Source organism: Haemorhous mexicanus, chromosome 6, assembly GCF_027477595.1.
Source record: "Haemorhous mexicanus isolate bHaeMex1 chromosome 6, bHaeMex1.pri, whole genome shotgun sequence".
NCBI lineage: Eukaryota > Metazoa > Chordata > Aves > Passeriformes > Fringillidae > Haemorhous > Haemorhous mexicanus.
In genome coordinates, this window is record NC_082346.1 from 25,169,178 (window position 1) to 25,312,478 (window position 143,301).

General features: G+C 43.8%; 3 protein-coding genes across 11 annotated transcripts; 2 read left to right on the forward strand and 1 right to left on the reverse strand.

Annotated features, from left to right (window-relative positions):
- The first annotated feature begins 19,697 nt into the window (after positions 1–19,697).
- PRDM11 (PR/SET domain 11) lies at positions 19,698–68,600 on the forward strand. 7 transcript variants are annotated; one of them, XM_059849297.1, is made up of 8 exons: positions 19,698–19,871; positions 37,570–37,688; positions 38,062–38,165; positions 39,029–39,291; positions 40,088–40,155; positions 54,608–54,795; positions 57,894–58,544; positions 59,382–68,600. In XM_059849297.1, the coding sequence occupies exons 2-8, from the start codon at positions 37,573–37,575 to the stop codon at positions 61,544–61,546; spliced, it is 3,555 nt and encodes a 1,184-aa protein (XP_059705280.1). In that variant the 5' UTR covers positions 19,698–19,871; positions 37,570–37,572; the 3' UTR covers positions 61,547–68,600. The 7 variants fall into 7 exon arrangements, with proteins under 7 accessions (XP_059705280.1, XP_059705282.1, XP_059705279.1 ...); XM_059849296.1 differs by lacking the exon at positions 19,698–19,871 and adding an exon at positions 20,158–20,377; XM_059849298.1 differs by lacking the exon at positions 19,698–19,871 and adding an exon at positions 20,386–20,519.
- A 3,950-nt stretch (positions 68,601–72,550) lies between these two features.
- On the reverse strand, positions 72,551–93,319 carry SYT13 (synaptotagmin 13). Of its 3 annotated transcripts, none has more exons than XM_059849304.1 (6): positions 92,779–93,319; positions 87,525–87,747; positions 85,472–85,606; positions 83,244–83,557; positions 79,203–79,332; positions 72,551–78,478 (listed from the first exon to the last, which is right to left on the reverse strand). In XM_059849304.1, the coding sequence occupies exons 1-6, from the start codon at positions 92,959–92,961 to the stop codon at positions 78,174–78,176; spliced, it is 1,290 nt and encodes a 429-aa protein (XP_059705287.1). In that variant the 5' UTR covers positions 92,962–93,319; the 3' UTR covers positions 72,551–78,173. The 3 variants fall into 3 exon arrangements, with proteins under 3 accessions (XP_059705287.1, XP_059705286.1, XP_059705288.1); XM_059849303.1 differs by having other exon boundaries at positions 85,472–85,612; XM_059849305.1 differs by lacking the exon at positions 92,779–93,319 and adding an exon at positions 89,001–89,368 and having other exon boundaries at positions 85,472–85,612.
- A 17,664-nt stretch (positions 93,320–110,983) lies between these two features.
- LOC132328392 (astacin-like metalloendopeptidase) lies at positions 110,984–121,132 on the forward strand. Its single transcript, XM_059848212.1, has 12 exons — positions 110,984–111,052; positions 111,284–111,308; positions 113,556–113,572; positions 114,804–114,903; positions 115,733–115,867; positions 116,492–116,609; positions 117,318–117,496; positions 117,622–117,706; positions 118,100–118,227; positions 119,168–119,283; positions 119,691–119,916; positions 120,887–121,132. Exons 1-12 carry the CDS (start codon positions 110,984–110,986, stop codon positions 120,919–120,921), a joined length of 1,233 nt encoding a protein of 410 aa, XP_059704195.1. The 3' UTR covers positions 120,922–121,132.
- Positions 121,133–143,301: the final 22,169 nt, after the last annotated feature.

Genomic DNA, 143,301 nt, shown 5'->3' on the forward strand with positions numbered 1-143,301 from the left:
AGAATGGGGTTTCCTCCCTCATGGCACTGGCTCCCAGCTTTGCTTCTGCAGCTTTGCCTTTAAGGAGAAGCTGCAGGATTTCCCACAGCAACCTTTTTTAATAACAGGCAAAAAGAGCATCAGCTGCCCCTAAAGACCACCAAAAGTAGGTCACATTGCAGGAAGAGTCTTCACATTTCACCGACCTCCCCTGTAACTCACTTGTGTTCTCACAACAACCATGGCCCAGTTCTGTCTCTTGTCCCAGCTCCCATTGCATCCCCTTACACCACATTCTGTCAGTGCTGCTGTGGAGGGAGTGAGGAGATTCTCTCACAGTGACCTTCTGCAGCCCCAGCAGTGAGGAGAGCCTCTCACAGTGACCTTCTGCAGCCCCAACAGCGAGGAGAGCTTCTCACAGTGACCTTCTGCAGCCCCAGCAGTGAGGAGAGCCTCTCACAGTGACCTGCAGCCCCAGCAGTGAGGAGAGCCTCTCTCAGTGACCTTCTGCAGCTCCAGCAGTGAGGAGAGGCTCTCACAGTGACCTTCTGCAGCCTCAGCAGTGAGGAGAGCCTCTTGCAGTGACCTTCTGCAGCCCCAGCAGTGAGGAGAGCCTCTCTCAGTGACCTTCTGCAGCCCCAGCAGTGAGGAGAGCCTCTCACAGTGACCTTTGCAGCTCCAGCAGTGAGGAGAGCCTCTCACAGTGACCTTCTGCAGCCCCAGCAGTGAGGAGAGGCTCTTGCAGTGACCTTCTGCAGCCCCAGCAGTGAGGAGAGCCTCTTGCAGTGACCTTCTGCAGCCCCAGCAGCGAGGAGAGGCTCTCTCAGTGACCTTCTGCAGCCCCAGCAGTGAGGAGAGCCTCTTTCAGTGACCTTCTGCAGCCCCAGCAGTGAGGAGAGCCTCTCACAGTGACCTTCTGCAGCAGTGAAGAGGAGCAGCCCCACAGCACCATCATTGCCACACAACATTTATGAAGGCAAGTTTTACTGTCTCTGCCCAGAGGTGCTGGCACTTGCCAAGGGAGGACAAATGGCAACCTGTAAGAAGGACACTTGCCCCAACCCCCATCTGCCACCCCCTCACCCTTTTCCCCAGGGAAGCATCGTACAGACACTGAAAATGCTGGAGTGGATGCAAGACCACAAAAACAAGAGGGAGCCTCGTGCAGGGAGATGTTGTTAGACACAAAGAAGCTTCTTGTGGTGGCTTTAAGAGCTCTTAGATGAATCTATAATCACAAGGCTGTCAGGACTTGATTTATTTTGGTTATTTGCCTGATGCTAAAAACACATACATCTGTGCCTGAAATCTCCACATGGTAGGTTGTGATTGCCTCCACCTCTGATCTTATGGGAAAACGGATTGACTTCAAAAAAGAAACTCAAGGCAGAGCAGAGACTGCCTCACAAACTCCCTCCCTCTAAACTGCAGTGGGAGGCAAGGGACATAAGGGCACTGGCAAGCAGTCCCCTACCTGTACCCAGGGCCAATGGGATGGTCAGTGTGGGCTGGAGGACACCTTTTTTTTCTCAAAGTCCTAGCCTGTGTGGGGCCCTCCTCTGCATTCAGCCCCTGATGATAGGGCAGGGTAGGACCCCTGAGGTTTAGAGTCCATTATATATATTATATTTAGATCCATTATATTTTATGTGTTGACTGGAAATAGGAAAACCTCCATCTATATTCCCCAGAGGAAATCTATTGCATTGACATAGAATCTCCTTTTGTCAGGGGATGAAAATGAAACAGCCCTAGGAGGCTCCTTCTGGGCCATTTCCCTCAAAAGACAGAGAGAAATTCTTTATTCCAGCTCATTTTTTTCTGACACTGTTTCAGTTATACTTGAAGTCTGGCTTCCCACTTTATCCCTGTGATACTGTCTCACAACCACACATCCAGCACCCATATGTTCCTCCCTAAATCTTCCCTGTATTCCCCTGCTTTCATGCTGTCATTCCCAGATGGAGGCTCCCATTCCATTCAGCTGGATGTTCTTCCTCCTCCCCTACTGTCCCATAAGCTGATGGATGCTATACTGGTGCTCAGACATAGCTTACACAAGCATTGTGACTTGGCTTCTCTTCATCTCACCTCATATGTCTGTAAGAGGGATAGCTGGGAAAGAAATGCTTTGTGGACCAGAGCCTTCTCTCTTAGCCCGTGTGATCTGCTCAGTACCATGGGATCCTGCAGACACACCGCTTCTTTCTCATCACCTAATGCTCACGGCACACACAGGCAGTTGCTGCCTTGGGCAGGAGCCCAGAGCCTCCCTGCACTTTGAGGAAGGTGTGTGTTTCTCCCCATGGGACACTGCCTCTTAATTTCCTCTGTAAAAGTGACTGAAATGAACTCTGCAGCTTGTAGAGTCAAGAAGCTCCTAAGGATGCAGCGATGCAAATGTGGTCAGAGAAATATTAAGACAGCAGCAAGAAGAGATGGCACATTCCTGTCTGGAAGGCAGAGAGGAAAACAAGGAGACAGTCCCCAGAGGCAGCTGAGATGCAGAGAGGGCACCGACTGTGGGCACACAGCCACCACTGCAGGCAGGGTCCGGCACCCCTCTGAGGGCACAGCATCTTCCATCCTGTCAGCCCTGCTGGGCCAGGCAGGGCTCACCCAGAGCCAGGCTGTCACCTGTCACAGCTTTCCACCACTGGCTTTCTGTCAGATGCTGCTGGGCACAGAGCTGGATGTGACTCACTGGCACAGAGAGAGAGGTGGAAAAGGATCTGTGATGAGTTGTCCCCAAGCACAGCAAGGGGGATGGGGCAAGCACAACTGCTGGCCGGGCTCCTCCCACAGCACCAACTCACTGTGGGCTGCCCAACAGGGTTTTTAATTTTTTGGATGAAACAAGGCCTGAAAATTTCAAAGCAGCTTGGGAATTGCAATTGTGTTTCATGCAACAGGTTTAACGGTGTCTGTGTGGATAAATCCCTTGGACCACTTCAATTATTGTTGTTATTATATTGCAAAGGTTCCATATTGCTAGAGTTTTGTACTGGCTTGATGTTTCTCATAGGTAGCTCCTCTAAGCACTAACTCTTCTTTCTTCTTGCAGTAGCCAACCGACTCCAACTCCCCCTCAACCAACCAACCCACTCTTTTATAACACTCTTCTTCTTCTTAACTACAGCTGTGGCCTGTTAAAATCAGGCCTCTTCCTCAGCTCTAATAATTGGCTCAGCTGCAACTCCTTAGGGGTAAGATTACTTTCTACACTATCTTTAATTTCTTATATTGTATCCCCCTACAGATTATCACCAAAGAGATCTGGAATAATGAGTCATCAAAGGGCTTATTATATTTCCCACAAGAACTGATTGCCTGATGAGAATTCCAGATCAAGAAACCACATTTTAATTTCCCTTCTTATATCAGCCACAGGTGAGATCTAACTCCTGCTATGCTCTGAAGCTCTGTCGAGTATTGTTAGCCAGCCTCTGTGATGTGCTCCAGCTGCAGAGGATGAAACAGTGCTGGTAAATCTCCTGCTTTCCCTCTGGGGTAGCGAGGCTTTGCTCTGGCATGATTTCCCCAGAGGTAAGCAGACCTCTGAAGTCCCTCCCGCTGCCTGACTGTGGCAGGGATGTCTGTGTGGCTCAGCCCAGCTCAGCAAACAACTCTGATCCTCTTCAGGCCGAAAACTGCTCAGGAGGGGGTAAAGTGCATTGCTGCAGGAATTTTTACGAGTTGCTCCTGCTAGAGCCCCATCCCCCTCTATTAGTCTCCAGACCAATGTCAGCAATAGATGTCTTCCCTTTCTTCTACCTTCTGTAAATATTTCCCTCATAGGAGCTGGGTGAAAATGCTTCTAAATCCCTTTAGTCACCATGAAAGTGGATCAGATCAAAGATAACCTTCCCCTCCATTCCTGAGAAGGAAACGTTATCACTCTGCAGACTGGCTCCTCCTTACAGTTCTTTAAATCCTCAAAGAATGGGCCATTTTGCAATTTTTTCCACTTGTGTGTTTTGCACTTTTCCACCAGTCCTGATCTGTGGCCCCTAAATATCTTCAGTTGCTAGGGTGGAGAGTTACACAGAGAATTTAGGCACTTCCTAAGCAGAGTTTACCTTTGCTTTCTTCCAAGAGTCCTACAGGAGCACACCATGGTCTTCCATATGCCTGCAGAGAGAGGCCGTTCCAGGGCATAAAAAATGCTCTTTTGTGTCATGTATTAGCAAGCTCCTTCTCACAGTGTGTCCAGGCTTCCCTTTACAGGGGACTGTAAAGACAAAAATTTGTGTCCATTTTAATCCCAGAATATTTCCAGTAGAAGACTGTGAAGCAGAGCAGAATGACTCGTGTTACATTAGAGAAAGCTGAATTATTCAGACACCTTCTTTAGGCCTCCTCATCTCTTCCCAAGGTAATAATCATCCCACATTTTTGCCTTACAACAAAACCAGCCACCCAGGATTTTATTGTATTCTCTAGGCTTGGTACTGACAGGAGGAACAAGCACAGATCCTCTCACCATTGGAGTGAAAAGAGAATTTTATTTAATTGCTGGAACCTGAGGCTGGTGATGCAGTTGTGCATTTCTGGCTGCCTTGGAGGATGGGCAGTGGCAGGTGCCCATGTGTGGATATCTGCACAGACATTAGGGAGGATGTTTGTGCAGCCCAAAGCTGGGGACTCAGTTTAATGGGAAAAAACTTGCTTCAGATTTCCTCTGTGGTTTTGGCCACATCACTTTGTCTGTGTGTGACTCACTCCTCCACCTGCAAAGAGAGCAGTAAAAGCAGTGCCTGTCTGCTGCTGATGGCCACAAGGAGCAGTGAGTGGCTCAATGACCACGGTGACCAGGAGCGTTAAAATTATTTCTCACCCTGCACAACTTGTCTCCAGCCCTCCAGGAAGCATTGCTGATCTCCTATGGGATGCACCAGTAGCTTGTTCTTAGAACAAAAGAAATCCTAAAATATTATTATAGATGCTTTATCAGATGAAGATAATTATATATCTGATACTACTGTGCAAACCCCCCCAGCTATATACAGTATATATTTATCTTCTGTATTCTGAAAAAAACAGATGCCATATTAGTATCTCATGAGATTAATGCATTTTTCTACTCTGTTCTACATGAACAACAATAATTATTGAATATACTTTACTAGAGATAAATATTTTTAAATCAGGACACCTAAATAGTATTCAAAAGGGGTTTTTTTTAAACTCTCTGAAGACCTCTATAAACGGTTAATGTCAATTTTTAATAAAATTTGGGAAAACTGAAATTTGTCTGCAAAATGTAAGGGAGGCATCATTCCATTAGCAATTTCAAATTATAAACAGGACACAAAGAAGAGAGGGAGATGGAGGAGAGAGGCAGAGGAAAGCTGTCTCCAGCTCAGCCCCATGGGCCCTAGCCCACTGCTGGGGAGAGGGGTACAAGGCAGAGGCAGAGGCACGTGAGGCTGGGTTGTTATTGCACAGAGCAGGGTACTTTGTGACGAGGAAGAATCACAAATGTGCTTTTGTCCTGGGACAGTGCCCGTCACTAAACTGGCTAAATTATTTAGCCATCATTTCTTGCATTGCAATCCAACTAATTGATAGACCTCAAAGTCTTTTCACCAACCAGGAATGACCAATATGATGTCCACTTTCTCAAGGTGTTTCAAGGGAGGTGTGTCCCTGACCTGCTGCTCTCCCATACTCCAGCAGCAATCCAGAAAGGAACTTAGAGTCTGCAAAATTCTCAGCTCTCACTGCCTGAAAGGCTGGTAAATAATGATTTACACACATAAATTCTGGTTATATTGGCAGAGAAAAGACTGTACTCTGGAAAACAGTATTTGTGAACATCATGGTGAGAGCATGAACAGACCGTGATAGGCTGTCAGAGCACTGCTATGACCAGTGGAAAGGCACAGGCTTTGATATACAGGAATGATTCTGCCAAGAGGGTGCCCTTGCTGGGTCATCCTGCATGTGTTTGTACAAGATAATGGCCAGACATGCAATTACTGGAAAATGTGGGCTGCTGAAAAGATGGACTTTTTTTGTGCCTGAGCCACTCTTCAAAAGGCTCTCACTGTTTCAAGATGTTGCTGAAGTGAATTTGAAGAAGGCAGATTTTTTTAAGCATTGTATTATATGAGCCAGCAGAAGAAGCAGTCTGTGTCCTTGGAAGGATATGGGCATGGTGGCAGCTTGGGATTTTGAGTTTCTATTACCAAGTAAAGCCTAAGTGGCCCATGTCAATGTGCACAGTCTCTGCTGGGAGAGCAGCTGGTGCACGAGCCCTTCTGGGATCTCTCAGAAATTTGTGTCTCATCTTCCTTCAGTATTAAGACTTCCTCTGAGACTGGCAGTCTCCCAAGCAACTCAGGGGTTCTTATACTTCCCTAAGATCCTTTTCTTCTTCCAGTTACCTTTATCACAGGTATCTGACTTTGCAGATTCCTTCATAAAGTGGAAGGTCTGGACCTGGGTAAAGTGATTAAACCAAAGAAAAATACAGCTAAACCCATTACCTTCAGTTTCACTGCCTAGCCTGCAGCTCCAGACAGGTGAGATTAACCCTTGCCTACCTCTACTCCACTGCTTGAGTTGAATCCACACTGACTGCCTCCTCCTCTTGTTCAAACTTTCTAAGGTAGCATATGCCACAGAAAAGGCAGAGTTGTGGACTCAGACATGAAAAAGAAGATAGTCCTCCCATTTTTCCATGATAACAGGAATGGCTAATGGAATGGCTGCATATAGAGGTATGCTAATACACTTGCACAGAAAAGAGAAAACCTTAAATCTCCTAAGCATTGGGAATGGTGCAAGGAAATTGTGTGTATGTGTGTGTGTGTGTGTGACTGCAAAAAGAAGATGCATTGCTCTCTTTCAAGTATGTGTACACTCACTATTTCTTTTGATACCTGCGCTTGTCAAGCTCCAAATATAGTTTTTTCCATTTGAATGCAGTTTCCCTGCTCCAGCCTAAGAGGAATGACTTATCTACCTGTTACATCAGCTTCTCCAGGTGGAGAGATAAACATGGGCCTAGGGAAAAAGGTTTGTCAGCTTTTGACAGAAAGATTAAATGCAAGTAGTTGCTGAACCTAAGGCAGTGCCAGTGCCCAAAACATGAATCTCAGTAAACAACACAAATCCCTCCATTTCAGAGGCACCAGTAGCCTGAGAACTGTGTGCCACTTAGCTGTGACAATTGGTCTGATCCCAAAGCTCAGTCAGTCCCAGCGCTTTTTATTGTTGCCAGCAGTATTGTTTGCACAGTCCCTCCTCTCTCAGCAGTTGGGCAGCAATTCCCCCTTTTTGGGGCTACAGAAAAGCAGACAGTTGGTCCAAGCTATCTCACCATGTGGGGAAGAGCAGGATGAATTCAGAGAGGATTTATATCTTGCAAAGGGCAGGTTCAGCTTCTCCATCCAAGTTTGAATAGTATTGATAAAACAGCATCATAACAGAAAATTTCTCCCCATACTGGAAAAGGGCTGGTGAGCTTTACCCTGGTAACAGTGAAGTGATAACACAGTCACAACCACAGACATGTCAGCTCTGCCATTGGCTCAATCCTTCTGCTTTCCACTGCACAGATTTACAGGGTAGCATGGATCAGAATTGGTTTACATGTTTATACACATGTTTTGGATACCACAGCTGGGAGTAAAAATGCAGAAGTTTAACAGCCTGGCTCTGCCTTACTCATCAGGTTCTGGGTCAGCCCTCACTCAGCAACACTGCACCAGCAACTCACTTCATGGCTTGAGGCTGTACTTTCCCTGCCACACATCCTGGTGCTTCTCTCTGCTCAGCAGAGACATGCCTCACCCTTTCACATGTGTGTCAGTGGAGACTGGAAGGACACAAAGAAAGGAAAAATGGAAACAAATCTCCCATGACATGTTGATCAGAGCAGGAACATTCAGGGATTTTACTGTATTCACTGACATCACCCTGAGAAGGACTGAGGCTGCTTTGAGGCTACAAGGGACAGATTGCTGCTCAGAACATGAGAGGAAAGATGCCATCTTTCAGTTCCACTGTCTGTGAAATTGTGCTTTCAGATGCACACTCACAAAATGGAATGTGTTGTATCCCCACAAGTAATGAGGAAGCCTGTAAATGCATCAACAGATGTGAAAGAGAAATATTTTATTTTCACACCTCCTCCAAATCTGATATCCTTTGACCCAAAATGGTGCAAACTGTCACATGGGGATAGCATCAGAGAGAAGCCTGCCATCAGACCTTGAGCATTCATTTCATTCAGTCTTTCCAGGTGACTCAGGGATGCACAGAAACATGCCATCTCTGACTTGAAGAAATAGTTTTGCCAAGGACCTAGCAAGCCCCAGTGAAGTAGCTTCAGGCTTCAGCTAAAGATCTTCCATGCCCCTTGCTGGAGAAAAAGTGCCATAACAGAGCTCTGGACAACAAAGATTGAAACTGGCAATGTGGAGAATTAAAGCCAAGTACATAATGAATCTGTATTCCCATATAAAGAGGTTTCCTAAAACTCATTTCCAGTAGTAAAATGTTAACAAATAAACCATGCAACTCAAACTGCAAAATAGCACAGGCCTGGCATACACTGGCCCCATTTGTCTGATGTAATACAATGCATATTCTCCTGTTTTTAAACCAGAATGACCATTTCAGAGGCTGTGGTATGTGAGAAATCATAACAGATTTTCATACGGTATAGAGGAAGATGGCATGGAAGTGACTATGTTGTAGTAAAAAGGTACTGGAAATCAATAAAATAATTAGCTAGCGTTAGTCCTGATAGTGGTGGACCACCATGTAGTGCTCCACTCTGGGATCAGCATTGCCATGGGCTGTTTCCATTGCTCGAGTTAGCCAGCTTCAGAACAGCTCAGGAGCCTCCACTTGGCAGCATCTGCAGTGCTGTCACTGCATTGTGGAGAAACCCAAACCTTCTGGGCAGCTCTTGCATACAGCCAATTAAAAGCAGATGAAGAGTAGAGAACAAATCAAATGGAACAAAGACAAGTGTAAGGTCTTGCACCTGGGAAAAGATAATCCTGAAGGGCAGCACAGGCTGAAGTCTGTCTGGGGTCTGTGGGAGGGAACCTGGGTCCTGGGGGACAAGCTCAGTATGGGTGAACAGTGTGATGATGTAACACAGGATCCTGGGCTTGCATCAACAAGGGCATCACAAGCAGAGATAAAAAAAACATCCCACTCTACTCAGTGCTTTCCAGGCCACACCTGGAAAACTGGGTTCAGTTTTGGTCCCCACTACGTAAAAAAGATGTGGAGAGGCTGGAGAGGGTCCAGAGAAGGGCCATGAGGATGATCAAAGGACTGGGAAGCCTTCCATGAGAGAAAAGGCTGAAAGAATTGGGTTTGTTCAGGCTTGAGAATATAAGGCTTAGGGGAGAGTTTATCACCACATTCCAATATTTAAAGGGTGGGTACAAAAAGGATGGAGACTGCCTTTTTGTGAGGAGTCACATAGTAAAGATGGGGGGTAATGGGCACAAGTAACTCCTGAGGAAGTTCTGACTGGACACAAGAGGACAAATTTTTAACAATGAAAACAATCAGCCATTGGAATAATCTCCCCAGGGAAGTGTCGGATTCCCCAGTATTGAACAACTTCAAATTTTGGGAGGACAGAATGCTGGGCTGTCTTGTCTAGGTCGTGCTTTTGCCAGATGATCTTTGTATGAGTCTATGATCCTCTGAACTTAAAAGAGAAGTGATTTTGGATTTCTTCAGTTCTGTAGAAAAGGTTAATGCTGTATTAACAAGAACTGTGTGTCCATGTAGGCAGTTAGAGCTCTGAGACTGCCACCCAGAGGACTTTGAGGTTGTTTGAGAGATTGGCAGTGCTGGGTAGACAGGGGTTTCACAGCATTCAACATTACTGTGAGATGTGGTATTGGTATTTCCACACCCCACAGCTTCCTGTCAGGACTTTGCTTTCCCCACTCCCTCTCTCCACATTGTTCTCTCTCTGATACAGACTGTTCCAATCCCAAAATACCTTCCCAGCAATTCCATGTTGCTCCAGCTTGGTTTTGATCCTCAGGGCGCTGTCTTCCTTAAAAATTAGCTTTGGTATGAAAAATGTGGAAAATTCCACAATAAGAGGCACAGCTTTATTCAGAAATCAATTTGCACTTACTGATTCATCAAAGGTAAAAGAAACAATGCTGTCTTTTTGGGGGGGAATATTACAAGCTTTTACAATTTACAATTTTTTTTTTTTTTTTTTTTTTTTTTGCAATGCTTGCTTTACTTACAGATGAAGAAGGAGCTTCATGGAAAAACTTGTAAGATTCCCTCTCTTAAGCTTCTGTTCTGCCTGCATAGTCTCCATGAAAGCTGAAGAAAGATCAGCTTCAGGAAACCTGAAGAAAATAGTGGTTTTTAAAAAAAAATATTGGGGGTTTTTAATCATTTGGCAAACATTTAATGTGTTCCTAATGGAGCATAAAGTGAGTGGACTCATCTTCTAACACTTCATTACCTCCTTTATGCTTTGTTTATTGGTAGTGATGGCAACTGAGTGGCCTAGAGGGAATTGGCATTTAAATTTCTGTAGCAGCCCAAAACAAAATTGGTTTTAATCTTGGTTGTGTATAAATGAATTGCTGATTTTCATATAAACATGGAATCGTAGAACGGCTTGGGTTGGAAGAGACCTTAAAGATCATCTAGTTCCAATACCACGGCCATGGGTGGAACACTTTCCCCTAGACCAGGTTGCTTAAAATTACATCTAACTTGCCCTTGAACACTTCCAGGGATTGGCATCCACGGCTTGCCTGAGCAACCTTTTCCAGTGTCTCATCTATCTCACAATGGAGAATTTCTTCCTAAGAACTAATCTGAAGCGACTCTATTTTCAGTTCAAAGTCATCCCCCCTTCCTCTGTCACTCCAGGCCCTTCTGAGCAGTCCATGTCCTTGCCCGTAGGCATTCGGAGGTGGCGATGAGGTGGGGAGCGTCTCTCCCGGCCGCTGTTGTTCCCCAAGCCCGACGGCGGCCGGGTGGCGGGGTGAGCGCACAGCGCGGGGCCGCCCGGCAGAGGGCGGGGAGCGGCAGAGGGCGGCAGAACATCCATCCCGCCCCGGGAAAGGCAGGGTGGGCTGGGGAACGGGCACCGCCGTGCCACGGGCCAGGACCTGGAGAGCCGGGGCGGGCTGCGCCGGAGCCGGAGCCGGAGCCGGGGCCGGGGCTGCCGTGCCGGGAGAGCGGCCCGGGCGGAGCCAGCCCAAAGCGGCTCCTCCACCGCTGCACGGCGCGAAGAGGCTGCTCCAATTCCTTCCCACTGGACAGCGGGAAAACCTGATCTGATGCCAATAGAGACTTCAAACCTGCTGCGTTTGCGGGGCGGCTTGGGCATGCTCTCAGTTTGCCTTTAAAGCCCCGCACCGACAGGAGAAGGTGCCCATAAAAGCCGCCCAAGCAAAGGGAACGCGCGCAATACACTGACTCATTCACAAATAGAATTGAGGGAGAAAAACATCCTCCAATTTACTTTTTCCTCCTGCTGGAAGAGATCATGACACAAAAGATATTCCAACAAGTCTAGAGGAAACTGTTAGTGAAAGTTTAAAATAAAAACATTCTTAGCAGGAAAATCTGTGGAATCTACCCCATGTTTTAAGGCATTCCTTTGCCCTAAATGTTCTCACAACTGATCAAGATAGGGAAAATCCATTCTGGTAAATTTTTTTTAAGTGTTGGATCTGTTTTATTCTTCAGACAGTAGAAAAGAAAAGAGAGTTTACTGTTTTCTTTTTCATTTTGTCTGTATTTTTTATTGAAATTGTTCTCTGAAACACTTTTGACACTTTGTATTAACCAAACAGGCTTTTTTTCGATAAGCTTAAGTCATTAACAATGTTACTAAAGGAAAATAGCAGACAACCTCTGGGGGAAACTAAAGCTTCCACTGGGCAAACACATCTCTTACCTCTGCCTAAAAGGTGAAGCTTTCATCATAAAAAGGAAAAAGGCAAAGAAAAAGAGAAAATAATCTTTTCTCATTAACAGGCAAAAAAAAAAAGTAGTTTTAAAATCTCTTACCAATGCAAGTTGTACCCATGAAAACATTGTTTTCAGCACAGTGAGGCTTTTTGGATGATTTTCTTCACCTTGAACACTTTTGCTGTTCATGCTTTTCATTAAGCAATTTGTCTGCTTTGAAATTACCCTGCATCATAGTCATTGTTGTCACTTGTATTAGTCCTTTGCATTAATGAAAGATGTAGAGACTGTAAGATCACCCAAGCGCTAATCAAATGCAGAACATTAAAAAAAAAAAAAAAAAAAAAAAAGGGGTTCTTGACTTAAAAACGCTGTGATTAGGCAGGAGACCTGGCAGACTGCAGAGTTCAGGAACAACAACAAAGCAAAAAAGGTAGCCAGCCACTAAACAGCCAGAATTAGCTTTACAATCATGACATTAAGAGCAATAATAAAAATATGTCTGCCTTTTATTTACTTCTATCTTAGGTATCTTCAAATATTTTGTCCAGAAACCCAGGCTTTCTGCAGCCTCTTAGCCAGAGGACAAGAAAGTCCTATTTTTAAAATGAAAGCTGAGAAACCCATGTAATCAGAAGCTTTAAAGAAAATACCAAATGTCATGAGAGTAGACAACACTGTAGTTCCCTACCAGTGTCTTTCTTCAGATTCTGTTTTTGATGCAAAATGTAAGGCTCTTTTCCCTTTACATTCTTCAATGCTATGGTTAAGTGCAGTATGTTGTCCTTTAAGTGAATGGTCTTTTTACAAAGCAATTTGATTATCTTCAATTCTGCTGTTATCAACAGATGAGATTAAGAAAAAAAAAAAATCAAGGTATACAATTATATCCAGTTTTCTTCTCCTTACAGACCAGAAGGTCTGGATGGTCATTTTACTTTTTGTTTATTATTAGCTCCAAGTCATGATAATTTTTAGACTCTGATGCATTAGAATAACATGAAATTGTTTGGACTTCAACAGAACAAGGAACAAGTTACTTGGTATAAAAATATTTTTTTTGCCCTCCAAGACTTCAAAACCACATGGAAGTATTTATTTGATATAGATTAATTCAGTTACTTTAATTAAAACTTTGATTCAGAGTTAGATTTGATCTACACATCTCTAATTTGGAAGAGAGAATCCTGAGATTTATAGGTCATGTTCTCATGATGTAGAACCCGTAACATAATATGCCAGTGCAGCGGTAAATGGCAGAGGCTCCACCTGTGAAAATCTGATGGAACTACGTGCTTTGGAGCTCTCTGCTCTGGCTGAGCATTTGTGTTGACTTATTTTACAAAATAGCCTGCTAAGGATAACATCAGCTAGTGGGGAACTGTTGCACAGATTGTCTGTAGCATACCATGTTAGTGTTTCTGGAAAAGCAACACTCCTGCCCTTCCAATAAAACGAAATAATAATAAATGATGTGTGCAGGAGCCATTCCATGTGGTTGTCCTAAAGTTGAACTGGAAGAGCTGCCTGACAAGGGCCATCCTCTCATAATGCAGCGAGCATCATGAGAGCCTACCCCAGCCTTCCCAAGAGCAGCAGGGAGTAGCTTTCTGGTTAGAAGAGAGGGCAGAGAGTCAGTGTAGAGTCAGAATCAACTGTAATACTTGGGCTAGTGTGACAACAACCTCCCTCAAATAAAGTCCCCTGCTCAGGAACTCTGCCTCCAGGTACTGCAATAGATAAAGAACTGGTAATGAATGGGCTTTCTAAGAAGTGTTTACATCACACTTATGCAGTATTATACCAGAAAGCTAAATATAAAACTACTGAGGATAAAATTCACAGCTGACATCAAGACTAGCAAAAGACGGAAGAAAAGGTGTTATGCTATCTGATCTGAGAGTGTTTGATGTCAGAAACATGGGCCCATTCCCAGAAAGGGATTTTGCAGGCAGTGCCAAGCATGGCACTGCAAGCACAGGTCATTCCCAAGGAGTGATGGAACACCCTCTGGGTAACAGCAGCTCTGGAAAGGGTAAAAGGACAATTTCATGGGGAACTTGTAGTATCCTAACACAATGACATACTGTGGTGATCCTGAAAGCAGAGCTGCAAAGATACTTGTGTATAAATACGTATGTGTATTTTTGGTTAAGTGAATCCTATATTGCCAGGGGCAGTTCAGACAAGCATGTTTTAAAACAGATGTTGACAAACTGAGTGGGGTTCACAGAAAAAGCAGGAAAATAATATAAGGACTGATAAAAATATCATTTGTTGAGAGATTTAAAGAGAAAATTTCATTAGCTAACTCAGAAGGAAATATTTGGAATTGACTCGATAACAGCATAGATAATATCTTCCCAGGAAGAAAATATCAAGAATGTATCTAAGCATAAAGAAAAGCATAAAAAGAACCAGTGGCTAGAAGGTGTATGCAACAGAGAATCCAAGCCCATGTTTATAATGTGGAGAGGACAAAGGGAAAGATAAATTCTGTATCTCTTGATTTCTGACTATCAGAACTCAGTGTCTTTCTTAAAGACAACTTTAGAGTTAAGCAAAAGTTATTTGGCTCAAGCCAGGGTAGCTGCTTGTGATATATAGAAGTGCACATTCCTATGGACTGCCAAAACATGTGACGGGTGCCTAGAAACAAACCACTGAGTTTTGAAGTGCTTGTGAGTAGAGACATTCCTCGCTTTCCAGTCTTTGGGCCAACTACAGAGAGACCATTTCATATGGAAAAGCAGTTCTGGTTATTCATTAAAAACATACCAGCACAAATTCTCAGACCTTAGTGTTTGAAGAAAGCTTTGTATGTGCCTCCTCTAGTCCAAAAGATTTCAGGATTGGTCTTTGGCAAGTCATTTAATTTCTGTGTTTCTGGCTACAGTTTGACTGCTTATTTCTGCTACCATCCCTACAGCCTGAGGCATGGGCACCAATCTGGATAAAAGGATATCCACATGCACGGACCAATTACTATAACTAAGCATCTTTGTTCCTTTTTTTGGTGGATTATTTTTAAGCCAGTTCAGCTTTCTTCTTCAGCTCATGGTGTATGAACAGCCTTGTCAGCACAGCTAGGACTGGGTGGCCATGGCAGCACACACTCACCACAGGACAGGAAATCCTAAAGACACCACTGCCTTGGAGGTGCAGATGCTTCCCTGGCTCATTGCTGCCAAGGGAAAGGCCTTTCCTCCTCTCCCCTGACAGCATGGTCCCACCACCACCTCCTTTTGCTGATGTTGGCAATGGCTGGGTTAGGTATGTAGCTCAGAGGGGGGCAGCCTGAGGGACTGTGACTGCTGGAGTGGCTCTAGCTACCTGCAGCATCATGGCATCTCTACCATCAGACCATACCCTCAATCGCCTGTACAGCTCTACAGCACTCCCAGGAAGGACTCCATACACTATTCTAAACCCCAGACAGGATCATCCCTCCCTCCCCACTGTCCCTGAGAGTGCCTTTGCCTGCTCTCTTGTTAGCACCAGAGCTGCTGTGGCCACAGGATGGGCAGGCTCAGCCCTCCAGGAAGTGGCACAACTGCCAATCCTGGAGAAGAGAGTAAAGGGTAGAAGGTTGCACCCAGAATTTTCTTGCTTACCAGTTGAACTCAGCACTATTCATCAGCCTCCTTGGAGAACTGTTCATTAGGCTTAATCCAGTGAAACCCATGACTTCAAGGAGAACACTGCATTGCTAAAGGATTCATATTCTTCTACCAATAACAGTGGAAGACTCATATAGAATGATGAGGAAAACCACCCAGCACTACTGGGTGAAGGCCATCGCTGCTTCTATTGTACAGCAGAAATAAAAACACAAGCTGCAGCTCTGCACAGTTACAATCTCTTCAAAGAGCTCTTCCCCCACACCTCATTCAGAGCCTGTCCCACCCTGCTACAGTAATTTGTAACTATGGGCTTCTGGCCGAGTTTCCTTCTCAGTCATGTAATTTCCTTTCCTTTTGTGGGCCATTTTCAGATTTTCAAAGGGAAAAGCTTGTGTTCTACTTCACTATCCAATAACCTATGCATGTGGAAATGTCCTGATTTTGGTGTGACTTATTTACAGAATTTTTAATGCTAAAAGATGTTTATCAGCTAGCAACACACTGACTGAGAGCATCAGCTCTGTGGTCCTGTAAATTTGAATCTTTTCTGTGTGCCGGGGAAATGTGGTCTGGGTAATAGCAGTAGGATTTTCTTTTCTGCTGGCAACTGAGCGACCTTTCCTGGAGGAAGATGAAGGTTGGCCCCAAGTAACTAGTTTCTCAGAGCTTGGGAAGCAGTTGCCTCTTGGTATTGATGTGGTTACATATGATGTTGACAATCTTAAATGAGAGAGTACTCAGTGATGTCAAGGCTGCTGTGTGCTACAGCTTGCAGAAGAACCTGGATGCTTTCCTGCCTTTCCTTAGGCACCCTGTTGAAGACAGCCAGGCATCCCCCACCGCCCCACCTCCAGCACAGGTCCTGGCTTCCACCCTCTTTGAAGTGTTGTGCCTGAGACACTGGGTGTTTTTAGGTAAGCTCATTCCACAAAATACATCCAGACTCTTCTGGTGCAGGGATCAGATTTTGCAGCTGACAGAAGTACCTGCCAGCTCCCAGAACCTGGAGCTCTGAAGACTATTTAACTGAAGCTTGATTCAGTTTTACCCACTTTTGCAAGCATCATACTTTTACACTGGCTAAAAGTTCAGTGTCAGTAGATGAAACTTTTTGCCTCTGCAGGAGAATATCCAGTATTTCATGGAGGAACAGATTTGATAGTATAATACTGGAAAGTCAACACCTAATTAGACAGTCATTCTGTCAACACCTAATCAGACAGTCATTCTGAACTGATGTGTCCATTTGTAAAGCTTTATTCTGAGAGCCTGTCAGACAGAGGAGAATTGCTGTGGGTGGTGGAGTGGGGGCTGAATGTATTTATTTAAAAAAAAATTAATCCTACATCTTCTTAATAAGTGAGGAGGCAGCTTGTTAAAGAAGGAAAGCCTTTTCAAGCCCCAAAGGTAACATTTTTGCAGACATTTTTGCACTGTCTTCCTTCCATAATTTGTTGCTATATAGAAAAGATACAAAATCTTCTTTATGGGGATTTTATCTCCTGATGGGATGGGCTGACCTTGGCTGCACACCAGAGCAGTCCCATCACTCCCCTCCTCAACCACACAGTGGAAAGAAAATAAAAAACAACTAAAAGCTCATGGGTTGAAATAAGACAAGGAAAGATGACTCACAAATTACCATCATGGGCAAAAGTGACCTATGGGGAAAATGAGCTTATTACCAATCAAATCAGTGAAGGACAATAGGAAATAAAAACTAAATATTAAAACACCTTCCCCCACCTCTCCCTTCTTCTGGGCTGAATTTTACTCCTGACTCTAACTCCTCCTCTCCAGCAGTGCAGGGGGACAGGGAATGGGGGCTGCAGTCAGTTCATCACACATTTTCTCTTCTGCTCTTCCTTCTTAGGGGGAGTACTCCCCAGATTCTTCCCCTGCCCCTGTGTGGGGTCCCTCCCACAGGCTCCAGTTCTTCACAAACTGCTCTTGTGTAGGTCTCCTGCAGGGTCTCAAGTCCTGCCAGCATACCTGTTCCAGTGTGGATTCTTCTCTCCACAGGTCCACAGGTCTTGCCAGGAGCCTGTATCCAGCATGGGCTTCCCAAAGGATCACAGCCTGATTTGGGCATCCACTCGCTCTGGTGTGGGGTCCTTCAGAGGCTAAAGTAGATATCTGCTACACCATGGACCACCATGGGCTGAAGGGACACACCTTTGCCTCACCATGGTATTCTCCACAGGCTGCCAGGGAATCTGGAGCACCTCCTCCCCTCCTTCTTCAACTGACCATGGTGTCTGGAGAGCTGTTTCCCTCATATACTCTCATTCCTCTCTCTGGCTGCAGTTGCTGTTGCAGTTTTTCCTTCCCTTTTAAATGTGTTATCACAGTGGTGCTTCCACAGTCGCTGATGGGCTCGGCCTTGGCCAGCAGTGAGTTCAGCTTGGATCTGGCTGGAGTGGGCTCTGTCAGACACAGGGGAAGTTTCTGGCAGCCTCTCACAGAAGACACCCCTGTAGCCTCCCCACTACCCACACCTTGCCACACAAACCCAACACACCTGACTATTAGACATATAAAGGCAACTGGCACATATTAAAACAAGGCAACTCCCTCTCAATAAATTAGCATGCCTGTGTTAACAGGAAGACATAATAGCTGTTATTTATATTGCATTTACATATTTAATTTTCTTTACAAATAAAAACTTTATGCCTCCCTTTGAGCCTCCCATTGCAGCCTTTGACTACAATAGCTACAACTAAACTATTACTCCAAATTAGCCTGGCATTCAGTGTGCATTTGTATTACTTTCATGGTTTTTATTCTTTTTTAGTTATTATTTTTCCTCTTGGTTCATTCATCAATCATATTTATAAACCCATTGTAGTGCTTACTGCCAGTTGAGTGTTCTCACACATTTCAGCACATAGACAGAAACTGCAAACTAGGGCAGCTCTACTAGGATCTCTAATATTTCTGAGGAGTCTGAAGGTGCTGACAGCTTATGGTCTTTCCAAGGCAAGTGCAAGTGCCTCAAAGTCCATCTATCTGCAATTACTGGAAGGGGTAAAATGACACCGCGTGCTTTTCCTCTGAGGAAGAATCCTCTCCCCAGAGGTTAGAAATGGGGAACAAGAAGCAAACTACAGTTGCAGATCTGAGGACTGATGCTCATTTGAACTTCCAAATAATCATCTGTGCTACACTGGCTGCTTTTGCAAAGAGAGCTGAGTTGATTACCTTCCTTGTGTTTTACCAGGCAATTTAAATTAAGTGACACATCAAGACCTAACCCTGAAGTTCTGCCACCCCACAATGCTCAGTGAGAGCAGTGGAAGCAGCTCCAGGATGGCAGAAGCAGGCCTGTATTTTGCTTGGGCTATACACTTTTTTACTTTTTGTCCTCAGTTTTTCTCTTTACACCAACTTTGTATAGTAGACACTTCAGAGTGGAGAGTATCAAGAGAGAATTTATTTCTCAGGACTGCAGAAAACGGTGTTTCTCGGGGCTACAGAAAATGGGAAGTAGTTCCAAGAATCCAATCGGCCACATTGTCACCACAGCCCTGTTTGCATACAAGTCCATTGTCAACTGAAGGAACTGGAAAATTATGGCTATTTATCCATTCCTCTCTTTACCCCCCGTTGTGCCTCTTTTGGCAAAGCAGCTGAAGAGTTTGCATTGTTTCAAATTTAATGCTTGCAGATGGTTTTTATTTAGAATTTGTTTTATTGGTGAGACATGCTTCCTCTGTTTATTAAATTGTGCCTACTTTTTGTCATCCGTCATGTTGTCCGCAATTTCAGCGCAGAGCTCGAGGGTAGGGTTTGTTGTTACTGTTGGGTGGGTTACATTTTGGGGGGGTAATCTGAAATACGATCGAGCTCCGAGCGCCGGGGAAACGGCGGGTCTTCTCATTCACTTTTCCCGCGGAAGAGCATGCGGCTCCCACCGGGCGGGCAGGGGCGCGGGGTGCTGCCGGGGGAACGGGCGCCCGCCCCGGGGCAACTCCGCCTCCGGCCCCGGCCGGCGGGGGAGCCCCGGGGCACGGCCGCGGGCGGGGGTCACGTCTGGCGGCCGTGCCCCAGAGGCGGGCGGCCCCGAGGGCGCGGGCGGGCGGCCGGGTCCCGCTCCGCGGGGCGCCGCGGCGGCTGCCGGGCGGCGGCAGGTGGTGGCCGCGGCAGCGCCCGGGGGTAGCCCGGCGGCTCCGCCGGGACGGGCCCCCTCGGTCGGCGGCTCCCCCCGCGCGGTGCCCGCGAGCCGTTCGGGCGGGTTTTGTTCTCCAGAGCCCCCCCGAGGCCCCCGGCCGGCCGCGGGCGCTGATCGCCGGCGGCTCCGCGCGGAACTCGCAGGCTCCGGAGCAGGAGGTGGGAACCGCGGGCGGTTTGGGCTTGCTCGGCTGCTTCTGCGTTTGTTTTTTGATGTTTCCACCCTCCCCAGCTGTATGCGGCTTTTGGGATTTGTTTTTTGTTATTTTTTCCCCTCCTCGTTTCCCACCGCGGGTATTTGGAAGGAAAGCGGGAATGCCGCGGCCCCAGGATAGGCTCGCCGGGCCGGGCCGGGCCGAGCCGGGCGGGCCGGCGGCGCCTCCCCCCGGTTCGGGGGGTCCCCGGGCTCGGCCCCCGAACGCCCCTCTCTTCCGTTCTCCATGTCATTTCCTGTGCTAATAAGATGGTGGTCACGGCCGGGAGGGAGGGAGCCGCCGCTGCCGCCTCCGCCGAGCCCGGCCCGGCCCCGGGACCCGTCCTCGCCTGGGACTAGCCAGCGGGGCCGGCGGGGTGGGAGGGCGCAGCCAGCCGGGCTCCCCCCGCCCCTCCCGGGCGGAGCGGGTCCCCCGACGCCGAGGCGGGCTCCCCGCGCCCGCAGTGCCGAGGTGAGTCAGCCTCGCTGGTAGCCAAGGTGGCCACGAAAATGGCTGCGGAGCGCGGGGGGGAAACCCGTCCCAGCCCGGGGGGGAGGTCCGGCCGAGAGGTGCCCGCAGCGGGTGGGGCGGCTGCGAAGACCCGCGGGCAGAGGTATCTCCCCCCCCCTTCCCCGCCCGCCCTGCTTTTCCCCCTCGGGGCGGGCTGCGCGGGGCCCGGCCCGTCCCCGCCGCTCCCGCCGCGCCGCTCCCGCCCGCGCCGCGACTGCGCCCGCCCGGCCCCCCCGCCCCGCCCGCGGCCGCCAGCGGGGCCGGCGACTGACGCGGCCGGCGGCCAATGGGCGGCGGGGGCGGGCGGGCGCGCGCCACATTGGAACGCGGGGGCGGGGCGGCGCGGGGCGCTCCCGGGCGGCGGCGGGCCCGGGACACGGACACCCACCCGCGGGACACGGGCATCCTTCATGTGGCATCGCTCGCGCCCGGTGCACAGAGCCCGGGCAGAGCTGCCCTTCAGCCGCTCAACCGGGTTGCTCTCTTGACTCGCGCAGAAAAACTCCAGATGCACCTTCTTGGGCCTTCTTCCCTCTGTGGGTTTGGGGTTTTTTTTAAGTTACAGAATTTCTCAAGTTTCTTCGCAAATGGTGCTATATCGCTTATACTTCTGAGGAAAATGGAAGATGCCTCCAGACTCCCCTTTTCAGATCCCTAAAAAAAGAAAAAAAAAAGCTGGCCTGTGGGCAAAACTGTTGGCTCACTGTTGCTTCCTCTTTTTCCTGTGATTAATGCCTCTCATTAGTGGGAGGAGAACTGGCAGAACCAGCTTAAAAAAACACCAGCCTAACTGTAAGATAGGATTGTTTTCCTGCACTGCAGGTGTGTGCAGCGGTTTGTTGAGCAGCAAAGGAGCCCCAGCCCAAAATATCCAGCAGCCCCTTGGATCCGGTCCTGCCAGCAAGGTTTAACTCCCTGTGAGACTGGTGGAGCACAAGCTCGCTGCCTGGGTCGGGCTTCACAGCCCCTAAATTGCCATTTGTCTAATGACTGAGATTATAAGCAGTGAAAGTGGAAAGGAAAATGAGTCTCCTGACTTTCTAATGAATTGTGTATATACTGCTTTTGCTTTTCAAGTGCAAGCTGCAGTCAGAAACAAAAGTATTGAGATGATGGGTGTTTGCTTTTTGCAAGGCGATCTTTTGGACCAAAGGTGCTCCTGCTCTAGGAGGAATAATTTAGCACTGATCGCCGGCGGCTCAGTGGTGTGGAGCTCTTGAAATACATGCAGCCTGCAAAGAGCTCAAATGTTGGCTTGGCCAAGGACTGTGTTAGCAAAGGAGGGGTTGGCTGCTGGAACCACTCACCAGGGAGGATTTGAGGTAGCCATGGGAGATACCAAACTTTGGCTCTTGGCTGAATGCTGAATTGACTGATCTTGCTGCGGCATGGAGTAGCAGAACCAGGGCAAGTTGTTTTTCTCTCCTGCCCAGGAGTCATGTCAAAGACTGCTGCTCCTTCCAGCTGTTTGTGAAGCATGAAGGAGGTCCTTAGGCTCCTGACTCTGTGCTGGCTTTGGTGCAGAGCTCTCTGGTTTTGGGATACTGGCCTGTTGTTCCTCTAGCATCTTTGTGGGCCATGCATGAAGCATGGTGCTTTCTGGTGCAGTTTGTGGGGGATTCTTATTGTGAGCCTTATTGCTCACTGATGGCAATTACTTGCACTTTTTAACAAGTGAAGGGGAGGAGTATTGTGAGGATAGTACCTGATTTTAAATAAAGAAAGGCAAAAGCAAGGACTTATTTAAAACTTGGTATTTTATGAACTGATGCAAGGTCCATTTTTCTGGGATGGGCTGGGAGCAGCTTGTTGCTCGTATTCCTTGCTGGAAAGTGATGAAATTGCTTGAAATTGGTAGGAGCAGTGTAAAGGTTGTGAACACTGCAGGAGGAGCCTGAAGCAGGAGGGTTCCTACACTGCAACAGGCTGGCTTTGTGATCAGGGGTATACAGGCATTGTGGGGAGTGGAAGTTGCCACGCTGAGTCAGGAATCAGTGTCTGTTATCAATGAGAAATACAACGAGCCTAGGCAAGAGAGGTCTTTGGTCTTTTTATAGAGAGTACCACGTACACTTTATCCTTCTGTGGTTTTTTTTTAATATTCTTTTTTCTTTTTGTAAATTCTTTCTCATGCTGGTTAATTCCCAAGTGGAGTTGTGGGGTTTTTATGGGGTTTTAAGTTTTTTTTTTTCCCCATGTCCATTTATGCAAGCAAAGTGTATGCTTTTACCTAACTCTTTATTCTTAAAGTTGATGTTAGTAGGGCCTGTCCCTTGGTGCTACTAAACCATTCCCAGAGCTCTTAAAATGCCGCCTAATATTTGTGACATTTTGCGGTAGCATATTTAAAATCATTACTGCCAATCTGGTAGTGTTACATGGGTGTAAAAATTTGCATGGAGAAACTAAATGTACTCCCCAAAGACAAAATGGTTTGGGTTTGTTTTTTTGTTTGATAACCAAATAGTAATGCTATAGGTTAACTTGGGGACCTTCAGAACAAAGAAATAAGCTGCTAAAACTTGATGTGAAGACTGAACCAGTGAAAAGTAATGACTGTTGTTTCCAGTGGAGTGAATGCAGGTGGGAACTTCTCATGCCTCCTCTGCACTGGGAATATGTGTACCTGAGATCTGTGGTTTTCCTAAGTAAAGCAAAAACAAGCAAATACCACTTTTATTCTTCAGTTTGCATTGCAGCTTTCTGGCATTTTAAGAAATCTGGAGTCAGCTGGATACACATCAGGGTTTGCTTGATTTATCTTCTTGCATAAGTGCTGCGTTGTCTGATCTGCTCTCTCACCTGAGCACAGACCCTTCAGACCCCAGGGCTGGGAGCTGCTTGAGGCACAGGCATAGCCAGTGAAGGGGAGTCAGCACGTGCAATATCCACTGGCACTGAGCAAGTGGCAGAATTCCTGCTGGTCTGCAGCTGGGCAGCCCTGCTGTGGATGCTGGCTTTGCTGCTTCACGTTTCACCCCTTGTCATGCTCGTGGCATTTCTCATTGTGAGTGCGACTGTACAGCGCTCCTGCCTGAGGCTCGCTCCTAGCGGGTGAAGGTTCTTGGACCGGAGCTCTTGTGCAGCTGCAGACAGTTTTAGTGCCTCCTCTTGCACTGATGCCTCTGCAGTAGTGGAGTAAAGAAAGCTTTAATTTCACAGGGTTTTCTGTTCTCCCTATGACCTCTTCTCTGCTACCAAAAGTGTTTTTAAATAAAGTCTCTAGAGAAATGTTTCTCTAAAGCTACATAGTAAAATGTGGCTTTTCAGGAATTCCTGCTAGTTAAACTTGTCTGTGCAAGTGGATTCCAGTAGCAAGTCCAACCACTCTAAGAAAAGCAGAGGAAAAGGTGAGAGGTTCATACAGTCCTGTATGGCATCTTTGGAAAGAAGATGAGGGGAAAGAGCTTTTGGAAAGGGAAGAATTTTGCAGGTGCAGGAGGCCAAAGAGCAATGGAAAACAGAGCAATCCTGTGGCATATTTGAAAGGTAGAGGCAGTCAAGGTGGATGGAGAAGAAACCAGGTGAAGTGGGCAACACAAGTATCCCATGCTGGAAAAGTTTTTCTTTTTAATGCCCACCACATGAGGGACGGTACTGGGAGAATTGAGGATGGAAAGACTGGGAGAATTGAGAGTAAAAAAGCAGAGATGAAGGGGAACATTTTGACTTGGCAACTAGAATGACGTTTTCCATGTGGTTTTTTAGATGTCTGGTCACTGTCCTCTGCACCTAGGCTTTGAAGTTCAGCTAAAATTGAAGGTGGTACTAGCCCAGGCATTTCTCCAACTTCCATCCCGAGCTCTTCACATAAGTGCAAGAACATATGTTTTTGCAGAGACAGTCGACCAATTCAAAATATTGACACTTAAGGCTTTGCTGTTGTGTTTCTTGGTCACGGCTCCATTTTTGGGGACGGGATAATTGTATCCTTCAGAGCTGTTGCTGAAAGGGCACTTCTCTCTGCAAGGCTGGGAGGCAGTACTTGGGTTCAGAACAGTTCCTCTGCTGTCAGACGGTAAAAGCATTATAGATATAAGTTAAGGTTTAAGCTGCAGAAACTGGCAGCCTCCAGCAGTCAATCAGTAATGTGTACTGCAGAACTGTTCCAATGTTTCAATGCAGTCCCTCACTCATGGACAGCCATCAGTAAGGGGCCCATCAGAAGGGTCTGTCATAAGCCAAGTTGTCCAGTTTGTGCGTGCTCGGATAAATGGCTTCCTTTCTCTAGCCCCTTTCTTCTCCCTTCCTCAAGCTTTGGCTTTTCAGCAAGGCTGGTTTTCCTTTGCCTGTAGTGACTTGTCTCAGAGGAGGGGCTGCTGTTCTAAAGCCTTGGCATCAAGCCCTACTGGGGCTGCCACTCCCAGCACTTGCCTTGGTGCCTGTGCTGCTGTCAGCTGGGGCTGGTTTCTGCCTGTGGAAACCTGGCTAGAGGTAGTGGGGGAGATGTATAAGGACAGAGTGATAAAAGTTCATGGGAGGTGATGTGGGGGATTAACACAAGGAGCAGCTCTAGGGTTGCTGTAATTAGCTTCCCTGAGAGCCAGCAGTGCTCCTGCCTTGCGCAGTGGGAGCTGAGGCACTGAGCATCCTGTGCTGGTCCCCCAGCCAGCTCATCTCTGTGGGCTGCAGGGCATTGGTTCCAGGCTCCTGGCTATGGATCAGGGCATCTAGGACACACAACTCCAGTGGTTCTCCACTAACACCCTTTCAGAGTGTTTCAGAGTGTTGAAGGCTGCTAATTGGAGCTGGTATTGGTCAGGGCCATCAGTCATTTGCAGGCTGATAATCAATATGAAATATTTTCTGTGCTTTCCTCTTTTAGTCTAGTGAAGCTTTATTTTGAAAATGTATCATATAAACTGCATCATAATATTCTGGGTGGAGTTAAATGTGGACCTTCAACTGCAGACTCAAAACTAAGTATTCACAGCATCTTCCTTGAAAGATGTCTGAAGTTTGAGCCAGTATGTTCTTCTTTACACCCTTCATTTGTGTAAACCTTGATTTCCTCATGTCTATGTATATCAAGGGGATTTGCTGTTGTTTGGGTTTTTTAATTTCTTTTTTTCTGATGCTGCTGGAGTACTTCATGTGGTCTGCTCTTTCTTTGACTTGGAGACTCCTTGCTTGGAAATGCTAATAAGAATGCTAAATACACCACAATTTGCAGAGTACAGTCCTCTTATCAATTCAGGGGAAATTAATGAAAACACTTGGAAACTGACTGAGGAAAAAATCCATATTAATGACACAGAAGCATACTTTTATGAGCAATAAAATATGTTCTATAGTTGTCATGTTTCACACCTAGGCTTGCTGATTATTTTTTCCGAGATCAAATTAGTTCAATCAGCTTTTGAAGACTAGAAGCTTTTAAATTACTAATTTTCTCTTCCCTTTGTGATTGTAAAGACAACATTATTATGTATGGTGTGTTTGTTAGTTGCTTTTTTCCTTGAAAATTCTACCTCAGATCACCACCGGGGCCGGCCATTATGTGTAGAGGTGCCTGACCCTCAGCGCCAAGTCCCACCAGCTAATGCTGCATTGCTATTGCAAAGGTGGTAGCTCCAGAACAGCAGATCCACTTATTGCATCTCCTGGATGTGCTGAGACAGATGCTAATGTGTCCTCTCTAGTTGTAACAGAGTTGAGTTAACTGGTGATTGGCTGGGTGTTTTTTTAACCAGGTCTCATTACTAGTCAGGTGTTGAGATGTTGCTTTTGAATTCTTCCAGCATAGTTGGTGAATGTTTGTAGTCCCTTAGGGACTTGCACACATGAAGTCATTCTGATGTGCTCCCTCTGATTTTTGAACTGGAATTGAATGAGTTCTTTCCATGCTTCTGCTAATCAGTGTTTTAAAAATGTCCATAGTGTAAAGGACTAGGTATTTCTGTGTAACCCAGTACCTTTATGTAGAAGATTGCACATATAGACCAGAAGTGCTTGGCCCCTGCTGGAAATGTTTTTCTAGTTAGCTGTGTTAGGATATACAGGGTCTGAACACCCCTCTCTCTGTATGGAAGGGAATGTGCAGATCAAATTGTGGTGGTGGTGAATTCAGCACACGGATATCTGGTTTCTTGGCAGATCTGACACTGGGAGTGTCTGGACTGCTGCCTGCCCCAAGGAAAAGGGGGTCGGTGTGACCCCTGCTCAACCACTACTCATCCAAGCCATGTAACATGAGTCCCTAACCTGTAGACAGATTTACCAGCTCTGAATAATGTCTGTTGTGCTGTGAGATCCTATCTTCCTAATGGCCTGCAAGAGGGTACAAATGAGGAGAAATAAATACTGCTCTTGCTTTTGCTTCCTCTGCATTTTGTGGAACACTTGATGTGTTCTCATTTTGCCTGCTGTGTTTGTTAGTGCTTTTAAAGGACTGAGCTAGTTGGTCAGAATTTTGGGAACAGGTGAAAGTAAGATCTGCTCCTACCTTCTCATTTTCTCCCACATACTCTTTCCCTATTTGCTGAACAAGTAAAAAGAAAGGAGCTGCCTGTTGTGTCCTGAAGTCCAAATAGAGTGAAACCACTGTAACAAGCATAGAGGAACTGTCCTGTAACATCCTTCTGCAGAAACAGGCACCAACTAGATAAATGGTGCCAAAGCAGGACTTTACCTTTATTTTACATCTGTACTCATGGGTCCCAATGGAATGGGGATCCCCCTGCACCAGAAACTACCTGCCTAGAGGTATTGGTGCTCCAGAGGCTTTACAGTTTTACCTTTGATTCCTGAAGCCTTTGAGTTGGCTGGTGGGAGCGGGCATTTTCAATAATCAGGTGCCTCCTGGAAGTCCAGAGGTCTCTTGCAGGAGTGGAAGTTTCTCATCAGCCTTTGGGGTAAAAAGCTTTGGGTTGTGATTTGTAAGAATATGCTCGAGAAACTTTCTGTCATGTGACTGTATCAGGAGTGAAATCGTGTTTCGTGATTCCTGACAGAATTTAGCAGCAGTCTTATAAAAAAATCACTGGTGTATGTAAAGGCAGACCAGCACTTGGTTGTTGCTGTAGAGTGAGTTCTTGGTTTTGTGCAGGAAAAAGGAACTCTGGCAAAATGTGCTGAATTTTCTGAGTTGTTGGGGCAGTTTGATTTTAGTGGATAGCTTGGCCATGGCTCAGAGACGTGTGTGCAAGCCTGTCCATCCATTTGGTCTTCTGACACCACTAAACATTCACCAGTGGAAGAAAAAGCATACTGCAGGTAATCTTTCTTTTCAAAAGAAAGGAAAAGCTGGAACGTCTTCAAAAGTGTTGAGTGAAAGGCTGTCTTGTTAGAAGATGGATGTGCTTTCAGATGGGCTAATTTTGACACTAAGGAAATATATGTAGAGCTGATTGCTGGCCAGGTGCCAGTGACTGAAGGGCACCAGAGGCTGAAATGCCAGGTAGTGCTGGCACTTCAGCCTATTACGGTTGGGTTGCATGAATTATCCCTCTGCCTTCCAGCTAATTTTATCCTGTTGATTTTTCATGAATCATTTCCCATCTCTGTGGGTTAGAAATTAAAGTGGAAGTTTGCTAGCCAGAATAGCCACATAGAAACTAATGTCTGGGGTTTGTTTCCTGCCAACCCCCACACCTTCCCTTCCCTTTCCCTTTTTACCTCCATCGTTGAAATACGTAAATCACTAGTGTTGCTCATCTACAAAAAATTTTAGGCTGACCAGCCTGCACAGGTGCAGGGGTCTTCTGGGTGCATGTGACCTCCCTGTGGCCCTGTGGGCAATGGGGTGGCAGGCAGATGCTCAGTGCTATGTGGCAGGGTCCCAGGTGCACTGTGATGCTGGCAGGACCTGACCAGGACATTTTGAGTTTCCTACATGTGCTTTATAAAACATTAAAGACTCTCGAGTGTCTTTTCCCTCTCCCAACACGGCAGAAGAGCAGGAGTGTGACAGTGGCCTGCCTACCAAACACTTCCTCTCTCCAGCTTTTTTGTCTGTCCATGAATGAGAGTAAAAAGTTGTTTGGGCAGTAAATTCCCATCTCTGCTTCCCTTTGTTGAATTGTGTCCCCTTGGGGCTAACAGCTAGGCCAGCAGCAAGGGAAGGATAAGTTCATTGTTCAGAAGTTGAGTGCTACAAGTCAGGATCCAAGGACCCACATGGGAGTTGTGTAGCATGGGGTCCTGTCAGTGAGCAGTTTTGCTGGCAGCTGTGCTAAGGAAAAAAGCACATTTCCTTGAAATATAGTGAGCACTAGACGAGTGAGAGGAGGTCTCTTCCTTGCTCATGTTCACTTTTAACCAGTCTTGGTGGATTGCAGCAAATGCAGGAGACTGGATGAGTGATTGTGTTGGCACAGTTTTGAAAATTGCCAAGTGGATGGCCCAGGAAAATAAAAGCTGAGTAGCATGACACCAATCCTGGATAAATATAAAGTTATTCATGCCTGAAAATTGGTGTCATGGAAAGTGTTCTGTACTTCTTAAAAAGATTTGATTTTCTTCTTGGAGAAGTTTGCTGTTGGTTTAAAGAGGCATCTCTTGATGTGATATATAATTACATATGAAAAGCAGTTAAATCAGTGTGTGAGAACCCTATTAATATCCAATTGCAGAGAATATCAATGAAATATATGTGGCTTAGGAATTGAAGGTAGTGACTGATAGAGAACGAGCATCCAATAAATAAGCTGAAGTGGCAGTATGAACAGTAAGGAGGATGAAGAATACTCTAAGCTGAAGGACAGTCTAGCACACTAATAAATCAACTGTTTGAGAATTGACTTTAAGATGAACGTATAAAATATCTTCTCAACATCAAAAGATCACGGTTCTGGCAGTGCCACCTTAGATGTGGGGAGCAAATAATCCAGCTATTTTAAGCTAGACCTTGATCATTTTACAGAAGAGTCTGCAACATGATATGTGGAGGCTGTGTTTTCAAAGAAGTAGACGATGACCCTCCTCTTCAGTTGAGGGGAAGGGAGAAGCCGGTTCTGCCTGACACTTACTCAGTGATGCAGAAGACATGACTCATCACTGGCAAACTGGGTAGATGAAACATGTTTGGTGAATTGTAGCTGTTGATAGGGGCAGGTCAGTGTAATGCGGTTTGTTTGGTAAATGAGGTTATTGAAACCAAATAATTTTCACACAGACAGGTGGAGATTTATGAACCTGGGAAGGCATGTCCTGAACGTGATCTGTGAAGGGAGGCTGTGTCCTGAGCAGTCCCATGTGAGAACATGGTCAGAATGGGCAGGCGGCCCTGGGGAGCTTTCTGTGCCAGGTCCTAGCAGGAAAAGAGAGTCATGATTTTGGACACAAGCAGGCTGGTAAGGAATCAGGGTGAGGAGGTAGTCTTACATCTGTAAACTTTATATTTACTTCAGAATCAGTCTTACATCAGTGTGGCTTTCTAGTGCCAGCATCTTGAAGTAATACAGAGAAAATTGGAAGAGTTTCACAGAGAAATGATACAAATTGTTGGAAAGCTAAGAAGATACTCATGGGTACATATCCAGGGCTCTGCTATGTATGTGGTTTTATTCAGTGCTTATCACAATTGCTATCCAAACACCTTTCAGTAGTGCCTTAAGGAAGAAGGCTTACAGCTGCCACTTAGTTGTACTCTTACTCTGTCCTTAGGGAGAAAAATGGTAAAATAACATCTAGTTTTAGAACTGGGGCTTTGTGTCTGTTTGTTTTAACTTTATAAATGTAGGTATATATTTATGTTGAAGCCAGAAGCAAAGAAGTGCAACTGGAGGTTCTGACCAAAGATGGTGAGGTTTATTACAGCCATTAACCTGGGAAGCAATTCTTTCCAGTTGCTCAAAGCGGTATCCCAGCATGCTGGGTATTTCACCCTTTCCCATCAGGTTCCAGGGCCCTTTGAAAGAACTGTTGCCTGATGCCCAGAACTAGAAAGAATCACATATGACTTGTCTGTGACGAGGATTAACAACTGAGATAAACTCATGAAATGTTGGCTTCTCTTCCTCTTGCTAGGCTCAGATGGAGATTTTGTCCTTTTTGTAGGCTAAAAGGAAAGGAGTGGGACATAAGGGGTGTCAGTCAGATTGTCCTAATTCTCATTTCTACCCTAAAACTGTGAATCTGTGAGATCAATGCAGGGAGCTGAGTACAGAAAAAATGAGAAGTTTCCATGAATTTTTAAAAATGCAAGTCACTTATGTATTCTTTCAGCTGCAGTAAGTACCTGCCTTGGTTCTGTGGCGTGTTGCACTGTTTCAGAGGCTTTTAGGCTGCATGGGGGCTTTACATTGTCGGCATCCTGCTTATTTGAGTCCTTATTCAACACTTAACACGGAGAAGTTGCATCAAGTACTACCTGCTTTGCATAGGCTGCACTGATCCATGACAGTGCATGGACCAGCACATGGATCCTTTTCCTACTCTCTCTGAGATCAACAAAGGGCAAATGCTCTGAGACCACAACACAGAATTTTGTGACAAATCTTGTAAAGTTATCAGTATGTTCCATCTTCACTAGAAGCCATCATAAAGCAAACTTAAGATTGGTTCAGGGGTTATTTCAGAGGTTTTCTGTCTTCTTCCCCCTCTGAAACGTGTCTGTCATGAAGCAGGTCATGGAGGGTTTTGATAATATGTTTTGCCAATGAACCATGTAAGAGTGACAGTGTGAACTCATCTCACATCCATTTAAGACTACAGGAGGAGTTCCAGGTTGGCAAACCAGAATTTCCCTATTCCCAACTTATCTGTAGTAAGGATGGCAGTGGGAATTTGGTGTTGTGGCACCCCATCCTGTTTGTCGTGTCAGTTGCTGGTCTTGGGCAAGTTAAAACCAATGGAAACTCTCAGCCCTCCCTGCTGTAAAACAGGTTTAAGTTTTGTTGTTTTGAAGCTTACTCTCCAAGCTTCTTCAGAAAGCTGCAGAAAAACTGGTGGTGGTTCCAGGTATCTTCCTTGTAGTCCTGACCTTCTTCAAGTGTTTTCAGAATTTGAAACTCAAAGAAAATATTTCATACTCCTGGTGAATTTATGGCTTCTGAGTGTAGTGGAGTAATTGACAATGAGTTAAACAAGTCCTGGTCACAGGCCATGGCTGCTCAAATCCTACCTCAGGCGTGACCTATAATTTTCACAAATTAAGTTTGAATTTGTGACTGCTTCAGCTTGTTGCCAGGTGTGCTGGCTGCATTCAGCCTTGCTCTGTGGCTGTCAGAGAAGAGTCTCGGCCTTGCAGCAGGCTTGGAGACAAGTCATATGGTATTGCCCTGCTGCCACCAGCCTTTGCCATGCTGGGACACTGCTCCGCTGCACCCCTAGGCGGAGGACAGCCTCACCCACAAAAACATTGTACTTTTGTGGGGAAAGTGCTGTGGCAACCATCTAGGCAAAACCAATTTTCCCAGTGGAGCATTGGCTAATATCTGTCTGTGGACAGTGGTCATCCTCTGAGCAAGCTGATTCTTCCTCTTACTTGGTGAGATCTTTGATCTGTCAGAATTTGTGCTGGCTGTAAGCATGAACTGCATAGCCAGCTGGTACTTCATAAAGTGACCTGAAATGGTTGGCATGGCCAAGGACCTTGGTAAGGGCATTCACCCCCAGGAGAATGGTGAGCCTGGGTCATCCATGGCTGTATGACAGCCATGGATGGCTGTATGGGGGCAGCTCAGAGCCTTGAATGCTGTGCTTTATTCCCTGTTCTCAGCTTGTCAGTAGCTGACTGTTATGGATTACTATTTCTGGTAATAATATGCAACTGTAGAAAAAGCATACAAACTCATGTCCATCTTTCACCATGGGCCTGCACTTTAAAATGTGGTACAAACTATGCAAGATCTGCCTTAAAAGAAGAGGGAGTGACCTCCAGAAGGTCAGCAGTGAGAAGCTGAGTGAAGGAGCTGTTTGCTGAGGAGGGGATGGATTCCTATATGGCTGTTTCACATGAAAGAATGTCACAGTCTGGGAAACCTGCCAGTAAAATGTAAAATTAAAGCTCTGTTTTGGAGGCTGATCCATGCAGATAAGAGCCTGTGACTGTTAACTAATAACTATGAGAGTGGCAGTGATAAAGGCAGCATACTTGAGGACAGGAATTCACAGGTTTGTTCATGCTTAACCCCATTTGGAGGTTTTTTCCTGTATTGGAGATTAATAGCTCAGCTGTTCTTGTGTTTTCTACTTCCCTGATTTTGAGCAATACGGCAGAGCCACTAGAGATCTTAACGTGTGTCATGCAGAAACGTGACAGGTCCTTGCCTGCTTTGTAAAGAAAACAGGAGGGGTTATGTGGCACTGCCTGTGAACCCAGGGATGCCTCTTGGGATTTGTAGCAGTCACTCTGGTATCCTGGCTTTGCCAAGGACCACCATGCACAGCTGCCTTTGCTGGCCAAAGCACTTGATGTTGTGTGCAGACGGCGCCTGGGTCATCACAGCATCCCTCTCACCAGGGATTGGCCTTGCTGACATGCTGCTAGGACATGGCAGTAGGCTGTGTGCCCACTGAACATTGGGCAGGCTAAATGTCCTGGTAGGCACAGGGACATGCACTGGTGAGGCCAGGTACGCCCTGGGAATACCCTCAGCAGTAACCAGGGAGCCTGCTGTGCTTATGCTTACACGGTGCTTTTCCACATCGCCTGAAATCTTCAGAGGCTCTTCATATTTAGCTGCTAGAACAAACACAGTTACAAAAATGCCAAGAAAACCCCACAACAATGAAGTGGAGGGAGTGAAAACTGCAGAATGTGAACTAGACCATTACAGCTGTAGAAAGCTAAAGGGGGTGGAGGAATGGCAAGAAAGAGAAACTAATGAGCAGTGAAATTACAAAAAATTAAACACTACTTTGAATACATCAGAAGCTAAGAGTCCTAAAAGCATGGTCATCTACTGAGGCCTGGAACTGGAGAAATGTCATATGTTTTTTTCCTGGAAGAAAAGCTAGAAGACGGTACCAGTTACAGCAGCAGTGTTATGCTCTGTGTTGTAGCAGTAGCTTGGGAAATTAGCAAATAGCAGCTACTACAAGCAGTACATTTTAAAGTTTGCTAATCTGGTTTACTTGTGTCCAGGGATTTTAAAAGGCCTGGCTGAGCAGTGCTCTCTGAGCCATAAATGCTAATTTAAAAATAATTGAAGAAAAAAAAATAAAAGCATGTATAATGAGTTAGACTTAAAAAAATGTTGTCTGTTACTCATAAGCGAGTAGGCCAATGTCAAGTTTAACTGGGCAAATTAAACTAGGCTACCTGCAGTCTGATGTTTGCTTCCAGTAAAATAACATAGCAGCTGATATGGATCAGATTGGTCATGATTTTAGGGGGTATTAATTGTAATAGTCAGTCTGTACAGGTTTTTTAAAATCATTCTTTTCTAACATAATATGATTTTCTGGTTTGCTGTAATTTCTAAAGATAAAACTGTTGGTAAGTCTAGCATGTTTAGTGTTGCACTGAAATTGCGCAACAAGTCATGGCAATAAATAGGTGGGATGATTCATTGTGTCACACACACACTGTTGGAGTGAGTCCAGAGGAGGGAGGGCCATGAAGATGATCAGAGGGCTAGGGCACCTCTCTGGCGAAGACAAGCTGAGAGACTTGAGATTGTTCAGCCTGGAGAGGAGAAGGCTCCAGGGAGACCTGATTGCTGACTTTCAGTACTTGAAGGGAGCTTTTAAGAAAGCTAGGGACAGACTTGTAGCTGGGCCTGTGGCAGTTGGACAAGGGGGAATGGCTTTAAACTGAAAGAGGGTTGATTTAGATTAGATATTAGAAAAAATTTATTTACTGTGAGGGTGGCGTGTCACTGGAACACAGAGAAGCTGTGGGTGGCCCATCCCTGGAAATGTTCAAGGCCAAATTGGATGGTACTTTGAGCAGCTTGGTCTAGTGGAAACTGTCTCTGCAGTGGTATTGGAACTAGATGATCTTTAAGGTTCCTTTCAACCCAAGCCATTCTGTGATTCAGTACATAAAAGGAAACCTGACTAAATAAAGGGTCACAGTGTGACAACAAAAGGAGCCCCATTGCTGGTAGTGTGGTAGTCTCAGCTGGGAATTTTTGGGTTTTTGGCTCAATGCTAATCAAGAGGCAGAAGTAAGTCTCTTCTCCCTACTAACAAGTGATAGGATGAGAGGAAATGCCTTCAGGTTGCACCAGGGTAAGTTTGGATTGGAAATTACAAAAGAGTTATCAAGTATTAAAACAAATTGCTCAGAGAAATAGTTGAGTCCCCAGCTCTGGGAGTTATTTAAAAGATATGTAGCTATGGCACTTAGGGATATGGTTTAGTGGTGGACTTGGCAATGCTACATTTGCAGTTGGATTTTATGATTTTAAAGGTTATTTCCAGCCTAAATGATTCTATGATTTAGTGGTGGACTTGGTAGAGCTAGATTTATGTTGGACATGATGATCCTAAAGGTCATTTGCAGCCTAAATTACTCTCTTGATTCTAAGATTGTTGGTGTCCTGGGGAAAAAAGCACAAAGTTAATTTGGATTGTGTTTGTGAGCGACATAAAATCTGGGCAAGTTACAAGTAGTGAAAAGAGGTGAGTTAGTGGTGAACTTGGGTGTGCTGGGTGGGACAACATGGAGTTTTATGACACTCTTAAAGCAGTCACGTGCTCTCAGAGCAGGTGGGAGGGCTGGCAGGATGCATGGTGGCCTGGGGGCTGCTGCAGGAGCAAGGGCTCTTACAGCAGCACGGTGGTTCACTGGTTTCACAGGGCCCCAGCTGAAAACAGAGCCCCAGCTGGGCACGGTGACCAGAAAGTAAAGGCAGCACTTGGACACAAACAGGGCAATCCTGAGCAGGGGCAGGGGGGGTGTTATCTCGGTGCAAGGTGCTGCTCCTGCCAGTGTGCTGCACAGGAATGTTGCTGATAAGTAGGAGGGAGTTCAGGGAGGACCAGGAGAGGGGCGGGCTACATAATGTTCTATGCAGTAAAACACAGAGCTCCATGTGTAAAGTAAACACAGTGTTTATTTCTTCTTCTTTTTCCCCTTTATTTGGAGCCATTCAGTAGTTTAACCAGAACTGAAGGAAGCAGCACAGTGACCTTCCTTGGCAGGAGGTCAGACTGTGTCATCACAGGGTTTCTCTCACTCTGTAAGACTCCGTGGGGCAAGAGTGGGAAAGCAGAAGTCATTTTATCTTCAGAAACAAATGTATGCATCTCTTCCTACTGAATGATTGGGGGATATGGGTGCTTTAACTACAGGTGTCCTGTCTGCCAGGCTTCCAACACAGGTGGTTGTTCTGACTGAGAGCATCTGCCCCACAGGCAGCATCCACCTTTCCTGTGATAGTGCAGGCCCCACAGCTGATCATTGTGTCCACCATAAATCCAGCTCTGGGGCAGCACCTATCTATCTCTTCTTGTCTTTTAACATTTTTCTGCTTCCCAATCTTTCTCCCTCTTCAGTTGCTTTACTGCAGACCATGCAGAAAAGACTTTCTCTTCTCTGAGGAGGCCAGGTACACCCTGATTGCAGCACTGGCTGCTGAATGGACTGCAGAGCTTTCCTCTTGCTCCAGAGAGCGTGGACCAGGGGCTCAGCCTGCCAAAATAATGAGCCCTTCTTTGGCGTTACTGTCGCTTTCCTTCTGAGTGGCTGTGGCAATTCTGAAAGAAAATGTGTCTTGTTTTGGATGCCCTGTAAAGGCTTAAAAGTGTATGTGTTTGCCTGTGTCTAATTGTACTTACGCTAGGGCTTTGCTTTCAGACCACTGTATGAGTATTAAGTAACACTCCTTGATAAAGGCTTGATAAACGTCTTTAAGGCTGTACACTGGCACGTAAGAAGTTTGATTGGAAAAATGCATCATTTGTCCCCTGGCACAAAGCAGAGCCAGAGAGGTTGGGAATGGCATTCCTTCTTGTGGTAAATAGGGCAGAAATGCAGACCAGACTTCCATGGCGTTCAGGCCCATACAAGCATGTGTGGAATAAGAAAATCCCTGTCTTCAGGGGTTTGTGAACATGAATTTAGAAATGCCCGGAGCCAAGTCATGATGGGGATAGGCTCTTCCACCAGTTTCCCTGACAGAAGTGGTCTCATGAGCTGTGGAGGCCCCTCTGTCAGCACTGCAAGTATGCAGCATAACAGAGCGTGTCATCCAGAGGACATGGAAGGGGCCATCACAGGGGATTTTTGGGGAGCAGCTGTGAAATCTGTCTGATCTGGTGTGGTACCTGAGAACAGTCAGTTTGTGTGCCTTAGAGGAAGTCTTAAGATAAGTGCAAATGGAGAGATGAGCAGCACGCTAATTTATTCCTTTTCTCAAGCTGAGAGGCTCTTATGCTTAGTTGCCCTTCCAAAAATCTAAATTAAATCCATTCCAAATTATTATCACTTGACATATCTATATTTTCTCTTCAGCACCACCCCATGATGGAAGGGGGAGGGAAGTGTTATTGTTTTGGAGCTTGCTATCCTTAAACATCATTAAGTGATTGATGATTCTGTGAAGTGTCTCCTGGCTCTTGTGTTGAGCAGAGGGAGAGGCATTTTCACTACGGCAGCCTTGCGTGCCAGAAGGGTGGAGGTGGCTCAGCTCTGGCTGCTGTAAAGGAACATCACAAGCATGACTTGTGTAATCTTGGTGGAGTCCCAAAGGGCGCTGTAGGCACTTACCTGTTCCTCAGAGGTGTGAAGAGCACACAGAAAGCTCTATGTGCAGGGGTGTAGTACACTGTATTCTGTTCCCAGATGGAGACAGGCATATGTATGGTTTATAGGCAGATCCTGGTTCAGTGCCCCAGTCTGCATTCCTCTTTCTTGTCCTTCTGCCCCCAAAGACTTGCTCTGAGGTAGTGGTGCTCCATGTTCCCATAACATCTCACACCCATCACTCTTAAATCCCATGTGCAGCTGGAACTCCCATGTGTGTTATTAATGGGCTCCCTGAAGAATCCTTCTGATTCTCCATGCCTGAGGTTGCTCTCTGGTGTCTCGTGCTCTTCACCTGACCTGCAGCTGAACTGCTCTTCCCTCCTCAGTGCAGGAAGAGGTTTCCATGTGCACATGTGAATGATGGTGTGTGATGGCAACTCTTGGTGCCAGGAGGGAGCCTGATCTGCTGGCTGCATCCCGGCCTGGGGGAGAAGGCTGTGGTTCCTGGGGGAGCAAGGTTGTCATTTCTCAGCTACTCATATTTGTACTCCCTTCCTTCATTCTTTTTCAGAACATGAGTGAGAACTTGAAGGATTGTTTGATCCAGACCCAGGCTTCCTTAGGGGAGATGGTGACGATAAAAACAGAGGCCTGCTCTCCACACCGGGACCAGGAGTATGGACAGCCTTGGTATGTGGCTGAGCTTTGGTCTGATGGACTCTAACCCCTTCTCTCCGCCTACTTCCCAGCTTAAAGGTGGTTTTGAGGAATATACCTGAGCTGCTTGAAGTTATTAAAGCTCTTCCTTGTGATGTCTGCCTTGGGGTGTTTGACAGGGGTGGTCACCTACTCGTGCACCTAGTGTAGCTGAAACCATTTTCTGCAGATCCTTAGCCTTAAGGATCTGATACACCAGCTTTTGGCAGGTTGGGTGGCAAGTTTAGTTATTTCTCTGCTACAGTTGTGGGACTGCAGGAGTTGGTCAGGCCCCATTGCTTCAGCTTCTCTCTGTGTGCAGCCCCAGCATCTTGCTAGATTAACATCATCTATCGTTCCTCCTCAGCTCTGGAAGGCCTGACCCGCAGTCCATGGAGATGGAACCCAAGAAACTGAAAGGGAAACGGGATGTAATCATGACCAAGAGCTTTCAGCAAGTGGATTTCTGGTGTAAGTGTCTTGTGAGTGAGGGAAAAGCATCACTGCTGCTAGTGTAGACTTTGGTCTTCCCTGTCAGTTAGGGGCGGGAAACAGGGGGGAAAAAAAAAACCAAGGACAAATTTGCATTCTCATCTGAAAAGACTGGCATGGTTGGTAGGGAAATTGTTGCACAAAAGCAACTTGTCCCTGAAGGGGCTAGGCAGAAGTAGGGAGGTTGGAGGAAAGCAAGCTGGAAACATGAAAATGTGCATTGAAAAACCCTGAGAGTCTGGAAAACCCAATGACCTGAATTCAAAAACTGCAAAGGGAGCATTGGGCAGATGACAACTGTTTCCCTCCTATTCTGGGAAGAAAACTGGTGCCATTTATGTTGGCATACCTACAAATTACCAACTGCGTCTCTGTCTGGAGACAGGACAGGTGCCTGGGATGCTGTCTCTCTCCCAAGCTCAGAATGAAGGCTATATGATGAGGGTATTTGTTTTCAGGGATGCTTCTTTTACTTCCATGTGTGGGGAATCAAACCTTTTGGCTGGAGGACTTGCTGCTAAGCAGGGATGTGCAGGGAGCCCTCAGCCTCTGTCTCTGCAGGCAGTGATGGCTTTCCACATGTGTTCAGCCATCAGTGGCAAATACAATGCAGGGCACCAGGGCTCAGGCAGGTGCAGGTGTTGGTGGGGGAGGTGTGGGTTGGGGCAGAGCCCGCGTTGAGAGGTGTGGCAAAACAAGGGAGCAGCCAGTGAAGCATCTGTGTGTGTGTAGGCTGCAGTCTGGGGAGGGGGCTCAGCTGGCCAGGGAGAGGACAGGGAGCTGTCCTGAGGGCTGTGCATTATGTCTGCCCTACCTAACCCCTGTTTCCTTCACATCTGCAGTCTGTGAGTCCTGCCAGGAGTACTTTGTGGATGAGTGTCCAAACCATGGCCCCCCGGTGTTCGTGTCTGACACGCCAGTGCCCGTTGGCATTCCAGACCGGGCAGCGCTGACCATCCCGCCTGGAATGGAGGTGGTTAAAGAGCCCAGTGGGGAGAACGACGTGCGCTGTATGAACGAGGTGATCCCCAAAGGTCACATCTTTGGGCCCTATGAGGGGCAGATCTCTAGCCAGGACAGGTCTGCAGGATTCTTCTCGTGGCTGGTGAGTGACAAGTTTCCCCAACTAAGTGACACCTCAGCCATGCAGTTCAGAGCTGGGAGAATCACAGGCTTGTGGAAACCTTAGCCCTCTTCCCCCTTCTTTAAAGGTCTTTCACTGGCCACATGGGCACTACATCAGCATTGGCCTGCCATAAATATTAGCAGCTTAAGGGTATGGATGGATGATCTAAAGATTTCAGAGTTCTCTCGTGGGCCCCTAGCACTCCCTCCCAGTCTGCCTGAGCAGAAGAGGTGTCCAAAAAGCCAGAAAAAATATCCAGTCCATCAGGAACTGATCTACATGCAGATTTGAGCACCAAAACTTTTTTCCCCCTCATACTACATGGCTTGGTTAGCATATGAAATAGAGAGATCACTGAATCAACACACGTTATTTTGAGAATTGCAGTATGGGACTTGAGTTATTATTTGGGAAAAAATTGAGAGCTGCTGATATGAAATGGTCCTCACACTTTTCTGTCTGTAAAATAAACGTGTGTCTCAGCCCTGTCCCAAAAGGGAAGTTAATATGTTTTATCCCAGGTTTGTTAATGGTTTTGTCAGCTGCATCCACAGTTACAGATATTTGTACATAGAAAAATGGCTCTCAGTCAGTTCAGAGTAGCCTCTACACACTCCAGGTCAGCAGCCTGTAGTACCAGGAGAGCTGAGATTCACAGTATGGAGTTTCCCACCATGACTCAAGGCTAGAACTGAAGCAGTGATTTGAGATTCATAGACTTTCTCCTGCCTGGACCAGCTGGTTGATGTGCTGCATCCATTCTCTTGTTCCACAGATCGTTGATAAGAACAACCGCTACAAATCCATTGATGGGACAGATGAAACCAAAGCAAACTGGATGAGGTGAGTCCAGTTCTCTTCTGCCTTCCCTTTTGGGACTCTGTCTTCCCAAGAGAGGCCATCAAATACTCCTTACTGTTTTGTGTGTTGGAAAACTAAACCAAAATATCACCACCATTTTGCAAATGGTATGCTTGTACTCTTTCAGTATTTATTGTAATTAGTATCTTTGACATCAGATTCAAAGAAAGGGTGTAAAAAAAGACAAGGATGTGTATATGGAGGATTGCTATTTTCTGTAATGAGAATAAATGTTAAATATGATCTTATTTATCCGCTCTTACAAGCACTGACAGGTCTCACTCCATTTTTTTATTCATTTTTTTTCTGTTATGTTCAAATATTTGCAAAATGCTTTGCATTGCCCTCAAGGTAACATTTGATTCTGTTTGGGTTTTTTTTGTCCCAACTCATTTGACAGATACTGAAAGAGGTGCTTTTTTTTGCTTTCTTTCTGGGCTGCATTTGAAGCCGCTGTCCGTGCTGGCTGTGGGTTGGCAGTGCCAGCTGTCCTGTTCGAGGAGAAGGGCGAGCTGGGCGGCTGAAGGCAGAGCTGAGGCGTGTGCTGGCGCTCCCTCTGCTGGCCCCGCGCCTCGGCAGAGCAGCCGGCACTGCCTCTGCTCCTCAGCTGCAGCAGGGAGGGACCGTGGGGGCCATGGGGCAGTGTTTCACGTGTTGGCATATATCTGCAAAACGTCGGTCACTGAGGCCACTGAGGTACGTGTGGCGAGTCACCGGAACGGGGCATTGCTGCACAGTGAGGCCCCTCAACCAGCGCTGCTTCTGTGGGGAGTTTTGGAAGTGGTTATTATCAGCAAGGCATTTCCTACAAGAGTAAGGCAGGTGGGATTACCTGGTTTGATGGCCTGGGTGTCTAGGATTTTCAGTTGTCCCTCCTTACGGGAATAAAAAGCATGAAGTGCAGGTAACTGCAAGGTTGACCTATCTGGTCATATCTGGTTGCACTACTTTTGGCCGTTTCAGTCTTTCACATGGATAGCAGCTGTTCTGACATTTATGTTCATAAAGTTCAGCGAAGGATTTCATTTTTCTGTAAGGATTCCAGCTGTTACAGTTGTTCACTGCTGGATGAGATAAAATACTAGACCAGGGCTGAGGCTGGAGTCATCATTTCAAAAAGAAGCAGTGATACAGTGAAGAGATATAGGTAGGCAGACATGTATCTAGAAGTAAAGAATGCAAAGTTCAAAAATCTGCATAGAACTTGATATTTGTGATTTGCATAACAGTGAAGCAGGGGCAAAACACAGTCTTGGAAAGCAAAAATTCTATGATGAGCTCTTCTTCCTACTGCCGTGAACATAAGTTTCATGTCTGGATTTAAATAGGCATGACTCGTGATGCTAACACCAAAAAGCCTAAACTTGTATTTGCCATGGTTCAGTCTCAGTATGAGTGTGGTCTGGGCTATTGTGTACAGCCTTGAAAGGCACGGAGGTTATGGCTTTGTGCAAAGGGGATGTTTGTGACCCCTCATGGGAAGGGTGTATCAAAGGGTCTCTGCAGGCTATATCAGTCTTACTGACCTTTCTGATTTTACTCTTGAAAAGTGCTTATAACCAGTAGTATTATGTAGATTCTGACAGCTCAAGTGGCAGTAGGAGTCCTCAAAAAGTCTTGATTTTGTTTGTTAGCACCTTTTAGACTAAGATGTGCTCAATTTTCTGTGCTAGAACATCACTTGACACTGAGATCACACACAGAAACCACGCTTGACTCCGGGACGCTGTAGACAGCGCTCTTTTTGTTTTTCAGATGGTGCTCTTTGCTATCACTCACAGATGGAGTGCTTTGCAAAGCAGATCTGCTCACCTTCTGGGTAGGTGGGTATGGCATGGGGAGGGCAGCTTGGGCTGACTCCTCTCTCTTCTTGTAGATCTGGCTATTGTTTCTGTTGTTTGAATACCACACCTGAGTCCATTTTCATGTTGCCTGAGGACAATATATACACTGCAGCACTTGCTGGTTTAATTTCAAGTGCCTGTTTACCCAAGGCAGTGGATGACAGGGAGGAAGGAGTAACAAGTGCAGCAGATGGCATGTCAATGGTAACATCCTCTTGCCCTTTCCCTCATCAGTTAGTTAGTCATGACAAACTCCTGATGCTGGGAGCATGTTCTCCTAAGCTGGCTGCTGGCACATGGCTAATGCACCCTTCATCTCTGCCCAGAGTAAAGCCCTGCTGTTTGCAATACTTCATGAAACTCTGTGACTTCAACATATGCAAACATCTTCCTCTGTTTTTATTTTTCTGGTGGCTATCTACTGTGGATTGCAGCAAGCAAAATTAATGCTTTCTTGGACACAAACCATAAATTGCTGCTGATGGCATCTCTTGGGGCTTCTGAATGGTTGCAGAGGACCATCCATTTTCCTGGTAGCTTCTGAGAAATGCTCTTACTCAGTTGTTGGTGTCCTCTAAAAAGAATGGATCTGACAAAAAACCAGAAGTAATTCAGAAAGTCCAGGAAAGTCTATCTTTCTGTGTATCACTTGGCCCAGAACCAGATGTAGGATAAAAACTGGCAGTGCCTAACTGAACTGTTGAAGTGTAGTGCCTCATGTTTGGGGTTTCCAGGATATTTTGAGCATTTATAGTCTGTAATCCTTCTTACATGCGAGTTCCTGAAGTCTTTGTCTTTTGACACAGTATAAATTCATCCTTTGCCTTAGCCAGTGTGAAAAGGCTGAAGCAACACTTTTTCACTGCTTTCTCCTTTGCCTTCCTTTCTGCCCCCTTTCCTCTCCAAACATAGTGACAGAGATATGGGGAGCCAGGCTGTCCTGTAAGTCTTCCTGTATATCCTTATAATGGAGGCATTTCTGATTTGATTTTCATATAATAATAGAGCTTGGAAGGAAGCTCTGGTCAAGTGTTCCAGTAGCCTGCTTAAAGCAAGACCAACTTTGACTAGTAGACCTTTTAAGTACGAAGCTGCTGTTTCAACTTCACAGGACTTTTTAAAAATAAGCAGGTTACTGTGACTGCCCTTGTGTTCAGGGTGAGTAAAAGCCACCAGCCTAAGAATGTAATTTTTTTGAACATCATAAACTGATTTCTGCTACCTTGCAGCAAGCGGAGCAAATGTTCTTATCTATTACAGAGTCAAATTTTTGCAGAGCGAAGGGATCCAAAATTACTGTGGGGCTGTGATCCTCACAAAGCTCTTGGAAAAATTACATGCTTTTTTCTTAGAGGCCAAGAAAAGTGGAGTTCATTGATTGATATATTTGTGGGGTAATCATTAAGTGCCTACTGTTCAGTGTGTCTTGCACTTTCAGATTAACGTGGGCTGAGGTGTGAATTCACAACCTCACAGCTGGGGCTGCTCTGGAGCTTGCTGAAACTCTCATTGCATCACCAGAGAGGTACTTGTAGATAGCAGTGACTGCCTCTAGGTTCTTAAGGTATGCTAGAGGAGAAAAGGATCCCTCTGACAGTAACAATGTCTGCATTTTTATTAGGAGGAGGTTGATGTGCCTCTTAGGAACCTAAGATTAATTGAATTGTGATTAAAACTGGCCAGAGCTCATTACTCAATGTGTGGCAAGTTTGCTATTGGAATTTGTAAGTTAGATTGTTTTGACCCAAGTCGTGCCAGAGCATATGAGTGGAAACACTAAAATCTGAATATCCAGGCCTACCATAAGCTGTCCTAAGTGCACTTGATGGGATTTCCTGTCTGGGGAGAGCAAATAGGGCTCTAATTCCCCTTCGGGGCAGATTTGCAGGTGACAGTGGCTGTGAGTTTGGCAGAGAAGAGGGGGCATCAGGTTTTATAACCCTGTGTCTCCAGAGAGTGCTGTTCTGTTCGGCAAGCTCAGCCCTACCCAGAGCAATTTGCAGAATATTGCTACTCTTTTTCACCAGAGCAGCTTGTCAGTGGAGGTTTGTTGCCACCTCATGGAGGCACTGATGATACTGTGCAGTCATGCGTGCCTGATGAGGACATACACCAAGCCCAGTTTTGCTGAATGTGATAAAAGTCAAACTGTAAACGTTCCCTTGCTCAATGTTTCATGTAGCCTTTTCCCTTCTTCTTGTGTTCAGCTGGAGAACTCCTTTTTCCTTATAAGTTTGGTGAGTTTTTTTGTTGGGGTTTTTTGAGCTTCAGGGTAACAGGTGCTTTGCTGGCTCTCCATCATTTCATTACCATCCTCTCTAAACGCTCCTTCTTTCTCTCTATAAGTGAAACTTCACCAAGAGAGTATTTCAAGCATTCATTTATGTTTGTTCCTGTGAAATGCATCTGTGCACTTAGGTCCCAGCTCTCCCTGATGTGGCCTGGATTTGAGCAGCTTTTCCTACTGGTTTTCCAGCTTTAACCAAACTGACTCTTGCCCTAATGGCAGGCTGCAGTGTCAGTGAGATTGATTAAACAACAGTGTTAAGGACACTAGGAAGGAACTAGAATGCCATGGCTCAGCATCTTTCTATAGGTTCAGACAGTCTGTTTTCTCTTTCCTTATTGAATAGATCTACTGCCTTCTTTTTATTTTTTTCCCCAATAACAAAACATAGTACTAATGTTTTGTTTATTTTTATAGTTTTCTTTGACTGTGGCTGGAGAAATTAACACATACCCCCTTTGGACAAAACTGCTTGTTCTCAGGATAGCTGCCTCTTTTTCTCAATGGGCTGAGGCCACAAGTAGTTCATCTGAAGCACCAGAAACTGGTTGCAAGCTCATGTTGGTGGCAGTGAAAGAAAGCCTAGCCAGGAAAATCAAGTGGGTGGCCTCATTCCTTTTGAGAACAATGGGAAATGGCAGCCATTTCTGGGTGAAACAAGAGCTTGCTGTGAAGCAGACAAATGCTGGATGTAGAAAATGCTGGAAAAAGAGATTTTTCCTTAGGGAAAGCAAGTTGCAGAAATTGCCCACCAGTCTAGTCAAAAGCTACCTACCCTAAAAAAAATCCAATTTGATGAAGCCTTTTCATGATATCCTGCAAGTTGTAACAGAGAAGATGGTGTAAAAGTTTCTATTGCATGTTATGCCAGGTAGAACAATAAGATATGTTTCAGGCCTCTAAATTTCCTCTAAGTTTCAAGCAGTGTCACATTAGAAGCTAATTCACCGCTCTGATTGCAAGTTCTCAATTTTTTTTTTCTGTGCACAAACTGTGGCAAGTGATGTGAGGCTGAACTGAGAATCTTACACATAAGTCAGGGCATCAGACGATGTGTAAAATTTAGTTTTAACTTTAAAGCTGAGAAGGCTCCTTCACACTAGTGTTGCTTGGTATTTTTTATTTTCTTAAGCTTGAAAATTGCCTTCTAAAAACAAAACAGCTGCCTTTTCCTGGTGAGAGGTTGTTGTGGGTCAGGGAAGCTGGATCCCACCAAACTCCTCTGCCCCAGTACTGCACTGGCCAAGTGGTTGGATGCAGGGGATTGCTTTGCACTGATTTCCTTTTACCCAATTATGCTTTGCGGGATGTTCAACCCAAGGAACATGGCTGAACGAAAGAGGAAGCCCAAGTTTTCCAAAGAAGAACTGGACATTCTGGTCACTGAGGTGACCCGAAATGAAGCCATGCTGTTTGGGAGGGAGACAATGCGTCTATCCCATGCTGACAGGGACAAGATCTGGGAAAGCATAGCCAGGCAGATCACATCAGTCAGCCAGGTCCCCAGGTCTGTAAAAGACATTAAACACAGATGGGACGACATGAAGAGAAGGACCAAGGACAAACTGGCACTCATGCAGAGGTCCCTCTCCAGCCCCGGCGGCAGCGCGGGGCAGCCCTCAGCCATCGTCCTGACTGCCCACGAGAGAGCCATCAAGTCCGCGCTGCGTTCGTCCCACCAGAGGCACGGCTGCCAGGGAGCGGATCTGGACGTGGTTGACAGCCTGACAACAAGCTGTAAGTATCACTGCCTTAACACCTCTTTGTCTCATGCTTGCATATCTCAGTTTGACACCAGAAGAGCATTATGTATTGTGTGAGATGGCTGGGTTCTGGCCTGTCCTTCTGCTGTGGTTGGTTTCTGCTCTGGTGGTTGTGGAGTGTTGAGATGGATTGTTTCGAAGTTAAGGTCATCTTTTGTGTTTATCTAGTTCTTTTCCATACTGTCATCTGAGAGTAGATAATGGATTATAAGTATGAATTAATCCTACAAGTGAGGGAGCATCTGTAGTTGAAGTATGACTGCCTCCAGTCTGTGGAAGAAGTGCTTGTAAAGGTTAGGATATCTTCACCTTGATAAAACAGCAATGCTACCAAACTGAAAGGCATCTGCCTGTTGCCGGTGGATCACTTCCAAGAGAGCTTTGAGATCAGTGATCACTGGTGTTCATTGCTGAGGCTGGGCCACTAATGATTTCTCAGTAGTGGTCTGAAGGATCAGCATGAGCACTGTAGACAATAATGACTCCTTTTTCACTGGTTTTAAAGAAACTGCTGGCCCTGCTTTTGAAGTTAATCTTCTTACACCACAATTCTCAGACACCTTCCACTACTAAACCACAAGCTGCTTTGTGCAGGTCCTTTCCAAAGTTTTGCACATAGTTTTCTTTTGTGGAGGTGCAGTTTCTTGTTTATGAGCTTTTAGGGATACAAAGGAGAGAAGGAGAAGATAGCTTCTTGGGAAGTGAGTCAACTACCACCTCATGGGTGGCGCTATCCTACCACACTAGGTCTGATCTCATATCTGAAATTGTTAGTGGGAAAGCAAGAACAAAATCTTCCAGAACTGACAAGGTGGGACTTGGTCATTCTTTGCATCTATCTTGGAAGGCAGTTGCACTATTTCAGAGGTAAAAAGAATACAGGTTATACAAGGAAATAGTGGGCAGCTGCACCAAGTGAAACCTTGTCTCTTCTTACTCTTCATATGCCTGTACCTGTGAACTGGCACATCACTGGATATTTATCAGACTAATGATAGTTTTCCTGTGGTATCTTGCTTTAGTTTTGATTTTGCATCAAGTGTATTTGTCTAATTAACATCGGGTCTTTTGCTGCTTTGTCTGATTGCCTTGTTGTCTTAGTGATGCCAAGCCACGTAGTGGCTTTGCAGAACACACTTTGAGAGCCAGCAAGTACAACATCTACGCTCTTCTTAGTGCAGAGGATGTAAGGAATGATGGGGGAGCAGGATTTTTACATGGGAAGTCTGTGTCCCTCCAAAATATTTGTGCTAGCTACCTATGGGTTTGGGGAAGAGAAGTCATTGCTACTGTCTGAAATGGATTCATATTCTAATAATGAACAGTGCTCTGTACAGAATGCCACAATAGCTTGGGTTCACCCACTCTCAGGTTTCTCATGGCTAAGCTTGTCACACAGATGCTAACATTGCATGTTGAGTTACGCATCAGAAGCTACAGGCTTGTCCGAGCTGGCAGGCTGGGGGGAGGGGAAAACTCTTTTTCCACGTTCTTTGAGATATCCTGAAACAGAAGCCAGTGTTGAGAGGGATTTCACATTAATAATTCATGCTTCCTCTTCTGTTTAAGCTGATGAAGATGAAGAGATGCCAGGCACTTCTCAGGAACACCACTTCGCTTCGCTGCCGAGGGCTGGTGCAGGTGTCAGTCCGTTCTCCAGGCCCTCCTTCCTTCGCTCTTCTTCCTCATCAGAGCCCTCGGAAGCTGCCAGCCAAAGGCAGGACCTGCGCTGTCCATCCCCACGCGCCACCTCGGCCTGCAGACCCCCGCACCCCCGCACAAGGAGCCCACCCCTTTCCGGCTTCGACCGCCAGCTTCTCCATTCCCATGCACAGCAAACAGACCTGTTCAGGCAGTTCTGCCAGGAGCTGGTGGCCATTCATAGGGACATGGCACATAGCATGCATGCCGTCAGCCAGAGCGTGGCTGACCTCACCAGCCAGGTCGGCCAGATGTGTCAGACACTGACAGAAATACGTGATGGGGTCTGGGCTTTCCAGAGGATACAAGATCCTCGTGCCATGCCAGGGTCCTGTCTGCCAGCAGCTTGCTCTAAACAGCCCCCTGAGCCCAGTGCAGAGTCTAACCAAAACTCTCTAAAACGGACGACTCCTGCATGGGCCACCAGGTCACGAAAAAGAAAACATCATTTTTAGTCTGTTTCATATAAAGTAAAGAAGGATGCCCCTTTCTGAGCTGCTGCATGTTCACATGGCTTCCCATGTGTATCAGTACTCTGTGGGGAAGGTCAACAGCTGACCTAACCCATCCATTCCCCTGCTGGCTAACAGAGCAGTATGCATATGGCAGCTAATTGTAGGACTGGCCCTCTGCAATGGCAAAGAGGAATCTCAAATACTGTAGAGATTGAGTTCATCTTTGGGTTCATAGAGATTAAGAGTTTTCACTGGATTCCCCATGCTTTAAATGCTGTATAAACTAAGAGATGCAATAGAAATCATTACCTGGATCTCTTCCCAAGCCTGTGAAATATTATTTACTGGAACAGCATGCTACAGAAATCCCTTTGAAATCAACTCACAAATTTATCCTACTACTGCATTCCCATCATCTTCCTGAATATCAGGATATGCAGTATGTGCAGAAATACAGCCTTATGATGATAAAAACTCTTATTAATCATTGCTTTTATCTTTCATTCAGCAGTAGTGGTCTGTCTAGGGGTTACTGTGACTTACACACAGCTTTGGGGAGAGGAGTGTAAAAGCAGAGCTTTTGCAGGGAAGGGAAGAGGGTGTGATTCTGAGGACAGCTCTGAGCACTCTAGGGTTTTAGATTGCTGAAAAGGGTTGCAAAGGCATAGGCCTGTGCAAGGATCCTGCAGTGCCACATGCACTTGTGTTAAAGAGTACAACTTGTTTGCTCCAGTCTGAAACCCCTACCTTTCACAATTGCAGTTAAAATACAATTATTTCATCATATGACAACATTTAAAGATAATTGTATCATATTATTTTCTTGAATGTTGTCAAATCTTCAGTTTTGAACCACCTCACCCCTTCAAAATGTGGGAGACTGAACAGAAACCAGAAAATACATAGGGCCTGCTTCTGACATCAAGCCAGTTTGGTTTTGTTTTACTGTAATTCTGTCTGCTTCAGTACAGTTACTTTGCACTTAGTTTTATTTAGGGTGGGATCTGTACTGTGTTTTCCTGTCATGAAGAGTTTACAGTCTAAATTCACAGCTACATAGGTTAAAATCTTAAACATGTTGGTTTTATACTGCTTTCTTTCCCCATATAGATGCAAGAAAGAACTGTGTTACAACATTTGTATTGCTCTAGAGCTGTGTGAGGTTCCCATGTACAACACTGATTCTGGAACTAGGCTTTAATAGTGTCACTTCAGGTGGTAATAATGTATGGGGTAGCTCTTTTATAATATGTCCATTTTCTCCTTAATTTTCACCTTTTCACCTCTGCATCGAGCATGCTGCCCCCATGTCTGGAAAAACCCAGACCATTATCCTGATAAGCTTCAGCAGGGAAAAGGGTCAAGGTGTTAAACACACAGCACACCGTGCTCTCCAGGCTCTTCTATTGTATTTGGAGGCTGGCTGCAGGACGCTATTCCAGTTAACATGAGTGTGCATCATCATGCCATGGCTGGGCTACAGACTTGGCAGAAAAGTTACAGAAACTTCTGTGGAATTGAACATAGGCAGCAGGGTGTAGCAGAAGGGTGGCTTGTTTTTTGTGGTCTTCAAGGGTCATCTTTATCTTGGCCTCTCCTTTGAAAGCATAGTGCACTAGCTTCTTTCCTGATAAGTCCATTGTATATCTGCTGTGTCAGGCATTCATGACATGCTTTTCCTTTTTTTTATTTTTTAAGATATTCTGTAATTCTAATTCAAGTAATTTATTTTTAGTGGTGCAATGAAAGATTGCTCAAGGAAGTAGTGGTCTGGCAAGGAAAAAAGCCTCATTCCTGAGGAATGACCCAACTGGTTTCATGCAGAGGACATTCCCTTTAGTGCTGGTGCCAGACCAGGGCAGAACTTGCTCACCTTCCACTGAGGATGTCCTTTTGCTTCTTTTGAAACATTCATATTCTGCAAAAGTCACAGCCTCTCTTCAGATGAAAGGGAGATTGAGAAATCTGACAGAAGTGGATCTAATTTATGAATCAGAGAGAGCTGAAAAAAGGGTGATATGTTTTAAAGGCTTTCTGAGTCAATAGAGTTCTGCTGCTATATATTAATATTAGTATTTTATATTTTTATAATATTTGGTCTCTACTGATGCCCTCCCATGGGTATAGGAGTAAGATTAGCTCCTTTGAATTTGTCCAGGAGGATCCCTTCTGGGAACCTCAGGTCTGCAAAGGAGGAGTCTCCTGCAGGTGCTGGGCGCTGGAGGGAGTTAACATTATTGCTGCCATCAGTTTAACCACACAGATGTATTTACAGAGAGCATCCTGGTGCAGGATGCACAGCCCTTAATGCAAATCTCCAAAGGCTGGGTACTGGTCAGGAAAAAGGACCTTTTACTATAAACTGCCTGATGTCTCCCCTAGTTTCCTCTGTGGACTATTACAGATTGGCCAGATCTGGGGACATACCTCCTGCCCTGTGTAGACCCCTCGGTGGAATGGCTTTTCTGTACTGGCTCGCAAAGGATACTTCTTCCTGCACCTGTCATGTTATCTGGCTGTTGAAGTAAGTGTCTGTGTCAAAGCAAACTGCTGTGCTCAACCCCAGTATCTCCATGTCTTGTACATGCTGAAAAAATCTTCTCTTATTTAAAAGTATTTTTGTTAAGAATGCAATAAATATATAACACTTTTAACACAGCTGCTGTTGAGTCTTTTGTTTCTCTCTACAGTTTTTGCCTGAGCTGGTAACTAGCCTGTCACAGGTGTGGCTTTCTTGGAGACACTTGGCATCAGAGCACAGAGACAGGGTTTACAAGTATGGCATCCCATGGCATCAGCCTGGGCTAGTGGCTGCTGTCTTACATGGGATCTCCTGCCCTGGCTCTGTGTCCAAAGTCAGTTTGGGAACGGCCAGTGGCTATGGAGTGGCAGCAGGAAGCCATGAGGCAAGTCCAGGACAATAATGGAGAGGAAAAGGGGAGAAGCCTGAGCTTCCCTCTAGCTGCAGAGGTCTCCTCCCTCCTCACTGGAGGCTCTGTTCCTTCCTGGGGAGGAATGATCCCAGCTGCGCAAAAAAATAACTTGACATTTTTTCTGGGCATGCTCACTTCCCATCCCAAAACTTGGGAATTTGGTGTCCTCAGTGGACTGGGCCTTAGTAAAAATGAAACAATGATTTTTATTAGCTGCTGTCTAGAGAGTCTGTGGGAAAGGTGGTCCTTCAGAGCAAGGAGCTGTGCCTCTGACAGCTGTGGGGTTGATGCCAGCTCCAATAGCTGCAGATGGGTCAGAAGTGGTCTCCATTGGTGCAATGTCTGGTCTTGAGTAGCCTGGTCAGGAACTGTGGTAGTCTGGAGGCTGGCCTGTCTCAAGGACTAGACAGGACATGAAAATGGATTTGTGACTGGTGGCAATGCCTCTCTGCAGGACCAGGTGCAGCTGTGGGTGTCTGGGTCTGCCAAAGGAGCGGTATGACTGCTCCTCCTCTAAGGATCACAGGATCCTCCCTTGGAAAACCTGCTCTGCAAGCGGGGCCTTGCCCATCAGCGTGCAGTGCTTGGGTCAGCCTAACCATGCCTGTCCTGGGTGTCCAAACCAAGGTAGCCTCCTTGCTTCAATCCAAATGGAGTGTTTGACATTGGGAAGGGGACTGGACACTGTGCAGCCTTCGCCGGAAGGGTTGGGTTGTTCAGGATGTGAGCACTTTGGCCTTGGGATGTATGTCAGTGAAGGCTGATCATGCAGTCTCTCCTCGGCAGGTACTTTGTGCCCCTCGTTCACCAAGCTGGCTGCACTTTTGTGGAATGATTTTTTCCATCTTTGGAAAGTATCTGCCTCTCAGCCTGTGGTGTGCAGTGGCACTAAATGTCTCAGACCAACAGTTGGAATGTGGGGTTTATGCAGTCCTTTGTAACCTGTGTCTTTTGTGCCTCTAGGAGAACTGGAGCCTAGGGCTGGGCAGCACTGATTCAAAACGGTTTCTTTTGTGTGGATGATCTCATGCCATTTACCTTACCTCAGGAAAGTATCACAGATGGAAAGCTTCCTCACTAGGAGTGTAAATCACTTGCCAGCTGGGTGCAGCTGAGAAGAAACATGTTTGTGACTGGATTATCCCAGAACTTCCTGTTGGGGGCTCTCTGATGAGAGTGGCTGTGCGAGTGGCTGCAGGAGGCTGGATGAGTGGCCAGGCAGCATTTGCTGCCGTGTTGCAGCAGTGCTGCAGCTCATGCCCTCCAGCCTGCACTCTCCTCCCAGCTCCCTGCCGCTCTAGCAGGTGGCCAGAGCCACAGGATGCAGGCAGCAGAACTGAAGGATACTTGGGCAGAAACATGGAGGGCTGTAGAAGCAGAAGGAGAGCAGTGAACAGTAAAAGCTCATGCTTAAAAAAATACTTCATAATAAAAGTGAGCCCTGGTGGGAATAGTTAACTTCCCATTCAAAGCTGTATTCCCATTCAAAGATGTTTTCTACATCTCACTGTCAAATACAGTTTGCTGAAAATGCACTAGACCATCCTGCCACTGCTGCGTGAATTCCTTGTTGCCACTGGCTGTGGGTGTTCAGGTCATGTATGTTACATTAAGGATCTCTGAGTGACTTAAATTAGTAAATCTTCACAGGGGCAGCCTGATCTGTTGTGGATGGTAGAATGCAGAGCAGAGTCTCTCCTTAGCTGGTGCTAGGAAGCATCCTGACATTTTGCTTGGACTGGAGAGAGTATCCTCTAGGATCTTCTGTGCTGCAAGGCATCAGCACATTGGTCTGTCTCAAGGGTTGTGTATCTCATGGCTGGCTGAAGGCCTGATACACCTTTTGAGGAGTGATAGCTAACACACAAAAGCAACAGCCTGGCAGCTGTGTGCTGTTGCAGGACCTCCTTCCCACCCCGCTGGTCCAGGTCTCTCTTCCTTCTCAAATACACAAATGGGTTCTTCAAAAGTTCCTTTGTTTTGTGATCAGAAGTAACTAAAGGTTAAAGAAAGCCAGTGTTGGCAGTACCAGTCTGCTCTTTAAATAATTACTGAAGATGGCAGAGAATCCTGGGTAGCACACATTAGGAAAAATACAGCTGCTTGCAGGCACATGCACAGTTGCTTAACATTAAAACCAGAGCCTCAGGCAGTCTGAGACACTGCCACTGCAGACTTGTTTTGTGGGAAGTTTCACCAAGTTTGTGACCTTATATGTGTGGGTTAGTGGGATCACATGCAGGTGGATTTGTGTCTTTATCTGTGCATTCACATGGCTAGAGAAGGTAGAATATTCAAAACATTTGACAGATTTCTTAAGCCAAAGAAATACCTGTATGTACATTAGGGAACTTAGGCAAGGAGTAATGGCAGCAGATGTCAGAGGAGCCGTATGCTCCCTTGCAGCCTCCTTGCCTTTGCTGAGGTTGCTGCAGCAGGATGTGCTGTCAAATGGCTTAGGAGAAAGATAAGTTTTAGCTATGAGCTGTTCCTGTCTGATTTGGGGTTTACACATGCTGTGATGGGGCCTCCTGCCTGGGTAGGTGTTGTGAGCTCATGCTGGTGGCAACTGGAACCAGTATTACCAAGCCTTTTTCATGTCCTCTAGCAGGATTATGAGGAGTGTGAAAGCAAGTAATATGACCCTAGTGATAGATCTCTGTCTTAGCAAGTTGCACAGTGGGCCAATTGCTGGGAATAGAAATAAATACATTTCTACTGAGCTGAAATGAAGCTGTTTTAAATCAGGAAAATAAATCCCATGCCCTGAAAGTGATCTTTTTGTCAGCACTGCCAGGAGATCCCCACAATGCGGTGTTGGGGTTTCCACTTGCAGAGCTGAATTGTTTTTTTATGTCACACCCTAATGAACTCCAAAGTGCAAAACCTTCCAATACTGGTATGTCCTTGGACAACCAGCACATACTCCCATGCCCATTAGGTATCCGTGTTTCTGTCCTTAGAATCTCAATTCGGCTTGCCTGAGAGGACAGAAGAAAGCAAATCTGTTACCAGCTAAAAAAGGAAGGCAGTGTTTTTGGGAAACAGGCAGGCAGAGGAACCCTGCCATATTCCAGATATTCCTGAGAACAAGGGAGGGAGCCCTGGGACATGAAGTGATGGTGGGAGTTCAAAAGTCCTTGTTTCCCTCACTAGGCAAAGATATTTCTGATGAGGAGAGTCTGTCAGCCTTGCTGGCAGACATCCCTTCAGATTGGATGTGCATTTGTCATCTCTTCCCCAGCAAAAAACAGCCCCACTGGCTTAGTGTTCCCTGGATGTCCATGCTCGTTTGCACGCCATTGCTTATAACTCCATGCTTTCCAGCCTGGCTGTGTTGATGTCTCTCTCCAGAGGTCATTCTGGCTTCTTCATGGTTGTCATTCTGATGCAAGGGGGGGCACAGGAAAGAAGTTTGTGCTTCACACCCGCCTTGTCCCCTTGCCCTCAGATACGTCATCATCTCCCGGGAGGAGAGGGAGCAGAACTTGATGGCCTTTCAGCACAGCGAGAGGATTTACTTCCGTGCCTGCCGTGACATCCACCCTGGGGAGAAGCTGCGGGTCTGGTACAGTGAGGATTACATGAAGCGGTTGCACAGTATGTCCCAGGAAACCATGAACAGAAATTGCACAAGCGGTGAGTCCCTTCCCTTTCCATCCTCTCTCCTGATCCCCTCAGGCTGCCCCACAGCTGGGCCAAGTGTGGTGGGTGAAGCAGGTTTTGCACAGGCTGTGTGAGGAGAGCTGCATTTCTAGAAGCAGAGCACCTCCAGGTGAGAGCCCCCAGCTCTGCCTGGCATAGGTGGATGTGTGTACAAGAAGAATAAGATACCCACAGTCATGGAGATCATGAAAAAAAGATTTGTGCTGTGATGTGTCACGTCATGTGTTGTGTTGTGCCATGCTGTGTGTGTGTGCTGCAAGGGCCTGCTGCAATGCCCAGGGATCACAGAGCACCCCTGTCACAAGGCTTTCTGGCCCAAAGATTGCCAAGCTGATGATCCTACAAGACAGCTTTAGGTTTTTCCTCTGAACATGCTGCTCTCTCTGGCTCCTGTGAGTAGCCTGTTTGAGGGAGCTCTGGCTGGTTTTGTGTCCATATGAATGAGATTTCCTTGGTGTGTTTGTATGTCCATTTTCCTCGTTTAATTTATCTCCTCTTTCTTCAGAAAGATAATTTGGGATCAGCGCGACATCAGCTCCTTAGTCTCACAACCTTAGAATGTCTATACAACGTACAGGAGGCTTTGTACTTGTCAGACTGATTCTTCCTTGGATAAATATTGTTATCTTGTCTAAAGAGTAGCAGTGTTGAAACAAACCCAGCAGTCCTTTGGGCCCACGTATTGTCAGCAATATAGGAAGCTTCAGAGGAAAGCAAAAATTCTTAATGCATCTGTTCATCTGTACAATGCTGATACCTGAAGTTAATTAGGAACATTTCTTTCCAGGCTAGATGCAGAATGGCAGGGCCTCAGAGGGGCAGCCACACTAAATATAATTTGTAATTACGATTCCTCAGTATATTATTACACAGCTGCTGTTGCTGCCTTGACTTGGTAAAAGGTGTCTCCTCTTCAGTCATGGGGTGGACAAGATGTCCTGAAAAAGCTGGTTATCTTTATCTTAGGGTTGTTGTGCACTTGCAGTGTTACGTCTTGGTGGCTGTACTTGGGCAATTCCCATTTCTGAATTAACATTGGTATGAATTTTCTTTTTTATGTTTATGAACACCAGCGAGTGATTAGCTACAGGCTGCAGTGATTTTGCTGCAGTAACATGCACACATTAGTCATCCAGATGGCTTAGTGCTTTCTGAAAGTACAGCAAGAGACAGTCTGTGCCCTGGGAGCAGCTGCTCTACAGGGGCACCAAGGCTATGAGCTATTGCCCTGCCATGCAGACATGCCTTTAGTCTTGGATTGTCATGGTGTCATGGTTTGTGGGAGCTGAAACAGTAACTTACAGCCTGCTCTGTGCTACGAGTGTGGTAAAGATCTGCCTCAGGACTCTCCAGAACCTGCCACAGCCTAATGCACCTTCAGGTAGAAACTCATGTGGCTACAGAGACCATTCCAGAAACTCTCTGACAACATCTTGGTGAGCTCATCCTGCTGCAAGCTGGGCTCAGCCTGCATTCACAAAAGGGGCACAGAGATGTTAAAATGGAGCATCACCTGGGCCATTGCTAGACTTGCAAGAGACATAGAAGCCTCAACTGGGAGGGCACTGGGAAGTGGTCAGGAAGCAGCACAAAAATTTGCTGAGTCACTTTCTATTTAAAAGATTTCAAATCCCTGCAGATGAGTCTGTCAAAGGAAGTGGCACACTTTACGAACTCACAGAAAAATAACATGGTTCCTGGCTTTTGTTTCTGCTGATGGTTTCTGAGTCGCCGCATCATTGGAGCTGAGACCAATAATATGAGGGGTCATCTTGTGATTTCTAGCTTTTCCATAGGGCTGGAGCACTCGGCTGGTTGGGGGAAAAAATCACCAAGAAAGAAGAACCGGTTCTCTAAATCACTACCTCTCACAGTAGTTGCTGTGATCCATAACAGGAGAAATACTAAGAGAGAGAGTGAAAGCTTTGTCCATAGAAATTCTCATCAATGTGTTGAAAATGAGATCTGTTGTTATGGATTCACTAAAGAAGTGGCTGGGTTTCCCAGCCATCCTCCAAACCCAGTGCAAAATCCCATCCGTTCAGGCCAGCCCTTTTTACAGTGCCTTACTCTAACTGTTTCGAGTCTTGCATCTTTTCTGCATTCTTAGCATTGCTCTCCTTAGAGAGGGAATGGTAGCTTTTGCTCCATAGCTCTTATGAAAGCATGAATACACTTTAAGCAAACAAAACCAAAAATCAGCATAAAGCAGCGTCTTGTTTGGGAAGCCATCAATGCTTGAAGTTATTTACAAGATAGAAGAGTGATGGAAATTGAGCCAAACCTATCGTCTTTTGAATTTCCAGGTAAGGAAATCTGGCTATTCCCTTTATTTTAAGCAATTAATAATTTATATGAGGTTGCTTTTAATATTTTTTTTTTCAATTCCTGAATGGTCATGCTCTCAGACTCCACCAGGACAAGCTAGATGTCCCATCCTTGGAGGGCATTCACCTGTTGTAGCTCAGTTGACAATGTGTACCTTAGGTTTTAAGAGTGCAAGTTGGTTTTACTCCTTTACCTTTGCATTTCTGGAGCAGCCTCCAAACTGAACAAGAGTAAAGGGGCTTGCAAACTTTGTGCCATGGCGTGCACAGACACTGGGGTTGTCATGAAATGGTTTAAATTTCTCGCTTCACTGCTGTCCGCTTGATACCTTTTACCAAGTCAAAACAGGCACAGGACTTCCAGCCAGCCAAAATAGCACTTAGGCTCTGGGTAGTTTCCACCATGATCAGTCATTCACCTCATAGTCCTCTTCCAACACAGGTTGGTTATACCTTTAGGTTAAGCAAGCTGCCTGTAGTTTCTCTTCTCTTTGAAGTGTGTGGGTTCTACTCTGCTGTGGTTACCCAGGACTGTCTCTGTTTTTGCAGACATGCCCATTAGCAGGGCTTCTCCTCTTGCAAGCCTCGGTTTCCACTGAGTTGTGTCAGTTCCCTGGCTCGTAACATAATATGCAGACCTGCAGGGATTCAGTCTGCCTTTTTGTTCTTTTTTGTTTGAGTTTTAGATTGAGGGATGTTGCTCCTTTCCCAGTGATAATCCCCACCCCTCGTTTTCCATTCTAGGAGACAAAATGTTACAGAACGAAAACTCAGAAAAGAATGTAGAAAACCAAGAGGATGCAAGGGGAGCACTCCAGTTCACTACCTTAAAGCAGGGGAAGAGCCCCTACAAGCGCAGCTGTGACGAGGGGGAATCCCACCCCCAAACAAAGAAAAAAAAAATTGACCTCATCTTCAAAGATGTCCTGGAGGCTTCTTTGGAGTCTGCCAAGTTTGAAGAGAACCAGTTAGCAACAAGTACACCACTTCCCCTCAGAAGAGCATCTAAATACCACGCTGAAGACATCTTTGAGCAGTGTGGCAGTGCCATGCAGCATGGCTCCCTGAGCCTCAGCAGAAGCCAGAGGGAGAGCGAATGGAGGGTCCCTCACAGTTCCTCTTTCATCTCAGCCAAGGAGATGAGCATCCTTGAAGATGAAGAAGAAGAGCCCCTGTCACTTAAAGCAGACAGCCCAACAGAGCTGTCGCTGGCTTCTGCACAAGGCAACTCCCATGAAATCCCCACCACATCTTTCTGCCCCAACTGCATCCGGCTGAAGAAGAAAATCCGTGAGCTGCAGGCTGAGTTAGACATGCTGAGATCTGGAAAGTTACCCGAGGCACCCGTGTTACCGCCCCAGGTACCCGAGCTCCAAGAGTTCTCAGACCCCACAGGTAAGCCTTGCCGAGTTAGAGCATTCTCCAAACCCTGCCTAAGGAGAGTAGTGAGATGCCTGTGTGCTGTGTACCCATCTAAAGCATTTTGCTCTGAGTATGCAGGTGAACCTGTGGTTCCATGGAAGGTTCTTTGTCAGGTTTTGTGACTGGGTGGACCAGGAGCTGATGCATTGGGTACAGTGGAAAACACTGTTTGGGAAAGACTCTGTATGACAATTTGCTCTATTTGTTGCCATTGTAATTGATAATGCACTGCCAATAAAAAAGACATTCCATTGCAGACAGTTTGTTTGCTGTATTTTTGATGCATTCTCTTTCAGCGGAAGACCTTCCACAATGCCTCACATGCTACCAAGAAAGTATGAATGACTGCGGTAATGCTGTAATGTGCTCTCTTTGTGTATGAAATTATGTCCTGCTGTGTCCCTTGTTGGAAATCTCTCTTTTGTTTCCTCCACTGCCTTAACACAACCACGTGTGCCTTTCTGAAGATACATTTAATTTCCTTCAGGAACATGCTGTCAAGCAGCCAGGAGCCTTCAGTAAAAAGAATATTTGGGTCACACAATGTATTGATCAAGTGGCTAGGATATAGTGTCCTTTTTTGCTGTTCATTGTGGCATGTTGAAGACAAAGTTCTTATGCAGAAATACTGATTTCTTTTCCTTTCAAAGTTATGATTCACATTCTATCTATAACGTATTGTAGGCAGGAGAAGAGAGGTTGTGGCCAGCTCTTTGGGCAGTGCTCTTACTGTCACCTGCAGGATGCTTCTCTAGCTCAGCAACTTTGTAAATACCATATTTTTTTCCTTTTTTTCCTTTTTTGTTACAGCTTCAGAAAGCATCATCTCAGTTCCCACCATCATGGAGGATGATGACCAAGAGGTGGATTCTGCTGATGAATCAGTTTCCAATGACATGATTGCTGCTACAGATGAGCCTTCTAAGATGTCTTCTGCGACGGGTCGGAGGATACGGCGGTTCAAGCAAGAGTGGCTTAAAAAGTTTTGGTTTCTGCGGTACTCCCCGACACTGAATGAGATGTGGTGCCATGTCTGTAGGCAGTACACAGTGCAATCTTCTCGGACTTCAGCCTTCATCATTGGCTCTAAGCAGTTTAAGATACACACGATAAAGCTTCACAGCCAGAGCAACCTCCACAAGAAGTGCCTGCAGCTTTACAAGCTCAGGATGCACCCAGAGAAGACAGAAGAGATGTGCCGAAATATGACCCTGCTCTTCAATACAGCCTACCACCTTGCCCTGGAGGGCAGGCCCTACTACGACTTTCGGCCTCTGGCAGAATTACTGAGAAAGTGTGAGCTCAAGGTGGTGGATCAGTACATGAATGAAGGAGACTGCCAGATCTTAATTCACCATATCGCCCGTGCTCTCCGAGAGGACCTGGTTGAGCGCATCCGGCAGTCTCCATTCCTCAGCATCATTCTGGATGGGCAAAGTGATGACTTGCTTGCAGATACAGTTGCAGTCTATGTGCAGTACACCAGCAGTGATGGGCCTCCAGCAACTGAATTCCTGTCTCTTCAGGAGCTCGGCTTTTCTACAACAGACAGTTACCTTCAAGCATTAGATCGGGCTTTTTCCAGCCTGGGAATACGACTGCAGGATGAGAAGCCAACTATCGGCTTGGGAGTTGATGGTGCTAACATTACCGCCAGCCTGAGAGCCAACTTGTTCATGACAATCAGAAAGACCTTGCCCTGGCTTCTCTGCCTTCCCTTTATGGTGCATAGGCCCCACTTGGAAATTTTGGATGCCATTAGTGGGAAGGAACTACCATGTCTGGAGGAGCTAGAAAACAATTTGAAGCAACTGCTCAGTTTCTATCGTTATTCTCCCCGACTCATGTGTGAGTTAAGGGTTACTGCTGCCACTCTGTGTGAGGAGACCGAGTTCCTGGGGGACATTCGAGCAGTGAAGTGGATCATTGGGGAGCAGAACGTGCTCAACGCTCTCATCAAGGATTACCTTGAGGTTGTGGCCCATCTCAAAGATGTCAGTGGCCAGACCCAAAGGGCAGATGCTTCTGCCATTGCCTTGGCCCTCCTGCAGTTCCTGATGGACTACCAGTCAATTAAACTCATCTACTTCCTGCTGGATGTGATCGCTGTGCTTTCACGCCTTGCCTACGTCTTCCAAGGGGAGTACCTTCTTGTGTCGCAGGTGGACGATAAAATAGAGGAGGCCATCCAGGAGATCAGCCGGCTAGCAGACTCCCCTGGGGAGTACTTGCAGGAGTTTGAGGAGAACTTCCGTGAAAGCTTTAATGGCATTGCTGTGAAAAATCTACGGGTGGCTGAAGCCAAATTCCAGTCGATCAGAGAAAAGATCTGCCAGAAGACGCAGGTGATCCTAGCCCAAAGGTTCGATTCCCGCAGCCGGACATTTGTGAAGGCCTGTCAGGTATTTGACCTTGCAGCTTGGCCCAGAAGCACTGATGAGCTCATGAGCTATGGGAAGGAGGATATGGTACAAATATTTGAACACCTGGAGACAGTCCCATCATTTTCCAGAGAGGTTTGCCGAGAGGGGATGGACACCCGAGGGAGTCTGCTGATGGAGTGGCGAGAACTCAAGGTGGATTATTATACCAAAAATGGTTTTAAAGACTTGCTCAGTCACATTTGTAAATACAAACAGAGATTTCCCCTCTTAAATAAAATAGTTCAGATCCTCAAAGTCCTTCCCACCTCTTCGGCCTGCTGTGAGAAGGGGCGCACCGCCCTGCAGAGAGTGCGCAAGAACAACCGCTCCCGGCTCACGCTGGAGCAGCTCAGTGACCTGTTGACGATTGCTGTTAACGGGCCGCCCATTGCCAACTTCGATTGCAAAAGGGCCCTCGATAGCTGGTTCGAGGAGAAGTCAGGCAATAGTTACGCGCTCTCGGCTGAAATGCTGAGCAGGATGTCATCTCTTGACCAGAAGCCGATGTTGCAGAGCATGGACCACGGCTCTGAGTTTTACCCTGATATTTAGGAAGGAATGCCTCAGATCAGATAATTTTTTAATCTATACTCTAAACTTTGATATATTATATAAAATATATATATTATCTATATTAAGGAAAAACCCACACTGAAAATTTAAGACGATGTGCGTCTGATAGAAGCTAAGCAGAATTTTAAAGATTGAGACAATGTTTAGACATTTACTGGTGTCTCCAACCATGGCAGCTGCAATGTAGGTGGCAACATTTCATTCTTTAGAAGCATGTGCTGGGGCCATACTCTACATGTTCAAACCTAACAACCTATAAGCTAGACAACGGGTCTTTGTCAGCCTCATTCTCCCAGCAGTTTCCTTTGTATGTGTGTTGTCAGTTTTCTGGGTTGTTTTTTGTTTTGTTTTGTTTCAGTTTGGGTTTGTTTGTTTGTTTGTTTTCTCCTTGGTTTAAATCTCTGCCTCTCTTTCCATTGTTCAGCCCAGTTATTGAGCCATTTGAGCCTTTTGTTGGCAACCATCAGATTTCTGATTTCTGACAGAGCAACCCGTGTGTTTTGTTGCCCCCAGCTCCATCCAGTTCTCTTCAGCTGAGTGGAAGCTTTCCTCAAAAAATTACTGACAAGAGAGGAGGGCTGGGGGCATTATTTTGGGGTTTTATTCTGATTTAGAAACAAATGCCTCCACTAAACTGTGATGCCCCTTTCTCAGTTCTCCCTACCTTTGGGCTGTAGAGTAATACTTGGCTTTCAGCTCCTTTTATGATAACCGTAGTACCAGTCTATCATACATATGTTATAACATGATGTCATGTGCAGACTATAAAATAGCAAAATAGAGAAGGCAGGGGGAAATTTTTGCATTTATATTTTTATATTGTATGAGATAAATATATATATATATATACAACTATTCATTTAAAACCAGGGCTGCTGTGGAAGCTAGACAGCCAATGAGTCGAGAGCCACCTCTGGGCGGAGATTCAAAGGCTTAAAAAATTATATTCTAATTTACATTATTTATACCATGTCTTTATAATCCTAGATTGTTGTGGGGTTTTTGTTTTGTTTCGTTTTGTTTTGTTTGGAATGACTGAAAGAAAAACCTGCTGCAGTTTGGTGGCAGGAGCTATCAATGCAAGATTATCTTGGATTATAATCATGTGTGATGTCCTACAAAGGTTCACTTACTCTCTTGTGACCAAGGTAACATGTTCCACAGCACAGCAGACTGATGACAGCAGGAAGAAGGGGTGCTCTGCTTCTTCCTGTGAAATATTTCTTCCTTTCTTGAAGGAATGCAGAGTCCAGCTGAAATGTGAATGGGGGACTTGCGCCTTCCATCACAAAGAGATTGTTTTGTGGGCTTGGGGCTCTTCTTTGTTTAATTCTTTTAAAGTAAACAAGCTCCATCACACAATATCACTTCAGGTTAGAAAAGAGAAAAAAAAACAAAAAAACAAAAAAACCCCAACCAACCAAAAAACCACACAAACAAAAAAGGTGCAAAAACTCCACAGATGCTAGTGCCTTGCCCTGCTGATGTGGCATGGACAGCACCAACCTGATCAGACCATCGTGGGAGTGAGACATGTTGTTCAAAAGGTGTCCAAGCCAACATGTTCTCACTTCCCAGAGGGATGAGCTTTGTGCCAAGTTGTGTTGTTTGGAAACATGATGGTGGTATCAGCAACACTGAACCTTTCCTTTCTCCTGTTACCCCCCTGCCCTTGGTCTTGGTGCTAAGATATCTCTAGAACCGTTGCTGCTAGTTAATAGCTTTTCATTTATATAAATATATATATATATATATATATAATATTATTTTATTTTTTAAACTTTTTTGTTTGTTTTCAATGGAGATGTAGCATGTTTGGAACTGATCTCTCTCTGAGTCACTTTCACTGCCAGGGTTCACGCACTGTCTTCCCCAGGAAAACACACACTTCTACCTAGGTCTCACTCACCTCCTGCTAACCCCTTTGCCTTCAGCAGAACTTCACAGCCAGCACTGGCAGAGGTGTGCAGCCAAGCCACTATGGACTGGTTCAACTTTCAGACCACACAGGAACAGCTAGGCTGGTGTTGGTCAGGGTTTTGGAAGTGTTTGCCTCTGTCCCTGTGGGACTGAGGAGGGATTGAGCCCACCCAAAGCACGAGTGGTGGCCTGTCCTTGTGTCCTGACACTGCCCCTTCGCTATCAAGCAGGGCCTTTCATCAGATGGTCCAAACAGATCAGAGTTGACCCTGTGAATGTAGCAGCGAGGGCTGGTCAGCACCTTCTGTAGCACTTACTCTTTGCCTTACCTCTGACAGCACGTGCAGCCTGAGGCTTGCTCGGGCAGGAGAGGGCACCCGTCCCAGGGCCACCCACCTGCTGCCAAACTGTCGCCAGGGGCGCAGGCACTGGGTGCTCTTCCTTGTGGTCCTCATGGAAATGTCACAAGCTAGGTAAGGGTATCACACAGTTGCAACACAGGGGCATTGATATGACACACCTAGGAAGCATGAAAAATGGCTTTGTTTTCATGTTTTCATGTATTTTCTTATGAATTATATGATCAGATTGATCCATTCATCCAGAGGAGTGAAAATTAAACTGGAAACCCCCTGCTAGGTGTACTGCCTTGGGTAGTTGTTTGCCTGATCATAAAGTAGGGACCTCTCCACACAAGGGGCTCGTAGCTCTCCAGGCATGGTTTGAATTGGCTCTGCTCAGGGTGCTGCCACAAAGCTCTGGAGCTGCTGCCTGCCAGGGAGGTGGCAGGCTCCCTTCCTTTTTAAAACTTGAGGAGATGTAAAAAGATAAAAAAGATAGAAAAACTGCTGCTCCATTAGTTTCTGACTGGAGATGGGCAAGGTGAACATAGGTCATAGAATCCATAGAACTCTATAACTCTTTGTGGGTGGAGAGGAAAAATCACCTGCCTTTCTGTTTGCGGCAGCAAAAGCTCCTTGGCATAGAGGCCCATCAAAGTGCCTGGCCCACATGGAGGGAAGGAACAGCTGGGGACAGTCTCCAGACACCTTTGGAGAGAGGAATGCTCCCTCAGGGCTTGTGTTGAGAAGCCCAAGAGGCCTGTTTACAACTCTTTATCCAAGCCTCCTAACTTTTGCTGCTGGGAAGGAAATGGCAAGGTGAGGGTTGCTAGTGGCCTGTTCAGAAGTTATTCTTCCAATTTGTCACTCCTTCCCTTTGGTTCACTTGCAAATCCTGCTTTCATCAGTGACTCCTTTCACTGGCAGCTTTTATTTCTAATGGTGCAGTGAAATGTGCAGCATGTGGTGATATTCTCTGGCAGCCAGCTGATACAGGCAGAGCACTTGTTCCTTTAGCAAATAACTTTGCTTGCAAACAGTGATTCCCTGCCGCTGGATGTTGTGATTACCCGTGATAGGAAAGGTCAGAAATCCCTTATATTGTTGTTGAGGATAGACAAGAGCTTGGTAGAGCAGCTGGCCCAGCCCAGCCCAGCCCATCCCAGCTCCTCCAACACAACTCCCTGTTACCCACACATCAGAAAATAAACCTGGCCTATTTCCTAGGGTAATGCAGGTGCTTTGCAAGCTTTCTCTCCAAGGTAACCTGCCTATCTCACATCTGTTTCATGGATAGTCTGTGGATGGAAACATGACTACCAGCATAGACAAGATAGGGAGGAGGGAAGAATATCAATGCAAAGCACCCCTGGCTTCCCAGGGCTCCCAGGCCTTTCCCAGGAGCAGGTGCATCTCTGTCCCCTGTTTGTCTGGGCCCAGCCTGGTGGCAGTGAGGCCAGGAGGCAGCAGCAGGCATGGGGAGTGCTTAGCAGAGTGCTGAAGGAGGCCTCCATAGCTCCAAGTTTGCCATGCATCAAGTTTAATCAATGCCTTTCCTGCTGTGCTGAGAGAGCGAGAGGAGCTGTTTTGAATGTGTTGCTCACAGTGTCTTGAACTGGTTAGGCTACAAAGACAGAGGATTCAGTTTTTCTTGAATGAGCTCTTCTTTATTGTCTCCTTCCCCTGCATCTTAGCTATGGCATCTGACTGTGAATAATGCACACTTTTCCAAACCCTCGGGTTTGTATTTCTAGCCCGTGGGATTTTTGGTTGCCAATTTCCCTTCCCCACTTTTTGCTCAGGCTCCTTGCCTCTTTTACCCTGCTGTGAAGCAGAAATCTGTGAAGCACATTTAGATATGTCCTTCTGCAGGGCTCACCCGTGTCCACAGGGGTCCGGGCCCTCCAGCCACGAGACCGACCTCAGCAGGGATAATCCTCACAGGAAACCAAAGCTCTTCCCATACCAGCAAAAGCACACGGAAGTTACGGGGGCTGCGAGGGGACACGGTGGACAGGGTCCTTGTGTGGTGTCTGCCTTGGATCTTGAGCCAACTGCAGCCATGTCCCCCGTCCTGGTGACGCTCTTGCTGGTATGACTGTTCAGACATGATTCAGGCTTGGTCCATCTTCTTTCTCACAGCACAAACTCAACCAGATGGCCCGCAGGGTCTTTGGAGTTCCCCTCCTTTCTTATCTCATGAGGGTTGCTGTTTGTTTGACCAGTGCCTAGACAGCTGGCTTGCAAATAAGCAGCAACAGCCTCTGCTTTTGCAGATTCCCCTTTCACCCCTGTTAAAAGAGGTCTTAAAAGCAGAGAAATGGTACGTTAATCCCCCAGCCATTGTATCCAATGCAGTAATGCCTATGCAATTCCTGTCTCCCTTGGAGACACGTATGATGTGTGTGCATGTAAGCTAGTGTATGTATACAGTACATATGCATATGGTCTATATATTGTATATACGCACATCCCAGTACATATACACACAGTACAAAAGATTAAAATCACATGCTTATATATCTATAAATGAAATCCTATATATTTATATATTTCTATGTTTTCGATAGATATAAAGATATAATATAGAGATAGACTCAACCACCCTTGTGTAAGGCTGGCCCTGTGTTCTAGCACAAGGCACGTGACACTGAAGACTTTGGACTTTGGGATGGTTTTAGCCATACACTGAGGCCTACATTTACATGTATAGCACTCTATGGAGAGGGGCTTGGCTGTGTTTAGGGCAAGGGCTTTCCTTGCTGGCATGTTAACCAAGTGATAAATAGGGTTAGTTTAATAATGGAATGTCTTGGTAGGGAAAAATGCTTGAGTGTCCTTCTCCCAAGAAAGCCTCTTGCTGAAAGCCTGTGTGTTCGCACTTGGACAGACACATATCCACCCTCATATGCACTTTTGTCTCTCTGCATGGATGCAGTTGGCAACTGCGGGCACCGGTGCTGTGGGAACGTGGCTTTTGGCAGTTCCACCTGGCATTCCTCAGCAGTTGCCAGCACACTGCCAGGGAGACCCTGCGCTGGCCAGCGCTCACGCAGCACCAGCGAGAGCGTGGGTGCACTTGTGGGCGTCGGTCAGCGACACAGCCGTGGCACTGGGATAAAGGCAGCAGGAGGGCCAAGGCGGTTTTGAGCGGAGGATTACGGCCACGCAGGTGGAGCTGGCAGGGATAGTGTGTGGAGCTGGAACAGTGCAAACCAGAAGGAGCCGAGAAGTTGGAGTGATCGGGATGAGAGTGCGCGATCCCAGTTGGGAAGGCACACTCAGCTCCATTGGGTTAGGCTGGCCGCTGTTCTGCTGCTGCAGCCGCTCCGCTCGCTCAGGTCTCACAGCTGCTCCTCAGCCTGTGAGCAGCCTGCCTGGCCAGGGGCCCAAGGAGGCTTTCTGGAGGAAAGGGAATGATGTGATTGTATGGAAGACATGGTCAGTGTCGCAAGCGTGCCTTTGGGCCCCAGCACACAGCGTTCGGACCTTGCCAGGCTGAAGCACCAAAGCGTGCAGCCTTCTTACCCTGCCCCTGCAAAGAGACACCTGCTTTCCCATGACCAGCATTTCTGTGCTGGGATGGGGTGGATCAGCCCTCCCTCAGCATCTGCGGATGCCTGTGGGATGGGCAGCTGTCTCATCCCTCCATCCCTCCCTTCATGCAGCCACTCGTGGGACACTGGCCCTGCTGCATCCTGCAGCCTTTGGCTGACACCTGAGAGGACCTGAGAGGTGCCTCTGCCTGGCCTGGCAGCAGGTGGTCAGTCAGTGATCTGCTTCCCCACAAGGGCTGGAGGGAAGGCATGGAGGTTTGCCTTTGCAGCTCCACACCAGGCCTGGCAACCACTGCACTCCTTGCCATTTGTTTTATTTGTTGGCTTTGGTCGGGAGGAGGGTGAGTTCTAATTCCGACATCCGAATGGATCATTACACTGGTTTTGCATGAGCAGACGCTGTGCAAGCTGTCCCCAGGCCCTGTCACACACCTCAGTGCCCTCTCCCAGGCCTCTCTCCTCCACACAACTGGTAATCCACCTCAGCCGCCCCTGCCCGGCGGCGGCTCCCCGCTCTGCCGCAGCCCCTCAGCAGCGGGGAGCTCTCGGCACCTGTTCCTCACAAACCTCAGAGACAGTTTTCTCACTCCAGCCCCCTCCTTCCGAAGCCACTGACACCCGCGTCAGCTCAGCCCGCGGCCTCGCCTCCCAGCCGCCCTGCTGGCGGTGCTGCCGCCCGGCGAGGGGCTCCCCTGCACTGCACCTCACGTCGAATAAGCTCGCTGGGCCACGCGGGGAACCACGTCTCATATGCTGTAATGTCCCAAATGCTACAGGAGGGCTACGGAGTTTTCTGCCAGTCATGGCATCCTCATAGACTCACCTGACAGTTAGCAAAAATGCATTTCTACTTCCAGAAAATGAGGGTTTGTCTCAAACCTCTCCGTATCCACATCCAAGCACAGCCCTGCTGAACTGTTCCAAGTGATCTCTCACCCACCCACTCACCCACCACACACACATATGAAATGAGAGAAAAATATCTAGACGTCTATTACTATATATGTATTAATATGTTAATATCACTCTTTTGGAGACATTAAAATGTTATTACTTTACAGACTATGCTTTATAGTACCTGTGTGAAAGGACCTAGGACACTGGATACGAATAGAGCTATGTTGATATATCATAGTATGTACACAAAAACTTTCCTTTTGTCATATTATCCTTGTAATGTAAAATGATTGTTAATAAAAAAAAAATTTAAATTTATCAAGTTGGGTAGCTAATTCTTTGAGTTGTTCTAGGAGGTTAATGTCATTTTGCCTTAGATGCCAGGGCATCTAAGCTGATGCACTCCCGTTTCCCTCAGCCCAGGACTATAAAGAGCAGATCCAGTGCAGATTAATCCAGAAGGGTCAGTTGCAGCCCCCTGAGGTGCTTCTAGTTCTCCCTCCTGAGTGACTGGTTCCTGACATGCTGAGTGTCACTGCGGCCCTTTGAGGTCCTCACCTTGGTGAGCAGGTCCAGCATGTCCTATGATGGAGCTGCCTTGTTTCCCCATGGGCTGGCTTATCCCAGTGCTGTGCCAGGGCGGCAGCAGGCAGACCCAGAGATCTGGCACCTCCCAGCAGCCCAAGGCTGCTCTGGGTCAGCACTGGCAGCTGTGTCAGCACATGCTATTTTTGGGTAGGGATGCAGAGTGGGTGCCCTTGAGGCTCCGCTCAGCCTTTCTAGTCAGGTACCATGGCATTACCTTTAGCTTTGCTGTGGTGGGCTGGGCTTGTCATGTGGATTGACAAAGCTGTATGTATATGCCTGGTTTAGTTTGAAGGATGGGGAGACTTTTCTTGGGCTCTAAATGCTCTAAATCCAGGGGAAGCTGTGCTTTTTCTGTCCTTAAAATAGAGGGCTGACTTTGAATTTTTTTTGACACTGGGCTCACAGTTTATTAACTAAAGGTGCAACTTTTAAAACAGCTCAATGTATTAAGAGTATTTTTTAACAAGGAGGGTCTTATAACTGCTAAATCATTGTGGGCAAGAGAGCCAATGTCTGAAATAAGTACACGTATCCATGGATTAGCCCTGGGCTGTGGGTTGTGTTTGCTGTCCAAACAGCTGAAAACATTGCCTCCACAGGCTGAGTCTGGCTGCTGATGTGGATACACCTCGCAGCAAAGGCACTGCAGGGACTACGGATCATTCTTTCTTCACTGAGGCTCAGGTTTGCATGGCAGTGCAAGCAGGGACAACCTTGCAAAGGTTTAGTCCGTCCCTGGGTGACAGCTATAGCTAGAGAGAAATACAGGCAGAAAACAAAGCCTTTCCAGCACAAACAGTTGCTCGCTCAGCTGTAAATGCATCCATTTGGCAGTGGAGGGAAGCAGAAAACAAGGAGCAAGCTGTGCAGCTGAGGGTGTGGATCCTGGGTGTGGCACTGCATATGGTGGGTGTTGATACTGATAGTATTGCTGAGCTTCAGTATATAGGGATGGATGCATCAACAGGACTGGCTTTTTAATCCTGCCTGAAGGAATCCTGGTTTTCCAATTAGCCCAGGGAGAGCATGCACCCATCAATCCCCACAGGTGAAGGGCTGTGCAGAAATTTTGGGTTCCGAGTGAATGCCTCCAAATTTTAATGGAGAGTAGCCCCTGGGGCTGGAAGTGAGTGGCAGTTACTCAGCTGAGAAGTGAAAATAGCCCCAAATTAGTCATCCAATAGGTCTCATAGGAAAGGTTGTTTTAGTGACTTCCTCAAAGTCCACTTCACTGAGCAGACCGCATATAACACAGTTTGTCATTTTCTGGTAACTTTCACTGCAGTGATTTAAAATTGCTTTTTTTTGAGCAGTAAGCAAGCCCAGCAAAATCCTGATGGTTGTTGGGGCTTAACTTTCGTTGGGTTTTCTGGGAACCTGTCAGTCAGCAGTGAAAACCTCATCTCTGGGGCTTTTGCTTTTGCTAGTCAATTGACAGCATGAAGGCAGGACAACACTTCCAGCAGCTCAACCATGTGTAAAGAGTCAGAACTGCTTGTGAAATTCATTGTTGCATTGTAATTCATTTCCTACAGGCAATTTTGTGCTGTGGACTCGTTAGTCACCCTTGACAGTCATCGGCCTCCTTGCTGGTAACTTTAAACCTAGGACTTAAAAGCAAGATCCCTTCAAGCAAAGTGCACTATCTGAGCTTTTATCAGGAATGAAGCTTGCACAAAATTCATCTGATCTAGGGCTAAAGGTGCCCTTCACTTTTAGGACCAGTGATTCTCGCGGCAATATGAGTGAAAAGGAAATTGAAAAATTCCTTGGTGATGGTTGTCATAGCATTAAAGCCTGCCACGCACTTTCCCAGCTCTGCTGGTGTCCTGGATATGCTCCATGGAGTTGACTGTTGTTAGCAGCTGGTGCTAGAAATTTCATTTAGCAAAAAAACTGGACATGTTTCTTCCTGGAAGCAGGAGGTGTGGAGCCTGTTATGCTGAGAGCAGGTTTGCAGCACTTTCTGGGGTCCTTCTTCCCTATCTTACTCTCCTGAGGCAGAAGGAAAAGCACAGGCAGCCAAGCACCTGGGTGGGTTTAAACAGGTGGCCCCCAAGATATTTAAATCAGAGGGCAGAGGCAGATATCTGGGCAGTGCCAGGTCCAGCTCTGCAGTGGCACAGGGGACCACAGGCTGTTTCTGGCAGAGCTGTCGCCATGCGCCACACAAATGGAGCCACAGCTCATTTACAAAGGGCTCTAAAAATATCTGCTGGATAATCAAAGGCTCCCACAGCACAGCATATGTGCTAGCTAGACTTTTTGACTCTCTGAAGTCCTCTATTTGAAGTCGTTTTGATCAAGGAGAAAAACAAGTGTGCTGTCAGCATGGCTGCCAGACACCCTGTTTCTGGGGACACTGGTGGTACCTCTGGAGGCACACAGGGGTGGGAGAGCCTCGCAGAGGTGCCAGGGCTGGGATGGGGAGCCATGTGCAGCAGAGTGTCAGGAGTGGCAGAGCTGCACTCCAGGCACCACCGCACTTTGTGGTGTCCGGGAGAGCTGTCTGGAGAACTGGGTAGTGTGTTAGTTTTAGGTGTGACCTGTTTTCTCAGGGGCATCCTGGAGCCCTGTCCTCGCTGGGTTCATTCCACATTCAGTGATCACTAAGGGTTCAGGGAAGTGGAGGAACCAGCTGCAGACCTTCAGGGCTAGCACTGGCAGTACTGTGATATAGCTGCTGGATTAGGTGCTACTACTCTCTCTTGGTAGACAGAGGATTACAGGACAATCCCAGTTTAATTTTTTAATACCGTAGGGGGAAAAAAAGCTTCTAATAAATCTGAAGTGACAATGAACAGCAGGGTTAAGAGAAGAATGGTTCTGTGGCAATTATTGCTCCTTTTCAATATGCTGAGCTGGGAATTACTTAGTAACCCTGTGCAAATCCCCCAGGTGGGAAGGATTGCCCCTGGCAGATGCACCACCCATGTTCAGCTCACTGTGCAGCAAAAATAGAGCTTTTTCCTTCGTCTTTACAGTAAATTCTTCAGTGCCATCTGCCTCGCTGTGCAGCTGACAGGCAGCCCTCTTTGCAAAACTAGCAACAGCCTGGGGCTCTGCAGACTGGCTTTGTTTTCTCTCCTTGTGCTTTGACGCTGACTGTGATGGGTGAGAGTGCCCCCAAACTGTCAGTGAGGTAAATACTTCCCTCTCCTGCTCCAAAAATCTCTTACTTTCATGTGCAGGTTTTGATCTGTGTGTCTTGTTAGGAACCAGCTAATTCTGGTGATGGTATTAGGTCATCCGAGCATGTTTTCCTCCTTCTGAATGCATGGTTTACAGAGTATCATCAACACCGCCTTGAAAGTACTGAGACTGGCAAAAAACAAAATAATAATTTTTAAAAATCCCTCAAAATTCACTTCTTAGTTTTGTTTCAGAGATGGAGCCAGTATCTGGGAAGAAACTGGTTCCCAGATCCCATTCTCTAATCTCCTTGTAGCTCCTTTAGAGCTTTGTTTAGCTGCCACCTTGCTGAAAAGGCCAATAGATTTCTTGTGCTTGCCCAGGACAGGACTCTATTGCTGACTCCTTCTCTTCTCATCGTGCATCCATCCTTTGATGACACCCTTCAGAGCATCTTCTGTTGACTCATGCCAGCACTCTGTGCCCCTGACATGAGCTGCAAGCAGAGGGGACTGACTGTAGAGTAAACAATGCAGACACAGCACTGATACAGCTTGGAATTATTTACTTGCAGTGTTTTACATGTTGTGCTGTAATACTAGACACAATGGCTGAGCATCATGCTCTGGTTTTGTGTGTTGGATTGTGAGAACAATATAGAGTCTTGACAAACAATATCTGGCTCTGTACAATAAACACATTGGGACACCAAAGGACCAAGTAAGCACAAAAGCCCCCTCATGCTGGAAGGCCACAAATCACTATTTCACTTTGCTACTTTTCTTGTGCATATTGAAAACAGAAGAAATAATAATAAGTGTTGAGTGTTACTATTTACTCATCATGCTTATCTTTCAACAAATTAACTAAATACATTTTAATACCTAGTTAAATTCTGAAACACATAAAAATGCTGTCAAAGCTCTGTCCTTTAATTCAATCAGACTTCAAACTGACCTTCCAAAGAGTGCAAGAAGCATGGTCCAAGCCACTTAAGCTTCCAGTTCTTATTAAATCTCATTGCAGTCAACTCATCTTAGACATCAGGAAAATCTGGGCAAACCTTGGGCTGTAACTCTAGGGCCCAAATGACAACCTACTTCATTTTTTTGGGGAAAAAGGGGGGTTTTGAATGCTACAGCCAGATAATACTGAAGACAGATGCTAGCAAAATACAAGGTGCAGCCGTTCAAGGTATTGAAAGCCCATCAGTACCTGGGAGAATAGCTGAGCCTGAAAGTTTCCCAGTCCTGCTGAAAGGAATTTTTCATTACTTTCTGATGTATTACCTCTTTGCAAAGCAAACATGTTTCTTATTAGCATGCAAGGATATTTAGGACAACAATTGAGGGGAAAACCCTGCACTGAAAAAATATTACCCTTACAGGGTACCAGCTGTAACCACTCCCCTTACAACTGGGGAAGGGTGCTGAGGGTAGTAATGAGTCTAAAACATCCCAGATATTTTAGTTATTATTGATAACTAAAATACTGATTTGTGCTTATTAATCCTTCTACTGTAGGACAAATTGCTTAAAATCAAACTAGATCATTTTTGGGGAGGAAGATCTAGCTCTGAGGGCAGCTTGAGGCAAAACAACAGATGGCTACAGTCTATATTTTAACAAAGGAACTCAATGTAGTCACAGGTAATTTCCTCTGGCCTCTCAGCCCCCTCCTCTGAGCAGAGGCCAGCCACCTCAGGAGGCCACCTTTCCCAGGCAAAGCTGGGTAATATACTAGGCGTTGCATTTCTCAATCTTTTTTACAGTAATCTGGTTGTTTGTGCTTTGTGACTGGATGAGGGACTGTGAATCCCTGTCCTTAAACTCACAATTCTGGCCTTTAGTGAAAAGAATCATTCATTCTGACCAGGTAGACTGCCTCACACCATGTTTTTGGTTATTTTTTTTCCTCCTTCCTTATTCCCTACAGTCTCTTGGCTTCCAGCTTCTTCATGTTAATGCTTATAACAGGCAAAATAATCAGTCCAGCCACTAACTAGCCACTGGGGACTCTTGTGGCTGCTTTTGGTCACACATATATCTTATAAACATTAATTGCCATAACTGGGTTTTTTTTGCTTCTTCTCTTATGATGCAGTTAATAAACAGCATCCTTTAATTTAATACAAGTGGTGCTTGCTGATGCTCCTGCATTTTCAGCTTCAGGAGCTGAAAACAAAGGGTCTGTCTTGCTCTGTCCTTATTGCGCTTCAGCGATACTTTGACAGCTCAAGTTGCTGAAGCTGCTTGATACAATGGCATTTCCAAATACTTCGGCTTTATCTTCGTGACTTTGTCCGCTACCACAACCATTCCCAGCCCTTTGTCTGCTGGGACAGTTCAGCACCTCGGCCCTTGGGGTGCTGAGGCTCAGGGACACCCAGGTACTGCTGCGCCGGCTGTTCTTAGGGATGAGGGCAGGGCCCGGGCAGACGCTGGAATGCGACGGGTGACACACCGCTCCCGTTAGCAGAGTTCAAAAGGCCGGGCTGGGCGCCCCTGCCCCTCGGGTACCACACGTACACAGCATTCCTCGTCCCCGTTACGTGCCCGCTGTCAGCCCCGGCGAGCGGCTGCCGCCTCCCAGGGACTCCTGGCAGCCTTTGTTCGGGCTGTGCTGACGGCGAGGAGCATTCTTTGCAGGCTAAAATGCCAGACAACACGAATGATCCATCCGGGAAGGATGCATACATTGTCACTCTTTCTCTCCTTCCCATTAAATCCCACTGCAGCGAAGGAGGAAACAATGCCGTTCATTAACACTGATGGCACCACTTTGCTCCTAAGGCAGATTCGTGGTTAAGTAGTGTGTATACACGTATTTGTCTGCTGTAAAAGAGGACATTGTTTTGCCACAGCTAAGTCAGATTCTGAGGAGCTATTCTTTTAAATGCCATCGGACTGATTGATATCTATTACAGGGTGTGCCAGAATCACCAGGGCACAGGCAGATAATGCTGTTTACAATCAATCATCAAGATGTTATAAAAGGCTCAGTGAAACAAGCAGGATGCAGAACTAGAAGAATTGGCAGCAAGGCAAATATTTGGCCCTTCAGGCTTTCCATTGCCAGCCAAATAGCATCATTATGTGAAGTTATCCTTCTTATCTTTAGCCCTCAAAAAATCACAGTGCTGCCTGGAACCTATACATGAATTAGGCCAACATTCCAATAATTGCTGCACTTATATGGAAATGATTACTCCCTATCTATAGGTACATCTACAGGTAAATCAGAATCACACTAAGCATTAAGAATTCACTACCAACTAGACCCCTGTGTCCAGTTTACTCACAGTATCCTACAGCTTTTTGTTAGTAAACAAAACCCTATACAAGAAGAGCAAAACAAGAAACCAATTTTCTTTTTGTTTGCACGCCCTCAAGCCAACAGATCAATATCAGAGATTAAAATATTGGGTGTAAGATTCATGGGCATACTTAGCTTTTCTGTCTGTCTGGTTGCTCAAAGATGATTTTATTGCTCTCTTCAAAATGATCCTGTAAGTCCTGGCTACATCACCCACAAAAGAAATAGTAGTGTAAAGAGAACAGTTTTCAGTTTTTCCATCAACCTTGTCAGTTTCTTCACAGAATCATAGCATTGCTGAGGACATAAAGGGCCTCTGGAGATCATATTGTCCAAACTCACCCCTGCTCAAAGTGGGATAAACTAGAACAGGTTGTTCACTCTGTATATCATCAAATTTTCACTGTCTCCAAGCATGGGGACCCCCAACAACCTCTTCTGCCAACTTGTTCCAGTATTTGATTATACTCACAGTAAAAAAGTGGGTTTATTCTTGGTATTTTTCATGCGTTCAAATGGAATTACCTACTTTGCAACTTGTGACCTTGACTCTTGTCCTGTCACTGGACACCAGTGAAAAGAGTCCCTCTCCATCTTCTTTTGTCCTCTCCCAGGTCAGGTATCTGTACACATTGATCTAAACAGTTCCAGCTCTCTCAGACTCTTCTCTTATAGAAGATGCTCCAGTCCCTTAAACATCTTCATGGCCATTTGCTGCACTCTTTCCAGAATCTCCATATCTTTCTTGCCCTGGGAGTCCAGCAACAGACACAGCATTCCAGAAGTGCCCTCATTGGTGCTGAGTTGAAAGGAAGGATCACCCTCCTTTGACCCGCTGGCATTGCTTAAGGCAGCACAAGGCACTGTTGTCCTTCTCTGCTGCAAGACCACACTGCTGGCTCATGTTCAATTTGGTGTCCACCAGGACACCCAGGTTCTTTTCTGGAAATCTCCTTTACAGATTGTCAGCCTTCACCCCTGCACTGCAAGGTTGTTCTTCCTCAGATGCGACTTCTCCTTGTTTAATTTCAGGAGGTTCCTGTTAGCCCAGCATTTCTCTCAGCATCCCTCTGAATGTCAGCACAACTGCCTTGTGTATCAATCACTATTTCAAGTTTTGCTTCATCTACAAACCTGCCAAGGCCATGCTCTGCACCATTGTCTAGGTCATTTATGAAGGTGCTAAACTCTGCCAGTCTCACAACCAGCCCCAGTCAGCACTAGTTACTGACTTCCAGCTGAACTTAATTTCCCAGTTCATAACCCATTGTGCCTGGGCTTCAGCCAGTTTTCAGACACTGGTTCTGTTGTTTTCTCTTTGCCAACAGGATGGCAGCCTTCCCTTGACAAGCTGCTAGACTTGCTCGACTGCACCATCAGAATGGGATGGTTACTAGTTAAAGCTTAGCTTAATATTTTGATTTAAACAAGGAGCAATCTGACCCTGCAAATATGAAGCTCTCTGAGATTTTCAGGGCTACAAATTATATGGTTCTGTTTCCAGATTTTTGGATGCCTTGTCCCCATGGAAGTCCCTTAAAGTTGTGTCTACTACTTCAAAAAAGTAGTAAGACAAGCAGTGTGCTTATAGGGTCATGACATTATCGTTGCCAATGCCAGACTTTCAGTCCATCTAGAAACACAAAAAAAAGGACAGTCAAAAGTAACATTTAAGCCACATCAAATCTTGAAAGTGCACACAAAAAACAAGCCCTGGAGAGTCTGTCTGGTTGGTGAATTCCTTCTGTCTGGAAGTGATGAAATACATGGCAGGGTTGTCTTTGAGTAATGCTGGTAATATGGGTTGTCTTTGAGTAATGCTGGTATGAGGATTTGAGTGCAATAGTTAACTGTCAAACCAAAACCATCTATCAGCTGCTAAGGTATGGAATGATCCCACTTCTTTTGCCTAATTTTAGATGTTGCCTGGAATATAAATGGCATATTTGAAACTTGGGATAAACCCAAACAGAAAATATGGCAGTAAACAGTAAGATTTTGTCCAAGTTTTACAACATAATATCAACAATAACTTTTGTCCTTATTTAGGATCTTCCTGGATGACACCTTAGAAAGTTAAATGGTACAGGTATTCTGCTAAAAGGTCCTTAAACATTCATATTTTCAGTTTTCATGAATCTTAAATACAAGGTATCAAACTCTCCAGGAAACAAAAGTAAAGGAAGGTATTTGACTTCTTGCTCGGCAGTGTTTGCTTCAAAGGCTACACAGGATGAGGGTGTTGACTGTCTACCCCTTTCTTTTTCTTCTCTTCTCTCCCTTCATTCTGTGTATTTTTCTAGGTATCCATTTACTGCACTTTGGCTTCACTCTCTTTTTCATACTGATTCTTTGTGCCTGCCATGACAGTCAGTTCTCTAATCTTCATTTCTCAGTCTTGTGGAGCATTATGAAAAGCAGTGATTGATAAAACAATTGCGTGTTTGTGATTATGGAGCCAACACTCATCAGGGGACTTGGGTGACAGCACTAGATGCCAGTGAAGGGCTTACATTTCCATGATAACTTTGCTCTTCTTGCCTCCCCTCTTCTACTGTACAGAAACAGCGACCTGTCAGAAGAGACAGTGGGCAGGCAAATAAAATGAATGCAAACCATCCAGGCAGCCAATCCCTTGTTTGAGACAACCACTTGATTAGGTGAGAGACTGTCCTTAAAATACATTTTCCAGACAGTTTCCTGGGCTAGAATGGTCAGGAAGATCAGAGGAGGGTGGTGTAGTAAGAGTGCTGTGCTGAGCAATTTCATGGAGGTGAAGGTGGAAGATGAAATCCAGCTTATTCCCCCAGGCTCTGAGGCCTGGTGGGAATCTTGCTGTCAGTAATTACGATGACCCTACATGTGGAGCTGATGCCACATGGCTATCTGTTTCCTGGGGTTCCTCAGCATTTCTTCCCAGTGGCTCCTCTCTGTGCCTGTGACGTGTAAGCCCAGACTGCACTTGCCAAGCACATGGCTCTGGCCAGCTCCATCCTGGCTCAGCATTTCCAGCTCCACGCTGGAGGCACGCAGGAGGTCATGAGGCACCTCAAACATGATCATCTCATTCCACACAGGGTTGATCTTGTGTTTTGCACGTTTGGTCTGCTTCTTCTTCAGCTTCAGTGACTGATGCCTCAGTGTCACCTTGACAGAAACATCTGTATAAGGAGGGGAGAGAGACACCATGTTAATGAACATGCAACAAATAGACTAGACTAGACTCAAATAGGCTGAGTTGGAAGGGACCCATCAGGATCATGGAGTTCAACTGGCCCTGCACAAGACACCCCAAAAATCACTCTGTGTACCCAAGAGTGTTGTCCAAAAGCTTTTTGAACTCAATCAGGCTGGTGCTGTAACCAACCTAAGTCTCCCTTGACTCAGCTTCACACTATGTCCTCAGGTCTTGTCCTTGTCCCCAAGAGAGGAGATCAATGCCTGCCCTCTCGCTTCCCCTTGCAAGGATGTTAAAGACCATGAAGAGGGGCTCCCCTCCCTCTTCTCCAGGCTGAACAGAGCAAGTGACCTCAGCCACTCTTCATAAGGCTTCCACTCCAGGCCCTTCACCATTCTTATGACCCTCCTTTGGACACTCTCTAATATCTTAACATTTTTTAATATTGTGATGCCTGAATCTGCACCAAAAAATCAAAAAAATGCAAGAGAATTTACACTGGGGACATCAAACTGAGACAGCGCAGTAGAAATATTGGTCAGGGGGCATTTGGTTTTCACTTTTTAGAAATTATTCAGATCTCTTTGGCTTTCTAAGCCAGACTTTTTTTTTTTTTTTTTCCTGCCGGACTTCACCCTTCTCACTTTCTTTCTAGATTTACATAATAGCAGAAACAACAGTATCTGTTTCCTTACTATAACACTCACCACTTCCGAGTAGATCTTTCAGCTGCTTGGAATGGAGGTTTTTAGCCTTAATAATCACCACCAGCAGGCGATTAGCTGCTGGCAGGTAGCTAATGGAGAGCAGAACCTCACCATGGCCCGTGGATGGCTCCTGGAAATAGAGACACAAAAAGGGTTAATTTTTTATTTAATCTTGGCCAGAACATTAGGAAAACAACAGTGGAATACTGATGGGTGTAAGGTCATGGACCAACCAGGTTGTCTCTCTGTACAGGAGATCTTTCCAGTTACACTGGATGAGAAAAACCTGGCAAAGATGCCTGAGGCTCATAAGACTCCCATAAATGTGAGTTACTGAATCCTTATGGCACTGGAAAGTAACTGCTTCCTGACATCAATTTTTAGTGCAATATATAATCAGAAGAAGATCTGGGGCTGACATACAATTCAAATAGTCAGAAATTCCTATTTTGAGAGACCACCTAACTGCCCTGTATTTATGTCCACTACCCCCTTTACTGCTTTTCGCAATTCACTTTTGGTTTCAGGTGCTCCATTTCTCAGAAGGTTCTGACTGGACTCAGCCTCCAGCCTGCATTGCCTAGCAGGAGTGTAGGGCTCCTTGGGAAAGTAGAGATGGTGCTTGGGGCTGAGTCTGACCTGGAGCTGGACTACACCGTCCCTGTCACCCTATTTGGTATGAGAAAAAACCTAGCCAAGCTGAAATCTTCCACAAGCTGGGCACAGTACATTACTCTTCCTTCCCACCTGCCTTCCATCAGGACTGTGAGCAGCTCTCCCTGCCTCCCCAGTGGGAGACTCCCTTTCCCTTTCCCTTTCCCTTTCCCTTTCCCTTTCCCTTTCCCTTTCCCTTTCCCTTTCCCTTTCCCTTTCCCTTTCCCTTTCCCTTTCCCCTTACTTCCATTTGCCCTGGACAAGCAGCCCTTGGGGGGAAAGCCTAGAGACACAGCCACACCACCACTGCTCTCCTGTAAGAGAGTAATGCCATTTCCTACTCGGGAGCCAGCAGGGAAGGAGAGAAATCCCACACCATTGTGTGCAGAGCTGACAGCCCATGGCAAGGGACAAAAAGGCAGTAGTTATTCTTTCAGTGAGTGGGAGCTTGTGACAGAAATCTGGTTTAGTGTGAGGTTAATGACCCAGAAGAGTCACAGAAAGCCAATGCCAATTCAACAGACTCATTCTGGGCTCCTTAGCGTGTTCTGCATCCTGGAGGATAGACAGCCCTTCTCTCCAGGCTATTTCTGTGCTCTGCAGTGTTGCTACTAAGTGAGCCATAAATATTTCAAATTAAGTTTTCAACCAGTTTCTCAAAACAGGCAAGGACAGGCCCCTGTATGCTCTCCATGAGCTGACTGACTCTCCAGAAAACATGGCTGTCATCACTGTCTGGTTCAAATGACTAATTTGTCCTGCACAAATCAGGTGGAAGGGCATTAGCAAGGAAGCCTGAAATTCAATCCCAAGTCAGCCCAAGTAAATCTTTTTTTCATGCACTCAGGTAGCAATGAAGGGCTTGTATGCTTTTCACTTATATGAAGCCTGTCTTAAGTTGAATGGACCTTAGAAAAGCTCACACATAAAAAGAGGCAGTTTCAAATGCCTGTATGCCCACTACAAAAGAATTGTACACTCAGGGACAAATCCAAACACCACCTCAGTGCAAACCCAGAGTTTAGGCTTGTCATAAGCTGCTTTTGTTTATTTACCCCCACTACATCTCAGCAGGTCCCATTCTATAGCTCTTGGCTAGAATTTGGTTCCTGTAGCTGCAGGCACAGAGAGATGCAGTGGAGATTGGGAGGGGGTGGGGCTCTGTAGACGTGCACACACGCACAAACACACACATTGTACTCGGATTACATCTTGTACTTATGACTTTCTAGCTCCTAGTGTGCTGATCAAGGTTTTGGCCAGCCTGTATCCACATGAAAACAAAACCTGCAATGGTTGGTCTCTCCTGCAGTTTTACTTGAACAGACCACACGAGTGGTACTTTTCCTTCCCCTTCTGGGCTTTGTTTTCTTTGTTTCTTTTTTCCTATTAAATCCATACCCTACATTTTGTGCTGAAATCCTGCAAATTCATACAACCATCAGAGCTTCAGTCTTTCTTTCTATGCAAAATGAATAAAAAGCAACAAGGGATCATCAATGATTTACGTGCAGGACACCACGAAATCGCAAAAGGGAAGTTGCTATGCAAGGACACACTATCATCAAGCTACTATCATTACTGTCATTAGCAAAGCAGTGGGAGGGAAGGAAGACAAGATAAGGATATCAGTCTACAGTATCTAGCTTTGCATTGCTCACAGGACTCAATGAATTCCTGAATGCTAATTGCTTTACCTGGTTAGCTGTAAGCTCCACTCTGGGCTCCTTCCCTTGGGTGGGGGGGAATTACTGGGAAGGTAAGAACGAAATTTCTGCCCTTCCTGGCATTTCAAGGAAATGTCACACTTTTCACAAAGCTCAGTAACTTTGTTCCTGGATGAATGTTGTCAAAAATAGCTCCTCTTTTTGGATCAGCTCTTCCTCACTCCCTCCCTCTCTGGTTCTCAATGAATGATTCAGGATCTGTATACATAAGCTATCTGTGCAATGGTTGGCTCTCTTAGGTCCCAGATGACGCAAATTCAGCTTTCACTGCACATCCTCAGCTTTAACTGGGGCACTGTTCAGCAGTACTGCTGGTGTTAACCTTGTGCTGTCAGCCTGGAGAAGAAATGAATGCTGTGCTGTTTCTGTGTGTGGTTGTGAAACTGGACCAAGGCAGAATTCCCTGTATATCAGGACTCCATCAGGTGCACTGGAGTAACAACTTATCATTGCTGTGAACAGGCTGTTCCTTGTGTATTGCTAAAAAAGCAGATGCTTCAGGATGGGGGGAGAGGGTTACAGCTATTAGACAAATACTGATTCCCATGCTTGAAGTTTATTAAACTCATTCAGACCACCCATTTGTTTCTGCTGCCTCTGTCCCTGACAGATGTTTTTTTAGAGTGGACAGTCCTGTTAGTATTCAAGTGGTTATCAGTTAAGTCAGCCCTATTGCAAATCAAAAATGCTAACTCTGTACTCTGTGTCTGTGGCCAGCTCAGTGGAGAGCCCTTACCCCTGATGGTGACAGGCAATAATTTGTTTCTTCGTGCTTAGTGATGGTGCTGGTGTTGTTCTGCATTGCTCAGCTGTACCACAGCAGACTACAAGAGGTACCACTCGTTGTGATGAGTGAGCAGCAGCAGTAGCAGCATCCTGCTGCCATGTTAAGTGAATTGCTGCTGCTAGAAGAGCAACCTAGCTCATGGCAGGGAAAAGGCTCCTGAGTAAATGGGCAAGACATTAGTGCACATGAAGCATCCCCTGTACCCACTTCAAGAACTGTTGGAATTCTTCCCTCCATTTTTCCTGTCTGTGCAACTGGCAAAATGTGGAAAGAAAGGAGGGTTTTGATGTTTAAGGAAACCAACACAATGCAATGAATGATATTTTGATATCTCCCAGAAGAAATAGCACTGGATTGATTCCGGTAAGTTTAAGTGTCCTTCAGTCCAGCACTCCAGTCCCAACAATGTATTTCACTCCTAGATTAAGGCTCCCTGGGGTGCCACCACCGTGTGTCCTACCACACTCAGCTTTGCTGAGTCCCTCCATTGGGCTCTGCAGGCACCCTCTGGTACTTCAGCTCTTGCCACTCTCATCCTGTATATCACTAATTCTCAGAAGCTCACACACTTTTTCTAGACATAGCATTTGGATTACAGATGCCAGTGTCACATTGCCATGTACCTGGGGAGGAATTGAGGGAGTGTGACACATTAACAGCTGGAGCATTAGACAGAAGGGCTTCTGATATGATGAGCTACAGACCAGCACAGAGCTGTGCTGAGTGATCTCTGCAGTCACACATCACCCTCTAGACCTGCTCCAAACAAGTAAAGCCACCCACCCGCATGCAGCTTTCTAGGAAAAGGGTTTTTCTTGTCCAAACTCTTAATCATTAGGCTTTCAGAACTACTGACACAGACGGAGTCCATACCTTCTCTGGGCTCTTTAGCCTTTCCCACTGGGCCTTCCCAAAGGATTCCTCCATTTCAGCAAGGTTCAGTTTCAGTTCCCCCACAATGCTGTGCCTGGAGAACTTGTCACAGTTCCTCAGGGTGAGAGTCAGTGTTCCTCCTGGCATCTCCTCCTCTGTTAATGGGAATTGCAGCACCTCCTCCCAAAGGGTGTGAAGTACCTTCTTCTTCAGCTCTGTCTGGGCCTCAGCAATGCCAGATTTGCTCTCCAGTGTGCCCAGTATGTAGCAATGGCAGCCAGTGTCTTGGTCCCCACTCATTCCATCATGCATAGCTGGAAAAGATGGATAGTAAGGACCTCTCACGAAAGACAGCCCTGAAATATCTGTGGCTAAATTGCTTGTTTCATGAGAGCCATAAAATAAAACAGCTGCATAGACATTTGTGGTGGTGTTTGCAGGATGAGAGAAGAGATGAGAATGTTGACTCCATGTTTAGAAGGCTTGATTTATTATTTTATGATATATATTATATTAAAACTATACTAAAAGAATAGAAGAAAGGATTTCTTTAGAAGGCTTGCAAGCAAGGAGAGAATGGAATTATAAAATCTTGGGACTGACCACACAGTCTGAAACAGCTGGATTCTAACTGGCCATTCATTAGTAAAAACTACATGAGACCAATCACAGATCCACCTGTTGCATTCCACAGCAGCAGACAATTATTGTTTATCTTTTCCTCTGAGGCTTCTCAGCTTCTCAGGAGAAAAAATCCTAAGGAAAGGATTTTTTATAAAACATGTCTGTGACAGACATTGACCCCTGTTCCTGCCTGCGTGGGAGCAGATTAAGCTGTGAGCCCGTGCTGTGGTGTTTTCCTCAGGCTGCACAATGTCCCATTCCTAGTGCCACTGCAGAAGGGTGCTGCCAGTGTTTGGTAGAGCAACAGCTAAGTTCAAGGAAACACATTCTGTTGAAAGATGCAGAACAGCACTGAAACGAGGCAGCATGAGACAGGGGTTGGCAGTACTCATTTACTTTTACCTTGGCACACAAAAAAAGCTTTTTACTTAAGTGACCTTAAAAGCAGGAAGGTCAGTCACAGACATCAGAGATGGGATAGAGCTTCCCTTGGCGCACATCCATCCCTGCAGGCCAATGTCTAAGGGTTATTGCATTCTGTTGGTCCAACCTCTGGTAAATTAATCCATCAGAAGCCACCCCACAGCCCAAAAGACCTGCATCAAGAGACATTCATCCCTAATTTTATATCTCTTTTATGTTGAAAAGTCTAGAGTGAGAATGGCATTCACACTCCTCTTCAGCTGCAGCAACAGAGCTGCACTGCCTTCTCCAGCAGCAGGAGGAACACACCCTCCTCCAAGGGGTCGTTGAATATCATGGCTTTGAGGAAAAAACTGTTGTCCTTGCTGCAGACAGTCCAAGGACAGCTGCTCCTGAGCTGCCAGGACCTGTGGGTCACAGGGCTCCCCTGGCTTCTCTGGGGAGCAGCACTGGCGAGCAGAGCTAGGTCTTGTGCACAGGAGTGCCAGGGTGGCAGCCAGCCAGTGTGGGTGTCCATCCTGAAGGGGAATTGTGGGCTTGCTGCTGTCAGGAGGCCTGCAGCAGTGGCTGCCATTCAGCACCCTTTCAATTCTCACCTCAGAGGGTGTGATTTGATTAGGTTTCCACAGAGATCTACACTGTGCATGAATTATTCAGTCAGCTTATTTTACTCTCCCAGAGGAACTGATGATGCTCCAGCCCTGAGTGGAGAAGCTGTTGCAGTTGTCAGAGAGTGACACAGAGCCTGGCTGCCTGGCCAGGCACTGCCAGAGGGACTTAAAATAAATCTGGTATCTCCAGCTCAGGCTTTGACTTGACTTGAGAAAAGGGCAGTAGGGAGTGGATCAGGCTGAAGAATGAAAGGTATAGAGAGGAAGGAGATAGTAACCCCATTCCTCTTGCCCCCAAAGGAAAAAATGAAGAGGTTGCTTTGTACCATGTTTTGGATTGGAGCAGCCCTTCCTGGTTCCTGACAAAGCTGTGCACACAACTGTTCCCAAGCTACACCCTCTCTTCAAGCAGTGACATTGACAGGTATTCCTATTCTGCAAGCCTAGCACCAGTGAAACTTCCAGTGGTCCTGAAGGCACCTGTTGGCTTTAAGATAGGAGGGGAAGTGTCTGAGTGTAATCACCCTGCGTGTTTCCCATGTTGCTCAGGCCGGAGCCGTGTGCCCTTACCTTGCAGGAGGGCCACGCGCAGCTGGGCGCGCTGCGGCTCGTACAGCAGGGAGTAGTGCAGCTCGGGGGGCTGCTGCCCGCTGCCTGCCCGCTCGGGCCTCAGGTGCTCCGTCACACACACGTCCTGGACCACACCTGGAACTGAAATAACCCCTTTAGCAAGCAGCTCTTCCCCTTCCCAAGACAGCTTTCTCTTGACTTTACTTTTCTAAATGTCTCATTCTTTCTGCGCGTTGGATGCAGGAATATAGTTTATTTTCCTTCTTCACCTGTCATCATCATACATACTTTTTGTTCTGTTTACTTGCACTTTTAGCTCTTTCTACAGCATTTGGACAAGACTTCTGCTCTCCACCACCTTGTGCTCTATGGTGGTTCACACACTTGCACTTTTACCTTATGACCAGGCCAAGCTGTCGGAATGACACTCATTACTTGTTACATTGTTTTATATTCTGTTAGCTGGCATTATTAAATTAAATCTTAAGTTCTCTGCAATGAGAATGTGAGTCTGCTCTTGAACTGCTGTGCAACTCTGCATTAGGTCAGACCTCTCTAAACATTTTGTTTTGTTGTTCTTTTAATTTTAACACTGAAGTCTTTGTCATGCAAAAGACATCCATTTCCATAGCACCTGACCAGGTTGAAGGCAATGAACTTTGGAATCCATAAGGCAGATTCTCCATGCATAATTTTGGAGCTGAGTATGTATTTCATACTGAAATAAAGCAAGCTGCAAGACTAAAAGAAAAGCCAGAGATTTTTGTCATCCAAAGCTGTTATCTGCAAGGTCAGTTCTGATTCACACAGAAAACAATAGTGGGACCAGCACACTTCCTCCTAAAAATCTCAGCCACAGTTCAGACCAGTTCATTGTGGCATCAGAAGGAGAATGCAACAATTCCTGCTTAATTTTAGCAACACTTGAGCTATATAATTAGGCAGAGCAGGAAGGAAACTTGCTTGTGCCATTAGCAGTGCAGAGAGGCTCTTACTCCATCACTTACATAAAACTTTAGCCTAAATGCTGCCATCATCTTTCATCCTTTCCACCCTCATAATCTTTTCCCTGACACCTAAGGATGTGGCTCAGACAGTCTCGTCCTCCAATGCATCTGCTTCCCATGGTACTTTTCTGTACTCACAAGCCTCAGCTTGGAGGGGTGAAGGTAGCAATTGTCTTTCCAAAAGGGCAAAAATATAATCTCAAAAAATTAAAAATAACTAAAAAGAATATTCAGTAAAAATAGCAGCAGATGGCATTGTCTCTCTGGCAAATCTTCAGGAAGGTTTTATTAAAGTGGTAACCATAAGATTAAATTATCCTGTTAAAATATGGCTGTGAAGTTAAAAATCAGTATGGAAGAAACCCAGACATGTTGCCAGATACATATAATTAAGATTTCATTTTCTCTCAGCCTCTAGACATCTTATGTTTCAGGATTTGGAGTGTTACCCTTTGGGCTGGCTGGGAAACAGGAATTGTGTTTGGCAAAAACCTTTGAGGTGTCAGCCTTCAGTTTCACTACACATTACAATAAGCCAAGAACATCTTACCAAACCACGGCAGTAAAGGAGGAGAGAAAATGAGAAGCTTTGAGCTCCACTGTCCCTGACAAGGACAGTTGTTGGACAGCTAGCATTTGACCTGGAGGAGATAGTCTGCCTAATTTTGGCCAGATATTTCACACATGCTCTGGCTACTGCTCTCAGCACAACTACATTAAATGTGCTTTTCTTTTTTTTTCAGACAAAATGTCTGCTACCAGGGAGACAGATTCTTAACAAAAAAAAAAAAATAGTTTAGGTTAAAAAAAAATTGCAGCAAGATACAGCTACAGCTTTGTTATCAGAATGTTCTTAAGAGCTCCATGACTACCTTCTACTAAACAAATGTGTTGAAAACAAAACTCAGAGTGCTTCTGATAAGAAAGCGAAAAGCATCCAATAAATTCCACATTTATTTATCTGAAAACAATCACTTTATGCTTAGAAGTATTACAGATCCACACCCACTAGAGCAATTGTTAGTTTGAAGACCAAAAGCTCCTACCGTTCTGAGGGAGAACAAACAGCTCCTCATTGACTTGTATCTTCATCCTGTTCTCATCCAAAGCAGTATGTTTTCCAGGAGCTGGTTCTTCTGTTGTCTTCAGAGAGTACTGCGTGTAGTTAACAATTTCAGGTGAAGTTACTTCTGGTTTGGGGCCATAAATGTTGGGAAACTTCAGAAGTGCTCGAGGCTGGACTGGCTCTGCAGTTTTCTTAATGTTGAACTGAAAATTTAAACTTTGTTTATTACTTTGCACAAATTGCTTTAACTCCTCCAATTCTCTTCTCTTAACATTCGATAAGCTGAGACAGGAAAAAAGCAGGGCCTCTGGTCAGTCCTACCAGAATTTTTTTCTTGGCTTGTAGAAACCACTGCCTCTGTGTCTGGAGACTATCTTGCCAACACTGACACCTTGTACTTGGTGTGTTTCTTTTCAGATTTATTCCTCTACAGATGTTTGATTACTATTAGAAATCTTCTTATAATTTGATTTTTCCTCTATTCTGGTACCAGTTAATATTTTCATAAGTTAATCCTTTCATTTTAGTAAAGAAATTAACCACAAAGTTAATTTTTCTTTGATTAAGATATGGCAGTTTTTACTTTGATGTTTGAAGTCAAATCCAAGAGCAAGAGGCTACAGACATCTCACAGAATCCAGAATATTTTATGTGAATATACAGTAAGCATTAAGAGTGCAAAAACATAAATCAAACATGGAGCAAGTATGGCCATGATGCAATAAGACTAAGGAGAGCTGGTTGAACAAATGAGCCCTGGACTGGCAAATCAAGAGTAGTTGATTCAGTGGTCATCTCAGCCTCTTGGTTTTGTGGACCAGAGCTCCATCTGACCATCACACACACATTTCCCCTTTATTATACCAGGACTGAAATTTGGATTTATGTCTGATTTTGTTCTTAATGCTTCAATTCCCTGCTGAATCATGAACATGAGATGAGCAGAAGAGCCTGCAAGATGCTCAGGTAGTCCAAGCAAAGGCTGGCAGAAAAGACATTACTCTTCTCCCAAAACAAAAAAAATATTTTAGTGGAATAGAACAGTTCTCTTCTGGTTATGTCCCAAGAAAGGATCCCGCCTTCTTACAATTGAAATCATTCATGACTCATTTATATTTGGATTCATTGATGGGGAAGAACAAAAGCTGACTAGCAAATGACCCCAACCCTTGCAACAGATTTTATTAGTGTTTCCAAAACATGGAAGATAAAAACCACAAATAAAATAGCCATGTTGGTTGATTATTGTGTAGTGGGATTATCTCCAACCTACTGCCTGCTAACCTATTTTTGGTCAAGATTGAGGGCAAAACAAAAAAGGTTCATACCTGTAATTAACGTTTTTAATTAGTCTTATTGTTTCTTATTAATAGTGAATGTAGATGGTGCCCTGAATCTCTTGTCTGTGTTGGGATTTCCTGGTCCCAGCTTGTATGTCCAGAGGAAGCACACCTACCTCTCAAGAAACAGAGCTGAAGAAAGAGGGCTGTCTTGGATGTTAGCCTAGTCATATTCTGCTTGTGGAGATCCAGGTTGCATACACTTGGCAGTGGTAGGGAACTAATTAGGTCAGTGACTCCATCTTCTCAAGGCAGCTAGTGCACCAGTGTTTAGGAAGTCTACTGTGCAACATAGCACCTTGTCTTGTCTAATTTTAAGGGCTTTGAAAGAGAAGTGGGCTGAGACAGAAAGACGTCATTGTGTGCCATCCTCACCTAGCATTCAGTTGAGTTCAGATATTATGTAAATGACATGGTGTGGAGCTGTAAGTGAGAACCCTCTTATAGAGATGTGAGCCTCATCAGCTCTAAAATACCTAGGAAATGTGAAGTTACTCATCCAAACTTTAAATGCAGTTTTCCATTCTTCTAAAATTAAAGCAAACCAACCAAGCAGAATACATGAGGAATCACTGACAGCAGCTAGAAAAGGCAGGTTGTTTTTGTTGTGCAGAGGCATTGTATCCAGCACACACACAGTGGTGGTCAGCCTCTTCTGTCCTCTCTCCTGGAGCTGCTGTCCTACTACTCACTGGCCACACACTGGAGCCTCCTGCCTGTATTCCTCTGTGCTGCCAGCACACAAAGCACTTCCAGATCCTTGGGATAAAAAACACCACACAAATTTGAGGTATTGTTAGTACAGTCTTTTCTTCCTCTTGCTAAATACCTTGCCAGGTAAATCCGTCATCACACAGCATCTTAGAACTCCATTGGGTCTAAATATTCCTCTTGTCTGTCTGCTCTGCAGAATTAGAGACGAGAGACATATGCAAGCACAGTGGGACTAGCCAACCCCCTCTTCCAACTGCATCTGCCTCTGTTTATTATGTTGCTGCCAGCTCTTTTCCCAAGTGCTGTGTGCTAATCCAGTTACATAGCAGTGCCCTGTGGAAGTTTCCTTTGCAACTCAGAAGTTGTGTCTTAAATAAAGACCAGAGCAGAAGAGTTCAGAGAGTTCTGCAAAAATGCATGAAAGCCAGTAAACAAAAAGGAGCAAGGAGGCTGCAAATGATCCTTCTGTATCCCTGCCCAGAGTCACTCAAAGCACCAGACTTTTGCCATTGTTGGATGTGTTTAGGAACCTTCATTCTGCAGGCTTTGCTGAGACTTTGCAAATTTACATCAGTTTCTCATTGTTTTGCAGATGTATGTTTGTGTTTGAACTTCTCTTCCTCATGTATGCAGGGCATGTCCATGGGGAGCCTCTGCCTATAGCAAATACGAGCATCACAGGAGGCATGCCAAGTGAATAAAATGCAGACTTGCTACATCTTTCTTTTGTCATCTGTGTTTATCAGAATCAGTGGCCCTGACAGGTTTCATAATTAAATGTGTCCAACACTGACTAGGACATACTGTGTACTAATGTATTCAGAAAAAAGAGTCCCGACAGGACAATTTATAAACATAAAGAAAATAAAATTTCACCAGCACAGAGCTCAAATTGAGATTCATTTCTTGAAGGTATAGAGACTGATTCTGATTCTGTGACAGCATAGGAGAATTTATGTTCCTGGCAAGAAAATTATTTTAATTGGAAAGGATTGCTAAACATATGGAATATACAAACTAAGAACATTTTGCACTTTCTGTGACAGAATGTTCACTCGGCTGCTATAATATGTCCAGATTTCTTTAAAAAAACCCATAAAGCCAGTAACATTGGAAATAATACTTCAAATTAAAAAGTCTACAATGCTGAAAGAATGCAATCACAGGTAATAATGATAAATTTAGGGCAGATAGAATAATTTTATTCCCTGTTGGTCAAATACTGGATTAAGTTGTGGCAAAACATATGAATGTAGACATATTTTGAGGACCATAACTGAATAGCTGCTGAGTACCAGGGGCTTAACTGAATGATATGGAGACATAGTGCTTATTTCAGTCCTGCAAACAGGATAGCACCCCCGTGGACAAGATCCAGGATGAATTAACACTTTCCCAAGGTGTTTCCCAAAAAGCTGTATATAAGAAAAAAAGCACAGTATAAGAATGGAGTTAAAAGGAGGATTTGAGATGTTTCTGGGCTTGAAGATTACGACATCAAACTCTCATAGAAAGAGCCTGACGGTAAAGTTGTCTGTGGGTTGTGTTGCTACAGACAACAGCCAGAAAAATTGCTTTGGAAAGTGATGTGGCTGTCAAAGTTACACATTTTTCATTCACATTAACAGTAAACTTGGAAAAATCTCTGCATCATTGTGCATTCTTATACCCAGGTGTTAGCAAATGCCCTGTACAGGGTAGAAAAGACAAGAAAGGAGCATGAGAGGGACATGAATAAGCTATCAAAGAGAATAGCAGATGAAATTCATCCTAGGAAAATGTAAACAGGTACTAGGAGTTATTCACCATGCTCATAGAGGGAGGCTCAGAATTAGCAGCAATCTTTTGAGAAGTCCTAAACTCCACAGAGAAGTTAATCCATGGTCAGTGGAGCCATCCTCCCACACCTCTCCTCCCCCCTCCAGCAACCACGAGATTTGCTAATGCCATTCTCTGTATCTGTGCCAGTTCTTACAATACTGTTTGTAGATTTGGTGGTCTTTCCTCAGCATAAACTGCAACAAGAACGTGAGGATGCCAAGGTTCTTTTCTGCTACGAGGGTAAGAGTGGAAGCCAGAGAGAGGCTGAATATTTAATTACAAACATTACAGAGGAGTTCAATTAGGACTCCAGCTACACTCTTTAAGAATCCAAAAATAATAGTCAGCTCAAATAATTAAAAGGCAAACAAAGACTGTTATACAATGGAGCACAGGCCTTTGGAATGGGCTACTATGGCATAACACTTGGTTGAATGGTGAAGTGGAAGTGGAAGGGACACAAGCACAAACAAATATGAGGAGCAACAGCCAACAGGTAATACTTTCAGAGACTGACCAGTGCTATGGCTTATTCTAAAGACCACATTCAACCGAGGAAATCATCAAACACTTCCCTTTGAAGAAGAGATTCCCATTAATAAGTATATTAGAAGTGTTCTGTAATTCCCCTAGCTCCCTCTTGCACGGGGCTCAGGAGTAAGTCAGGCTGTTTGGATTCTAACAAAAATGAAAGAGCACACAGGGATGCCTGACACTATCCATACTCCACATTGTTTTTACAATAAGTGAAAAAGAAATTCACAGTGTGATGAGATTATCCAGTCATCACAATCTAGATTCTCACTTGCTTTTTATTATGATTTCAATGCCTTGTTTTAACTTCACACGTAATTAATCCCCTCAGTCAGAAGGGCAGAAGGAGGAGGAGGGAAGGTTTTCACGAGAAACCAGCTGTTGACAGGGAACTATCCTGCAGGAACTATGAGATATTGTGAATAGAATTAAATAGCTGCTATACGAGATCTCAGCAGGAGCCATCTCCTCGTCACAATGCTGCGTGCCACCTGGTACAGTCCAGTCTTCTCTTCTTGGGAAATTATTTCTCTTTTGATCTATCTTAACAACTAAGCAGCATTTCCAGTCCTCATTCCCTGTTTCTGCCATTATCAGCTTTCTCTCTGGCTCCGTGGCAGCTGTCTCCTGCTCCGGTAATTCTGTGGTACCCAGCTCATCTCTGTTTTTCCCTCTCTCCTCCTCCCACTGGCATGTTGTTATATCCCAAACACAGTAAGCAGATAAACAGGCAGCATAAATCACATGCTGAGCAGCCTAACAGGGAAGTTGCACTCCCACCCTCTGCCTTTAAAGAAAAATCACAAATTAGAGACTGTGTCTTACTTGCTGGACTGGCTGAAGCACACTGGGCTTAGTATTTTCCGTCTCGTCCTCTTGGTCCTTTTCTGAGAGTCCTTTCCCAGGTTGCTTGCATTTGCAGAAGCAGGTGAGGCCGCAGAGGGCAAGGATGCTAGTTGCAGTCCCTAAGGTAGCCCCCAGGGCTATAACTGGAGCAGACAAAACCATTTTCCTGTGCTGCACAGGAACAGAAAGCACAGAGACCCTGTGGCTCTTTCTACTCCCTGGGAGAGCAGCTCTCCCACATCCACTCCGAATTCTAGCCTGGCTTCATTCTCCTTGGAAGTCTGAAAGCAATTCTCTTTGCAGCAAAGGGACCAATCTAGACACTCAGATAAATCATCCCACCTTTGCTAGGCAACAAGGCTACCTTTCTATCCTGCTGATGGAGTTGCTGCTCCAGGTCAGGGAGAGGAAATAGTAATTGTGGTGCCTGCAATCTCCATATAGCTGCAAACAGGCAGTTTTCATTGAAGCCTGTTCTCCAGCTCCACTGGGAAAAGTCTGATGTGTGATAGAGAGGAAAGACGTCAGCAGAAGGGGCTGGCCTTGCTAGCTAACTCACAGAAAGTGCATCCAAGTGTTTGATCATGTCTCTAGCAATATTTCTCAGGGTTGGCTTGCTGATGTGCTCAAGAAGTTGCATTTTTTTGTTTTAAGGCAAAGATAGTGGCTGCCAAAAGCTTCTGGCCTGAGAAGCTGTGTTATGATAGCACTGCACGATAACTCTGTAGTCACAGTAAAGCTTCTGTATAAGTCAGGCAAAACTTTCTCATCCTTCAGAGGCTGCAGAACAAACACAGGCAAGAATTAAGCACTGTCCCATGCCTCACCACCTGCCCCTCAAAGCACAGGGTCTGAACCTTTTGGAGCTGCTTCTGCAGGATAAATGCAGAGCAGCACCTCTATTTAAAAAGAGAGAAGAAAATCCTACCAAGCAAGATGCACTAGTGCATATGCTGCTTCCTCTGGAGAAAATGAGAAAGCAAACAACATATGCTAGATATTAGTCATAGTGCTTACCACACTGGTGTCAGGCAGTGGGCTGCTGAGCACAGAAGATCCTGCATGAATAGACTTGAAGTGCTAGATGTCCATCCCAGTTTTCTCTTGAGGTGATGGAGTGATTATCTTTCTCTGACTCATTTATTTTTGCCTTTTTTCTCAGAATGCCCAGCTTGGGGAAGAGGATAATAAATGCCATAATTTGATATGTTTCTCATGACATGTACTACCCTTTTCTGGGTACTTCACAAGGAGAATCTAGTGGCCAGAAGGTGATTATAATTCTGGTCACTGTATCTCTCAGCCAGAGAGAAAATAGTCAGCAAAATGTAAAATATTCCAATAATACCCAGTTCTACTGATTCTGCTGGGAGTTTGTCATTCTATTTTGGAATATAGTTGATGCCCATGGATCGGGAAAACAAATTAGTACAGAGAAACTATGTACAGAGAATTGTTTAGAAATTCAGATGTTTTGATCCTTCTGTAGCTCAGGTTTTGCATAGAGTTCTCTTAACTTGTTTTTTCTTTGATGCTTCACATCTTATTCATGACAACTCACGCAGCCTTTGTTCCTTGATGACATGTTCACCTCCCTGGAACAAAACTTCCCTCACACGTCTTCCCTCACTTTAATTGTTAGATATCTCTGTAGCACTGCAGCATCCTAATGGCTGCAGCACACATTCCCCTTCTCCTCACCCTACCTGGCTTGTCAGACATGTCTCACCTCTCCCTTCCAAGCCTTCTGACCCCCCATCAAGAATCAAATCCCAATGGACTCCGTAAGCAAAGGCAGTTCCCTAACAAACTGCTGAGCCTGTGGAAACTGGTCTTTCAGCTCAGCCCACAGAAGGAAAACCTTGAGCTTGGTCCTCTATCTACAAGAACAAAAGTTGGGTGCACCAGGCTGCTCCGCTGGCACACCTCTCCCTGTGCTCAGCAGTGGGATGAACATCACACAGAGAAGGTTGAGAAATCTGACTAAACAATCCCTTTGCTTCTTGTTTTTTTTGTATCTCATGAGATTCCAAAACCTTGAGTAGCATCCGTGTGCTTACCTCTTCTGATGTGATTTTTCTCTGCCACAAGTAGGCTGTTCCAACCATTTGCTGACTTATCTAATAGCTATTTCATTCAGCCCACAGATGAACAGGTAACATTGTAATCATGGTGCCATGAGGTCTCATCAGAGTTTAAAGATTGAACCAAGTTGTTATGGACTTCTACCACCACTCAGAGAAGCAGAAGTGAGCAGAGTCTGAGAGATGACAAAAAAGATGGACGCACTATTTAGATGCCTTTGATTTCCTCCACAGTATGGGTTCTTCCTAGAAATGCCAATGAAATCTAACACAGCTAGGTCAGAGACCCCAGAGATTTGGATACCACGTGAAAAAGTTTCTGTTAAGGATAGAATACAGTGAGAGAGATTTGGAGTGGATAAGGCATTCAGTCCATTCATGAGATGCAATCTCGATGTGTTTCCCACAAGCTGTTCTGAAAATTATGCAAAGACTGCTTACAACATGCTGTAGAAGAAGGTCACACCTAAGTATCTCTGCAAGACAATAATTTAATAGTACAATCACTGAGATATTTTCTGCCTGCTTATATAGGCAGATTAAGTTTTCCTTGCCAGAAATTGTATTTGATGTGAAATGTAATAGCTACAGAATCATTGTCAGATATCATTTTTTAATAGTAACAGACAACCTTTTGCTGCTGTTGCTAGGAAAACAAAGAATTTCTCCCCAGACATTGAATATTATCAGTATTTTCAGCTTCTACAAGTGACAGGCCAAAGATTTCAGATTTTTGTGTGTGTACTGATGCATGTACAGATACATAATTTAACTGTAGCTTTGGCATGTACTGCCACTGCACAGTTGCTTATTTTTAGCACATTCTGTTCTAAAAAAATTGGGCCAGAAATGTGTTTCAAAGTCATATTTACACTTGTTTGTTTCAACACCCAATAATTAAATTGCTTATTTTTCTTTAATGCAGTTGTAGGATAAAATGGAGTCAGGTAATGACCTTTCTCACTGGCCATTCACACTGATACTGTCCAGAATCACATAGCTTTTTTATCTGTCACATCTGCCATAAGAAAGAGACTTGCCAAAGTAGAAAGATGAAAGTCTGTTTCTGCAATCCAGGTTTTAGGGACAGGTTCAGGCCTGACAACATATTTCACAGTCATCCTATCCACATATTTTCTCTAGATTCTGATGTAAGGTATGTATAAGAATGACAAAAGCACACATGGTTTTCAGCTTCTGGTATTTCAGACAGGAGTACTCTGTGATGGCAAAATAGAAAGTACCAGTAAACCTTTGGTGCCTATAGATTCTTTGTTCCTGCTGTGAGCTCTTTTGCTGACATTTTGGGCCTTTCTGTTCATTGGCTGTATAAAAGAGGCTTACTTTGAATGAAGACTTGGTACTACAGATCACAGGGAGAATTACAAGAGCTTTTGCATTGCCTAGCCGTAGTTCATGCTTTAACAGAAAAAAAAAAAAAAAAAGAAAAAAAAAGAAGCCCTTTAATATAATTGCCAACGACTTGAATAAGCAGGTGGGATTTTCAACCTTTATTTTGACAATTGAAGACACAAATTAAAGTGCCAGAATCCAGAAGGAAAAGCTGATATACATCTGAATGAAAGATGTTTGCACACTGCTTTCCCTGACTCAGCCTACTCCCCTCCATCAGGGGCTGCTATCAGAGATACTCTGTTTCTCACTGAGGCATTTCACCAGGCAGAAGTGTGAGTTAACAGATGGAAATGAGAAAGTTGTTGGGCTTTTTTTTTTTTTTTTCTTCCCAGGGAAATCCTTGTGACAGTCAGATTTAGCCTGAAGGTGTAAGCTCATGTTTTCACTTGTATTGACTTGTTATGTGATTCTGTGCTACAGAAATGGATCATCTTGAACAGAACGGTGGTCCAAAATAACTTTCCAGATCGCAGCAAGGTGTTTACACCATCCACTTTGGGCACTGAAATAGTCACTTAGTAACAGAAGACCACATAAGGCTGGCATGCGTTTTGTATAATAAGTAAATGAAATATTGTGAAAACAAAAGTGGAGGTAAAAGGCTTGTGCTTGCAATGACTGCATCTGACTCCTTATGCTTTTGTGTGCTGTTGCCTCAGGCTGTAAAATCTTTAAGAAGGAGATTCTGTCTTCCTCCAAGTGGTGAAGTATTCCTCCCCCAGATGGTGAAGTATTAGCAAACCACTGAAATAATCCTCTGCAGCACTATTAAGACAAAGCACATGTCTCTACATACTCATTTGCAAAAAGAAAATAAAGAAGGAAGATCTGTGAGAGGAATGTGGGCTTGGTCCCTCCATCACTGTCACTGAAGCAGACCTATAGATATAAATCAAGTAAATTAAGTAATTAAGGGAAGAACAAAGACTCAGTTTCTAAAAGGAAGCTATGAGACGATCAGCCTCAACAAAATGAGCTTCAGGATGTGGTGCTTCGTCTGATGTTAATGGATGTAGGACTCCTGGAACCTCCAGACTTACAGGAGCACCTGCCAGCTGTGCATGTAGTCTTTTGCCACATTTCTACCTTCAGGAGGATGATAAGGATTTAGCACCGTGGAGGGTCCAGCTCATTGCATGTATGCAGTGTAGGGTTTGTGATTAAAGATTCTGTACTGGGACAGTACACTGTCCTGAGATTAAAATCTGTGGAATTCAGGAGATCTATGGAAAAAATATGGCTTCCTACATGTTTCAGGAGGCTGCCATGTACCCCCTATCACCAGCAACCACTGTAAACCTGATTGTTGTACATCTCTTTCATCCCTTGCAGCAACATTGGATGAATACTGCCAGAGGGTGGAAGACTCAGTACTAGAAAGTAGAGAGAAGGGGCCAAAAAGCAAAAACTGGGGAGAAATAGGAAGGGTCTGTACTATGAGAATTGGGCATTGGTGTGACTGCTGTAGCAGGATGCTATTAGATGCTACACTATTAGAAAAATAGGAAAATCAGAGAGAGTTCAGGAAAGCACCACATGAATGAATTTAAGGGGTGTGAGGCAGTGGATCAGAGTGTGTCTCAAGAAGGAGAGTCTCTTTATCAATGACAAAGCTAAGGGGTGTTTTGGTCAATATCCTTAAACACCTAGTTATGAAATAAACCTTCGATGACAGAGGTTCTCTCCTGCTGAGCAAACACTGCGTTACCAGGAGCTAATGGCCAGAAGCTGATGTCAGATAAACTCAGAGTGGAAACCTTGCAGATTTCCAATGGCCAGCATAATTTCTGTGGGAGCAGTCTCTGAGAGATTGCGCAGGGTCATCCATCACGGATGGTTTTGAGATCAAGATTAGTGCTGTGCAGATTGTTTCTATGGGACTGTTTTTTGTTCAGTTAGTGCTGTGCAGATTGTTTTTATGGGACTGTTTTTGTTCAGTTGTGGTCTACACTGATGTTGAACCACCAGTTACACACTACTGTGCTGTCTTGTGTTGTTCCGTGTGTATATGGGGACCACGTAGGATGTGAAGAGAATATTATTGTATAAGGCAAACTTTTAAAAAAACCACAATTCCTCTGAAAGCACCAAAGGGCCAGCTGCAAAGAGAAAAGCAGCTTTAGAAGGTCACATCACACCACACAGTCCAGCAGAAAAACAGTATCTCTGCATTACCATGTGAATTGCTTTAGCGTGAGGTCTCAGCACCTCAGTAATGCAGAGTCAGAAAGAAAATGTCAGCTCCAGCTCAGGACAGACCTAGGTGAAAGAAAGAAATATGTATCACTGGAAATGCAACTGAAAGGAGAGTGTTGTTTGGTAAAGCGGCAGACAAAAGGTTAAATGTGAGCCCAATTAGCAGCTGAAGTTAAGCAAATGAGCAAATGCTTTCCTGCATGGGGGAGGGTATCTTGCTGAGAGCAGATAACACACAGATAGGTATCCTGTTTCTCCATTGAACTCTGCTAATTTGCTATTGAAAATTCAGGAAAATAGAGCTTGTTTTGTGCCTAACTCATTTTAATGTGAGAACTGGCTCTTGATTGACTGGAGAAGCAGAGCTTATTTCTGGGCGGTTAGTTCCACTGCAAGTGTACGTTGATTTCCACTAGATTTTTTTTTTTTATAACCGCAGGAGATTTGAGAAACTTCAAAGTCTTCCGAAGTGCCAGACACCAGAGTGCACACTGTGTATTTGCAATAAACGGCTGCCTCCTAGAGGTGACAGTATTTTTCTTAGAGTTTCTGTTTGGCGTTTATAACGTGCCAGAGTCTCAACCTTTTGCAACACCAATGCCGTCAAGGTTACTTTGCTGAGAAAAATCTTTGGATCTTGTATTTTTAGTTAAAATTATATCTCCAGCTGTGTTAAGGCTGCAAAGCCAGGAAATTCAAGAATTATGGTTGCCTATAAAGCCTTAGCTCTATCCACTTTCATGTCAACCTTGTCTTTAAACCTTTAAGTACAGGATAACACCATTTTATTTGCAAATGAACTGAGAATAATTTGTTGATAAGATGCACTCTGATAATGAATCAGGGTTATATACTGGACACATCTGGGTTTTATATGTGTCTCCCAAAGAAGGAGTAGATAAGAAAAAATATTATTCCAAATTACTGGCTGATATTACAGTTTGAGCAGCTGGAAATATGCACCATAATTACATGGGGGTTTTCTCATTTAATTTACACCCAACCTGGCACTTGTGGCAAGATCTGTGTGCTCATTTCCATGGCAAAATTCCATGGAAGTTGCATTGGAATGTGAGCAGCACTGTGTGGTATTAAGATGAAAAAAAAGTAACCTACAACAGTTCTTTAGGAGGTACCACTGTGTGAGAAAGCCCAAACAGGCAAACAATCCTTCTGGACTGACAGCAGACTGGCTCTGCCTTCCACATCTGGCTCCTCATCCCACTGACTCTCAGACTGCAGATACCACTGTCACTGCAGAAATGCTTCCAGAGAAAGATAGGGAAGACCCATCAAAAAATGCTGCCATATTTTTCACTGCACTTCAAGAATCAAACTAGCAGCAAAACGGCCAAAGCAACATCTGCTTTTGTGTCAGTTAATTCCAGTTCTAGAGCAGATTGCTTTTCCCTTAAGAGTAACATACAGCTCTTGCCTTTCCAGTCTAAAAGGAGGATGACATCAAACAAAATCAAGTTCATAGATGGATCAGAACAGATGACTCAAGGTGTGGAACTGGTTGTGTAAAGGAATGAAAGAGCAAATTACAACTCCTAAGCCTGGAAAAGAGATACTGCAAGGGTTGAGGAAAGTCTCCAAATCCTGATTGTGTGGGAGAAACTGGCTGGGGATCAGCTTCCCAATTCCAGTATAAGAACTACAGGGAAAATTCAAATAGGACTTATATTCAAAACAAGGGAGAAGTATCCTACATGTTTGCCCTGTACTTAGGTTGTTTTCTAAGAGCCACTTCTGTCCCATGCCAGACAGAGGCCACAGGGTCAGAGAGTCCTGTGGTTATTCCAGCAGATGTCACATGCCATACAAATTTCACTTCCTACATCTTTTAGGAAAAACCCTGAGAATCAGCTTGGATTTTTGGAAACATTTTGAATCACTGACTCATGTAAAGTTGCAGTTTGTCAGCAGCTGTTGGTCCCTTATTGTTTCCTTCCATGTTTCCTTTGAGCCTCAGTGAAAATTTTCAAGTATCCCCTCCATCTGTCAAAGAGGCACGGGCAGGAAGGCACAGTGAACTGACTGGGAACTGAGCTGCTCCATGTAGTCACTCACTATGTTTATGGGGGTCTTTTGCTGGCTATCTCAATCAGTAGAAACTGCAAGAACCTCAGCAGTGGTAATGCTTAACATCTAATGGTGAATCACTTTTAGTCCTTATAATATCAAGAATGCCACAGGAATATTTTTCCCTAAGATGATGTTGTTTGATCCTGTTCCTTGACATAGAGACAGAGAACAAAGAGAAGGAAATAAGTGAAGATAAGAAAGAATCACATCTTCTAGTTCTGAACTTGAGAAATTATATTCTGTTCACGCTCACCTCTAGCCATTCTTTGTGACCCATAAAATTTTGTCAGGCTTTGAAATATTTTCCATGACACTGCTATTATACAAATTTCAGCCAGCACTCTGATAAAATGACTTGGCACGTAAGATCATGAAGCCAGACCTTCCAGTCAGAGAAAAACACCCTCTACAAAAACAGCCTCCAGCTATCAGGATAGATGCCTTTCACCGAGTAAAGTGCAGGAGTGGCATGGATCTGTGCTTACAGCATCCTTACTCCTCTGCTGCTGTGATCTCTCTGGCCTCCATGCCTTCCTTTGAAATAGTTCAGACAGGGAGTTGGTTTTGGTTTTTGCAGAAATATGTGCTATGTTTAGCTTTTCAGATTGAGATCACAGTGAGATCTGACTTCATCCTGGTCAAGTTTGATAGGTGTTTGCTGCTCACAATTGATGTTGTCCAGTGAGAAATAGAGCAGTAGGTCTTTCACATTTTACACTACTGCCCGCACCTTTATTGACAGCTTTGCAGTCAGGCCCAATCTAAACGATCTTGAGAGAGCCACCACCTTCAGGATTTAGGCACTTCTGTGGTGGAAATCACAGGGGCATTGCCTGTGATTGCCCCAGAGGGCTGTACTTGCTTAGTACACAGCTTTCAATCTTCAAAGTCAGTAGGGCAAAACCTTTCCCTAACATAAGACTAAAAAAGTTACATCCAAATTTGAAAGGAGCCCTCCCATGTGTGCTCCTTTCAGTAGCTCTACAAAATTGTTTCCTTAATTTTCACAACTGCCCAAATTACGTTTCAGAAGACTGTCCTCTCCCCAGTGGGCTCACTGACTTGAAGCCCTGTGTCCTCTGCTGTTCCCTAGCTGCTGTCAAAACTCTGGAGTAAATAATCTTTAAGCTGCAAATCTGCAAAGTGGGTCAGAGGCTCTTCCCTGGGTACGGTAGGAGGAAACCTGACACAGCAATGATGAAGAGTAAAACCCTGAGTGCAAATTCCCTTACTTGACTCAGTTGTTTCCACACTGGTTTCCACAGTCTTTACTTCACTGCTGTGCTTACACTGGCCAGCTCCCTGTCTTTTTTTCCTGAACACAACCATGACATTCAAAACTCAGTTATATTATTCCTCTGCTTTCATAAACCTTTTCCTCCTTCTTCTCTTTTCCCTTTTATCTATTCATTTTGTAGGTCTTCCCTTTTCTTCACCATGTGAGAATCACTATCAATTGAGAGGATAGATGATTCTTCTTTCTCTGTACCTTATCTCCAGTTAGTCTTTTCTTGATCCATTCCCACTGTCATATTTCATAAATAGATTGCAGATCCCATACCAGCATTTGGTTGATCTGTTTTCTTACAATGTGAAATCTCAGGCTGACACTGATGTCTTCTCCCAAGAGACTTCAAATGAGCTTAAGCCTAACATGGTCATATTAAAACTCACATTTTTCCCATGTAAGTTGCCTTTACTATCCAACATCTTCTCTCACACCACTATGTATCAAAAGCCCTCATCACTCGAGCTCGTACATCTTGGATGTCCCCAGCATGGCACACACTTGTCACATCAGCAGCAGTTTGAACTTTCTTCATCACTGTCAGGCTCTTCTTGTCCGTACAGCCTAGCTCCTCTGAAGTACCTGTTCCACTGAAGATGTTTCATGGCAATATCAGACACAAATATTTGATAAAGTTTAAATAATGCTGAAGCTGTTCTTTAGAAGCTTTAGAAGAGAAAGAAATTTTGCTCCAATAAAGTTTAACTTTTGCATTTCACCTAAATTGTGGCAAAATACATGAATCTTGTGTCAACATTTCTGTTCAAAGTTGTGACACACTTGGTACCAGACAGTAGGAGGGAAAGGTCGGCCCCTGTCTGTGGAACAGGGACAGTTGTGTAATCTTCAGCAGTTGCATGGCAGGTGTGTAGGAGAGATGCCTGCCTACAACATCTTACCCAGTCTGGCTTTCTCTGCACAGATCAGGAAATGATGGGGGCATGGAAACCACACTATGATTCATCTCTAACCTTTTTTTTTATTACAACCATGTAGATGGTCTAAACATCCTGAAAATCTAGGTAACTTTGTTCCAGACACAGTGGAATGCACAGAGCCTACTGGGTCATACTGATGGCTCTGTGAGGAAGCTCCCAAGCCCACTTTGTATCATGTCACAGCTAGAGAAAAGACAAGGCACAAGACCCCAGTCCCTGCCAAATGTGGTGCCACATTTACACACATTGCAATTTAGGAAACACTGCTTAATGAAAGGCTTCTTTAAATCACCCTAGGATAACCATGTGCTGCAGTAACCATACACTGGAGTATGGAAAAAATATCATTGTCTCCTAACAAGTCACAATTTAGAACATGTGTCTTCAGCAAAGAATATCCCCATTCATTTCAGTTTGTGGGTGCTTTAATCAAGTACACCCACAAGGAGAGACACGTGGTCCTGCTCCTGTGATGACCAGTGGGTCAGCAAGTCTGCTGCCCACTTAGTTTATTGACTGGGCAAAAAAAATGAGAGTTTTTCTGATTTATTGGGTTAAAAGGTTGACTTGACTATTTGATATATGTATTTCTTTTTCTATTTGCGTTTTACTGCTCTTTTCAGTTATGTCATCACACAAACCAGCACCTTAGTCCTTGTTCTTTCAACAGGTCTTAAGATATCAGAATTGCAATGGTCCGAGGCTACAGCCATAATTCATTTAATGGCAGGCCACAGAGACTGCCTCTATGGCCCTCATAAATTCTTGGAGAGACGAGCTCTACATTCTCTTCTCCTTTTTATGATGGTCCAAAACGAGTATCACATGGGCCTCTCTCTCTTCAAGATCAGAAGAGATTATCAGAATAAAGAAAGTAATAAATACTCCACCCTTCTCTCATTTGCAGAGACTAACCAGTTTGAATATTTCACATCATTCACTACTTCAATTTCCTATAGAAAGAATTTATTTATTTAAAGGAGAAATACAAATATCCACACAGAACCTGTTTATGACATTCTTATCAGAGATAGAAGGCAAATAGATGTGCAAAGGATGGAAGCAGACCTTTAAGTAGAAGATTTCTCAGAATGCCTTGACCTTGATTGTTGCTGAACTCATACTGCATCATGTGCAGATTTACAACAGAACTATCCCTGTAAGAACACAGAGCTGCAGGTCAAATCCCACAGTACAAGTAAATGGTTTTCTTGCATACAAACTGTGAACTGAGAGCCAAATCTGAGTTCACTGAGGAAAATTGAAAAGATTAATCTAAAGCCAAAAGGCTAGACTCAAAGGCCCTAACATTAAAGTTTGGCCATGCATGTTTCTATCAGCCAGTTAGATAAATCTAAAATAAATTATATATGAAAACATAGATAGGCTTTTGTCTTTAGTGGAAGATCTCAAGGCAGCCTCTCTAATTTATTTCAACTTCAGTTACTCTGAGGAGAGGGCTGTGTTCACTGAGCAACAGAAGGAGCCCTGGTAAGGACTTCAGAAATTGTAATTGTAGGTAATGTGTCAATGTGCCTTTAATGTGCTCAGTAACTAATGGGATAGTTGCTGCAGATGAGTGGAAAAGAAAGGCCCCTGTGGAAGCTTTTTCTTTAATGTAATCACAGCTGTAAGCCAAGGTTAATGTAGCCAGGGCTCCCTCAGGAAGCATCATGGATAGATAATTCATGGGTTGGGTAGCAGCCATCCTCTCTTCCCTGATAGGTCCACTCTTCCCTGAAGGAATGGTGAAAGCAACAGACTGGCACCTCATGCTCCAGGATCCTTCCAGACCCTATGGTCAAAAATCTTGAAATTCCTGGGGACCCAAATAAAATCAGTAGTGAAAGGGGGAGAGAGATGCAGACATAAATGTACACGTTTAGCTCCTCCTGCTGCAAAATAGGGGAAAAAAAAAATTTCCTTTCCAGATGGAATTGCTGGAAGGATAAATCTATGATGGCACATTTTTTTGGATGTGGTTTTAACAGGAGCCCTAGCATGGCACAAAGAAAGAGGCAGGAACGGGTATCCCTCAGAAACTGAAAGGGCATTAAGGGTGGTTTTCTAATTTAATGGTTAAATAATGAGTGGCAGTGGCAGATTTGAAAACCTGAACTATTTCCTTGTAAAAACTAAAGCCCAGCAATGAGAGGTGGGCTGTGCTGTGCAAACCACCCCAGTGACTGACAGCAAGAAGCAGGAAAGCCTTTGGCCTCCCAGCCTTCCTCCCCTGCCCCATGCAGCTCTGCTGGTGCTGCTCCAGCATCCCTTGCACCAAACCTGCTTGTCCAGTCACTCTCCCTGCTACCCCCAGCTCTGCTGCTGTCTCACCTGGTGGGGTGGCAGACCCTGCTGGTCCAGTCTGGACCCTCGGCCCCCAGGCCAGACCATGCCCCTCAGCGTGGCTGTCTGAGGCCCACCATGCTCACAACAGACACGGAACAAAACACGCTGCTGGCTGTCCTGCGTGCCCGGGAACCCATGCTGCACATCAGTTACTGTGGTCAAAGCTCCAGAGATCATTGGCTGCTTCTTTGGAGGCAAATGCTCTCTTTGGCAAAAGACCCCTGGAGCAAGCAAGTGGATTCTTTGTTTCAATAATTTTAAAGTTTATTATTAATCTTTCCAATGTTAATATTTAGCCACAAGTAGCTGCCTGGATAGCAGCTCGCTTAAAACAAGACGGGCTGTAAGAGCTAAGCTTAAACTTTTCCTGAGGTACTTTTCTGTGGATCCAGATAAAGTCAGGAGTAGCAGAGTGTCCAAACTCACCTGCTCAGGAGACATGAAAGGAGCTAAAAATTGTCCTCCCAGAAGAGGAAGCAAATCCATAAGATAACCTGGTGCATCAGAAAAGAACAGTAAGAGTGAAACAGCCTTCTCAAGACTCCCATTAAGATATTAAAAAATCCTGCTCAGAGGACAGTCGAGAAGCAAATATGTGAATAATTAGCAAAGGTATTGAGACAGGTACTGAGACAAGCAGGACAGTCAGAGAGCAGAGCCTTTCTGAGGAGAGGCAAAGGACCAAGAAGTCAGTGCAGTGATGTTCGAGTGAGGGACAATGCCCAGTCAATCCCTAATGGACTCTTTATCGGGCAGATCTGTGTACTGCCACTTGCAGCACACACAGGCAGCTCCCCTGCACTCATCTGAGAGGCAAACATGAGACATTTCCTCTGCCTTAGTTAAATTGCCAAGCAAGCACTCACAAGGGTAACTTTCATGGCATGGTTACTGTAAGCAAAATCTTCCCTGTGGGCAAAAGGACACTTCTGCTCACGGGAGATCAAACCAAGCAGGGAAGCTGGCTGGCATTGCATAATCTGTCACAAGGAGGTCTCCCCAGCTGGGGCAGCACTGGGTGTCTCCCTTCAGAGAGCAGAGGGAGCAAAAATGACCCCAGGCAGTGCTCAAACAGCTTGCACCTTACCCCATCACATGGATTCCTTTGCAATCAGCATAACATTGCTCTGCAGGCTGGAAACACGGTGTAAACCCTTTGATCCATCCTTTCTTCACCTAAGGGCAGCAGACAAATCAGGTGGCTTCTCCTGATAAAAGAAAGGAATTTGTTGTTTTTTTTAAGGCAATCAGAAGTTCATTATTAGAATTGTCCAAATTAAAGTTCCAGTTTCCATTCTCTTTCCCTCAGCCCAAATAGCCATTGGATCACATATCATTACAAATGCTAGTTTAATTGCTAAATTATGCTTTGCTAAATTTGGCCTTGAAATCTGATTTTGAAATTAAAATCATTGTGTTTTCAACTTTCATAAGTGACAACGTTTTTACTACTCCAGCTTGTTTCTTTTCTATTTTTTTTTCCTATCTCCATATTTTTCTTTTGAAAAGAAGAATGCATCAAAAAAAATCTTTTTCTTCATTGTTCTTCTGACAACAGTCTAAAGTTCAAAGTTTCTGGGTTTGGGTCTTTGAATAGAGAAGTGGCTAACCAATACCAAGCCAATGTTCATCATTTTTGGTTTGTTCAATATACAGTCAGGGCTAGGACTGCAGATGGAGCTAGTCATTAATATCATGGAGGTTGTGTCTGCTAAAGAACCTGCAAATCATGTGGATTCATTGCTCCAGATGGTGTTAGCAATGACATGGAAACTCCCAAAAATTGAAAGCAAAACAGAACGTGAAACAGGAACCCAAACAACTCCAGGCCTTCTCTGGGAGGTAGGATCCAAAGAAGAAATGTGGAGAGGGACATGAAGGACAAGTAAATCTATGAATGCAACAAGTATGGCTGCGGGCACTGGGAAACAACTTCTGACTCCACTTTGACTTGTCTAGAGCTGTCTTTTATAACACATGTCAGCCTCCAGCACAGGGACTTGAAGTCAGTGCTGGTTACTTGTGAAACCCTCAGGAGCTGCCAGCACTTCAATAACACTCTCAACCAGCAAAGTGCAGTACTGGCTGGCATGAATTCCACTGAAATTGTCCACTCCTCATCACTGCACTCCAAAAAGGTACAGGCAGCTTAGAAGGAATGAAAATATGATTGTAGAATCAAGAAGAGTGGAATTATTAGACTAAAAGGCTGAAAATCCTTGAAGCCAGCATGGAGAAAGCTTGTGTGAGGACTGATTTATATCTGAAAAGTGTCTGATCATAAAGACACCATGGAAAAGGAAGTGATTTCTCTGTGATGAGGGCACTTGGAATTAGTGAGAGAAAGACAAAAAGCACTGAGCTGAAAGTACTGCACAGGAGCAGACTTACTGGGCAGAGGGGGTTCAGAATTCATGAACCAACAGCTCAGTGGAAACCAGAATTCCTTTTCCAAATGACAGTGAGCCAAAATACTGAAATGCTGCACAAAGCTGACATTCCTGGGAAATGATATTGAGCAATTCTACCTAAAATAATACATTCCTGGTTCAGATTTGTCATTAACCCCAGATTGCATATGTAATTGTGTGGTGTTTATTCATGTGATGCCAATCCACAGCAATTTCAGTTATGTGTTGTGGTCTATACCATTGCTTCAATGGTTGGTTTTAGTAAAGCCAGATGATTTCAAACTTTCAAGATTAGTTAGTATCTTACCATGAATCAGTTATGGTAGCTTTCACATAACTTCCACAATCTGTTCAGCATAAAGGTTTCTATTAGTTCCTGGAATGACTTTTTCCTTACATTTCATGGCACAGCAATTAGTAGCAATTAGTGCAATTTCTTTCCATAATTAAATCTTGATGGTTTACGTTATACTTTGGGAGCTGTTTACAGAGAAAGACTCCAAAGAGAATAACACATGTGACTAAATGACATATGACTGAACGAAATAGGAAAGATTTTTGCAGAGTTGTTGTATCTTTCATGCATCTGCTGTTTTGAGTTTGACTATATATACTTGTAGTAGATTCCCATATCCACAGAAAACAATTTTTTTTAAATTGGTATGTCTGTATATTATTTTCTTGGTTATGCCTACAGATTTCTGCAACCAAGTCTAACAGGCATAACTCCACGTTTTGTGGTGTTCATTTAGGAGCAGTGCTATTTTTTTTGCTGAGAGACTTCTTGTGGACTATGACACTGTTCAAGTACTTCTTGAGATTCTGATGTTGGTTTTGGACATCTGCTAATAATTATTCACATGTTCAAAATCTGTAGAATGCCTACTGTCCACCAGAAACTGGGGTATACTAAGAGGAGAACTCAGGTGTGACAAAACTTCCCACATGATTTCCTTGTATACATGCAAAGACAACTTCTCTCTGTGAAGGAAGTAGTTGTTTGGTTCCTAAGGGTTCAAACCAATTTCAGTGGCATTTTCTCTACTAGAGGTACCAGCTTCATTGTATCTAGTAAAACTATGCCCTGTTAATGCAAAGTCTCAAAAAATTAGAGTGTATTTTGATTAGTGGAAACAGGTCTGCTGACAATTCCTCCCCCATGAGTATCACACTTTGGAAAATAACCAAATATTGAATCTAAATATGAGGCACAAGGTGATAACATCTTCAGAACTGGTAGGAATCATGAATATCAGCACTCCACTCTCTTGTGTGGTTTGTTTTTTGGGTTTTTTGCCAGCTGCAACATTTATAGCAACATCCTTAAACCCAAAAAGCCCCACCTTCTCCATCAGCACTACTTGTTAGCTTATGGAAAATGTGGCATGGAGCAATCTATTTCATGAACTGTTTAGTTTGTCAGCATAGTAACATGCCCAGGATAAAATATGCTGCATCCTTTTTGCCTCACTCTTTCCTGAGCACAGGCAGATAATCAGTCATTCAGGAGTGGTATTTTCCCAATAACATGCTACAAAGATGCTGAGGTTACCAGCCTTCCTATCTTGCTTTTTAAATTTGTTTAATGCCCTCACTACCTCTGATCCTTCCTTTTGCTCCTGGACTGGTTTTCCCACCTGAGAGTGGTCTGATTTTTCCTTTTTCCCTCCTAAACTCTAATGAAAGCAGATTATATTCAAGCTCCATGTCACAATATGGTTTTGGTATGGTTTTGTCATGCCAAAGTATCTGGCATCATGGACTTTTGCTTTGTCCTTGTGTTGAGTGAGAAACATGGGGAACCATTCTCCCACTGCAGACCAGAGCTGCACAGCTTTGCTTCAGCACAAGGAAGATTTTCATCCTTCTGAAAGACAAATATTAAAAAAAGACACTTAGCATTGATAATTGAGAACATTTATGTGCACAAAGGACACACAACAGGATTTACATGCTGACAATGGCAGCTTGATGCTCTTTCATGGGCACAAGGACCTTGTGCCACCCTGCTGTTTACTAACCCGTGCCTGGGGCAGACCTTCCTTCAGACAGTGTGCAGACACAGAAAAGGAAAACTAAATCCCCCTATGCTGCCTCCCTGTGGGGGTGATCAAAGTTTATCCCTGGACTTTGCCAATCCAGGCTATTCTTAAATAGTCTGAATAATTCTCAGCAGTGTGCACTGAGAACTTTGCATCACTAAAATAAAGAGTAATCTCCTCCAACACAATTCAGATTCCATTTCCATCTAATTCCTACTCTTGACTGGGTATGATTTGGAGACAAATAGATGGAAAGCCTTCTGCTTCTTCTTGATTCATTCACCAACATGGAGAATTTCTAGAACATCTTATTCAGTAGAGAAATAAGGAATAAATGGGTTTAAAACTTACTCTGAGGGTATCTGAGCACCAGCATGGTCTCGAGACAGAACCAGTGCATTTTGTAATTCAGTTTCCTTTTCCACGCATAGAAATGGTACTCTGACACAAACCAAAAGTGACCAAACGCTTTCCCAGCTACAGCAGCTTCAGCAAATGGTTCAGTAAGCAGAGCTTTGCTGTGAGAAGAGACTGCTGTGATAAGAGGCTCAGTGGTTTCTGGTTTGCCTCCTACAAGCATTTCTTGCTACATCTGCTCACGGCTTCCTCTAGACAGCTTCACTCTACTTCTGGACAAGTGCACTCCAGCAAAGCAAATCTCTTTATCATTCTCAAAATGAGTAAGTGCTGCTTATGCTGCTGCTCTCTTTTCCCCTGCTCTGATTGCTGGTCACAAAACTCATAAGGGCACCTATAACTGTGATAGTGCAGAAACAATGGAGCATGGGAGATGCTCCTGACATGGTGAAACATCAAGAAACGCACAGGAGGAACCAAAAATCTGTACTTATAGAATCATAAGCTGTCTCAAGGAAGATACATTGATCAGCTCACTGGGTAGATGTGCTCTATGTTTCAAAACAACACAATACTGTCATGGCCTTCTGTAATGTCAGTGACATAAAGAAAAAAGCCACCTACCCTCTGAAATCCTTACAATCCAGTTCTCTGGAGAGTTATCCAGGAAGAAGGGTGGTAACAGTCAAACCGAGAATTTCTGGAAAGATCCTCTAAGAAGCAGAGGAAGTGTGCGGCAGCACAAGCATGAGGCTGAGCCAGCTCTGGAGAGCGGCACGAATGACCGTGGGAGGCCATGGGATGCTCACGGCGGCGGCGATAGCGCGGCCCCAGGAGATGCCCTGGGGCTAAACCGGCTGTTGAGGCAGCAAAAGAAGTTTGCTTCCTGCTGGGATTCCCATTGGCTGGGGCAGGTTTCCCAGCCCGGGCAGAGCCGGCTCCGCTGCTATATCTACGGCAGCGCTGCCGGCGGCAGGGGCAAGGGCTCGCTCCGGTGCTCTGTCCCCGCTGCGCCATGGAGCTGAAGAGGTTCCTGCTCCTCGCTGCGCTTCTGCTTCCCGCTACCCTGGGCTTCCCTGTTCAGGTGAGAGCAGCTCCCTGCAATTGTGCCCCTTCGCCTAGCTGATCTGTTCTTTCTGGAGTCAAGCTGGGAAGGCCCACTTTGATAAATTTTCTGCAAATAAATATTAGTAATATCATAATAAATAAAGGCAATATAATGATTTAGCTCCTCCATTCGTTCTGATTTTGATACTATTGTTGCTGTATTTGTCAGCTATGGAAGAATAATGCCTTTTACCTATTGCTTTTGCAGGAGAACTATGAAAACAGCACAACAAGTAAGTAGGATTTATAGTGTATTTTAAAAGCACCTGTTATTTCTTGACTGTCTATTACATTCTTGGTTTTGACTTGCTTTTAGAGCATGTGAAAGCCCTGACAGGCCTTTTGAGTAAGGCTATGTTTCATAACTTGTTGTTGAGCTGAGTGCAGATGTGTTTTTACAAAGAGGTGCTTTACACAGACTTTGGGGCATGGTTTATTAGGTTTATTTAGATGTGCTTTCACAGGCTTGAAAATAAAATTTTAATTAGACATCTTGATACCTTTTCATTAAGTTGAATGTTATAATAAGACTGCTAATCATTTGCCTCCTTGCCTACCTCAGTTCAGCTCTATGAAAAAGATGTCAGGCATCAAAGAAAGATTTGCTTTGTTCTGGTTTGGAACAGGCTTAGCTGAACAGCTTTTGTTAACTTGCAAAATACAAGGAGATAATTGCAGACCTTCTGAGGTCAGTGGAAAGAAAACTGTAGGCAGACTTTAACTACAGCAAGAAATTAACGGGCTGGGTGTAATGTGTGCAAAAAGAAGACACCTTGGAAAAATTTGCTTGACATAGAGCAAGTCATTGACAAAAGAAAATTGACAAATTCTGCTTTTGAACTGTCATTTATGGCATGGGAAAAAAGGGATGTTGCAAAATTACTGCTCAATATATTTAGAAGGGACCAAGAGACACTCTTGCTCAAGTTCAAGGTAGTCAGTTAGACTCAGAGTTGCAGGTTTATTGGGACAAATGCATGCAATGGGTTTTAATTTATCATTGTTACTGCTTTTTGTGCCTTTTGAGACATCTTTCAGTATTTAGAGTGTAGGGAAAATGTGAGCTGTATAATTTTGAAAGCCCTATCACACCAGATGTTCATTTCATCAAGGAGATGGCAGACGCCTTCTGTGGTGTCTCATTTGGGTTTTAAAAAGAAGTTGCAGGCTTTATGTGCTTAGGAATCTGGAGTCTAATTTCCACTGACTTTGACTACTCAATTAATCTAGTGCCTCTTGGGCACATAAATTCTGGATCTGGTCAACCCATCTCAAAAATGTTCTTCCCTGCAGAATGTTTTTAGATGCCATGGATCTCTCTGGTGCAGCTGGTGGGAGCTGACCAAATTTTTCTACAGTAAACCACCATCACTGCAGTGGACTTCCATTGCCATATAACTGAAGTAACAGTCTGAAAACACAGACTGAAGTCTTTTTGGCTCAATAAAAGCAATTCTGTTGCGGGTGCTAGATAAAGTCTGAAAAGGAAGACATCTCCTCATTATGTTTGAGCAATAATTTTGAAAAGGGAATGGTGCTGCAAGGGGTGAAAGAGCTTGGCCTATCTTTTACTGAGGAAAATTATAGTAAAATTTGGGGCACAGATGGGCTTGGAAATAATGACTGTTTACGTGAGTGTTGTCTGTTTCAGTGTTAACTAGGAAAAACAAAATTGTTTCATACTTTGACAAGGAAGACTGCAATTAGTAGGAAACTGGAAGAGATTGCCAGATAGGCCTGCAACATATCCATCATACTTAAGAACAGGTCAAACAAACTGTGGTCAGGAATAATACAGATAAAACTGTTTCTGCCTTAGGGAAAGCAGACAAACTGATGACCTCTGAAGGCCCTTCCAATTTTTAAACTTTTTTGATATTATAAAAATGAAGATAGAAATGTATACATCAGATCAGATTTTCACTTCTGGTTTGTATTTAGAATCTCATATTTGGTAAAAATCAGAAGGCATCACAGTAGAAAGGCACCTTAGAACTCAGAATGATACCAAGCTGCTGTCAGGTGCATTCTGAAGCTGAGATTATTTTCCCCATGCTAAATGATAGCCTCCATCACATATTATAACCTTATTGTTTGACACTGTGAAACCAGTGGTTACTGTTGAGCTGGTTAGCCTGCACGTGTTGCAGAGAAATCTGGGGACAAAACATTTTTTGTCACAGATTTCTTTTGCAATTTTCCACACTGAAACTGATAAAATGCTTTGCTGATTCTTAGATAGCAAATGATCATGATTCTGTTCCTCAGCACAGTCTACTAGGAATTTTCATAGGTTTTTGGTTAAATATATTTTTATTTTCTGTGCCTGTGCATCAGCTGTGCACTCCATTCCCCTCCACTCCTCCAAGGGATCTGCCAAAGGCATTCCCATGGCTGAGGAGGTTCATCCATGCTGTTGAGCACTGTGAAGTTGCATTCAGAATCTAATGCTTGTCTTTTTTCTGTTTTTCTTTTTGCAGCAACAGAGCCTACTGAGGTAAGGAAAGCTAATTCAGCTCTTCTGATCACTTTGGGGTTCAACATTGTGGAAAGTAAGGCCAGGACTCTTGGACTCCACTTGTGTTTACACCTGTGCAGCAAAGTCTTCTCTGCTCAGCCATGCATCAGAGTGTAGCTGAACCTTATTCCACACTTCAAATTGCATTTGCCTTTATGATATCCCTATTTGCCAAGGTACCAAAGAAGAGTATCTACCACCCCATGGTACTTGTTTACACAAGGCACAGTATATAGAAGCTGCACCGGTGAAAGATACTGCCAATGGTAGCCTGGATGCTGTTGATAATTTATATGTTTTGTTATTTGATGTTACTTTATAAATTGTGAGATAATATTAATGTATTGTTCTTGCAGGTTACTACACAGGAGGATATATATGGTATGTACTACTCCATCTACAACTACATATTTCAGGGGATATACTGATTGTTATCTACTCAGTTACTTCAGAAAGCCTATTAACACAGGCTTAATACAAATGAACCTTGATGAGGAATTTTAAATGAATGCACTCACCACAATACTTCATGCAAAGCGAAGTCTCTCGGTTTTGGCCAATTTCTTGTCTTTGCTAAAAACCTCAGCTGTTATTTTAGCTAAAAATAGCTCTGCTTAATTCATGTCCTGAATTAAGTCACTTTTAAAGGTTAGAAGCACAGAGGTCATGTGTTTCTGCCTTTTATTGATGTCAAGACTTGCTGCATAATCTGCAGAGTTGGCTGATTTTGCTAGCAAGGCCTATGAGTCTCTGATGCTGGGCTTAGGTGGGGACATCAGTCCAACCTGTGGAACAGGAATGCAGTTCCAGTTTCATTGATTTTGAGGGTTTTTCAGGAGGTCATCGTGTCCAGCAAGAAGTAGCAGGACTGCTCTCCATCCGTTTTTGTTTCTGGTATCTTATGTTGGGGATTTGAGTGTGAGTTGTTCATAAGGTAAACCTGTGCCATCTCAGGCCTAAAAATATGATGGCTAGGAAAAGAAAAAAAGGAGAGAATGAAATAATTGAAGGAGAATGGCTTTTGGGACTAGATTGATGCCAAAATAACCACAGCAAGGAGGTTCTCAAGGTTGTGTTAGTGAACAAACATCTCCATGAGTGAGCATCCCTCCAGTCCCTAAATAGACTCTGTAAGTATTACATGCATCACTGGAAACATCATGCATCATCAGAGTAAAAAATCAGGATTCATATTCCCTCTGGGAATGAGAAAGTGATACTCTTGTGTTTCTGCACAGAATCTCCTTCACCTACAGAGACTGATGAGGAGGACGAAGATATTTTTAACAAAATTCTGAAAGTTAACAAAGGTAATGCCACCAAACTCCTGTCTGTAAGGGAGCTGTCTTTTTTGCTTTTTTAGGGTGATGTGTGAGGTACCATGTCTTACCACAATCTGTGCAAATGTGTTTCTCATTTTACACACCACCATGTAAGAGATACCACTGGGATTATGGTGTAGTCTGCTGAAACCATATAGCATCTCAGACTATTATGTCAGTACTGAAGGTGCTCCTAGGTGTGGAGGTAACTGAAAACTATTCAGACAGTTTCCTCAGCTTTAGCTTTCAACATCTTTGTCCTTCTTTGGACATAAAGAGAAAATGTGGGTATTTGTTTGCTTATTTAACAACCTTTCTTTTTGAATGAAGAATCGCTTGCACTCAGCCATCATATGGCTTTGCAGTGCAGACTCCTAGATGAGCTGCAGTCAGTTCTATTCTCGCTGCTCCAGACTACCACTTCCCTGATCCTTCCAAACATTCCCTGATCTATCAGCTTGTTTTTCTCACATTTTCTCCTCCAAGTGTCATTCAAGTGACTTTACTTGAAGTAAAGTAGTCTGTAGAGACACCAAATATTCCCACCGTTTTCTCCTGACAACTCTCCTCTTTTTGGTTTGCCCACCTTCTTGGGTTTCCTTATTGCAACCTTCTGCTTTGCACCTTTGCAACCTTTGCCCAGCACCTTCCTGGGGAGATATTTGTTGCCATTCATTCAGTGTCACATGATGGATAATTAAATAGTACCAGAGTAAAACATCATTCTTACTATTGAGACTGCTTGTTTTTTCAAGCGTGCTTAGCAGGTGTCCAACAATTTATGGCTCCCATGTTTCCACCCTTTCTCTCTCACCAGACAGCTCCCAGTTCTTGCAGGAAGGTGACATAGTTCCACGAAGGAGTCGCAGTGCCATCAACTGTCGCCATTGCAACTGGCCCCAGTCCAGTGATGGGATTGTTCGTATTCCCTATGAACTGGATCCTGCTTACGGTGGGTTTAAATAGAAATTATTTTTTAATGGGTTTTGTCCAATACACTTCGGAGAGAAACTTACTTTGAGCACGCAAACAGTTGAATAAATCGATTCTAAAGATTTACTTGTGCTGTGCAAGCACAGATAAATTTTAAGTTACAAGGACCTGAACCAGAAATATTCATTGAGACATTTTGCCTGCATCATGTTTTGGGACCGATCTCTTGGAGACAACTATAAACATTCCCTCTAATGTTGTCTTCTAGAATACCTTCCTATATAAAGTTCATGACTGTTTCAGTGGAGCTTCAATGATCTGCTTTTCATCAGCAAAACAGCTTCCCTTAATTGTCTCCAAGTGTCCAATAAGATACATCAAAAATGGCCACTATAATTAAGAACAAGTCATTGAAAAAAGAGGCACCTGAATACATTTGGACAAATATCTGGATACAGAGGATCTTGTGCCAGGCTGTTAAAATCTTAAACAAAATTCAGTACTGAGCAAAAAAAGAAAAAAGAAAAAAAACCTAGGCTAATGTTTCTGTCCCTCATTTACCCTTTTTTGAGAATATGTGAGATTTTAATGGCATCTGCTAATCTCTGCTTCTGACCCCTAAAATTAACCCTTTCTTCCCCAGAGGAGAGCCATGTAAAAGGGATTCATGATGCCATGGCAGAATTTGAAGCACTAACTTGTATTAATTTTGTGAAGCGCAAGGCAGAACGTGACTACCTCAGCATTAGATCTGCTGATGGGTGAGTTAAATGATAAATTAACAAGTTATTTCTACTCTATTTTTCAATCCTTCCCTACACTGGTGCTGTGTGACCTCAGAAAAGCTTTTGTTTTATCACAGTGCCGAGGTATCTTCCTTGTGTACCTTACTAGGGCAAGGGCTCATAAGATACGTCAGGATACTGAAATAATACAAATCATGGAAAAGCACTGTTAAGAGGGAAGGAATGTCTAAGCTCATGTTTTCTGTGTGGTATAGTGCACACTTCAGCACAACATATATTGAATGCTCTAGGTCCTATTTACAAAAGTAAACCAACATCAACTTATGAAATAAACAGTTCTCTGAATCACGCTGTTGAATTAGGTCTTATGAGAATAGTGTTCAACACTTTGCTTGAGAGTGTTATCTCCATCTTATCTCCAGCTCTGATACCATCCTTAGTATTTTGAAAAAAAAATTGTAATTTCAAGGGAGCTAAAGTCATGGTAAAGTGAGAATTCAGGAGCCTCGGTGCTAACAAAACTCATCCAGGAAGATTTACCAACGATCATACACTTCATTCTTTTATATGGCATGGTCAATTTCGCCTCTGTACACTCTGACTATCACAGTAGAGAGAGGAATCCTTCCACTCCCACAAGAGATGTGTGAAGCAAGCTTCTCTGTTCTGTCTCTTTGCCTGCCTGCCAATGAAAGTCTTGTTGTTGTTCAATGCCTCTCACAGCTGCTGGTCCAACTATGGGAAAGTAGGAGGTGGACAGACTGTCTCTGTGATGAAAGGAGGCTGCATGTGGAAAGGAGTAATTCAGCATGAACTGGAGCATGCTCTGGGCTTTTTGCATGAGCACTCTCGAAGTGACAGAGATAAACACGTAAAGATCATGTGGGAGTACATCAGTCCTCGTAAGTACTTTGAACTCCTCAACGTAGGGAGTGGTATAGACACATCCTACTGCTCCCAGCTCTCCCTTTTCCCCTGAAGGGAGTAGGGAGGAAGCATATTCTAAGTACAATATCATATATTACAGCTGACAGACCAGACTTCAAGAAATTTGAAAATTCCAATAACCTGGGTCTTCCGTACGACTATTCCTCAGTAATGCACTATGGCCCGTAAGTAGCAGCATGGCATTACTATTTTAGGAACTCAAATCTTACATCAGAATTAGTTTCTAACATCAGTCTCTCCTAACCACCAGTTTCTCCAATTCCCCTTCCGAGAAAAACACCACGAGTCAGTTCAGACCAGCTGCTCCCTAGGACTGGGATACACTGTCCCTTAGCTTCCCATTAGGGAGCCCTCCACTGCTGGGCTTGGGAGCAAAGGAAGGCATCTGGACATTGACTCTGCTTACGGGTGGACATCTCAATGAGACCCGTTTAAACAGCACTATTAGTCATGGCAGCAGCTTATGTACAATCCTTGTTCTCCCTACAAAGCATCCTACTGAATCCTGAAAGAAGTTATGGTGCTTAGAGAGCATTGCTTCTCATGGGTCTTTTCAGATACACATTCAGCAATACCACTGGGAAAGCAACCATTGTACCAATTCCTGATGGATCAGTACATATTGGACAGAGACAAGGGATGAGCAACTTGGATGTGGCCAAAATCAACAAACTTTACAACTGCAGTAAGTATCTCCAGGCCACCCTGTTATCTTCAGCTCAGATTTGGGCACGTGGCAGAGACAGCAGTTTTTCATCAGACTGTGAGACTATTCTCATGAATTCCTGGTACCCATTCTGGGAGGGAACGCAAAGGTGAAGCTGGAGGCACATTGTGATTAGTGAGAAAATGGAAACTGCCTCTAAATTACATCAAACACATTTGCTATTAGCATAAATGGCTCCTATGCAACTAGACTAACTGCACACCACAGTTTAAACTTCAATGGTTTATTACAGTTCAGCAGACAACTATAAATCCCAAAAAAGCTAGATATCACAGCTCATAGCAGCTGGTATTTAAGACCTGAGCCAAAAAAATCCCCCAGTTTTGTGCTCCTTTGAACTTGAACAGTTTCATGTTGCCTTGTCCAATTTTCAGAAGTTTGTCATTCTAAGTCTGTATGTAACCTCTGCTAGAAGAATTTTTTATATACAATCACAGAAATTTATTCAATCAGAGGGGAAAAAAAAACTGATGCAAGAATTACCTCATGCACCCCAAGTGCTCCTCCTAAGCTTAGAATTTAAGCATTGCAGAGGCATCATATTTGTGCTTGACTCTTCTGACATCACTTAACTTTCCCTTCTCAATGGAAAACAGTGGCACCAGTTGTAGTGAATTGAAACCTCTCACTCTTTACAGAGTTGCAGAAGGAGATCTCTTGCTAAATGACTGAGCTAATCAATAAAAATTGAATGATTTTCAGAGCACTACTTTATGCACCTCTTTGATGCAGTATGTGAAAATTAGGACAACATGAATAGTCCTTTTAATCAAGATGTACCGGTACTCTGAAATGAATGCTGATAGATCAGAAAACAGAGATCAGTCCATTCTGCAGAGATTGTAGTTGTGAATGGCTGAAATCTTCTGCAATCCTGTAGCAAGCATTTTTTCCTCAGGTCGCTGCAGCACTATTCTTGATGGACCTTCTGGGTCACTGAGATCTGACAACTACCCAAAGAATTACTCAGATAACACCAACTGTGTCTGGCTCATCCGAACCCGATCCAGAAAGGTAAACACAGGTTAAAAGTGGTCTTGAAAGATGGCTGAGCCTCTTTCTACGTTAAGCATCTTGTGCTTTGTACAGCAGTTGCCAGATGAGAAAAATTTCAGAATAGTCTCTACTTCTAGAGAGGTGTGTGCTTAAGCCAGGTATAGACAAAGACAATTCAGCGTTGTGATTTTGAAAAACCTCCATAAGCTGGGCTTCAGGTTTGAAAAACCAGGACAAAGATTGAGCATGGGAGCATTCAGTGATTAGATCTGAACCCTGCAACTTGAGGGGAAGAGAGGCAAAGCTAGGTAAGCAGTTCTAGTCTGTGAGTCTGTGCTCGGCTACAGTTTATGTTCTGTTTTAAAGGACATTCCATGAAAGAAGTATACTTACATATTAAAAATTGATTTTCTCTTCCCTTCCAGGTTTCTCTGAACTTTCAAGCCTTTCAGCTGCAAACAACTAACGGCTGTCAGGGTGATTATGTTAAAGTTTATGATGGATCCAGCAAGTCTTCTCCAGTTCTAATGGACAAGACCTGTGGATCAAAGATCCCCAAGGGCATAGTTGCTTCTAGTAATCTTATGCTTGTAGAGTTCGTCACAGATGGTGCCCAGACAGCTCCTGGTTTCCAAGCCACCTTTACTGCTGGTAAGTCTGAGAACAAGGAGAATGGCAAGGAAAACAGTCCATGCCAAATCAACCTTTCTGTTCACTCAGGAAAACCATTGAAAAACGGCTCTCCATGAGGGTCATCACTTCCTTCCTTGCTTTTGGCATAAGGGATCAGTTCTACACTGACCCCATTTATTCATTCACTCAGGATAAGTGGTGTTAGCCAGGTGATTCACTGTTCACCTTCCCTCTCAGATTTGTGCCATTCCAGAGCATGTGCCAATAAGGGCAATCAATTTAATGACACTACAAGTGTTACTAGCACAGTGGAAAGAGAATAAATCTTAATGCAGCATTTGAATATATCATTCCCCTGCAAAAGGTGAAGTTTCAATCACTCAGTTCAGATGGTGAGACAGATCTATGGCCAACAAAGTCACCCAGCCCCCTGACAGGAAGAAAGGCAGCATTTCCATGGTCAGGACTACTGGAATATTTTCACCTAGAACACATCTTCTTCAGTCCCATTTAATTAAGAATTAAGGCCACAGCTAAACAATTATGTGACCACAGGCTTTCGAGTTAGCATGGACAAGCTGGAATAAAGGAATTCCTGTGTGTGTGACTGCAGCCTACAGCAACTGCACAGCAGTGCAGCTTTTGCTGGGGGGAAACACAATGGCTGTGTCATGCAGGCTTGTGTCTGCCATGGGATAAGAACAAGCACACAGAGTTTGCATGAATCCACTGAAATGCACTGACTTGACCATCTAGCCAAACCAAACCAGCAATTTTGCATTGTCTCTTTGTAATATCTATTTCTGTCCACTGCTGCTATGGAAGGAAAGAAAAATTAATAAACTCCCTGTGGCACTTTGCTGTGTCCACAAGTATAAAGCAATCTTAGCTGCCCAATAAAATGTGATTTAGCATATACATATTTTAGAGATGCTACAGTTTGTTCAGAGACTTCTGAAAGCTAAGTATTCTCTCATTTCATTTACAGTGAGGACCCAAAGAAGATCTAGCATCCGCAACTGACTTAATGAAGAAGAACCTATTCTGTGAATATTGAAATTATGTGTTTCCTACTTTGTTCCTGTCTTGGCTTGGATCAGTATGAAATTTAATTCTATTAAGAATCAAAGTTTTCATCTTCCTGAAAAAGTTTATTCCCCAAGCCATACAAATGTACAAATTCTGTACATCTGGTGTACTTCTTTTGTCTGCACAGTTAAGTTATTACCTCTTTCTATTTAACAATTGAATAAAAAGCTTCATTAAAAAAGAAGTTTACGCTTCTCCTTTCCAGTAGTCACTTCCAGCCAAGCACACTAAATGAGGTCTGATTTCTTAGCCCCCTTCATGCAGTCAGAGGGATGTCTCTTAGGTATACCACTGACATCATCATCGTGGGTTTAGTTAGTTGGCTGAAGAGACCAGCTCCAAACTTTAAAAGATCATTTTGTGGTCTTCACAGTCTTGAGCATGAAAAGGTCTTGGACAGAGTCCTACACCAGCCTAACATTTCCACTTCCAAAAATTATTTCTCTCTTCCAAATTCTGTTATATCCTTAAATCACAAGAAAGATGGACAAGATAAATCTACTTCCAGGAAAGGACTGGTACTTCCTACTGCAGTTTTCCTTGTACAGTTCTGGCAGACAGGGTACAGCTAAGGGTGCTTGTTTAGCCACAAGCCATTTTTGGACCCACAGAGATGATTAAGCCTATCACAGGACAAAATAATGCTGCCAGAGTTCATGCACATGTTCAGAGAAGAATTTTTTTGTCAAGAAAGTAGCTAAGCTCTTCTCTTCTGATCTCATAAGAGACCTTCAAGAGTGTCACAACTCCTGGAGTGTTCATTTTATAGCCTTGCCTGCAATCACACTTTTAAAATTGTATTCTCTTGACCAAGAAAAGCCTGTAAGAGATCTGAGAAAAAAATAGACTGCTATTTTAATTTGAAGCATATACAGATAGTTAAATATATGACTAACCTGGGTATTTAATACTTGTATTTTTAAGTCTGAAAAAAAAGGAAATACTTTTCCTATTCTTACCTTGTAACACTAGAAAGCTTGAAATTTTTCTCAGAGAAATACATTTCTAGAAAAGAACAATGGGAAATTAATTTGAATTTCAGACTGAAATTTACATGGAAAAATGAATTTTTTATAAATGCATTTTTTTTGTTAAAGGAGGCACCAAAAAGACTTAAACTGAAGAGAATTTGCTTAAAGGCCTGTCTCTGTTTACACTATAAGATGAAGAAACAGTCAGCTCTTGAGAGAAGCTTTAATTCCATTGAAGATTGCTTCCTTACCCACAGTGGCTGTGCAAATGCCTCTGAACACAGCAACCCTGAGGCTGCTTTAGAAGAGGCATTTCTTCAGTTCTTCAGACACTGCAAGACGGGTGCAGCTTCTGATGTGTTGTTTGAGTTACTCTGAGCAATCAAGTGTTGCCATCAACACATCCTTAAAGGAGTAGTTATTATGGTCTAGAAAATTTTTTGCCAGTTTTGATTCCTAAGCCCCTGCAAAACAAAACGGAGGAAATAATACTGCAAAGACAGTGGGTGAGGACTAACATCCTAGCATAATTTTTGAGAGGAATTTCAAGTGTGATTAAGGTGTTCCACACAATGATGAAAAGGCAGGCTCAGGTGATTCAGGTACTTAACCTTGAAGGGGGAATAATGATTCTGGTAAGAGTTCTGAAATATTGTTGGCAATGGATGAGAAACTAAGAAAGTTGTGATCATCTGAGTATTGCTGAAATTACTACACTAGTTAAGAAGTTTTCTTTTTATGAAAACCAAGCAGTGTGTACCACAAAAATATTAGACCCAGTTGATATTAAGACCCTGGAGTTTCTTCTTTTAATTCCACTGGAAGAGGAGGCACTTCCCTGCCAAGATGCAAAGTCCAGGTCTGTGTGAAGTTGGTCTGATCCTTAGTGTACAGGACTGTAAAAGGCTAAAGATGGTCACAGAGACAGAGCAAGATTCAACCCAAGGATGTGACCACTCTGGTGTCCCAGGACAACTCTCATGAGATACCAGCAACTCAGGATGTGGTGAGCAGCCCAGGCAGTCACTGATTCTGCCTGACCTGGTGTCCAGCCATCAGCTGGAATGTACAGGGACAGCAGTACCAGGCAGTCTGTCTGTGTCTGACAGTCATTTCTATCCTGAGGACTTTAACATCCCCTTGCTGTGACCATAAATGCCCCTTGTCCTGATTTCAACCCAAGGGTAGAAGCCACCCTGTTCAGTGGGATCACATCTCTACTTACTGCCCTATAGCAAAGTGTAACATCTTCCTGATACAAGTGAGGGTCTCTGTCCAGCTCTAGGGATATGCAGAACCCCACAGACAGGGCTGCAGGATTTCCTGAGTGCCAGCCTAGGCGTGGTTTCACAAGGCTACCACCGAAAGGGCTCAGTTCACTTCAAACATTGTCACACACACACAAACATACAGTTATAGCTGCATCCTCTCCCTCATCCTTGACTGTCTCCAGAAGAGATACCAGATAATGCAGCACCACCATCTTCAGAGACACCGTCTTGGTGAAGAAAACACCTGCTGAGCAAGGGACTATTTCAGCAGGGAGAGCAGCATCACAAATCATGATAGGAACTGCCCTGGACCCTATGCAGATATGTGCTCAGCCCCCTCTGGGACAGAAGTGGGCATCTCCCTCAAGCAGTCCTGGTCTGGAAGCTACAGTAGCAGGACAGAGCCCTAGGCACATTTTGAGGCTCCCCTGCAAGTTTATACTTCTAGGGTGCTTCCCAAGAGATGTGAAGCTGAGACTTCTGAACCAAAATCTCTTTGGGAGTGTGGAAAACTTCATGTATGCAAAGCCTCCCAGGGATGCAGCAGAACGTCTCTGTTAGGATTCTGTCTCTTCCCCCAAACTACATCCATAGCAATCCAGCTGGGCCAGTCTTTGTGGAATGAAATACAAAGATTTCCAGGAATGCTGCGGGGATGGAAATGTGCACGTGTGGGAAATCACTGGAAGAAGCAGCCAAACAAGGGTTACAAGAACAGCCTGTATTGATAACAAAGGACATAATTCCCATGACACAGCACTCAGCAGGATCATGGAGGAATGCAGTGTTTATGGCATGACCACAGGGTCTACACCCCATTCAGCAACAGTCAATGGAAAATCCCACACTCGTGTGCCAGCAAGTTTGCAGCTATTGAGTGTGCCTTCCCTTTTTCCCATTACCACAGCAGGAAAAGAGATATATCCTTTCAGCAATGACAAACAGGTTGTTTGAACATGAGAGGTTTTACTATGAGGAGGCAGAAGGCTCTAATTCTCATGCATATTTCAGTATATCTCCCCCTCATGGTCTCAATTTTTTTTTCACTAGGCACTGCACAGACTCAGGCAATTAAATGAGGGATAACATTTTTTTTGCTTTAAAGAATAGTGGTAACTTGTAGTCTGACTTTTTGACTACTTTGAGTTGTTAAAAAAAAGTATCAAAACCCGCAACCTTCCTTTTTCCCCTTCAATTGTAGCACACACAGTCATTCATAGCAACTCTTCTGAATCTCATTCAAGGTTCAAAGCTATTGGCATTATCCTTTGCCAGGAGAATCCAGGAAAATAGTTACAACTCAAAGCACAATCAGAAAGTCATTAAACAGTAATATCATTCTACATCCTCAATGAGTGCTTGTCCTTTTACATATATAAGAACGAGAGACCAAACAATGGAAATGAAAAGAAAGCACTTTTATTTGTCATTAATGGGCAAAATAGGTGTTGCCTGAATTTTCCTGCTTCATATCTCTTTCAGGAAAATTGTAAAGCCAGTATCAGAAGGAATAGGCAGATACAGCCCAGTGATCACCAGGGAAGTTCACAGGAGACAAGGGAGACCAAGGTCAAATGGCAAAACTAGTCCAGGGGCCAGGATGAATAGGGTTCATGGCCAAGTAGAGGCACAGCTGTGACAACACTGGAGAGGGACGCACCTCCTCTGTAGCTTCACCAGAGACTGAAGGTGTTGGTCTGAGCTGCAGTGAGTTTCCCAGGCCCACGAGTTGAAGGCTTGGAAGGAGCTCCTGGGTGAAGCTGTTCAGGGTAATTAAGATCTCAGTGCGCTCAGGGATCTGCGAGCAGGAGATAAAAAGGTGGCAGGAATGTTGCTGTTCTTTTGGTAGCCAGTGGTTTAGGACAGGCTTAGGATGGTTCTGCAGTAGGTACCAAGGTAACCAGACAGAAAGTACCACAGAGACCCATGAACATGAAACTGTCAAACCATCTGCACAATGAAAGTGCTTAAATCTTAGGAGGATGCTTAGGTAAATGTTTGATTCATTATAATGCTTTCCATCCTTCTCAAGCCTCAGTCTGAATTACCAACCAGAGTTGTGGGCCCTGGTTTTAGTCAGTAACTATATGATAGGAGTATTTTTTATGATTGGAGTTTACTTTTTAACTCTCCACCTGTATTGAGAGTTAATATGTGAACATCAATAGGCCGTGTCTGTTTCTTCCATGATCTTGCTGCTGCCTTGTCCTGCTGGCAGTTTGTGTCCCAACTGTTTGGACTCTTATCTCAAGCCACGTGATGGAAGAATCTTTTGCTTTTCTTTCCAGTCCTTTGTCTTTGTGCAGGATATGTACTTCCATTGCATTGTTGTCTTCTAGAACATCTTTTTGGATGTTTTTAATCTACAGCTATTACCTTTTCCTTCATTGTGTCATGGGATTGTAAAGACTGAATTCAGTTGTATTGCTGGTGCATAATCAATTTAAATTGAAAGAAATAAACTCAGAGGGAATACTCACACAAGGAGATATATGTTTATAATTATTTCTTGTTTACTTTTAAGCTTCCATTTGCTATATACTTTATTGTTCTTCTTGTCCATGACAAACTTGGAGAAAAATTTCTATTGGATTTAGCCAAAAGGAGTTAGGAATCTTCTGGGTTTTAGGAAGAAGCATGATTGTCTTAATATAAAGATTCAAAAGTAATTTGTTTTTTAGCAGTAAGCAGTCCAAAACTGGCTGAAAGGACTCACTTCCAAACATCAATGGTTCTTCATTGTCTTATACTTTGCCTTCACTAGCTCGTATAGATCCACCTCTCAAATGCACATATAAGTGTTGCTAATTAGATTTCCTAATCTATTTAGATGTAATATAAATATTTAGATGTAATATAAATATTTATTTGATCACATTTGTAAATTACCACTTGAAGTAAAATGGCATGAGGACATAGGACTGTGGAGCAGAAGTATTAAGTTAGGGGTAACTGATGGACCTGGCTTGTGGAAACCCACCACCAACACTATGTTAAACTGCAAACTCAGGGTTACATTACGTGAGAGGAGTAAAAGGAGAAGCTGCTTACAGGAATATGAAAAGCTGTATGAAACCCCAAAACCTGACTCAAGTAAGGTACTACTGGTTAGACTCGAGATCTATTATTAGAACCTGAAGCATGACTCATTCACAGGAGGGCAACGCTGAATGCCCCAAAGGGAGAAAGAAATGGATGCTGCAGTTACACTTAAACTCCCAAATGTAATCCTTTTAATCTCCTGGAATTAAAACAGCTGTTCACAGGAATGAAGCTGTGCAAGAGAGCTTAAAATATTCATTTCTGAAGGAAACCGAGTTGTAATTTTTATAGGCAGTAAAGTCACTGGTCTTTCTACGAACAGAATAAATAGCACATTGAATCTGCTCTAGTTTTGATCCTGCCTCTTTCCATGGTATTTAGCAAGATATTTTTATAGCTTTAACTCAAAGTGTCAAATAGGATTCAGACTCCTCTTTGTATTGGTTCCAGAAGACATTATTTGTAGCCAAATACATGCCATTTCTAACGGCAGTCTAGAGCTGTTTTTTGTGCCTAAGCAATACTAAGATCTCAGCTGATGGACAACACTCCAGTTTAAAGTGTTCCAGAGTTGATCAGCTAGTAATGTTTATTTTTAGCATCTGTATTTGCTGGATATGTGCATGTTACACCTGATTTATGGGAAACGGATACCTAGCATTGTTTGTGTTGAGAATAAATATTTATAAAATATTTTAAATTAAAGAAAAGTAGCAGTCTACTTAAACTCAGCCCCCAAATCTTTTGGTATTACCCCAAAACTTTTTAAGTTATGCTCTGCATAATAAACTGGAGCTGCCAGTAAATATCTTTGCAAAATGAAGTGCATTAGTCTGCTTTTGTCTGAGGTCTGTTATCTGGTTCTGTTTCTACCAGTTTCTGATAGGGTGACTGACATTTAGATTTCACACGATACCTTACCTCAACTGACATGTAAGAAAAGCTATTCCAATAGTGATAAGAGCACTCAAGTAGTTTTCAAAACAGAAAAAACATCCCTTTCTTTGGAGGATATACAATTCTTCTCTCCCTAGAACATTATTTACGGCAAGGCTATCCCAGTGCAGTAATGATATGCCCAAATCAACTATGTAAAATGAGATAGTCTTACAAGTTACCACAATTTAAAAATCCTTAAATTCTCCCATTTAAATAAATTGTACAATAAAATGTTAATACTCAGTTTCATTAAAGTTTTTGTTACTTTTGCCAATCTCCACAGTAATCACAAAATAAGAGGCTATTTCTGGAGGATAATTTATTCAGTACATTAATTTCTTTCTTCTGTTGACAAAAGGCTCAGAAAAATTCTCACAATAACTTTATTGCCTGAGTTTGTAAATTTATTTGGTGAACGTTTTTCCGTGAATATTTTATGAACAATTTGTTGTGGATATTCATGATTCAAATTATAGCATTAATTCAGTGCCTAAGTAGTATGGTTTCTGCATTGTAATTGTCACTTGTGCAGCTTACCCACACATTTCCCATTTAGAATTTAAAGTGTGAATAATCACATTCAAACAGATATTTTGTGACTATTTAAGCTTTCAAATTTAAATTTATTTTTGAAAGTTTAAGTAAACCCTTTTTTCCTCTAATGAATATTAGTGTGCTTTTTTCAATTGCTTACACAGCTCTTGTAATTGAATTTTGCTGACCTGATTTCCCCTGTAGTTTCAGCAGTTTCAGCTGAGTACAGCCTCTTCCCTTCACTTAATTTTCTAGACTTCTGTAGTGTCCAGTAACTGAAAATAAGTTTTCTTCCTGTATAATATGATTTGGAGAGATTGATTACTTCATTTAGTTATTGATTACTTCACTTTGGAAATTTTGGCAGCAAAACCATCAGATAGTACTATCAGCACTGTTGTAGAGTAGATGAATGGGTTTTTTCAATCCTTGATCAAAATCTCTTCTTCTGACATCTCAATTGACATATTAACTGTCTCGTCATTTGGGGGGATAATGTCAGTTTGATGAAAGAGCTGTTTATGAATCTCACATCTATACAGCAGAGCTGGGCATGTTGCCAAGCTCCACACAAATATATAATTTCATTTCTTTTAATTGGTTTATTATTTATTCCATGACCGTGGGAGCAATTTCTCTCTGTAACATTTTCTATAAGTACAGAAGTTGTGTATTCTTCTCCTGAACACGTGGAAATACACCGGTTTTTGTTGATGAGATCCACCTTCTTTTTCCAGAGACAGAGCTAATCTTACTGCAGGGATTCTACAATGTCTGAAAAGGATCAATTCTTGGAGCAAGAGCAAGTATGTCAAACTCCCCTTGGGCAAAACTGAAGTGACACTATCCAATACCCATTTTCTCCAGGGAGCACTTCCTTTTTCCCTCAGTTTAAAAGCCTAGACTCTGAGAATTTTCTCACACAATAGCCAGCTTTAATGGGCAGAATACTGGGATATTGACTGAATTCCGAAATTCATCATAGGTCTGCCATCTCAGAACAGTAAATTGTACTCAGAATAGTAAACAGGTAAGGCACCACAGAAAATTATATGCTCAAAGAGAGAAAAGGGTTTTTCAGAGATGATCTCCATAGCCCTTTAAGGAAACTATTTAGCTGTATTTACAGAATGATATGACACAATATTTTACTGCCATTTTTAAGGGTTAGGATTTTAATTATGAGCCATTCTGTAACAATCATTTAAACACAGCTTCTCAGATATTTGATGAAATCTCTAAGTCTCGTGCTCTTTATAGGTGTATTATAATGAAATTGAAACAACAGTGTATGAAGAACTGATGTATGAGAACTGATTCTCCTGATTCTAGAGATAAATCCAGTACATTCACTACATCTGTTACTCATTTTTTCAGCATTGGATATACCTTTTTATACCATAGCTGGTCCAGTATTGGCCCCAGGTTAGTGTTCTCTAGCACAGGCTCAAATCTGGTTTCGGGGTTTTGGGCTCAAAGCAACCTCATCCAAATCATGATGTCACTGGGTAGTTTAGTCTGCCATTTGGGAGAGCAGTTCTTACATTTCTTCAGGGGATGAGAAGATATTCCAGACATTTTCATCACCCTTTATACAAGAGAAAAACTGAGGTCAGAGAGAGAAGCTGACAGCTGGATTAGAATGTGTCATATTAATGGTTATGCTATTGGAATTGGTAAGTGCCATCTGATGAATAAAGACAGTATACCTAATAAGTCAAATTTACAAATGAACATAACTAAAAGATAAGGAGGAATTTATTTAGTTATATTTACCCTCTTAAATCTTCTATTTCTTGTTTCAGTTTGGTGTAGTCTGAAAAATGTTCTGCAGTTGATTCAATCAATTGTTTTGTTTTGATTTTTCTATTGACTGAACAGATTATTAAGTCAAGATAAAAATTATTGAGATTACCAGATTTCCAAGAATTGGAAGTAGCAGAAGCAATACAAACAGCGAAAAGTGGAAGAAACCTAAAAGAAAAGTGAAAATTAAAACAGGATATGCATTCTACTTTCTGTTTGGCTTTTGTATTGTATAACTTTCTCTGTTCTTGCGTTTTTGTGTGGTCTGTCTGGCAGAGCTATTTCTCTTTTAGTGACTGATGTAATGTGCCTTTAAAATGGCACCCCCAAAAAAGTAGTATTTTTAAAAGCTTGAGACAGCTCTAATTTTCCCAACTTACAGCTTAAAATCTATACATTTTTACTAAATCCATGTAGGCTATTTTACAGTGTTTTACTACCCATAATTCTTCTTCAAATAACAGCTTATACAGTTATTGGTGCTTGGCATGGCATGATCTTTAAAGAATTCATGCGAATTTTGCTTGTTTATGGAGAAAAGTATAGAACATCAGCTGACAGAAGTGAAACAAAACCAAAAATTTCTTCATAGGTTATTGACTTGACAGCTTGCATGCATTTTCTTGCTGTACCTTAATTCTACCTCCCAGGCCTGTAGCAGCACATGCCCAGCAAAAGGCAAACCCAGCCATCATATTTCATCCTCTGGAAGTTGCATAGTTCAGTGCTCCACAGAAGAAGAGGTAAATGCTGTATTTGTGTGTGCACTGGTGCTGCACAGCCAAATAAAGCTGCTGTATCAATGAGTAGGTGAGTCAGCAAAGCACCAGCAGAGGGAAAAGCAGGCATGACTGCTGCTGAGATACCATGCCTCCAACAAAAAAAGGAGTACAAATTGAGTTTCTTAATGAATTTACTGCAGCACATTTACAGTAATCTTGGCATGTAGAACAAATAATGGACATCCCACATGTACAGCAAGTTAAGCTACACAGTGACGTGAAGCTGTGAAGCAGGGCCACCCTGATGGAAAAAACAGACAGCAGGGAGAGATTAGTAAAGTGCTGCCATGTGTTCATTTGAGTTTTGCTGTGAATGTGGCTGGTGGAATTGGCTTGACACTTGCTGAAAAATTACGGCTTGTAGCAGCTATGAGTGTCTGAATGTTAGTATTTGGGAATGGGAAACTGTCCTGAAGTCATTGATCCAGACCTAGATTTCAATGAACAACTGAGTTTCCTGAAAAGCATGCTGTTTAAGTTGACTGGAAAATGGTAAGTGATTTCAGATTTGGAATCAATTTTCAGCAAGATGCATTGTTATTGGCATTTGAAAGTAATGTAAATAACTCTGCACTTTATGAGCCGATAGGTGACATTATTTCAATAATTGAAAATTTGGGAAATCTGCCTATGGAAATAAATCACATGGAACTCCATTTTCTTCATGGTGGAAAAAGCCCATTGTTTATTCACATAACTCATTTTTATAGAGTTTTACAGACCTCATTTGTGACTCCAGTTGGGTAGCAGGTTTCTTGCTAATTACTTTATTGGTTAGTAACAAGTTGTCACCCTATATTATTCACTCAAACCCCCAGTGTGTACATGGAGGAAAAGTTGTTTGTGATAGTTTTCATTTTTCTAACTGTGTAAAAACAGTTTATACAGGTGCCAGTTGTTTTTCACCCAGGAATAGATTGTTATGTTAACAAACTGCTCACACCAGGATTGCTTTCACATTGGAACTTGCAAAGAGCTAGCTTGACAAGGCCAGACACTGATTCTAGGAGAGCAGCCTTGATTTTATGAAGCCTTTCTTTATGATTTTTCTAACTTACTGCAACACCTGCCTAACATTCTCAAGCTACTCCTGCTTAAAAGAAACAGGGCTCGTTCCAGTTGCAGAGATTGGTGAGTGATCTATTTTTCCTTGGTTTGCTAGTGTAGAATATATGAATAGAAAACATATTATTTACTCTTTAGAAGAAAATTATTACTAAATAGTCTGAACTCTTGAAAAGCAGAACTAAGATTCTCCAGTTGTTTCAATTGTCTGACCTGATTTGCATTGTGCTCGTATTGATTTTGGTATAAAGCATTAAACTCAAGCATAGAACAAGTGCTTTAATTTAAACAAACCATTTAACATTTTGAAGATGTCCTGGCTGCTGACTTGCAAAATGGAAAATGCTTTAATTGCATCACAGCTTTTAAAGATCACAATGGAAACTTTAAGGAAGTTCTCCAGAGCAAGAGTGAGCTACCTAATGGTGAATTTTAAATTCTCAGTCTTGTCCAAAAGAAGGTGTGCACAAAGTTGGAAGAGCACCTTTTAGCTGCCAATTTATACATGGTGGTAGAAAATTTAGTCTCAATTTGGAGCAGGGAGGGGAGTGTGTGTGTGTATTTTGTGCAGCAGAGAGAGAGTACAGAAAAATGAAAATTCTGGGAAAAGGGACCTGGATATGGAAAAAATTTGAGGCTCCTTAGATGTGCAGTTGTTAATGATGTATGGATGATTTATCTGGGTTGCAAATTAATGATGCTGAGGATGCAGAGACACTAGGTCAGAGGTTGTGAAGAGTCAGCTCAGGTATGGAGCCTGTCAGCTTTGATGCAGTGTGGTGCAGAGCTGTGGAGGGGCCAGCTTGGCAGTGTGTACATTTTTAGTCTGTGCCTAAAAGTCCAGCTGGAGCTCAGCTAGCAACAGTTTGATCTCACCCTCTGTAAGTCATCTCAGGATTATGCCATGCTCCTCATTATCTCCTGTCATACTTAGAATACCTGGCTTGTTCTAGGCATCTGCCTCTGTGGCTAAAGATCTGATTGTGGGCTCATTCAGCTAATTTGTTAGCTGTGAGTCACAGTGTTGGAGGAAAAATATCTCTCTGCCTTAGAGAACTTGGTCATTGTTGTTTTAAAGAACTGCTAAGTACTATCTAGTAATTTTATGGCAAGGATTGGGATGAAATCTCTTTCTCCAGAGTGCAGTTTTACTGCTGTGGTGGTGTAACACACCCCACCCTTTTCCTCGGGCCACACCATGATCTCAGAAATGCTCCTTAGGCCTTGATGAGCAGCACCTGTGCTCAACTCATCTGAGCTTATCAGAAACACCACCTGCTCCCAGGAACTTGGGAGCTGGCTACAGAGCTTCTTTCTTAACAAACAGCCTTGGAAACTTTGTTTTCCTGCCTGAATAGCAACCTAAATGGAATAACATTTTTGTTGTCAAACCTTCAAAGAACGTTTCCAGCATGAATTGTGGTCAGGATGGAAAATCACTGTTTCTAAAGCCATTTGTAAGGGGACCCTATGAGCAGTGGTCCTGAGAGTGAGACCCTCTGTGCTCTCCTGGACTGCAGTGGGCTACAACCAGCAATCCTTTCCTCATTGGGACAGCTCTTAGAGCCAGCAAACTCTCAAATTTGCTATACTTGGAGTGCTGCCACTGAACACCTGTGATGGAGCCTGGGCTGAAACCCCCAGTCCCAGAGGCTCAAGCCCTTGTCCATGGAGAAGGTGCAAAGGCATCTGATGTGAGTATTGTGCTGAATTCTAGGGGAAGTTTCACTGGTACATACCTTGTGCATTCTCCTTCAGGTCTCTCTCTGCCTGTGTGCAGGTGTGAATATGCCATAGCAAATGTACTATGAATGTTGCTTTCTGAGCTTCTTTACAACTTTAGATCTGTAAGTAACTGTAAGTGAGTTACTGTTGTGCTAGAGTCAATTTTATATTCATATTTTGCCAAATTGTTTAAATTGAGCTATTGATTGAGTGCTGTTAGGTTGAAGTGCAGTTAAAACCTTTAGGCCTAAACCACTGGTCAAGTTCAGGGTGAGGTTTAGCAAGGGGTCTATCCTGAACCTTGTGACTCAGTGGGAGAGGCTCCTTGTTCCTCTTCATCCTTCAGCATTTCTATCCTTACCCTTTTCCATGTGCAGGCTCCTCATAGACAACTTCTGGTTGATTTTAGCTTTAGATTGATTGATCTTTTTTAGGTTTCAGTCCAGTTTTTCTCTGTGTCCTTTATCTACCCAGTAAGCAGCAGAGTGGGCCTTGCCACAATGAACCTTGGTGTGCTTTCACTTCAATATTAAGCCTCCTTTTGCTGACACCTTTGCTGGTGATTCTTTGAACAACATAAACCACTTATTTATGTCAACTGCACAAATCATAAGACTGTCTTTTTCTTCAGCCTATTTCCAGCACTATCTGCTTGCCATTTTCTGTAGCAAGCGTCACACAATGCCCCTCCTGCAGTCATTCCTCCACTGCGTGACCTTCGCCTGTCTCAAGAGAGGAGGGGCCAGGAACAAAAAGTACATGAGCTAAAATGAATTTTATGTCATTTATAATGTCACTTTATGCAGTGTGTGGGTGGCAAGGTTTTGGTAGGGGGCAGAGAGAGGCCCTTGTGGGAAGAGGGCAGGATCTGTTCCACACTGGGCACAGCCAGCTGGAGAAAGCTACACCCAGACCCCACCAGGACACAGCTGAGGAAATGTATTGGCATCTCTGTGGAAATGTATTTTAGAAAGAGTATAAAACGTTAAAGGGAGAGAGGAGAAGGAAACAAAAAGAGTGAGGAGCAAGATAGGGGGCACCAAGGTCAGAGGAGATGCTCTGTGAAGAAGAATAGTCCCTGCTGTGCATGGAAGGCCCACAGCAGAGCAGGTGGATGCTCCTGAAGGAGCTGCAGTTGTGGAGATCACATGTCAGAGCACATGCTCACTTTTAACCAGAGTACCAGGTAACAGTGTATAGAGAGTGCATTCTCAGGATTGAGGGCTTCAGAGCCAAACAAGGACACTTTGAGACTCAAGGCAGACTCAGGAGCTCTGTAGCCCATGTTCCCAGTGCAGTGGAAACATTAGGAGGTTTACTATGATTCCAGACTCTTTTCTCTTGACAGCAGGTTCAATGCTGCAGAGTCTAATGATTGTATCACAAAAAACAAATCTAGAAATAAAATATCAGTGCTAATTTCTAACTCTTTTAAACCTCAAATGCTTTCACGACTGACATTTGTCAGCCACAAGCTGCTGTCACTGCTGTTCATGAAATCAGTCATTTCTAGAAAAAAAGCAGCTTCCAAACAAAACAAATTTGAAGGTGAGAATTACTTAATCTTACCTTTAGTTCACATAAACAAAAATCTTGTCTGGCTATCCTAAATATTTAATTATTTCTATTATCAAAGTGATCTCATGCTGAATGTAGTACAGAGAACCCTGTCAAAGGAAAAAAAAAAAAAAAAATCAAGAGGAATCAGAAAATGACCTGAAACTGAACTCTCCAAATTAGAAACAAATCACTCTGTTAGATGCCAAAGGTAAGTCAGAACTTTGATGGAATCAGCACTAAATCTTTTTGTCTCCAGTACTGTTCAGGCTTGGTAAAAGGGACCTCAGGAGCCAGCATTTTCAGGTGAAAAGAAAGGAAGAAATTTTCTTGGTCCCTGCAAATGCAAGAGTGTGTTCTCTCTATCTCATTTATTTTGCTCTTAGAACTGCAATGTAGAGGGATCAAATCTGAAAATCATCCTCATATTTATATTTGAACTCTTTATTTTTCTTTCCAGCAACAAATCTGTGGAATAGGTAATTCAGAGCTGTGGTTTGTATATGCAGGGAGAAGATATAAAAAACCAAAGCTCAATAAGAGTTGAAACTGGTCAGTGTTGTGTCAGATATGAAGGGCTTTTTTGAAGTATGCTAATAGCAAGAAGGGGGAGGTCTAAAGACCTCATTGGACTGATATTTGTTGAAGATGATCACCTGGCTGAGAGCAGGATTCTTCCATGTAAAGAAGCAATCACAGCTCTCATTATAGAGCACAAGTTCAAATAAATTAATTTTTTTATCAGTTTGCAGAATTTTCATAATTGGTAATGATATATTTTGCCATAGTAGAAATAAGATTACAGAAATGACATAGCAATTTATTACAATTGCGTTTTTCTAGATTAAGTATAGACCAAATTTATTCTTTACTACTTCTTTACAGTTTAACCTTGAATTTATTTGGCCTTTATGGGTCCAAGTAAAGGTGTTATAAAGAAAAGAGCAGTCATGATGCAGTCTGACATACTGATTGCAGTGTGATTTCGATGGGGAAGTTTCCAGAGAACACTCCCAGCTGGCAGTGACAGGAAGGACAGACCCTGCAGATGGCAGCAGAGCTTTAAACTTCAGGGCGAGCTGCAGCCCGAGACACAACCCCTAAAGAAAACTCCAATTTCCGTAGACTATTACAGTGAGACGTTTTGCTAGCAGCACGTTACTGATGCCTTAAAAAAACAAAACAACAACAACAACAAAAAAAACACCCAGATTTCATAATTATCAAATAGTAGAAGGATGGTTTTTGTGCCTTTTGGAGTCACTCCAATTTCCCAATGCAGACATTTCCTGCCACTCTGTTTCATATATTGCAGGTGGGGTTTTCTTTTCCTTAGTATTTTTCATGCTTTAGGTTTAGAGCAGCAAGAATTTGACCTAGCTGAATTGGAATAGCATAGCACACTAAGATCTCTATAAGAGCCAGTTAGCCAATAGCCACAGCAAAATTTAGATGACTGTTAAAAAAACCTTCCAGGCAGCAAATACCTTGTTCTAAAGACACAGCCTCAGAAACAGAATAAACAGATGAGTTCAAAGGTATCCTTTCCTGGATATGAAATACTGTTTCCCTTACTTTTACTAGCCTTGTGGTCCTAAGGTGATTTCTTCAGCCTGTCATGCTGCATAGGCTATTTCTCCATTTCTTCATTGCTCAAATGTATTTATCTCCTTTTTTTTTTTTCTTCTTTTCTCACCTGTGCTAATCCATCTTGTAGTTTGTGTCAATAATCTTTACATCTTCATCATCTCCTTTCAATTTCTACCATTCAATTTTGATAAGACAGAAACAATCCACAAGAGTAATGCTCAAATAGCGCCCAGTGCAGGTAAATGTTTTTGTATGATGTCTTTGTTTTGTGGTAGTCCCTCTAATTTTAAGGTACCCATTATGTTTTTGCTGCATTTAAATATTTTTGGCTATTCCTCCTCTGTTTCCACTGGCATTGCTTTATCTCTGTGCTTGTATTGTAATTTATTCAGGCAATGACAATCTTCTTACTTTATGTACAAAGTGTCTGAATACCACCCTTGACTGAATGATGGATTGTTAGCAAATGGCTGTCTATTTTGACACAGTTTTCTGGCTGGTTCATCGAAAAGACAAAGTATGAAATAGTTTTCTGGCAGGCTAAGCATGGGCTATGAAGCTTGAATATGCTTTTGTTTCCAAAATGTAGAGATCTCAAGAGGAATTTGGAAGCACGTGGATGGGACAGCTCTTTTGGGTTGTTCAGAAGGTTAATTTCTCCAAAACCAGTAACTTTTGCCTAGCCTGAGTGTGGGATTTGTTTGTAATTTTGTATAATGTTACTGGATGCTAAAGATTCTCGTGTTTTAACAGTAGGGAACACTGATCTCTGTAAAGGCTTTGGGATGCTTCTAGATGAAAGGTGTTATGGCAGTTTGACTATTTCATACAGTGTGAACTGATGAAAGACTGGAAAGGAGTGGCATTTACCTCTCAATATAATATATAACTTGCCTTAGGTAGGACCATTCTGTTTACTGAACACTTCATTCAGTCCCAGTGGAAAACCAGTGGTGGCACCTGCTGTTTTCATAACAACCCAAAGAAGATGCCTTGTCTCTGAATGGCTGCCTACCCCCGATGGCAAAACAGCAAAGAAGTAATGTGAGAAACAGCTCTGCTGAAAATAACTTCAGCTATCATCACTGGAGCGTGTGGATTCATTCCTACCACAGGTCTGTTTCCCCTACAACAAATCTCTTCTCCCACTGTGGTGGATTGGTGCCATGACTCTCTTGGGCATTCCCAGTTTGTTTGTTTGTTTTTTTTTTTTTTACTGCAGGAGCAGCATAAGAGGACAGGATTAAGGGGAAACGAGAATCTGCTAAAAGAAATATACCATTATATGACAAAACTACTGACTAAATAGGATACTACTACTATTAATAGTAATAATAATTTTAAAAGTAGCTTCTTTACATTTTCTGGAATCCTGTAATTCAAACACATAGAAAAATTGTTTCAAGTTTGTTTCCATTCAGTGAGATTCAGTAAAGGAGAGAGAACATAACACTGCACTATATCATAGCCACTTTGTTCAAAATTTAGCATGGAGAAACAAACAAAAGACAGAACTGTACTCATTGTGGTTGAAAATCTGTATAGGAGCAGCAGTGTGACCCAAAACAAGGCATCAGTACCACCTCTGAGCAGCAGCTAACCTTTGGGCAAACCTGAATACTCATCCATTGTAGAATTTGAGACCCCTGCAAATAAAAACATGCTGTGATCAAGAAATCATACAACAGCTGCCTGAACTGGAAACTGGTCACTGTTTATAGCAGAAGTAAAAACCCATTTGAAGTGAAAAGGTAGAAGGAGCAGACAAGGAGTCTAGATAGATTGGTTAGTTTTACAATGGGGAGTTGAGTAAACAAGTACAGAGCAACAAAAAATTCATGATGCATCAAGGCAGCAGCAGAATTCTTTCAACAGGAAGCAGAATTTGCTTCCACTGTCTCTGGACAAAGTATTTAATCTAATCCTGAGGAAATGAAACACTTTGCAAGTAGTAATGCAAGGTCTGCAGATGTTAATTTGAAACCACCTGGCAGTGTGGGAAACAGCATTTAAACACAGAAGGATCTGAAACAGCCTTTGAAAAGCCTTTGCCATCAAATTTTGCAGCTAGGTGTTTGTGTACAGAGATATGCTTTATATATATAAATATGCTCTTAAACATTCACATAGTGTATATTTATATGTGTATGTTTCTGTGGTTTCGTGCATACCTACACATGAATATAGAGAGAGATTTTGTTGTCACTGGGTATTTTGTAGAATAACCAGGGCATCACACTCAAAGCTGAGATCAAGAAATAAAGAACAAGAGTGTAATATCAAGGTCTATATCTTTATCTGTGGTTTTCAAAATTATGGAAAGAGCCTCCTAGATTACAATGGTGACCTCTGACAAGTGCACCTGCTCAGAAGCACAATTTAGTGTGCACAGCAACAGATATTGTGGAAATTATGGCTGGGCAAGGAAACAACACTATTGGTAGATTAGTGATTTGGTAATTTTTTCAAATGGCTGAGAATATTTAGAAATTTTTGGGGGGAAGTATGTGATTTTTTTTTTTTTTTTTTGGTGAGGTAGTCAAGGAACTGATTTCACAGACAGGAGATAGACTGTTTAAATAATAAGAATGAAAATCCATTGAGGAAGCAGTTTGGGGTGTACATTTCCAACCCAAGAGACACAGGTGACCCTGACAGTGACCTCATGGAATGCTACAAAACTCTAATGTAAATATTGTTAAAGGAATGCTGTATCCAGTGGATGGTTCCACTTTCTGAAAGGGCATAAAGTTACTCACTAAGGGCCTCTCACTAAATACAGAATTAAAAATTACTGGGCTGTTGGCCCGATGTGCACTTCTCAAAGCTCATGAGTTAGTGTTTCCAGAGTTTTGCTGAATTCAATACTGAAATAGAAACTGCTGAATCCAAATGCTGGCCAAGTTTGGTAATGTTCCCACTTAGGAAACTGATGTAGACCCAGACTTCTGTTCTGAAAGCTGCTCACTGTTGAGTGGAAGGGTGCAAGATTCATCTGAACCACATAGTTAAAATGCTGCTCTGGTACAGCTCTGAGCAAATGCATTGCCTGCATCTTCCTAGACTTGCATTAGCATCATTAGGACACTTAAATATTTAATGGAACCTTTTGATGAAAGAACGTGTTGGTATAAAAGGAAAAGTGGACGGGCTGAAAAATATTTAAAATAGAATGAATGACTGTGAGCAGAAAGAAAGTATTCATCATGCCAAAGTGACACCAGTTGAAAATGAAAATTATTTAAAACATATCTGGTGGGAAGAAAACTGCTTCAGGTTTTGGAATGTGAAACCTGACGCAGAAATGAGCTGGTACTGGGAATCCTTCAGAAAGAAGCCACTTCATATCTGGGGAACAGATGCATTTCTGCCTTGCATATTCTGGCAGACACATTCAGGTTTGCTGCTGCAGGCACGTACAGAATGTTTCCAAGTATCAAAAGACTGAGTCTTACATCATCACTTTGCAAAAAAAGAAAAATGGATAATATGGCCTGGGGCAGAAAAGGCACAGGCAGGAAGTTACAGAGCCACTGAGAAAGAAGCATGGAACACAGTCCTGTGAGCAACCAGTTGTAAAACATGGTATTTTTTCATTCCTAAAGCGCCATCAGTGGAGTTTACTAAAGTGGGCTGGTCATTCACAAGCAGCAGAGACAAAGGCTGTCTGCCTCCTTCCTTCTCTCTTGAGAGTATGCGTTGTAGTTTTCCTGATGGAGCTAATATCAATCTTCCAGTGAATGATACTTTAGTGAAGAGTTTCATGTAAGGTTTTTCTTAAGCAAAGCAAAACTTGAGATTTCGGTTTGGCAAAAGCATGAGTACTTCCATGTGGAACAGAAAAATGTTGGCATCTTGTCATCTCTCTGAAGTGATTTTAGTTATTCTGAAGGCAATAATTTTAATTAAAATGTAATATGGCATTATAATAAATATTACATTGAATCCTTAGACAAACCTGTTTCCCTGCTGACCTGTCACCTTCTCATTGATGTATTCTTACAGTTTTTCACCAGAAGGTGCTGGTTTTCAGTATGATCCCAGCAGGAAAAGGACTCAGACTCTGCAAAGTATCTCTTAAAACACTTTTCATTTACACTAACACAAGAAAGAGATGATGGTACAGATAATTTTACATCCCCTTAGATGCTGGGAATGCTGAGCTGCCCAGGATCAACCCACCTCTGATCAGAACACAGCACACTGCACAGATCCCATCCCTGGAAAGATCATACAGCATTTTGGCCTTTGAGCTCTTGCAGGATTTTCTCAAAAGAAAACAACTCCATTGATCATTTTTACTGTCAAACAGGAAGTTCTCATGAGAACTTGTTGCTGCACTTTTCAGATAAAGGCAAGGACAGGCAGGTGGTGCAGTGGCTGCTGCTGAGCGGGGTCTGCCCGCAGGCCCCCGTTACCATTAGCTGGATGAGTTTTCCTGTGGCACAGGGACATACACAGCATGACACTGTCCTGAAGGCCAAGCTGTAAGTGGAACATAGCACAGCACAGCCCTGTGCCTACTGAGGGTAACTGTGAAGTGCTGCACAATGATCTTCTAGTTCCAATCGTTCTGTTTAGGATCATTCAGAGAACAGCTAATTACATACTTCCCTCCCTTTCTCATGCATCTCATCCTTTTACATAATTTTCAGGGATTCAGCTATCCTTAGGAACACGTACAGATTTTTTCCCCATTTGTTAAACAAAGCTTTAGAACAACTGCAGTAGGCAGACTCTTGAAGAATTAATTCTAGGTTTTACAATGTACGTGGTGTGAGCCTAGACAAAATGTTCAGAATTTTAGTCAGTCTAGAAAAGTTCCTAGAATGGCTGAACTTACCAGATTGAACTTAATACTGAATCTTAGTGATTAATTTTATTGAAGGGTGTGCCAGACAGACTGGCACCAAATACTGATTCATGCAGGTGCTATAGAATGGTTTCCTTATTACAGATTGGTTTCCTTACTTCCTTTGATATTTTGGGAGGGGTGTTTGATTTTGTTTGGTTGGTCGGTTTTTGAGATGATCTGTCTCAAAACTAAGCTGTTCTTCTTGATTTCCACTATCCTCTGTTGTCTTTTTCATTACCAGATGGCAAAGGCTTTACTGCCTTTTTACTGCCCAGATGCATTAGACCAGCCCTTCATATTGTTCTAGTTGTCTTTTTTGTTTATTTCTCAAGTAAATTCGTCTTTCTTTGGTCCTTCAAGTATTTCCAAGAAACACTAGATAGACTTTGTGGAATTGCTGTCCAGGTTTACACTATTTCCATTTCCCATCCACATCTCAGTTACTTGATGCTTTTTTCATTGCAGCTTTCAGATGGGGACTTGTTGGTGCCAAGGAATTGAATCTGACAAGAAAACTGACAAGATAAGACAAGCAGTTATGTAATTGAAAAGGAACATTTCTAAAACTGAGCTTTTGGTTTTGTGATTTTTTTACCTTGGCAGGTTCTAACCAAAGAAAATGTAAGAAAACCACAAAACTGATCATTAAACATTCAGTTTCTTACAGTTCAGCCTCTAAATATTAAGTTCCAAGCCATGCTTCCACTTGAGGCTTTTTTCCCCTCTAACTACCAGTTTCTGGGATATCTTAATAATTAAGCTTCTGAGATGCTAAGCTGGTTGTGTTTTTTTTCTTTTTAATTATTTATTTTCAATAACTCCTCTTTTTCAGTAGTGCAGGAATGAATGACTTGCTGAAAACTAGACATACCTTTGTATCCTATTGCAGTTCTGTGTTACAGCAGTATATATAAAATATGTGGTCAATACATATGCAATGGTTCTTGGGTTTATTTTATTTTACATTCTTCACAGGTAAATTGGCAGTGTTCAATTTTCTTATTCAACAAAATCTTCCTCAGCAAGATTCCAGGAAATGTAAACACAAGAGAGAGTGTGTCTCTTTCAAGAATTGTTTGCTTAAATTTCCCAACCATGCTAGAATCTTGTCTCCAAGCTTCAGCTCACCACACAGACATTCTGGAATAATTCCAGAATGGTGGGAATCTGGGCTTGTGATAGCTCTTGGCTTATACTAACAATTATTATTAATAGTTGTTATTAATTTCCATTTTAATAATTTTCAATATAGGCAAGCCAATAGAGGATCTCAGCTAGAAAAATCACAAAAAAAATTTAGAATAAACAGAGTTCTGACAGTTGCTCATGTTTTACATGGGGGGTCATTTAGCCCCACTTTCAATTACTTAGCTTTAAATGTGATTTACTGCCTGCAGCAGTGCTTATGGTCTTGCTGTCTTCTTTGAGATTAACTGCTGTAAGCACCAATTTTATTTAAATTTATATAAATTTTACTTTAAAATTATCATTAGCAACAGAAGAAAAACAGTTTAAAGGAATTACAGTAATACCTCCTACTTCCGTGAAAATAGAATAATTTGGCTGTCAGGTTTCTACAGAGTAAGAGGGATTAAAATTCAGTGTTACCATGTAACCTGAACTTCTCTTTAAAAGAAAAGAGAAGAATTCTCTGAGTCCAGTCTGTCTATGAGATATTTTCAATATCAATACTTGGTTCAACTGATATCCCCGTAAATATCTTCTGGTCACTCTGACCTGTGATAAAATTTCTTTCTAACCATCAGCATGAGGAGGAGTTAAATCTCAAGTTCATGAACTAAACATTAGAGAAATTTCTACTAGTAGGAACATCAGTTTATAATTGTCAGTGCTTTGGGAAAGGTAAAGAAGACTCTGGTTTGATGAGCGGAATTATCCAACCAGCCAGAAAATGGCCATCCTGGGGCTATCCATCCAGGGCCACAAGAATGACCAAGGGCATCCTTGTGTGAGGAAGGGAACGAGGAGAGTTTAGCCTGGAAAAGGGAAGACTCAAGGAGCTTCTTATCAAAATGTATAAATATCTGAAAGGAGGATGTTAAAAGGATGTACCCAGACTCTTCTTAGTGCCTAGTGACAAGAAGCAATGAGCACAAACCTCGAGACAGTAAAATATGACACTTTTCTGCTGTAGCTGAACATTGGAACATGCTTCC

Coding starts and splice junctions, on each gene's coding strand:
- PRDM11 (XM_059849297.1), top strand. CDS start 37,573: ATGAGTGAGAACTTGAAGGATTGTTTGATCCAGACCCAGGCTTCCTTA. Junction 39,292..40,087: donor CAGGATTCTTCTCGTGGCTG/GTGAGTGACAAG, acceptor CTTGTTCCACAG/ATCGTTGATAAGAACAACCG. Junction 58,545..59,381: donor AGAGTTCTCAGACCCCACAG/GTAAGCCTTGCC, acceptor TTTTTGTTACAG/CTTCAGAAAGCATCATCTCA.
- SYT13 (XM_059849303.1), bottom strand. CDS start 92,961: ATGGTTTTGTCTGCTCCAGTTATAGCCCTGGGGGCTACCTTAGGGACT. Junction 83,558..85,471: donor GCGCGTGGCCCTCCTGCAAG/GTAAGGGCACAC, acceptor CATCTTTTCCAG/CTATGCATGATGGAATGAGT. Junction 79,333..83,243: donor GGCTAAAGAGCCCAGAGAAG/GTATGGACTCCG, acceptor CTCTATTTCCAG/GAGCCATCCACGGGCCATGG.
- LOC132328392 (XM_059848212.1), top strand. CDS start 110,984: ATGGAGCTGAAGAGGTTCCTGCTCCTCGCTGCGCTTCTGCTTCCCGCT. Junction 116,610..117,317: donor AGCATTAGATCTGCTGATGG/GTGAGTTAAATG, acceptor TGCCTCTCACAG/CTGCTGGTCCAACTATGGGA. Junction 117,497..117,621: donor GTGGGAGTACATCAGTCCTC/GTAAGTACTTTG, acceptor CATATATTACAG/CTGACAGACCAGACTTCAAG.